We start from the raw sequence: 112279 nt of genomic DNA on the forward strand, positions 1-112279 counted from the left end.
GACACAGGGACAATATATAATTCAAACTCTCCTCACCTATCTTATTTATTGATCATTTTCATATACAGGGAGTGGTTTTGATACAATACAAGAGAAGACCACCAAATTAAACAAGCAAACTCTTGACCCCTCACTCCTGACACAGGTTCTAATTAAATAGTCATATTAAGACAAAAAAATATATAAAACTTTATATTCATTTTCTTTATTTAAATCAGTATCTAACACAAAAAAAGGTAAATCCATATATTCATTATGTCCAATCCACAAAATTGGAACAAATGTTCTTCTTGTTGCTTTCATGCATGCTACAGGTAAATAAAGATGCTTTTTTTTAAATGTACTGTCTGTATGTGTAAGGCTATCTGTAAAATCTGAACATTGAGGGTTGAAGTGAGTAAAGACAAACTGGGGATGAGATGTTACAAGGCTGGGAAAGCCTGTGTTTTTGATGACGACTCTCCTATAATAAAAAGGTTTGTGCTCAATATAAAAACAACACTTCAATGCAGAGACCACTTTCAATCATCTAAACAGCTACCTGTTATAAACAGGATATAGTCATATGAAAATGTGAAAAAGAAAGTTTTCATAGGTCCTGTGAAAAACTAAGTACGCCTTTAGTCTTTCAGTAGGAGTTAAGAGGGTAAGTAGAAGACAAATGCAGTTGGTTCAGTCATCATGAGCAAGTGTGAAAACAAGCACTTAGGCGGTTTGCTGGTCTGGAGCATTCAAACATCTTTGAACACAATGCTGCAATCCTCCCAGGAGTGGGATAATCTCATCCCGAGTCAAACTGTGCAATACACAAGGAAATGGAAAGAAAACTGTGTTAAAGTTAAGTACAATTAGAAAAGAACTGACCACATGTCTCTTATTTGGAAGGGTTGCCAGGAAAAGGCCTCGTCTACCTAAAAAGAAGCGCAGGTCAGCTTAGGTTAGGTTTGCAATGCTGCGTCTGAGCAAACTACAAGACTGCTGAATCAATGTATTTTGGACAGATAAGATGAAAATGGAGATTTCTGGACATCATGCATAACTCCATATTTGAAAAAAACCCAGAAACAAATGCAAAAACCAAACAAGCAAAGAAATGACTGTAGCATACGTACCAGCACAAACAAGTCATAACAACAGTCTTGCATGGTGGTGGAGGGGGAATGATTTGGGCTTGTTTTGGAGTATTTCTGTATACCAAAATATTCTAGACTCAAAATTGAGACCATCAGTCTGACAGCTAAAGCTTGGCTGAAATGATCCTAAGCACAGCAGCACATGTAGAACACAATGGCCCAGTCAAAGTGCTGACCTCAACCTGATTGAAATACTGTTTGAGAACCTTAAGAGGAATATGCATAAAGCAAACCTCAGAGAACTGAAGGAGTGTTTTAAAGGAGAGTGGGACAAAGATCCTCCAAAATGATGTGAGAGACTGATAAAGTCATACAGAAACAGTTGATTCAGGTTTGTGTGCCAAAGGTTGTTCTGCAAGCTACTGAATCATGTGGCGTTTACTTACTGTAGTTTTCACAGGACTGTATGCTATATTTAATATACTACGAGAAAACAAAAATCATCAACAAGAAACAATTTTTTTTTTAAAAGCCTAATCAATTTTTGCTACAAATCAGAACTGAGGATGGTTGTGCGTTGCTTGTGGAAGATTTAAAATGACTTTTTACTATCCAATCTTGATAAAAGAGGTCATTTTCAAGAGTTAGATTTGCCTTTCCTTGCTGGGAGCATGCCAGGCCTGCAAGAGCCATGAATCTACTCCTGAGATGTGAGGAGCCAGACCTCCAGGTGTGTTAGATTGGACTCGGGTAGACATAACAAAAGCCTCTTGCCACAAAGATTTGCAGTTTAATGTTGCTGTTTTTAACATTTTTAACATTTTTTTTTTAAAAAACATTTTGGTGTTAATGCCAAAATGAGTTGTATTTCAGTTTATACTGCTGGATTGTTCCTCCCACACTTCTTCTCTGGTTTTAATTTGTAGCCCCACTTTGCTGAAGCTATCAGCAGATTTGGCATGGTACAGGAGCCTGAACTATAAAAGGCTTATTAGGCTTATTAGCAGAAAGTTCTTCAAGTACTTCACATAAAAGACGACACCTGAAGGACTTCCAGCCTGCTTCTTGTCCTCAAATATGTCTCTAGTACTGTACATTGCATTAAAAAGAACTAAATTGCATTTTTCATTAAAACGTGAATTATTTGTTCTTACTAATCTTTACATAGCTGTTTCAATGACCTTTTCTTTTTTTAACCTTCTCTAAGTTTATTGGTGCCCGAGAGGTGGAGGGCAGGTCAGGATGAGATACTTCCAGTTCTTTACAGGAACTCTGAACTTGAAAACTGCACACGTCTCTGTGCTGAATGCTCTATAATTTGTGCTCTCCTTTCCCCCTTCTTTTTGTCCGATGTCAGACTCGCAGTCTTTGTTACTGTTAAAACCTGTCAGTGAATCCTTAAAAACTGCTAATTTACATCCTTGCTTTCATCAGTTATGCTACAGTTACTTCCATTTTTACAGCCCGCTGTCCTGATGCAGTGCTTCATTTCATTATCTATGCTGGAAAGAAGAAAAAATCCTTTGCAGCCACTGCTTCTAGCTGAGAGAATTAAACTGTGCTCCAAGAATCCCTACATTGTTTTCTCACTAATTATCCTGGACCAAATCAAGAGTGAAAGCATCAATCACTGGGAAAGACACAGTTGCTTTTGAGGTGAAATGCTATTAAACTTTGCACAAAAAAACAACTTCATCTCGGGGGGCTTATTGCTGTAATGATGCATAATCTTCATTTACAAACACCAAAGCAATTCTAGTGTTTTATGACAGCAATAACGACTCCTCGTCTGTGACGGTGACCACAACTGTGAAAAGCGCTTTATTTATTTCAATTTCTTTTTATCCCAGAGTAAGTTTTCACGTTTCCATTAATGCCGACGGTCACACAAGTCCCTTTTTAAAGCTTTAACACAAAACCTCATGCAAAATTTAAGATGGATCTCCAGTTTCATGAGTCTCTGTCAGCGTGACTGATGGTTTCTTTCCCCCACTGGGGCTTCAGAGTGAAGTATCACAATAGGTGACAGTGATCTGAGACTTTGTTGTTTACACACAGGTGGGGAGGAAAAAAGCAGAGGGACCATTGCCTGTTGCTAAATATTTTATGGAGCTGTCCTCTGTCATCTAAAAATTCCCTCAGCTTCTCCATACTTTGAATATGTTGAAAAAGAAAAGGGATTTTTAAGGACACTAAAAATAATTGATGCCTTATTATTTGCCCTCATAGCAAAATTTCAGGATAATCGCTACAGTTCTGGTACATCACAGACCTTTCAGATGCATGCCCTTATCAATTGAAGTATGTAAAGTAATTACTGGAGAGCTCAAATCCTTCAAAAGTAATTTTTACATCCATAATAATGTCCAAAGTGTAAGCATTGAACAACAATCTCAGTAGTTTGATGATCTTGTTTGTTTTAGGGGGTAATAGCATCTTGACAATCTCTTTCAGTTTAATTAAAAAATATATTTTCATTCTTCCCTTGTGTCTGCTTTTTATCTGTACTCTTTTCCTGTTACTTCCTCTCATTTTCTGGACTCCCTGGGGGTAAAACAGCTGCTTTTATGGTTAAATATTCAATAATTTCACTTACAAAACTATTACAGAAAAAAATGACTGAAATGATTTGTTGATTACACAAATCTTTGTTTTTCTCTCTCGATTAACAGGTATATGATAGAATATTTTCCTCCTAGTGAATGTTATATAATTTCTGACATTCAATTTTGGATACTTACCAACAGCGCTGTGAGATTTAACACAAATATGAATCATTAGGGGATGATGGTGAAGTAATGGTAGAGCTGAAAGAAAAAGCACCACAGCTTAAGTGAAGCTTGGAAGCGTGACGACAGTTGCAAGAGTTCAAAGTTTGCACAGAAGGATTCAGAGAGAGCAAAACTCTTTCAGTGCCATGACTGAAATACCAGGACTGATTTGTCACTTGTGCTGTTGGACATGACATTGATTGAACATATGAGTGATTTACAGAAAAAACAAGACTCTTTGGAGGAGTGATTTAAAACCTGTCAGAGAGCCTTTCTGCTCCGTCAGTACGGCTAAAAGGATCAAGGTTGAAAATGCTTATTTTGAGGTTTTACTTCATCACGATCCCATAAAATATATCCACGAAATTATGGTCTTGCCCAAAGTTACATGATGCACAGTGAAAGTTAATTTCTCTGCATGTAAATACGCATCTAACCTCCTTCCCCAACTCTGCAGATGTTAAATGTGCTGAGAGATACAGCCCAGGATAATAAGTATTCACCTTTTCAGTAGCATATTATTGTGTTCATAAGGTTTGTTGTTTCTGGAGGAGGAAAAGGTAATTATCTTAATACCTTTCAGATGGCTGAGCAGTTTATGATTGAATCTTGTAATTTCTGATGTTAAGTGACACCCCATTGCTTTCAAGATGGGGTTTACAGCTTTGCAACAGGCAATGCTGCCTTCAAGGCAATTAAGAGAACACACTTTACTAACTGAGGGAAATCACACGGACAGCTACCCATTATGGGTTTGGCTAACAGAGAGCTGGGTTCTTTCTGTGTTTTTTGGCATTTTTTCCCTGCAGATTCTAATATGGCTTGGCAATCCTCTCAGATGGCAGCGCGGTCCCCGAACAGCAGCACCACTGCTAATGTGATGCTGACACTTGGACCCATCTCTTGCACTTAAACTGCTTCTGAGAACTCAGCCTTCGGGAATTACTGGACCTGGAGCCAACAGCTTGAATGGGTACAGCAGAGGCCCAACATGGCCCTTCACCATACTAATGACCCCTTGAGGGGATTTGGGGAGGAAAGAGGCGTCTGCGGCATCGAGATCCCATTTTCCTCTGGTCTGGGGATCATTGTGTCACTGCTGACTTCCAGAGTCACGCCTCTTCCTCCCCAGCCAATTCCAGCTGAACAGCCTACCTTAAAAGTTACCCTTTAAATGGCCACGTTTTCATTTTTCTTCATTAACCTTTTGAGTTAAAACAAAAAAGAACTGCACCCCAATTTCATTTGAAGATTGACTGAGTCATCAGATGTTTTCTATTATAGCATCTATATAAATACCAGAGGACATGTAATGACTTGTAAAGATTTAAACAATTCCCTGTTTGTTGTCTGACCTTTATGTGGTGTGCTTAAGCAGTGCCCCTGCGAAGTGCTTGACAACAGCATTCACTCACTTTATAGCCAGGAGACAATGTAGCATCAGCTGCAGGAATCAGGTTTAGTGCCAGGCTGCATTTTGCATAAGAACCTGAACTCTGTTTTTCCAAAGAGAGAAAACTCTGCTCTTGAGGATGGCATTTCAAAGGGTGAAATAAGAAGAATCATGGAAAAGCATTTTTAAATAGTCATTTTCTTGCTCTCAGTCCTTATAATACAAAGCTAAGTTGAAATAACACTCCTCCACCCCCCACCCCACCCTTTTTTTTTTGAAGATTGGAAATCACTGTATCAGTATCAAATAGCCTCTAGGTTTAATGGTGGACCGTGTAAGCTGATCCTCTACATTTACAGAGCCTCCTAAAAAGATTCAAAGAAATCTCCTGGAGCTTGGCTGAAAGGAAGGAAACCGAAGCTAGACAGAATAACTCGTATCATTTGATTCTTGCAGTTGAAGCGAGAGGGACACTGAACAGAAAAGGAAACTGCACCAGATAAATTAAATTCCACATGTAAGAGGGTACAGGTATGATGGGGGTGATGAACGCCTCCATGCTGATTATTATTGAGCCCAGTTGCATGGAAGGCAATTAAGGCCAGGAGCTTGTCGTGAATACAACCTGACACCTCGCTACGGTCACTGACGCTCTCTGAGTACCGTCCAGTGGATAGAGACCTGGAAGTGAAAGCACCTTTGTCAAACCGCTGCAAGAAAAAAATGATTGATCTATTTACAGAATAAAAGACTGCAGTGCATTGGCTGGTTGACTGACATTGCAGGCATTATTTTGTAACCAAGTGCCACCGGCAAACTATCCAAAGAGCTTCCTTGCTTTGCATTTATTTATCCAGCAATTGTTATGCTTTTTTATTTTACTTTTTTTTTTTTGTTGTGATGGCATATTACTAGTTAACATCAGTTGCAACAAATGGCACATAAGATGGCATGCAGATGAATGCGGTGAAATAACCAGCGACACTTGCAAAGTCTATATCTCTCCCGTGCATACCACCTCCTCCTGGCTGAACATCATGCAGCCCAATCACCACACATCCTGCTTCAGGCGTCCACATAGGCTCATCCTCCCTTTCATAAGAGCTGGCAGTTATCACAGCTGCCTCCTCCGGCTGCATGTGGCCACGTGTCTGGGAGCAACACCCACCAGTCTCAACAGCACAATACCCAAAGTGCTCAATGGGAGCACTTCTTGTTTGCCCGGTCAACAGGCCAACGTGCAGCATCCACACGACGCGGCCATATGTTCATATCGTTCGACTCCCCGCTTTTGAGAAATCCTCCATCACTTCATCAGTGGTGTAACTGAGCGTTTCTGTCACTTTGCCTGTGGCGTGTTTGCCAGTATGACATTTTGACACTTTATCAACATAACTCAGAAAGCTGTCACGCTGTCCCCTGAATCACCTTTCACCGATGTCTGTGACCTGATTGATCCAACACTTCATGGGGGTATTTACCCAGTATGCACTGTACTCTGGGGACACACTTAAGCGCTGTGGCTGCCTTCGCACAACAGGGACCAGCAAAGCTTAAAAGACAAGCAGAGTATCACAGAAATGGCACATTTTGCGACCGAGTTTTCAGTAACAAAATAATTTTGCCTTTACATATGACAATATATGCACACAACAAAACAAACACCTGTTACTTGTTTATTGTTTAGTGGCATAAAGCTGGGCTTACCAAAATGTCCCTTGAACTGTAGTTTTGGTTGTCTGCTACTATCAAATATGAACGTGCCAAGAAATAGTTCAAAAATGATTCATATCCTCCTGAGGTCCGGAAAAATTGTTTTGATAATTGAAGTATTGTGCTTAAAAGAAAAACGTTACAGCATGTGGATTTCTCGTCAAATATATTTTTATTGCATGAACAATAAAACGAGGAACTGATGGAAACACATCTGATCACTGTTTGGAAGGCATTATTCTTTTCCCCCTATGTCATAGACATCAAGATCATTTATTACTTTGATGGGCCGCCTCATCTTGAAGAATCTGTCTCAGCTTAGTGAACTGGCTATAACTAGGACCCAGTGTATCTGGATCCTAGGACTATCTGAGTCTTGCAATAAGCAGATATGTTCTGAACAGTGTTTCCACCCTTAAAACAACAAATGTTCTGGAGATGAGCACCTTCCTGTGGTTTGACATGTTTTTTCAGAAACCTGGTTGCCCGTGTAATATTTTATGTAAGCAGAGAGCCTCTAGGCTTGATGACTGTGGTTTGTCCTGTTTTCACATTTCAACCCATTTTCAACAGGGTTGAAAGTAAAGAGTGTAAAGAGTGGAGAGGTACAGTTTAATGCACTTTTATTAAATATATCATCAAGGATACAAATCAACAAATGAAATCATTTAATACACCAAACCTTTTGCTGATTATGCACTCGATGTTTAGCCTCCTGACACCCTTATTATGTTCTGATATTTAGATTTTCTTATACATAATTGAACTGTTGTTTTCTAAAGAAACATGCATCAAATAATATGTCAAAACTGGAATTTATTTAAATTTCATCTTCTGTCCCTTGAAGTGGACATCAGATCTCGCTTGATCACAGAATGATATGATGGCTGAGTGAGGCACACAGGATTTCATTCAGAACTGTGGAAATTGAGTCAAGTTTTCGGGAGATGAGGTGGAGGAGGAGTGGGCATTAGAACAAGAAGGTGAAGGTTCAGACGGAGGGCATACCAGGTTTTGAGGAGCCTCACCAGGACCAAAGTGACGACACCTAAAGTCCAGTATGGATAAGAAGTATTGTGTAAGCTAGAGCTCTGAAGATGTTTCTTGACCAATCCCACATGGAATCATATTTTTCACAGCAGCCTCTTTAACAGAGTTTCCACTTTCCAGTGGTCTTCCTTCTTTTCCTGCATATCAGTGACATGAAGATTATTTGAATCTGCCTCAACTTATTAAATAGGCTATAACTAGTACCCTATTTTCTGTCTGATGTAATCAGACCACCACATTTGGTGGTTATCCTGCTTTCATATTTCATGCTAAAAAAACAATTTCAACCCAGTTTCAGTATGATATTAATGCTACTTTCCTTTCAGAGATGAGCAACACCATCTGGTTTGTGAGCTCTAGCATGGTTTTGTAAAACCTGGTTGCCTAATTTTTGTTTGGTGGTTGTGGGCAGCGTTGTTCTGTTTCATCCTATGTGTGTGTTTGACTGTGTGTATGTGTGTGAATTCAGCTGAAGAGGTTTTCGTTTCTCCTTCTAGATATCATAATGCCTGAAAACTTCAGAGCTCTGCATCAAACAGTTCTTTTTATTATAGATGGTAGGTGCCTTCACACAGTCCTGCTCGGGCTCCTCGAAAGCTCGTATCTCATCCTTTGAGTTTTCACCTTCCTGCCGGTGGTTGTGGGCAACGTCGTCCTGTTTTCATGAGTCATGTTCAAAAAAATTTTCAACCCAATTTCATCAATCTCATTAATTTCATAAAACCCAATTATCTGCAAATTTTTCATCGCAAGCTCCCTTGTTGCAATAAAATGTGGAAGCTGCTCCTTGAAAAGAAAGTCCATGGAGTGTGTTAGTCAAACCCCCTCAGATGTGGCATCACTAGAAAGCCCAGGATGTCCTCTTGTCAGTACAGTAAGGCTCAAATACATCGCATAAATTGTGCTTGAGGCAGAGCTCTCAAAGCACGTCCTCCCACAGAGGACAAGAATGAATGGCTGGGTCTTAGGAAGATATTGTGCCCATTATCAAGATGGCAAATTGCAATTGTAATTTGATGCATACTGAACCACCTTATTAACATTTTAATGCTAATGATGAGAATGTTGATGAATTAATTATCTTTAATGAATCTGTTAATATTTTAAAAAATATTTTAAAAGATGGAAACAGGAAGTGCATGGTCTTTTGCTAACTGGTGAGTTAAATAAATGTTTTGGTCTTTGTCGTCTTTCTTTTGCAGATGACTGATTATTTGTTTAAACATTAAGACTACAATGAAAAAGACAAACAAAAAACCCCAACGAAGCCCCACATTATCAATTTACTGCGTGATTCTGTGATTAATTGGATCTGTGATGACCGAGTTGAAAAAAGTAAAGTATTTTATTTATTCATCGGTTTATCTGTTCAAACCCAGAGATTTCAGTTATCATGTTGACTAATGACAATATTTGCATTATTACAAATGAGCTCTTTTCTTTTTTTTAGCATTGTCAGTACAACTGACTGAATGCAGAGCAGTATCAGATGATGGAATCATATATTAATCATGCAATTCTGTCTTTACGCAGTATATCAGTTAATTGCACATTTTCATTCTTTATACAGCCAAATTGGAGCGCTGTCTACCAAACATGCAGTTAGTTTGTGTATTGGTACTGTGTGTGTCCAAAATTAAACTGCAGAGCATTCTTTGTCAACAGAGTAACCTCTGGACAAGCGATGTTTAGAGAGAGGAGATTAGATTAACGCTTGCTCGGGCGCTAATAAATCTGGAGTCATGAATAGAGAGGGAGATTATGCACGAAGGAGAGAGGAAGTAGAAGAGAGGGGATTTTCTAAAAAAAAAAGCACAAAACTGCTAGTAATTTCACCCATGAGAGAAGTTGAGCAGAGAACTAACAGGAAGTCTTCTCCCTCAAGAGGAAACCAAGTGTTGTTACTGTAAAAACAGCTGACCTCGTGCCTTTCTGTCGGGAAGGAATGCACGCAGAGGAGACAGACAGAGAGATAAACAGGAATCATACAGTACAGAGGATCACCCTCCAGTGCAGACGCATGGGCTCTCTCTCTCGCTCCCTCCCTCTCTCACTTTTTCTCTCACTCGCCCACTTAGTATCATTTCATCTCTCTCTCCCTCTCCCTCTCTCTCTCTCTCACCACACTCTCAGTCGCTGAGCTCTAACGGATGGGGATACACCGCCAAGGAGGACTTAGGGGCGAGAAGTGTGTGTTTCTTCTCTTCTCTGGTGTGTTTTCGTTCTCTTCCGCCTGGCTTCCCTCATGAGCTGTTAATTCCAGCCCTGGTCCTGAGGATGAGGAGGATCTGTTTGTGAGGAAGACGCAACAAAGGAAGAGAGAACAAGGAGCAACAGGGTGGCAAATTCTGCAAGCGGGAGTGAGCAAAAAGATCTTTTCTTTTTCTCCAGGCTCAAGCAAGGTTGGTAAGGGAAGCTTCTTGTTATTGAAATAAACAGTGCCTGCTATTATTGTTCTATGTCTATTACTTAGTTTCATTTCTAACAAGACATATTCACAATATTTCCCTCCCTCCCTTAGAGCTTCAGTTAACTGTCCCTGCAGAGCATTTTTCTAAATTGAGAACATTTTATTTTTTTTAAAAGTGCCTAGAAACATTTGAGTCATATTTCTTTCTAATAAAGCAAGTCCCCAGGTTGGATACTCAAGTGTCACTACAGGTCAAAACTACTGTGTAATTTCCCCAAGGCATACAGTACAATTCTCAGGTGGAGTCTCTCGTTAGCAAGGTGGCGGAGACTGAGCTTCAGGAAAAGGCGAGGACAGCTCGCTCTCATCGCCACTCCTCAGCTGTCACTTTACACAGGAGGCAATTAAGCGGGATTGGCAGCTGACGCTGCCGGTAACTTAGAAACAGGCGTGTGGGAGACACATGGTGGCACACGATAGGATTTAGAGGAGGAAGGAGCAGCGGAGGAAGGAGATTCCTTTTGTTCGTTCACACAAAATCCTGCTCCTCTGTGAAAAATCCTGCTCTCGCCTGGGTGTCTGAAACCTGGCCCACAGGCAGCAGTTGCGAGCTTTTATGATTTTGCTCAACAGTGAACATTGTTCAAGTGTGTTTACTCTTAAGAGTATGTGCGTAGACAGAGTGCGCGTGCTATGTGTGTGGCTGCGTGTTTGTTCTAGTGTGGACTGGATGTATTGAGTCTCTCAAGTGAGCCCTCACCTTTCATTTCCATGAGTGGAAGAAATTATTCAGTCAAACAAAAGAAGCAGAAAAATTATTTTCATAAACACAACACCTCCCTTCCAAATATTGTGTTTACTCTGTGAATCATTGGGTACCTTTGGGTAATTTCTGTACCCTATGAATGAGCAGTTTCATAATTTGCATAAATAAATAGGCTCCCCAAGGACTCTGGCTTTGTTTAGCTTTTGCTTACTTACAATATATGACTGAAAAGTATATGACTGCTCTCTATTTGTCACAAAACCTTCTTGCTGCTGTTTTCCGGCACTTATAGAAGAAGTGTGCCTTCAGATGCAAAGGTTGGTCTCTGTCTGGTGGCAACAAAGGGGCTCTGATGGAGGCTTAAGGGAGCCGATGAGCCATGAAGTTTGTTAAATATTCGCCATTGGGTTTGATGGGCAGTTTGATTAAAAATGTATTCTGGGAAGACGCCAGGGAACAAAGTATTGTGTTCACAGTGTAAACACAGGTGGAGGCATGAAAGTGCAGTTGGTCTGGACTGTGCGTGTATGTGCTTTGACACAAAAGGAGGGCTGTTGCATCAGCCAAAGTCTACCTTATATTCATTTCAGTGACAGGAAAGTGGTGTGTTTATATAGAAACCCCTAAAGTGAAACATTTTGCTCTTAAAAAGGATTGCCCAGCAGCACACTAGAGCTTTGTGTTTAGTCCTGGACTTCACATGTTTGCGTCACTCACACACAGTCTCCTCCACAGGCAGGACAGGACATAACCATGACCGTCAGTCATTACTTGAGCACAATTTCCTCTGTCACCTTGTCTCAAGCGCACCCCGCCACTCCACTGCGCCTCACAGGGACAGCCATGCTGAGTCCATCGGTGACCAGCTGACTGTCCCAACTCAGAAAAGTCATTGACATTGAACGGGTACTGATGCGTGCATGCTGCGTACAGTATACACACTCTTATCTCACCAAGGCATATACTTGAATACACACATCCGTGCACAAACGTAGACACACACATACACGCGCTCACATCAGCAGAGGTGGAGCCAGCAGAGGCGTCGTGACCACTGGCTTGGCAGGAGCCCTCAAGGTGAAAATTTTTAGTGAGGAGCATTTCAAATTCAGAACAGATGATCAGACCGGTGTTGAAACTGCAGAGTAGCTGGCGGCACCAGATGCAGACAATCTTTTGGCAGAGGAAGAGTTTTTGGTGCCTGAGTCTCAGACATAAAAAGTCAGAGGCGCTGAGCTGAAATTAATACAACTGTGGTTATCACCGTGTTACGGACGCTGGTTCTTATCGCGGTCCAGATGAGGCACAAAGCCTCAGCTATACGACCGTCCTCACAGCACACGTAATCCAGCCATGTATCTAGACATAACAGAGTGCAGACAGAGAAGGTTATTTAGAAGTAAACACAAAGTCAAACGCCGTTTCAGAGTCTCTCTCTGGTCATTGCGAAATTGATGTTTATTTCCCACTAAACGGAAGACAGCTTTGAACATTGAGCACTGAGCATAAAATACTGGGTAATATTTACTTAATATAAGCCAAGAAGCTACTTACCAGTTCTTTGCCATTAATTCAGTTCAATTCAGTTTTATTTCTGTAGCGCCAAATCACAACAAGAGACGCTTCACGGAGCTTTATATTGTAAAGTAATGACCCTAAAATAATTGAGAAAAGTATACAGAATGTCACAATTTAAACTCAATAATAAATCTTATTTGAATATCTTCTAATTGCTTCCCACATCCTGAATTCCAAAATAGACATATTCTGAATGTGCAAAGACAAAAAAACAGCAAAAAAACTCTGAAGTGAACAACACAGACGCACAAAGAGGCAGAAAAGCTCCAGTGAAGTCAGCACCACTTTAGGTTTACAGGCGACTGTAACAGCTTGTCATGAACTACGGGTCAAAAAAACAGAAGCTGTCCTGCACAGTTAGGACAATGTTCATTATTTTGTACTTGCTATGTTTGATAAAACAACAGCAAAATTAAAAAAGAGTAAATGGGACTGATTGAAACTTACCTTAGTTAAGCTGTGGTCACAAAAGAAAAAAAATGAAAGGAAAAACTTTCACAGGTAGTTTCAGCTGTGAGTTAGATCGACATCATCCCTCTTACTCTTTGAAGTAACCTCAATGTTTGCGTTAACATTGAGGTGAATTTCCGTTATACTTTTCTTGCTAAAGGGCAGCTACAAACCACATCACTGCCAATTTACAAACCACATTGTTGCCTGTTTGACATTTGTGGGCAGAACACTCTACAGGTGGAAGTGGCCACATGAAGCGCACACACAGGCCACAAAAAATAAAATAAAATAAGAATGGGGGAAAAAAAGGTTTATTTTCACACTGTATGTTTATGTAAAAAGTTACAGTTTTACCGTTAAGCAATGATGATTATAATCCCTGATTTAACTTGTTGAATACTTTGTCCAAACGCACCCAAGCATCACATTTTTATATTTTAGAAGCTGTCTTGATATTTTTGCCTCGACGGTTAAACGATTACCAAATTGTTAGTAGTAAATGTGAATACTGCTTGCAAGACGGTCTGTCTTTATTTCACTGAGAATTTAGTAGAGCCAATTTTAATGTTAGAGTGATGTGCACACAATCCTTTCATTAGAAGTCAAATTACATTCTGACTGTAGGCCAATCTTACCGCACTTTCAACCCAAAGGAACTTCTGACCACATCATTCAGGTACGCTCGAGCATGAAAATCCCTTTGGACATTTTCTTCTAGTTTTGATTGGCTGCTATTTGAATCATTTCACTTCAGTGGTATTTAAAATTAAATACGGCTTTTAAAAAAGCACCTAACCCAAAACACTGATCTACTTTTTACTTGCACGCTGAAAACAACAAAGGCTTCGATCTGATGTTCCAAGTGGACTCGATGCCCTTATCCACTACACACCCTGCAAAAAAGAAAAAAAAAAATCATGAACATTTTCCAGCTGTGAGTATAACTGATTAATATTGCAAACAGCATGCAGCAGTAGCAGCCAAATAATTACACTGTCCAACCCAAAATAAACAGCAACACGTAGTCACTCTGTGAGCTCAGAAATGTCTTGTTTTCCAAACTGTGGTGCAGAAAACTGCATTTATTTGGTTAATCTGGTCTGTCATCGATAAATCTCTCTGCATGGTTTACGCAGAGTTCCCCTGCCCCGTTTTGCCTCTGTGTATGTGTGCACAGTGTTTTTATGTATGTTTTATCTCCACATTCATCTGTTTTAGTGCGCTTGTTAGTAAGACAGTGTGTACCGTATGCATGTATACGTTTCTACAGCTGAGTGAGTAACAACATAACTGAGTCCTTGCATGTTCGACTTCCCCTCCATATCAGAATCGACTGATATGCAGGGGAGATAATAATCACCACTGAGATAATAAGCAGAGGCCTTTAGGGCAAAACATGGCCTGTGCTCATCAACTGTATGCATTCACTTTCCCTCTGTGTGGCCCCTGTTGTACTTCACTTCTGTAACAATGCCAAGGGCGGAAAGCCAGAAGTCTTATTATATTACTGCTAATATTAGTAGCTTGCTTGTAACTATCTGCATCCTGATCCCTTTATGTGGACATAAACATGCACTTTTTTACTCGTATGCATAGGTGCAACTGGCAAAATGGCCCATTAAACATTTATCATTATCTATAAGCACTAATATGAAGGGGTGAGTTTAGTTTTTTTCCTTCACATTTGTGCTTTGCTTTGAGGTCTGTGGCTCTGTATTGTTTTTTGTCTTTTCCTCCCTCAAGGGGGGTGGGGGCGTTTGGCATCAGGAAGGCATTTCCTCTTTTTTTTCAGCAGCTTCTGAAATTAGAGGCTGAAAGAATAATCGAATAAGAGACAAGCTGTTGAAATTCAGAAGCAGGTTCACCCAGTGGCTGTTTTGAATATTAATGCAGTGTTTGCTCTGTGTATGTGAGTGTATCTCCGGTCAACACAAAAGGGAAGAAAGAAATCACATTAATGCAGACTCCTTTGAGCATTAATCCAGCTGAAACAGTTAAATCATAGATGAGTGATACTTCACAGGAGAATAAAGGAATACTTGGGGAAATCAGAGGTTGGGAAAATATTAACTTCAGCAGAGTCATTATTCAAATTAGTATCCGTGCATGTTTATTGCTGTACATAAAGAATAGCCAGAATTTTTATATTGTAATATTGTCAGTCTGTGACACCTTAGTTGAGGGTTTGCAGTATAGATATTTATATATCCTTTGGCTTTTAAAATCATCATATAATATGATAACTAAAAAAAAAAAATGGTGTCACCAGTCTGATGTCTGATCATCGATTAAACAATGGACATCACACCACCGAGTAAACATCTGTGTATTTTTTTAATTAGCGCTTGCAAAGCTCTCAAAGGTCACCTGTGGCCACAGTGACCTTTGAGCACATTCCCATGCGTTCATCTTTTAACATTTGCTCCAATTTTAAAGAAATTCCCTCAAAATTTTTAAGAGATATTAAATTTACAATAATGGGAAGATCTTTGGTATGAGTGGACAAAAGAAAAACAACCTCGGACCACAGCTCTCATTCTCAGAGGTAATCTTAATATTGACTTATTGACATTTATGCATGACCTCATACTTCTCAGTAATTGGTGCAGCAGCATCTGACCTCTGACCTTGCTCTTGTGCTTTAACTAAAGCACATGGATGCTTCATCGACTTGAGTTTAACCTCCAGTTCAGCCTCTCCACCGCATCAACCGTGGATCAGTGTTATTACGTGACTAATAACAAGTGGAAACCTGTGGTGATCAACATCTTTCCACGTAAATCTGTGTTGTTATTTAATTACAATGTGTGATCCAGTGTATCATAAACCTGAGGGGAAGCTTAGTCAGTGAAATCAAACGTAATCTACTCAAAACCTAATCACCAGCAGATCATTTAGAGATTTTGCGAACAAAACCATGTGTATTTACTTCCACTTGAGGTGCGATGATTTTAAATTACTGCACTCCAGCAACTTTCAGCGAGCACAGTAAATATAAGATAAGAGAGGCGCTGTGTCTTTACGCACTGTGCCTATGCTGTCATATAAAAGCACATGTTATTTCACAGTGTTGTAAATAAGCAGCAGAGAGAGGAAACTCTTAGAGAGTTCAGACAGAAAGAAAACAAAACGGAGCTGCATGGGAAAAAAAATCTTAGTAAATGTGTGACACGGGGAACCAAAACCCCGTTTGAGAGCAGCGAAGAAATTTGGTTTAGGAGCACATTAAAATAACTTGCAAGTGCAAGTTGTTGTTGTCATGCACTCAGTTGTTTTTCCTTTGCAGACACACAGCTTTTTATTTCTACTGTGGTAGGAATCCTGCAGTTTTAATGACGGCACCAGGTTTGAGTCCTGGTACAAATCTACATTTTCCTCACCTCATAATAGGAATCACCCCAAATAATTGGGGAAATGGAGAGCAGTGAAGTCTCCTGCTCTTAACAGCCTCCATATGTAATCGTATGCCTGCCTGACCTCCCTTCCTCAGAGGTGTTACAGGAAGAGGGAGCAGCTGTGACAGACAGCTGCGATGCGATTGGAGTGAACAAAGGGTTAAACGCTCAATTCAGATGCTTACAGATGATAACAGAGCCAGAGGTGCAGAAGAGCCTCTGTCACTTTGGCTCAACCATGCAGGAAAGAGAAAAAGCTTTTATCACCAGATAAAATGAGCGTGTTGAAGTAACGGTATATAAATTCATCAGTGTCAACGAGAAGTGGCAGATAAGGAGAATGACAACAGCTGAGCACACAACTTCTGGATTATGCGCACTTTGATCTCACAAAACAGTAACCTTTCTCATTGACATTAGTTGAAGGATGAAATAATGTCAAAGTGCACATATATAAAGAGCTAAATTTAACCTCCAAGTTTAGATGTAATTTTTTTTTATGTGTTTGTGTGTGTGGGGAGGATTGGTAAAGCATTACTTAAAGTAAATGTGTTTTTTTGCAGGATTTCCTGTAACACGTGGACTTCTAAAGGTCTTTTCTACTCCAACTGAGCACTCAAAGTGTTTTTTAAAAAATATACAACATGTCTCATTCACCAAGTCACACAGACATTCATACTAACAGTTTATCTATACCTAAGCACTTTGTTTAACATTCATGTACATACTCACAGTCACTTGCATGCAATGGGGGCAACTCAGGGTTCACTGTCTTGCTAAAGAATGCTTTGACATGCAGACTTGAGTAGCCTGGGAAATCCTATCCTGACTGGTAGACCACAGCTGCACACACCTTTTAATTTTTAAAAGGTACATGCAACAAAATCCTCAAACAATACCCCCATTATAAAAATGCCATTCCGTCAAATAGATCATCATTTTTATAAAGGCACTGGGACGGCCACACTAAAAAATGACAGACTGGGTCCTCGGCGAGAGTATTCATGTGCAAATCTTTACTGTAGGTCATCCTTACTCAATGCCTTCCTTTTGGTTTGCCTTTTAACTTGTGGCGGTCCATATTGTTAAAAAAGAGAATATAAGCGATGCCGCCTTTTGTTACTAAGCAGAAAATGCATGAATATATGGATTAAGAGGTGTGTGTCTGTGGGAGATTGGGCTTTGTTTCTAAAGTCAGCTACCACTGAGCCAGGGGCTTTTAAGAAAATGTCACGCAACCAATGCGTGTGTAAACATTTGTCTGTGTTGTAGCATCAAACATGGTGCATATGTGCTCACCGTGCTGGCAGACATTACACGCTATATAAAGCCTAAGTATAATCCATGAGTCATTATGGCTCAAATGACTGTAATTTTTAATTCACCACGATATATAATGCTTCACTATAATCCTTCTCGCCAATAATGACGAATATATTTTAAATAAGCTTGATCGCACCCGCCATATTATCAGTGAACAGCAGCAGGTAACTCTTCATTCTGATAATAAATCCATTCACAGTCTCAGGAAATCAGTTCAACAGAAGCGTTTTGCAGACGTGTCGGGGCTTTTAGCACAACCTTATAATATTAGAGCTTTGAGTTGAACTCAAATGGCATTTAGGGAGCACTTCAGGACATAGTAGGAAGTTATTATTCACAAAAATCTGCCAAACGTATGCAACCTGAGGTGAGTTCATTCTATGTGGGTCAAAAGCAGGACAGCCTCATTAATGAGGTGTAATATCACTACGATGGCCAGTCAACCAACACTTCCAATAACGATCGCTGGAACGGTTCACAAACCGTTTCTTGCGGTTTAAGATTTTTCTAACAGGCTATATAAACTGGCTGCCAAAACACCATTAGCATTTGGAAGGGAAGCAGTGGGGAGTATTATCCGTTCTCATCTGAGGTATTCTTGGCCACACTATGTGAAGGTGTGCATGACCACTGCCCTCTGCGACCTCCAGGTGATTTACAGTGTATCTGTAATGGCTATTTTGGGGTGAAGTCGCATGGGGTTTGACCTCTTAAGACTTTTGCTTGTGGGGGTTATCTGAGGGTAAAACTACCCACTCCGTTAAGTTCAGTGTGCTACTTTTGGATCTGACGCGACTGTAAAAGTCACTGAGGATTAGTGATATTTTCAGGCAGTGTAGGTTTACACCGGCAACCAAAACTTGTAAAGTAGCTGGGTTTATTGAATGGCGTTGAGTCACTGAGTCCGTAATCTTCTGTTTAAAAATCACATGGACTACGAATGGTTCCAACAAAGTGCACGGAAATATGTTAGTAAACATTAGCTTGAGTTTGTGTCTTTACCATTTATCACCATCACATGTGGAACAAAAGTGCCAGCTTTAGGGCCAGTGTTGCCTCTTTGTCATTTTGGTCTGTGTAATTAATGCAGGCCAAAGGGACACAGCAAAGTGATATTTTTATATTTGTCATAACTTACTGCTTCATTTTTTGAAATTCCCACTGGGATATTTGTCTGCAAGTAGGAGCTATTTTAAATCCAGGGTCAGGCGGATGATGATGGTGGGGAGCACTTCCAACGAAAAAAAAAAAGGGAAAGAGCCCAGAGTGGGGTGTTTAAAACAAATCCAAACAAACAATGCTGGCTATTGTCTGGGAGATACTGCCGTGTCAGTCTGCATCAGAGACACCGAAAAATTCCCCAGGATATGTCTCCCAAATCCCAGAGCCAAACAAGTCCAGTTATTCTGCATGAGTCACAGTCTCGCTACCAAAGAAAACTGAATGCGAGTGCCAAAGCGCGGATGCGTTGACAGATGAGGACTTTGCTGCCTGCTGGCGGCTCTGAACTTTGATGGAACGGCAAGTGTTGGGAGCTGCTGCAGAACAATTCCTGGAAGGCGTTCTGTGGCCTTGAAAGTGATTTAAGGGTGACAGCTACTGTATCTCTGTGACATTTAGCAGTCAAACTCAAGAACACCCAGTCCTCTGAGTCGCTTGATGAAACCCAAATTCTCAAAGCTATAGCGGCAGCAAACTCAAATCAAAAAGAAAGTCTGAAACTGATCCCTGCTGTAGTTATTATTATTATTTATTGTTGAAAAAAAAAAGATGAAATATGTCAAACGTTAGAGGAGATATTAAACAAACAAAAGCGGCACATCAAAAGCATGATAACTGATTGAAAAACTTTGTGAAAGACACCAAGCACTGCAGCTGCTTTTCTTATTATGCAATAAAGGTTTTATGAGTCGATGCTTAACCTTAAGCGTTCAGTCCCTTCCAAATGCAGCATCAAGTGAGCTGGATTCATTCATACTGCATCACATAGAAACAAGGTCTTTGTTGTGATCTGCGTTATGTTAGATGAGGTTCCAAGAATTCTCATCCCCCCCTGCTGACTTCGAGACCTTGATTGTATAATGAATTCAACTTATTAAACTCCAGTAGCTGTCTCATTAGTTCCCTCTCTCCATGCATATATTTATTGTCCCGCCAAAATTATTTGTGAGAGAATCGCCCTGTTAAATTCCCATTTGGTGCAGAGGGGACCTTTTTTCCTGTGAGTTAGGGTTTCCCAGATTTCCCAAGTGCTTAAATGTACACTAATTAGCCTTTTCTGTGTTGTTTTTCTATTTTGTGTGACTAAAGCTTAAGAAAAAGTATCACATTCCTTTTCTCCAACCTCCAAAGTTGTGATATTAGTTGTTTATTCAACTTGAGATGTGGCTGGAGCAGTGTCGCGAGAAGCACTGAGCAGTGATCAGATGTGTTTGGAGCCACTGCTGGGGGAGGTTAATTTCCAGATGGATGCTGATATTGCCTTCCTCAGAAATACCAGCCAGAAGTCTTTCTATCTACAATAGATTAGCTCAACAATATAATGCGGTGCTGCCGTTTCTGCCAGGCGCTATGAAACTTTAAAAGCAAGTTGAGTTATAATTCTAGTTATACTGATGGGGGAGGGGGTGTTCAGACAAATACCTTTATTATTTTCCAATCTTGCTTTGTAATTCAAATTGATGATAAATTAAGGGTGTGAGATAAAGTGAACGTAGAAGGCAGAATGGTTTCCATCAACATGACAGCTCTCAGCAGGTAGATGCACTGTGTGCCTCCACAGACACTAGTTTGATTACAGTTGTTCTCTCATCTTCTGCTTGTGTTATGCTAACAAACCATTACCAAGTCAGAAACAGAAACAGACCACCCATGCAGCAAGCTAGGTGCACTTCACAATAGCCGAGGTTATTATGCTGCCATATCGACCAAACTCTCCACAACAAGCCCTATGGCAACACTGCTGTTTTTCCTCCCTTAGCATATTTAAGGATTTTAAGTATTCATTTCCTGTCCACCACATTGTGGGTGGTAATTACTACAGGCTACACTCTTCCTTATGTCCTCTGTGACGTTAAGGTCTCCCAGGCAACATCCAGGCTTTAGACGAAAACATGTTGCTGCCGCCTTTGGGCTTTATTTAGAATATTTGACGTGGAAAATTTATTCAGGTGACGGCTCATGTAAACCGAAGAAGAAACTCTGTTCATCAGTCAAATTCATATCTGCAGACCCGGAGCTCAAAATGACACAGCACAAATAAGCTCTTATTGCTCCGATCACTTTGTAATAAAAAGGCGTCAGATCAAAAAAAAGAAAAAGGCTCCTGAGAGAGGATTATGGGTAGTTGTGTGAAACGCACTTGAATGATGAATCAAAAACAACCTTGTTGCTAATGTGACGCTTGCTGTGTAACTGTAATTTTTTTTTTTTATGTTTATTTCAACCTCTTGTGATTTATTGAAAGATATATTTAGGATCACTGAAACAGAAGATGATGGAGAAACTTGTCCTTTTATCTTGGTCGACTGGTTTACGTTACAAAGTCAGAGCCACTGGGAGAAGCTGCTTTCATAACTGCTTTCAAGACCATAAAACTAAATGTCATGCTTCACTTTAGGTATTTAGATCCATCGTTCAGTACTGTTAAAGATGCGAGCAGCAATCTGAAATGCTGTCTGCAGCATCTCCCCAAACATACACTAAAAACCTCTCTTTTCATTCCTGAGGTCTGTCCTGGGTAGATAACTCTATGCTGAAGCAGGAAAAGTTATGTTTTATAATAGGAGATTTATCAATATATACATTTTGATGGACGACTGGGCTTTTTAGCTGCAAGCTTTAACATATCAGGACATAATCCAAAAAATGACAACATCAGATGTTGTAAAAAACAGAAAAAGCACCTTTAGCAGCATTAACTCGAGTTAATCATTTTGTGTATGACTTCGATAGTCTCTTTGTTTGGTTCCACTCTTCTTTACAATGTAGAGACAGGCCATTGAAAAATATCGGTGTAGTACTTTGACTCTTCTTTTTTTTTAGCCATTTTGTTTTACATTTTTTGCTGTTCTTAGTGTCATCATCCTGTTGCATGACCCACTTTTTCCCAAGCTTTAACTATTAGACAGATGGTCTGCTATTTGACTCTAAAGCATCGTGCTTGATAGTTGGTATGAAGTGTTGTTGTGGATATGCTGTGTTATGCTTTCAGTAAACATGGTAAACATCAGTAAACATGAATTAAGGCCAGACTTCTCCACTTTGGTCTTGTTCCAGAAGTCTAGAGATTTGTTTAGATGCAACTATTTGCTCTATTCCACTAGTACCTACTCAACTCGGCTTAACTTTACTCAGTTTTTAGGGTTTTCTATTAGGTGGCAGTACCTTATATCAGGTACTTCATTAGTGTCTGCATGGCCGGGGTTCCAAGTGAGCTGACCCAATCCAAAATTGTGACGTCAGCAGACTGCAAACCACCGATTGGACAGTCAATGGTGTCACTCGATGAGTTGTGAGAGCGTCTTCTTCACAAAAATCAAAACTGCTATTTTTGAAACTGGCTGCGCAAAGATCAGCACCATGGTTCCCGAGCGTGACAAAAAGCAACGCCTCGACGTCCTCCATTGTTGTGTCGCATGCAAATGACATCACACGATTGACGTTTACGTTTCATGACATGTCCTGTACTTCATCTGAGGTTATATTTATCTAATCTTATGTCCTTATACATAAAACCTTAAAACTGAAAGAGGATGAAATTTCTTTCCTGCGGACTGATTTTACGAGCAAAGGCGGTTGATGTTTATCTTTTTTATGCATTGTGAATTAAAAGTACTTTATACTTCTTTTTTTTTTTTTTTAAAAAACTTTAACACTGCCCTTAAGTAAATAAATAAATATCCCAGACTACTGTTATCCTCTAAGGACAGTTTTTCTTTTATCATCAGCTGCGTCACATCTTGTACATGTTCACCAGTCATTGCTTTTAGTGACTTAGACTGCCACTCCTTACTCACTGATGCTACACACAGTTCAGTCCTCTGTGCCAATGACAATCATTAGATCACAGCTCTAAATCTCCTGACATGGGCTCATGTCCTGATGGAGCACTGTCGGGCTTCTGAGTGAAGCTCTAATGCCATCAAACGTGAACGAAATCCAATTTATTATGATGATAGTCAAAGGGCGCATCAATTAGGTAGAGGGCTGCAACAGAATGTATTTGGACGCAAGCCCATCTGCAGACCCACAGTCACTTAGCTATTGCTCACTCTTCCCCTTGTGTGAAGTGGGAGTCTCATCTCTAAACTGTACTTCACTGCGGATGCTCATGTGTTTTAGGGTGATTGATAACGCACATTAACATGGATTAAGGGCAAGCAAAGTAAGAGAGAGTGCATTTACTCTTATAATGAGACACAGAGGGCGAATAAATATCCAACTACTATCACCCATGGAAGAAAAAGGTTATGTGAATACTCAGAAAGACAGGCCTAAATGTTTAGTCTAAAAATAAAGTTAAGCTGTAGAGAGGAAGACAGCGAGAGAGAGAGAGAATTGTAATGTCGAGATTTTGCCTTTACAAACTCGAAAGCTTCTCAGATAAGGGACACTGCAGGCCAAAATAAATAAATAATGACTTTTAGAAAGCATAATAACATGTCGCATACTTTAAAGTTAATGTTTGAACAAAAATAAGACCCGGACAAGGATGTTCATGAGACAGGCCCCGCTTATCGCTGTGTGTAATCTTCAAATAGCCCAAAAATCTTCCACTGCGCTTTTCCTCATCAAACTTCTGACAGATTTGGGTCTCCTGCTGTGTTGTGATGAAAAGTGTGCTGCTAGCTTCGCAGTGGTTACTGCAGCAATTGGTCACTTAATATTTGCTTCTGTTCTCAGCAAGTAATGAGGAACATGCAGGTAGATAAATGAAATCTACATGCTTTTTCGTAGAAATACAGTGTTTCCCCTCAGAGCAGCTTTCACATTTACTCAGAGAGTGGGTGTTTCCATGGCCTTTATGTATATTTTAGTTTGATTTGAGACACAGCAAGTATCTAGACCCTCCATCTGTGTCGTGTGTCTGTTCGGCTGAACAGTATGTTCTATTTTAAGTCCCAGGGAGCTATGCACTGTGTGCTGTGCTGTGTGTGCCTGTATACATGCACTCCTGTGTATTTACAGTACATACTCTGCTTCACTACCATCAGACTCATTACACAAACCCTTGAACATTTACGTCTTCGCAAACAAGCCGTGCGCCCTGATGCTGTGAACCTTGCCCTTTTATAGCCTGCGTAGGGAGCAGGGTGACTCCATGTGACAATACAGGAAAACAAGTAATGTATATAAAAGACCACAGCAGTGAGTTGGTTGTGGGGAGTGGGTTTAGAAAGGATGGGAATCCCTCGTTATACTTTACACGCTGTCATCTGACAGTACACTAAAGCTTTCACCAGAAATAAAAAGACTGGAAAAAATATATGAAATGCCACTCTAACAAGTCTCCCGGGACCTCCGTTGCCTGGCTTTCTGAAGAAGGAACAGCTTTTCAGATCAAAAAATGCTTTAAAAGACTTTGACAGAAAAAGCTTGCTGTGCTTCACTTGCAGCTCACAGTCTGTCCATGTGGTCCACAGTAACTTCATTGTATATTGGAAGGGTTATGCACAGCATTTATTCCTTGATCTGGGATTGAAACCATTTAACACATAGGAAACGGGGCGGTACCTGTGACAGAGAGTGGGATTCTCCACAGTGTTTGCACAGCTTTAATTTCTTCTAAAATATTTGTTTAGCCTCAGTTTGGGAGCCTGATATGTTTCTCAATAGTGCATGACCTCACACTCACATGCTTACATGCCATATTTATAGAAAGCAATAGGTTGTGTCTCAGCGAGATAAAGATAATTGTATGTCTTATTAAGGTTATGGTTTATCCAGCCTGGAATAGGAGCGTATGTCTTCTTAAGGATAGAGTCTACATTTGAGTCTAATCGTATTGCTGCTCCTCTTGAGTGTGTGTCCATGTATGCAATTCAAGACAGCAGGCATTTTCTCACCTCTAATCACGTGAGATTTTTATCACTTGAGGAAAAAAATTCTCTTTTTGTGCCATTAGCAGAACTCATGTGACCTGCTGGGGAAAAACATCTTTTCCTCTCATATTAACGTTGGATGCTTGTTAACTGGTGTAGGCTATCATCCTGCTGCCAGTACTGGCGTTGCCTCCCCTTTTTAAGTCTGTTAAGGTCAACAGCAATTTGGATAAAGGCTAGGTATTTTAATCTGATGAATCTCTCTGCCCTCAGGTTACTTTGAGGTTTCGGTTTTTCATGAATGGCTTTGGATAAAATCTTAAGCTCTGGACCTGTGAAAGGCCTCTAATATCTGAGGCCTGCATTTTCCGCTTTTACAGCTCCGTAAAACTGACAAACTGACCTGACAGCTTTGCTGCTTTCTGCATCAATTGCCCGAGTGTGCAAAAAGGTGTTAAAGGTGTAAAAATTGCCAAATGCTATTTACTCCACAGCCAGCCCGTTTCATCCTCACTCTGTGATCCATTGTGTACCAGCTGCAAAACAGGCCGCGCCATTGTAAGCAATCAACTTACAGCACATTTTCAAAAATCTCTACATAATTTTCTCAGTGAGTTTTTGGTTTAAAAATAAGGGAGCTGAAAGATTTGTGCAAAATATTCCACAGCACATGTTGATGTCTTTATTTGACTACCAAAGCTGAAAAATATTCTGTTTAATTGAAAAATTACAACATAATAACATAATAACATTTAATTAATTGATGCTATTCAATTTTCAAAGACCAGAATGGAAATCTGGAACGAATGTTGAGCATTAGTCTGCACAAACATTACCTCACTGTGAACCCACTCATCGGCAGATGTGGCTACTCGTGTAAACTCTTGACCAAAAACCAGAAACATAGCTTGTTTCTGACCTCTAGCACTTTTTAAATCTGACCTGGTGAACGTTGTCTGCATATTTCTGATAAATAATTTTTGGCTCGTAGGCAGTGCCCCACCACTAGCACCATTTCTCTTCTGACTGTGTGCTCATGTGAAAGAAACTAAACTTTCCAGTCGCCCTCCAAATGGAGCTGTATCTGCGCCATACTTCGGAGTGTTACCAAAAGAGCTCGAGAAAAAAGTCGGAGGTTGATGATGCAACATTAGACTTGCTTTGATCCACCAATAAACTGAATTATTTTTATGACAGGAACACTGATGGGCCTTCTACACCCTTGTTGTTGCTCTCTTTCCTTAGTTTCTCCTTCTCTGTCAGCCTCTGTCAGGTCCTCAATAATTTAGGAGCCGAGCTTGTAATATTTTCCAACTAGCTTGTGCAGAAGAAGACTCTTAAGTTTCTCGGCACATACACGCAGCTAAAGCAATCTATGATCCTGGTAAATGTTTGAATGAAGTTTACATTCAGAAAAATGGGATCTTATGGGTTCGGGGAGCAAATAATGGGTGTTTTTATGCGAAATTTGCAAATGGCTCCTATATAAATGATCAGAAACATCAACTTAAACGAATGCACAGAGAGATACTATTTCTGTGCACATAATGAGGCTATTAAAGCAATAAATTAAAAAAATTAAAAAAAACAGAAACAAGTGTGCCTAAGCGAAATGTACTGCCGCCCCATTAATCTTACTTATCATCAGTAGAGGGATGACTACAGCGAAGCTTCGAATGGTGATAATGTGCAAGAGGAATTCATGAACCCCCACAATGCATCACTTACAAGCAAAGTGCTCCACAGCAGCTCTGCAATCACAAAACTTTACACTGTGCTGAAAGAGCAGATTCTGTGCAATTCATTAAATATTTGCTCTTCTTAGAGCACCGTACTTTTAATGCATGATATGTGCAGTTTTTCCTTACTGCAACGCATAGTTTATAGAGTTGCATAACTAAGACATCTAGTTTAAGATGTTCTTTTAATCTCTCAAAAAAAGTCAGTTTTATTAGAATCAACTAAAAAAATGACAACAATTTCAGCTCAGGGAAGTATACATATTCATGATTATCGCTATAATTTACCATGACTTATAGACAAGAAAAAGCAAGCATGGAACAACTTTTGGCCCCAGTGTTGTCAGAGTGCCAGTTTCAATTAAACCGAATGCCCAAGCGGTCCTGTTATGTAAGCCTTAGGACAGATTTCGGGAAAGGCATCATGGACGCTCACTGCCAGACAAGCTGTCCACACAGTTGGATGGAACTTCCAGAAATCCAAATCAAATATCTTAATCTTTTCTCTCTTCCCCCCTGCTTGTCTTGTTCCCATTAGGAGCCCTGACTCTAAGAAGCAGCCATGTGAGAGAAGCTGTCAGCGAGCAGAGGATGCCCACGTCCAGCTAAAGCAGCCCTCCCCCCCCCTCTCTCCCCACCCTCCTGCTCCCTCCCTTCTTCCCACATGAGGACAAGAAGATGACTATCTCCAGCCGGCAGTCCTTCAATGTCCTGACGGTCATCTTCCTCCTACTGTCCACTGCAGGTCTGTGAATTTTAGTCCTAGCCTGTTTTTGAGTCTTTTTAACTGTTCCTCTGCAGACACTCAAATCAGAGTTTCAGGTAGTGCTGCTGACATTACACATGCCCTCAGTTTCTACAAACTTTGGATTTCCCCCAAAATATAGGTGTCAGTCCTTTGCATGAGAAGCCACTGCAGTGTTATAAACTGAATTCAGGGAACAGAAAGACTGATGTTGCCATGTGATGGCCAGAAGTCGAGTCAGACACATTTAACATTTGGGTGCTTTCAAACATTTACTGCCAAGAACTTACTTTTATTTGGCAGGAAACGCACTGAACCTTAGGGTGCTCTCTAAATGAGGCCATGCAGCGTAAACTGTAAAAGAGAGCATATTATAACCCCAGAAGCTACAAAGCAAAGAACCCAGCCAACACATATCTCTTAGATATGAAACACACATTATGCAGAAGAAAAAAAAATATGCCGACTCAAGTTTGAAAATGACAAAACAGGGAGGAGGAGGAGGATGAATAGCGAGAGCGAGAAATCAGCGCTATGGCTGGCAGGGCCAAGCAGCAGGTTGAAAACCCATAACAACCAAAAGAGTCAACAGTGAGTTATTTATGTTATTGCCCTCCTCACTCAACATCCGTCTTTAGTTTGAAAATGGCCATCCTCGTGTTCCCAGAAAAATGCATCAAACCCAAGGACCGATGATTACAACTACAAAGCAAATTGTGTACAGCACAGCTTTGAATGCTGAATGAGTGCCAGAAATGACAAATAAAACCCAAATTTTACTGACTTAGGTAGTAATGTACAAGGAAATACAACACTAAACAATCTCTGCAATGATTTATGATTTGTTTTGCGTTACACAAGGTTATGCAATTATGCTACATATCTATGTAAGTGATCACTGTAAGTGAATAGAATAGAATAGAATAGAATAGAACAGAATAGAATTCAGCTTTATTGTCATTGCACATGTCACAGGTACAAGGCAACGAAAGGCAGAGCAGTTCCCGTACCAGACTGTTATACAGTTGGTCAGGATGCTCTCGATGGTGCAGTGATGTTGGAGTTAACACTAAAGACTAGACAACAGAATAACTTTAAATTGTAAACTGAAAATGTAATTGTGTCTCAGTATATTTACCATCATGAAAATATTGATAATAACTCATCATCATCAAATTATCCTGATAATCAAAGTGCAACTATTTTATTTAAAAAAAAAAGGCAGATTGATATTAAGCTTAAAATTATTATTAATTTTTTTAATTTTTCATCAAAGCTGTTTTTCATGCTTGACTAAGAAGAGGTAGAAAAGCCTATCGTGGATTTGGTTTAACACTGCTGACACAGAGACGGACAGACTGTGAGTGAATAGCAGACAAACTAACCAAAGGCAAAGATAATAGCACCAAGAAGGCGCACACAGTGTATTGTACTTAGCTAAAGAAAAAGGATGCGCACATTACATTTACAGCTTACCAAAGATCTGAGTGAATGGGTTACTCGTGAGAAAAAATCATTTTGTCTTCTTTGTCGAGGATCACCGAATGAAACCTTTATGTTTCAGAACAAAGACAAACTGCAGATGCGAGCGCAGTTATGGATAAAAAAAAGTGATGGGTGAGCACTGACTGATGTTTTGATGTTGTGTGTTTGCACCGCTGAGAGAGAGAGAGAGCCACAGCCGTTTTCAGACCACAGGCAGTAAACAAACTGTAGTTCAGGAGCCAAGCTGTTAACTGTATCCTAAACTTCAAGAGGTGTTAATGAAATTAAGCAGGTGGGTGTGTTTACAACGCTATCGCTTCCAGAAGCAGCTGTTGTTCATTTGAGAAGCCAGAGACTGCCGATGAACTTGTCTGTTTCCAGTTGTGCATCATTAGAGAATTTTATACTCCACTTACAGTGTGAAGGGCCTCTGTTTCTTTATTACCAGGTTACTAACCCTCAGCCGCTGACCCTCTTCTTTTAAAGGGCATAAAAACACGAGCGTACCGCAGAACTTTTTCATGGATTAACCGACTTGTATTGTCAACGCAAGGGTCAAATGAAGAGCTTCCTTTCACTGCTGAAGAAGCCATCCTTGACTTTTAATTCTACCGTGCCCTTCAGTAGTGTTTCATTTTACAGCCTCTCCTGCTGAAATTAGCATCGCTGAAGCGAAGATGGCCAGCGAGCTCATTATAACCTGAAAGAGGTCTCTTTCAAATGCTGATCTGTCTTGGCCTGAGATGAGTGAAAGACTTCTATCACACTGCCTGCACAAGTGGACCTTGAACTAAATCACAGCCGAAACACTTTAACTGACAACACAGTCATATTTTTTGGGCTCATAAAAGGAAGCACATATGAGAAGGATAAATAAGCTACAATAAAAACATCAAACTAAGCTCAGTGCACTTCACATGGAGTGACATCATTTCAATTTGTGATTCAGCTGAGAATTATCAATCAAAGCCAAACAAGAACACACGGTGCCAGAGTGATTCTGCAAGCAAGTACAGAAATGCTGATATGAATTAAATCACAGTAAAATGCAGTTTTACATCAATGAAGCCTAAAAATCTGACAGCACTGGCAGCTTACTGATGAAAAAGAAAACATAAGAGATGGATCAATCAGGTACACGTCCCACGGAGTGGCATCTTTCAAGAAGTGAAAACAGAATTACAGGACCTGCAAATGCCACATATAGAGCTATTAACAAGATTAAAATCTCATTGGTTCACCTGCAGATAAGTAACAAAAACACTGCTATGCTTACATGCAAGCTGTTGTACCTATTTTGTGGAGGATGCTCACATGAAACAAACACCAAAATCAAAAATAATAAAGTGAGTATATGTACAAGTAATCCTTTAAACATTTGGTTTCTTAGCAGTCAGAGGAAGCGTCTTACACTTTAGTGTGGCTGTAACTAATAATGGTTTTAGAATTGCTTGTTTCAGAGGATGAACTAAGGTGCTGCTGAGTCTCAGTAGATCCATAAGAATTATTTTAGACTTTGAATCATATGCAGTTACTTCAGCAGAGTCCCAGAATAAAATTGTGGAGCTGGAAATGAACAATAGATTTCCTGTTAGATACATAAAACATTGTCACATAATCCCTCTATTGGAGACTGCAAAGAAATATAAAAGTGAACTGCACGATGATGCATGCTTCAGTGCATTCTGTATATTTGTCACTATTCTGGCTTCCAGTGCTTATAGGCATTTTGAGAACTTTATGTATAGTTTTGGACAGGTCATAGGCTGTTTTAAATGGCTGTGAAACAATGAATATGTCAAACAGGCATGATTATCAGCTTTATAAATAGATAGGTTATTTATTATTATTAGAGTTTGGTTTGCAATTCTTGTGATTTTTTTCTTTTAGTTGATCCTTACTGGTTGCCAGAATCCATCTTGGAAACATTATTATTTCCCCCCACGAGACAGTAACACATTCACTTTCCCCTAAAGCTGCAGGGACTTGTAAGCGTAGTTCTGGCTGAATGCAAATAAGCCAGAGGACTGCATGAAGCTGCATAAAGAACTGACTGTTTCCACCCGTATGGCTTCATCTGCCCAAATGACTGGTTATACTTTTCAGGATGACTTTGGCTTTGATTAATTTCTGTTCAGATTTCTGAAATTTACCCCATTTTACTGAAATTCTTTTTTTAAGTCATGTATTGTGTATGTGCAGAACAAAAACTGCATTAAAAAACACAACCTATGATACTGTACTGTGAGTTAAATAAAAGTGAAACCGGTCCAAGATTAAATAACGGTGTTTAAAACCATATAGTTAGGTGGCACCAGGTTCACAGTGAAACTCTTTGTTCACCTATAAATAGAATGACAAAGTAGAAAAACACTCAGACACACAATCACAAAAAACAGAGGGGATCCTTCTTTTGGAGGGAGGATGAAGCGAGGCGGTCAGCCTAGGGGAAGCAGCGTGCTATATACTCATTTTGTCAAGTAATCTGAGAAGTATGTTTGTTGTTTCCATACAAACGCACAGAAGCCACCCTTATGTTTGTATCACGCTTGGGTGTTATCAAAGATGTCCAGTATACCGGAGCACACCTGGCACACTCAGATCTCTCTTATTAAACCGGTAGAGTAATGCTGTATTCAGGCTATATTGTAATAGCATGTGCCACCTGACATCAGCCTCTTCTGTGGAACAAGCAGAGAACTTGCTTGTTGGACTAGTAACAAGAAAAACGCCGCTATCCCTCTTGGGGAAAACTTTGGGTTTAGACGTGATGATAAAAGTAAGCGGGCCGTCAGAGACTAAACTCTGTGGCCTCAAGAAACTTGTAGGTAAAGACAAGAAATCAAGCTGTGAGTCTGCCACCACCACCTACACATTTTCTAGTTTACCCACTGATGTGTCAGAATCCACTACTGCAACAAGTGCCATTAGGTTCCATAACTTCCAGCTCATACTTCAGTAAGCTCCTATGAAATGTCTGGATGGTGTGACGACATGAAGAAAATAAGACTATGCCGTCTGGTTTGAATGATTAGCTAATCAGTTTGATAGTCTCTGTGTTCCTTCAAGAATAAAAATGACTGTTTTTGCCATCATGCGCCTGCATGCATAATTTAATATCTACTCTCTGATTATTTTTGCAAGTACACCGTGTTTTGTGTTGCTTGTCCTTCGCCAGAGGTATTAACCGAATTCAATCCACTCGTGTATCTTCAGAGGCCTCCAAAGAAAACAAGCATTCACGATTATGTTTTTGCAGTTTGGATGCTGTAGGTTGAAAGGTGCTTCCTGGAGAGTTGTTGTCATTTTCAGAACTGGGAGACAAACACAAATTCTGCCTCAAAGGTCATGAGTCCTTTGTTTAGCTCCTGAATATTACATCTACAGTTTCTTTTTTTTTTTCTCTCCCCCTGTTTCCCACCACTGCAGCCCTCTCTGCTCATTACCGAGTGTGTGAACCTTACTCTGACCACAAAGGGCGGTACCACTTTGGCTTTCACTGCCCACGCCTCTCAGACAACAAGACCTATATGTTCTGCTGCCACCACAACAACACCGCCTTCAAGTACTGCTGCAACGAGACTGAGTTCCAGTTGGTCATGCAGGTCAACCTCACCACCACCCCTGATGGTTATGCACACAAGTGAGTAATAATTTAAAATGCCATTTGAGTCAAATGGATTTTCACTGTGAATCTTCTGAGACAAAAATCTGCACTGTCATATTTTTCCTTTTTTTCTTGGTTTAGAAAAGAGATTAAATAAAACATCACAGTTAGCATCTTCAGGCTTAGATGCCCAGTGCTACTCAAGGGTTACCAGTTCAAACATTGCCCATCTTAACAAAGTCAAATATTGGGAATCATGGCATACTGATGAGAAATGGGCTGCACAAGACACATATGGACAAGGACTAAATACATGGAGTTTTATACATATTTCCATCAGAGTCTGTTTCTGACCTCTTGTTTTAGGTGTGCGTGTGTTTTTGTTATCATTATAAGTTTCGCTGTTCGCTATCAGGCATTATAATTGCCCAATAGGACCTGTGGTAGTAGTAAAGGTGAACTTCAGGCAAAAGTTGCATTTGCAAAGAAAAAAATTGCAAGAGTCTTAGCTAGCTTAATGTGCAGAATTTTAATTCAGGCTGTGAGGGTTTTAAAATATTTTAAACATGTCTCACATACCCTCGGCTGACTGTATTTAAAACATGGAACACACTTGTAGGGTTTTATGGGGAAAACAATCCTTTTTCAGGGCAGTAACTACATTGTTTGAAGTGTATGGAGATTATATCAAGTGCAAGAGCAGAGCTCTGACTGATTTTTTATCAAAAACTTTACAAACAGAGGCACATTATCAATAGAGAACCTAACAGTGACTCCAGTCCACAAAAATAAAATCCCCCAACAACCCCGAATAACCCTAACTTATACTTTCTTTCCGCTGTAATCATGGGGGTCAAACCTAGAGATATTTACAATTTATTCACAGAAAAAAACTCCTACAATAAATAACATGAGCATCCTAATACTATAACAGACATTTAAATAATAACAAAAGCATTTTAACAAAAGCCCAAGACAGAAATCATCCCATTCCCTCCTTCTATCCTCAGTGGTACAGCCCAATCACCTGACTGAAAAATGAAAGTCAGGTGGAGTATCCTCACGTGTGCTTCATGAAAACACCATCATCCACCAACCCGAAGCGAGAGAGTTAATAAAAACCAATACAAATCAAACTATTAAAAAAAAAAATACCCACACCATTAAGTAGTATCCTGCTAAAACGAAACAAACAATACCAAAAGATAACCTGCATGTCACAGTTAATTAGTGAAAACTGGCTTCGCTGAATCTTGGGAGAGCTTTATGTGAGTTGCTACAGCAACAGATAAATTTATCTCAGATCATATGAAACCAGCTTGTTTTGGTCTCCAGACCTTCTTGATGGTATCGTGCTCAGAGACCTCGTTGACACTGACCTACACCTGAAGAGGTATTCAATACCACCACAGAGGAGAGCAGATGCTAAAAGCAGCCTATGTGTTTTGAGTATGACGCCTCCACATGAAACCCTTTGCAAAGCCGGGGGTTAAGTGCTGGCTATTAAGTAGAGTCTATAAAGTCCTAGACTGTTTCAAAGTAAAAGTCTGTGTAAAATTGCAGTGTGGCATCAGTGTGGCATTATTAAAAAAAACTGCACACATGCCAAGATATGACAGATTTCTCACAGAGGACAACTAAACTGAAAGAAGTGCTTATGGCGTGGAGTATAAGCAGATTTAAACTGAGTGAAGGACACAGAAAAATGTCCCTCTACTTCTGTGGGAGCACCCAGTGGGAGGCTTGGGTGACAAAACCACAGCTCTTTGTACTAATGCCCTCCCAGCATGCCTCTGTCTCAAACGGTACACAGTGCCCTGCAGCAGGTCATGATATTTCATTTTTAGTGTCAGATGGCCTGTTGGGCCTCTCTTTTATCTTGGCTCAGTGGCCAATAAGACTGCAGGCTTGATATTTACTGCTGGCCAAGCGAGTTAAACTGGCCATAATTTTGCGCTCCCTTCTTACACTTCATGGTTAAAATGGGATTAGAGTTGAGTTTGAGGTAAAACTAAAGGCATTTTGACTCCAAGGGTTTTGTCACAATGTTGTGCGCCGTCTCCTATAAAGTAACAGAGCAGCTGAAATATCGTGGATCTGAAACATATGGAGAAGTCATCTTAGAGTAAATGTCCAAGAAATTCACAGGAAAACATCAAATATTGTTATATATTTGACAGATAATCCTTTCTATCTGCTGTCTCTGGGAAAGCTGTGATTAATATTGAATGGCGTTGGTGTTAGTGGTGCGGTTCTGATCAGTTTCGCTAAAAACAGTGCACAATCTGCGTTCTTTGCTCTGCGATCAGACTGACTCAAATATATCCCTGCATTGTTAGTCTGTTAGAACACATACAAACTAAATTATAGCAGGTAAATGCCTCTGATGCAGAGGTGAGGGAAGGTAAATGCAGTTAAGCATTTACTGACATAGTATTCATTCAAGCAGCTTCGGTGTTTGTTTTAAAGCAGTTTATTCAGATAAACACCCCTAAGGCTGCATCGTTTCCAGACAGAAGCGGATTCAGTTGATTTACTGAATTACAACCACTCGAAAATCACTTTTTCTAAGGGCTTTAATCAGTGGAGTCACACTAATTGCACATTAAGGCATAACTAAAAGAATGGTTTCACTCCAAATAAATCTCTATTTTGAAGTAACACCCTGTGTCATCTCTGCCTCTCAGAGTCAGAATATTTATTCAGTCCGTGAACATGTGTAATATTTCCACCCTACATGCCCTGAGCATTTAAGCAGCAATGTGACACCACAAGATTATTATTATTTTTTTTTGTGTATGTGTGTAAATTTTGCTTTCCCAACCTCTCAGGAAGCTATTTTCTGAAGCCCTTTCTGCTCATTCACCTTGTTATACTTTATGGATGTGGGTGGACTAAAACAAAAAGTTCAAATGCACCCCACATAAATCCAGCTGGATCATGTAATACATGAAGAAAATTTATGAGAGGTGGAAAAATAAGAGCGCTGATTTTTAGAGAAAACTATGTAAGAGCCAAAACGAGACGTATAAAACTCTCTTGTGCTAATGAAATTCTTTGTCCAATTTAGGAAGCAGTATTTAAGAAGCAGTAAATGGAACAGATGGTGTTTTTTTCCCCCCTATATTTATTTTTTTAAGTTTTTATCAAGGGAGGACTTGATAAATGTCTTGGTCTTGCCACATAAACAGCAAACATTCACACCTGGCAGGCGCTATCGTTGCTTTTGGGATTTAAGCCCAGTGTAAGGGTAACTAGATGATGGTTCTGAGGATATGAAAAGTGTTTATCATCATCTTTTTCAGATTATCCAGCATTAATTCTCCCAGTCTGCGTCTCTTGCAGTAATTATACAGCCCTGGTCGGTGTGTGGATCTACGGCTTCTTTGTGATGGTGCTGCTGGCTCTGGACTTTCTCTACTACTCAGCCATAAACTACGAGCTGTGCCGGATCTACCTGGAGAAATGGGGTCTTGGAGGACGCTGGCTGAAGAAGGCTCGGAGTCAGTGGCACAGGTCCATGCCGGAGGAGAGCGAAGCCCAGGCTCAAGTGCAGCCCATGGTCCCCACCCACTTCCAGCCCAGACACAGCCTCAGAGGGGAGAGCCACAGCCCTACGCTCCTGCCCTACAACACATCCACCGCATGGTGAGTCACTGCCCGTCACATGACAGCTGTCAACTTCGATGCCATGGACATAGACAGATGCATTTCTGCAACTACTAAAATTATCTGTCTCCGGTCAAAAGAGAAAAACAGAATTACAAGTAGTGAAAAATTCAATATTTATACCACAGAAGTTCAGAAACAGTGATACCCTCATTTGACGCCATAGAGTAGGAAGTGTTACGTAACCATTTGTTGCCTATTATACAAAATAACTTGTTCTGCTCTGATAAGCAAATATGCAGTAGAGACCCTCTTGCTTGTTTGACAAAATAAAGCATTAATAGCTACAGATGCTAAGAACCAAAGTCGGCCGACCCTTTAAAAAATCGTTCCTTTAATTCTGCCTCTCATTTTCTTGTCTGCGTGTTTTCTTTTGTGCTCATTGTTTTGTTTGCAGACAGCAACATGGCAAGGAAACTGTGTCTAGCAGGACAAATTAAAACATTTTTAGCATACTTTCCCGAAAGCCAGCAGCAAGGAAGCTCAAACATTCCGGATCCTAATTTCCTAGAGTCGCTCGTTAGGGGCGCACTGTAAACACAAAGATATAGATAGCACACTCGCGATTAGATCCGACCAGTGGTATTACCAACTGTCAATTCACTGGGTTACAGACTTCAACAGAACTTTTAGAGCTCCACTCCCTTCTGCCCAGCAGTGAATCATTTTCTGCAAAGCGTCTGATCTGTATGCATCGTTCATCTCAAAATAGCTGCACTCTGTGTCAACATAAACCTTTTTTTTCTTTTATTTTATAGGAGGAATTTGGGTGAGAGATATTTCTTGGTTTTAAGTCTGACCAACTCATTAGGGAGCTATCATTATTAATGAATAGAAAAGAACAGGATAATGTGAAAGCTGCAATGCCCGCCTGGGGCTCCTAGCTCATATTTAACTTGAATGAGTCGACTGTGAGTCGCATTAGAAATCATTTGTGGAGTTTCTGCGGCAAAACACCATCTGCTATGTGTTCAGCGTATCTTTTTTATTACCGCTGAGAGCAGTCACAGGCGTCTGAAGGTGTGTTAGGCTGCATGTGACTGCTGTTAGAACATACGCAATGATTTATGATGCCAGGAGTGACCTGTAACACGCCATAGCTGCGGGGAACCTTTCTTTCTCTGCCAGACATTGTTTAAACTTTCAGAATATAGCTGCACAATCGCAGAGCGCAGCCTGAACAACCGTACATTTTTGTGCAGTCGATTTTTCATCCGGTTGCGCGTCTCCAGACACCGTGCACCCTATCTGTCTCTGATTGTGGCTCAGTCTCCTCCTAGAGGTAGACATCTCTCTCGGGTCATGATAATTTAATGTGGGTAGAGTTTTGACAAATGGCTTTAAGAAGCACTGTGGACTGTAGAAGCCATAGATAGAAGAGCTGAGATGCTGCAGAGGGATCCTGGGGCTGCTCTGCTGGTATAAACGTGGTTAACTAAGACTGAACATATCCGCGGAGCCTCCTCATTAGACGTGAAGTCAGTTCAGTATGATAGGACTCATCAATCCTTGACTAGTGAGGTTGACCTGCACTGGCGAGAAGCCAGCATTAAGGCAGAGGAAGTCGATTAAAAAAAAAAAAAAAGGTGTTTGAAATAGCAGCAAACTGCTCATTAACTAAGTGGGCTCGGAAAATGAGAGCAAGATAAGTTCATAGTAATTCATTGTGATGAGTAATGGGAACTGCTTTAGGACTGATAGTGTTTTGGTATCATCTTTTGTAAGATCTCTATCTAAAAATACCAAGAAAAAAATGTAACCGCATTTTTTACAAACAGGACAAAATTTACCATGAGCTAAATATGTTCTTGCATAATCATTGACATCAATAATAAAGTGACAGATGCTGCGAGATAAATTCAGTCACGAGCAGTTTCTGGGGCAAGATCAGAATAGTTTTTTTGGGGGGAGGGGGAAAGTTTCACACAATGAAACACTTCTGAGAATCCAGATAACGCTTACACTTTTTCCTAAATGTGTTAAGTAACCGTTATGGGCGATTCTCTCTGTGTGTATACCGCAGTTGACGTTGCCCACACGGTGCGTCATTAGATGGGTTTTATTTGCGGGGGTACAGATCTTTATCCCCAGAGAGGATTCAGAGTAATGGCTCAGAAAACTGGGTCCACTTAGTTGGACATCTGTTGGCCAAATGTAAACAACCAGAGATCGGGTCAAGTCCCATTACAGGCCCAGCAGCATCTAAAAACAACCCAGTCGCGCAGCAACTTTGGAATCCAGCACAAATGGTAACCCATGCAGCAAAGCAGGTCCTGATGGCAAGTCAGGTCTTAAAGAGAGAGAGCGAGAGGGGGAGAGAGCGCAGCTTTGCACTCAGCGTGTGGGAATCCTGCTTACCACGTTGCACGTAAGCAGGCTGGTATGTGCTGCTGCAGATCTGCTCAGGGTTCAGCGTGGGCGGCCTGAGAAACTGTTATTACTTTTCCTCGGTGGATGCCCTTTATTAAAATCTCATATTCACGTATTCACTTCGGTTTGAATAAAGTACAAAAACATAACTGTCTCTTTCTTCACCTAACGATGTATGATCCAGATGAGAGACGAATGATCAGCCTGCCACACCAGGAGTCATGGATTATCATTACAGGGAGGGCACACTGTTTGTTTCCAAGCAGAGTTTACTCACAGGGTAATGTCACTCAGTGGAAACAACGGATTTGTGAAAAACACTATTGCAAACTCTTTGTTTTTCTACACGCTATTTGTTCAAGTGCTTATCCTAGTGTTGAATAGGATGGGCAGTTATAGTTTGTCCATTAGCTTGATAAAAAACACATTTATGTAGGAGCTGTTTGGCTTGGACCTTTATGTGTCTTATATCTACTGGCCTGGGGACGCCTTATCCCTGCAAATGAACTAAACTAATGATTATTAAGAGGAGTTCAAGGAAGTCTTTCTGCACTTAAAAGATTGTGGACTCGCTCAGCTAATGAGAAAAAAATAGAAAAAAACTAGAACATCACTGATGCAGCTCATCTGGCACACGATCCATTGTAATTTACAGGTTAGTATAATGTGTGAAATACAGAAAGCAGTGATAAGCTTTCCTATCATTGGCTGGCTGTATTGCACAAACTAATGAGAATTCAAATCCACTGAGAACGACAAATATGACCCTGACCTCGAGGGTGATCATTGTGCATAAGTTTGATTAAATCCTCACTCATAATGTCAGCAATTCTTGTAGATTATTGACAGATGGATGGATGACGGACGTCTTCCCAGCTCATTAGTCCTTCGGGTGGATGAGCTGAAAATTAAATCATGATTTCACAAAAATCATTCAAAAATTTGTGTTTAGGTCAAAGAGGAACATATAAATAAGATTCCTAAATGGTCAAGTGATTAATCTTTATACACAATGATTAGACCTAATTAAAATAAAATAATAAAAATACTATAAAAGTAAAATGTATATGTATATACATATAAATGTAATAAAATAATAATAATAATAACAACCTAATAAATATATAACTGACCTATTAAACTATGGTGGCTGTCTTGATGCACGTTGCAACAGTAGCTTTAGTAGTAGCAGTCATCCTTAACTCTGCTGCTCTCACACTGAGAGGAGGGGTCATCCTGCGAGGACGCGAACCTGGAGAAGGTGGTGGTGTTGGAGGCCTCAGAGTGGTCGTGGAATGAGTTAAAACCATCAGGCGATAGGGGTTAAATTATCATAGCTGGTTTAGCAGATGATCACATGGAGCTGTTTAAAACTGAAGGAAGCATTGACAACTCATGGAGCACAAAAATCATCTCATCTCATCTACTTATAATCTGGGCAGGGAAACATTTTTTCCCCATTTCCTTTCTTTATGCTTGGTTAAACTATAAAGGTGCAGTCTTATGTTTACCATACAGATGTGCTACCAGATAGCGGTAATGATTTTCCCATTTAGCACTCAGTATCCAGTTTAAAATCCATTCACATTAACCCTCTCAAGGCAGGCGTTGCAGATTTGCAACAGTTAAAAACTAACAACCTGATTACCCCACATGCATATTTTAATTTTTTTTACTCAGTAGTACCACTGCAGGACTTGGTTGTGCATTAGCAACAAAAAGTTTAATTTGAGCCTGAGACGGTTAATGTGTCCTGGATAACATAGATCAAGTAGCTCTTGAGCTCATATGACCAGGATGTGGCAGCACAAAAACTACTGGGAACCCATTAAGATATCACATTGCCACAGAAAAACATTTTGGCGTCACTCATCTTAGCAGGGCTCTCATGTAGCCCTTTAAAAGCACTAAAACCTTCCAGGAAGTTCAGCAGCATTAGAGCCCTGCTTGGTTGTCCACCCGCAGCTATTAGGACATTAAAGCTTTGGCTGGCTTCCCAGTATCTGCACATCCCCCTTTTGCCTGCTTGTCCACCTCCTTGCAATTAGTGGTACTGAGCAGCATCATGACACTAGAAGGCAGATTTAAAAGAAGTGGCAGTGAGAATTTTCTATATCATCACTTATTTTACATTCCTTGTGTAGTGTACTCACTTTGACGCTCCCCACTTCATAATTGGAACAAATGTGATCTGCTCCTGTCATTCAGTCTGGCATTTTTTACTGCATATGTTAGATAGATTTAGTTTGCCTTCAGTCAGTGCTGATTAAGACTTACCCAGCAAAAATAAGTGTGCAATCTGGGGAAGGCAAAGAAAGCAGATTTTTTATTACTTTTTTTTTTTGCTCGTGTTTGGTGGTAAAATTAAAAATACATAACTCAACTCTGGTTAATATATGCTGAGCATCAGCGAGAAGTCATAGATTAAAGCGGGAGAAATGAGGTGTTGAGCAACATCAAATGACACCACTTCACTTGAGCAGAACACGTCACACAGATTCCCCTGGTGGCCGATGAATCACTTGGCACCGACTTAGAGCAGCACCTCATGCCAGCAACCTCCCACTCACTCAAGGCTGGTAGCTTACTGGGCCAGCTGAGCTTAGCCATGGGTAGAGTGGTCTAGGTGAGGTGGCATCTGTCAGCCTATTCAACATATACTTGACTCACCAGCCTTTGTAACACTGCTTCTTACAGTCAGTCACCAGTGACTCAGCGTTATAGCCCAGTCTAGTAAACGCCACCTCCGCCACTCGAGCAGTCTGTCTGTTACATCAGATCGGTCACAGGTAGGCATGCCCGACACCTGCACTTAAACGCTTGCTGTGCTGCCTGCACAGGACACTCAGATAGACCCAGAAGGCTAAAACAGAATTTCACATTTTTTCACTTTTTTTTTTCTGGCAGTGTGATCAAAGCCTACCTCTGTCTCCTGAATATTCACATCCATCTTTGAACTCACTGGTTCCCTTTTTCTGAGGTAATAATGTAATTGTACATTATGAAATTATTCCTGGCCTGTCTGTCCACAGAGCAGCATGCCAAGACCTTGTCCAATTAAAGCAACACACTCCATGTGGTGTGAGTTAATTAACATCATAGATGCTACAAAGACAGCCAGACGCACAGACAGTTCTGCTAAAAGAGAAGAAGAGCAGGTTTAGCTCTTTGAAAGTCGTGCAGTGACGTCTGGCACTGCCAAAAGCAAGATGGGGTTGGTGCAACTTTCTGTGTTTATTTTTATGCTTGTGTTTGTGATCTTTTATTAGACGTGTTTTCACACATTTACTTTGCATTTTCTCTAAAGTGCAGTCAAGTATCCTTCAAGAACCAAAAGCACTCTGTGTCACACTGTTGATAAAAGAATATTTCTGTGTCCCTACAAGGATGGAGGGTAAATCACTGCTAAGGTGTGGAAAGTGGAAATTTTTCTTTTCCCATTAAAGTGCAGTCGTATTGTTTGGGCAGCAGAAATTATTTTCAGTTGGTGGATGTGATTCATAGAGCTGTGGTGGGAGTCTTAACAAGAATTACAGACTTGTAAAATATTCCTGTGAAGCTGGCTGCTTTTTGAAAAGCAGAGCTGGCCCATTTTATTAGTTTTTGTGTTTTCTGGCCTTGAGCTCATTTTCAAGCCAATATGTTGTTATATAAAGATCAGTGTGGACCATGAAACACAGAGCACACACTGAGGCAATTTTATCCATGAAGCTAAAAGTATTAAGTTTTGAGTCTCTGTTGTCCGGGATCCTGCCAGTTTTTCCCAAACAACTTTTGTGGCTACTCTGGAATTTGATGATACAGACATGTGCACTCTGGGCTATAAATTGGCTTTTTGGAGAGGATAAAGCAACAATATATCCACAAAGTATCAACCATTTTTTTATTCTGTGGGCTCCAGTTCTATGAGATCTTTAAAATATGTAAGCATGTTTGCTATCCTAAATACCATCTTCTTCACTCGCTAGTTTTTCCATTGTTTTAAATCATCTCTTGGCCTTCATCAGTGGTTGTCATGTGAGAGTTACCAAGGATAAAGTCTGGTTGTTACCACGTGACCTGAGTATGTAAATTTAGTCATGTGATAACAGGTGGATAATAGCTGATATTTAAAATCAGTGCTTTTCTCTGTTTTCTCCTAAAGCCAGGTTTTAGTCCTGAGATGACCTCTGTTTCCCAGACAGCTAGAGTTATGTTCCTCTGGCATTCAGTCAGTGTCTAGCCACTTAACCAGTACAATTAAAACTGGAAACCACAGCCAAAGGAAAGCTAGATGTGGTTACATCATCCAGCACCAACAGCCATTCTGTATGAAACTGCCTTAGATTGTGTTTGGTGGTGTTGTGACTGGCACTGCTCTTTCAGGTCTGAAAACTGAAGCCAGCACGGGAGTGTACTGAATCCTTTCTAATGGCCAGCAGGGTGCTGGGAAGAAAAAAGGCTGAGAAAATGATCCTACCGCTCTTTTGATTTCATAGACAGTGTATAAAAGATGGGCACAGCTGTCTAGTGTGAAATGCAAAGCCAGTGTGGAAGCGCCTTTAACCTGCATTTTATTGTAAAGGCCAGCAGAGGGCTGGTTTCAAAAATTTGCCCGGTTATGGAGAACTCTATGGGAAAATGCTAACTGAACTCAGTTTACGGCATTGACCAGAAGTTTTAAGTGACTAAAAATACTGTAAATACTGCGATTTAGAATAAAAAGGAGGCTAATGCGACATAATCTTTTTGCAGGTATCTCTCGTGTCAGACAAGTCGCTATCTGAAACTGCTAGTATGCAGTTTCCTTCGGTTTCAGATCTCCTTATCACATCCTGTTTGAAAACACCATGTTGATGATGGCCAAAGGACTTAGCTTGAGGCTTACCACACAAAAGTTAATATACGGTTGAAAGCTTCAGAAAATTCAGAAAACATATTACAAGCTTAAGAATGAACCCTGATGCTTTGTCTTTTTTTCCCTTCTGGCAGAATGATGCTGTGAGTGGATAAACAGAAGAGTAGCAACACCTGGTTTCCTTACATGGTACAGAGGAGATGTTCCCCAGTCACCCCTCTCTGGACCACAAACACAGCATCACTGGTGGGCTAGCCATACTGTAGTAGCTAGAAGTGACTACTGCCCCCTTTCTAATGAGCACAAAATGCCCACAGACTAACAGAATCAGGCGAAACAGCTGAAGAAAGCCTGGAAAGCCACACAGACGAATGTATCGCTGCTTCTACAGAAGGGAGAGATGGATGCATTTATCTGCTTATAGAGTTTAACTGATTCCCTAAAGTATCTGCCAAGGCCTGGAGTACCCCAAACAAATCCAAGATGAACTGGATAAACTGTACTCGCAAGTGAGAAAGCTTGCCTATTTAAAGAAAAAAAAGAAGAAAAAAAAGCTTATTTCTAGATATAACATGTTTATTAAACTGCTGTGTCACTTTGTGTTCAGTAGCAGTTAGACACAGTTGTGGGTTATCTATTTGGTGATTTATTTATGTGAACTAGTCAGAGAAAATATATGAGTGGCTAACAATCTGATTATGTAATGGCTTAGGTTGATGCTGAGCATCTCACTTAGAGTAGAATGTTTTTGTTACCTACTGAAACCAGAAAAAATGCCTCTGCAGCCACGATGAAAAACAAACATCTTATACAAAATGTTTTTGGTCTCCTTTCTGCAAAACAAGCGATTTCTTGAAACAGTGTCGGAAAAGGACGTAAGGCCATAAAAATAAACTGCTGAAACTTCAAAACATGAGGGTTTTCCATCTTCACACAAGCATTAATGAGGATCAGGGATGCCTTCATAACAGCCACAGTCTTTATGCTAATTTACACATATCCGTATCCCTTGGCAAAGAGCCTAAAGACCTGAGTGAAACCCTTACTTATCAAATTACGAGTTTGTGACAGTTTTCTATAACATCACCCACTGACCTATTTGACCTTCCTCGTTATTAGGGCTGCCTGAGATCAGCTTCATTAGCAATATGACGCAAAATAATATCCATTAGTCTCTTTATACGAAGTGCTCCAAATTCCACATGGGTAACAGGCAACTGTAAGTAACTAGCCATAACAGAAAATGTTTCCAAAAGAAATATCAGTAAACCCCTTTCACTGTCAGCAATAATGTACAGAAGCTTAACCAGAGGATCACATGGTATGTAAAAATCAGAGTCAGCTAAATGAGCAATGGGTAATCACTGAGGTGTATCACAGAATTTTTGGCTCAGTTTGCATTCAATAAGACGGTGATGTCAGTTAAATGGAGATATACTCTTTCTGGATAATGAACTCTTTTTTTTTGTCAGCTCTTTAAGAAAAAAGACATGATTATCTCTTACTAAAAGAAACTCTTGCACACTTTTTACGTTAACGCTCAGTGTATTTCATAGCAAAAACTGTCAATTATTATTTCAAACCGCCACCAGTATGGTATTTATTTATTTAAATCTTTGTTTTATTTATCCCTCAGATCTAAAACCAGTGATTTGGCGAATGTTATGGGGGAAATAATTATTTGATCCCCTGCTGAAATGAACAGTTTCTAATTTTTATAGTAGTTTCATTTTAACAGAATCTCAACCAAAAATCCATAAAACAAAGACACATTAAATAAAAGTTATAAATTGATTTGCACCTCATTGAGTGAAATAAGTATTTCATTTGTGCGAAACATGACTTAGTGCTTGCTTTTGCACACATCTCAGGAGGGATTCTGGCCCACTCTTCTTTACAGAAACTATAAATCCTTTAAGGTTTCTTGGCTGCCAGTTTACAACTCTAAGTTCGTCTCCCTCCACAGATTTTCTAGGATTGAGATCGGGAGATTAGCTAGGCCGCGACCTTAAGGGGCTTCTTCTTGTTGCCTTGGCAGTACAGTATGTTTTGGGTTACTGGAAGACCCATCCACAGCCTATCTTCTGGCTCTTAAGTGGCCAGTGGACTGTTGTTGTTGCATCCATTGACCTCAGTGTGGTGAAGTCATCCCACACCCTTAGTGGAAAGATGGCTCCAAAGCACAATGTTTCCACCTTTGTGCTTGACTGTGGGGATGGTAATGTTTGGGTCATACTCAGCTTACATACACAGGGGGTCAAGTTGATGCCAAAGAGCTTGATTTTGGTTTCATCTGACCACAGCACTTTCTCCCAAGCCTTCTCTGAATCATTTAGATGTTCACTGGCAAAGACGGACCTGTACATGTGCCTTCTTGAGCAGGGAGACTTTGCGGGCACTGCGCGCTACCAATGGTGTTTTTGGCGATTGTGGTCCCAACTGCCTTCAGATGAATAACAAGCTCCTCCCAGGAAGTTTTGGGCTGATTCACCACCTTTGACATGATTATCCTCACTTCATGAGACAAGATCTTGCATTGAGCTCGAGATGGAGGGACATGTTGTTCCATGCACATCTACAGTTGCGTCCTTGACATTCTTGGACATCTCTTTGGTCTTACCTATGGTCACGGTGAGGTTGAAATGGAAGAAACTGATTGTGTGGACTCGTGTGCTGGGCACACAGCCAATTTGTGGGATCAAACATTTATTTCACTCAAAGGCATGCAAATATATTTATAACTTTTATGTGATTTGGGGTTTTTTTCTGGGTTTTAAATTCAGAAAAAAAATTAATTCAGGAAAGGAGAAAATAATTATTTCCCCTATTTGTGGGATTTTGGATTGACAAAAAAGTGAAACAATTATTACACTGCTTTAGAGATGGTTGCAACTAAAGATTTGATTTAATTATTGATGAATCTGCCTGTTGCTTTATCAACAGATGAATGAATCGCTTGGTTTGTGTTTCAGAGAAAAAAGTGGAAAAAAATAAGTAAATTTAGCAATCAGTATTTAAGTATCACAGGAAGATGGAAACTGAAGGAAGGAAGATGAAAACTGGGGAATTTTGGTCATTTTTACAAAATTTATGGTAAATCAACTGGCTATTAGACTAGGAAAAAGTTGACTGTTTTACCTCTTATAGTCTAGGTAAAGTTGTTACCCAAAGCTGCTGAGATCGACTTTCTTGGCTATCCATAAATGCTGTCCTTTGTGTTTGGAGAAAAGCATGCAAAGCAGCTGCAGCGGTGCCAGTTTTTATATGAGTGACAGTGTGTGACGACCAGGTGGACAGAAGGTAGGTACAGTGGGGGGGGTTGGTGGGTGTAGGGGGGTGTGTGGGTAGGGGGTTGTCTGTTCCAGTCTTGCATCTGGTAGTCTGGCAGCTGCTGAGCTTATACATGGAGCACTTTGCATGTGCGCTGAAAGCTAACAACACATACTGTTAATCATTAAGAGTTGGCTGACTCAACACAAACACACCAACAGAAACACAAAAAAGCCAGCTATTAGACTTGTCTGTTGCCTTCGTTTTTCCATCTCTCTGTTTCATGAAGTTTAAGTGGAACCTAACAGAACTGTGGTCAAGTGCTGTAAGTGGGGCCTGCTAGCATCATCCTCAGTTATCAGCAATAATATTCAAATTTGTAGAGTTGTTAGAGCAAGTTAATCCCCATTTCAATAGCTAAAGTTTAAATGTGTGTGTGCGTGCGTGCGTGCGTGCGTGCGTGCGTGTGTGTGTGTGCGTGTGCGTGCGTCCCAGCAAGCTTGTGCCATCGCTTTTAGGAGCAGAGAAGCAGGATGAGTCCAAGTAAAATAATTGGCCTGGAGATCAGCAGTGGTTCAAAATTACACTCTCTTGCTGTCTCCCTCGAGCTGCCTTCCTATTCCCAGAGTGTGAACAGCAGTAGCAAACAGGGCAGGAGAGATTTTTAATTAGTCCCCAACGCTGGATAAGTGGGGAAAAAAATCAGATACGTTCGAGAACATGTCGCTTTCAGGGCTCTGTGCTGTGTTTTGACCTGTAATAAGGAACAGGACATTTGTTCTTATCACCAATAATGTAATACAGTAGTCGTACCCAGGGAATTTTAAAAAGCTTCATTTTGCCTCTGACAAGCAGTAGCAGGGTCACAAATGGATTCCCTCAAGAGACATATACGAGGAATCTCTCCTCTCTTTTCTTTTCATTTTTAATGTTTTGTGATGTTTTCTGTTTTGTTGAAAACAGTCTTGACTCTGGCCTGATGTGATGTGGTACTGTAAATCGTATCAGCTCAACCCTCTTCCCATGTCAAAAAAAATTATATATATATTATATATATTATAATTATATATATATATATATATATATATATATATATATATGAAGTAATATTTACAGTAAAAAAAAGGATGGGAAGAAGGAAGCACATAGCTGTTTCACTCTGTCCAGGTTGTCATGGTAACAGTTGCCTTACAGTTGAATACCCACCTGTACAAAGAAGCTTTGTAGTGGCTGATACCTCACTTTTTGGGTGTGGTGGTGGTGGTGATGATGACGATAATGTGCGCCACGTTCTGTCTATGTATTTCCTACTAGATAGAACGAGCAGTACCGTTTTTAGTTCGATTGTTATTGCACTTGTTGACTTTGTATTGTCACGACAGGGAGAAATAAAGTTTTATCTTTTCCAGTGTGTTTAAATGCCTTTGTGTCAAGTGCTCTTTTGGGGGGGGGGGGAGCTGGTTTATTTTAATAACCTTGGAAGCAGTGGTTCTCAAACTGTGGGTGTGCACCAGCTGTGGAAGAGAGAGCCACTGATGGTGGGGCTCAGAGAACCAGGAGAAAAATGTGAAGTGAAATTAAGCTGAATGAATATGTTTAATGAATGAAGATATGGGAAACACACACACTTGTTTTCATATCTTATTGAGGACATCTGATTGACATAATGCTTGCTCTAGCCTACCATCAAAAATGAATGCGTAATCCTAACCCTTAGGCTAAAGCTAACCATAACCTAATTGTAACCCTGAGAGGAAAAACAACACTTTGAGTCTCAAAACTGCCTTCAAACACATGGGGACAGGCATTTTGTCCCCATAAGTATAGTAGCATTCCAGTTTTTGGTCCTCACAAAGATGTATAAACATGAACACACACACACACACACCAACAGAGGCCATTTCATTAGGTACACCTCGCTAAAAAAAAGGCCTACCTTTTGTCTTTTGATCTACCTGGAAAATAATCCTCATATTGGATACTGGTCCATGTTGACATAGTTTGTCATGATGTGAGATCCATGATGTGAATCTCCTTCTGTTAGCCTGAGAGCTCATGACTGTGGAGGATGATTGAACTCATTGTCATGTTCAAGAAGAGTGAGATGACTAGAACTTTGGGACATGGTGCATTATCCTTTCCATAAAAAGACGGGTGCACTTAGTTCATAAAGCGATGGACATGATCAGCAGCAATAATCAGGTAGGTTGTGGTGTCTAAATGATGCTCAGTTGACACTAAGCTGTCCCCTACACCATACAACCACCACCAGTCTGAAGCATTGACACAAGGTATGATTGATCCATGTTTTCATGTTCCTCACACCAAATTCTGACGATACCATTTGGAAGTCTTTGTCTTTTGGGGTTTTTTGTTGTTCTTTTGGGGTTTTTGGCTCAGTGGGTTAATCCATACAAAGTTTTGACAAGCACTGCGGGAACGGGAGCTCCTATGTAAGCCTGAAGAAAAGGCTATCAGAAATTTTGTCTGAATATGTCAATAGAAATGCTGTGGAGTTTGTGTTTCTTTTTAAATTCATTTAACCTTCTCTTAGTCACTAGATAATTTGTTTTAATTTCCCCATCTTCTGGACTCACATTTAATAATTTATCCATTTTCTATTTTTCCTCACCACATTTCAATTTTCTGGCAACCCTGCCTTCTGCCAGCTGCACTGACAACTGTTGTTAGCATACTTTATTCAAGTTGGCTAGATAGTTAGTTATGATTAGCTCCATCATCCACACACTGAAATGAAAATGAAAGAATAGAAAAAAAGAGGAGAGGTTTTATATATGCATTAGCTAATAATTTAGACTTACATAAGCTAATGGATTGGAAAATGTTGTGACTAGACAAAGTCTGGGGAACAAACAAAAAAACTTCTGTCTCTTAAAAAAGGTGATTGGAGGTTTTTTTGTTTTTTTTTCACTGATAACCTTTTACCACCTTTTTCAACTTTTGGGTTTCATAATCTTAGGATGAACTTTTTTTTAACAGCCAGTCAATAAACTATGACATGATGCATTCAGCCTTAAGGCAGTGACCTTTTCAAGCTGCTTGAGTCAAACCCACACCTGGTCGACGGGGAAACATCATTAAAGGAATGAGCTGATGGTGAAAAACTAAGGCAAAGACAGGCAGAGACAGACAATGTCAGGGCTCAGCACCCCACTTCAAATCAGACACCTGCTGCTCCTTGCCTTTAACAAAGACCCCAGCAACCAGGAAGTTTGTTATCACATTGTCAAGGTCCCTTTGAGCTCTCCTAATAAGGTCTGACTTGTACTTCTGTACCAACTCTCATGCACCTCTGCCAGTCATCCTGCAACATTCAGCTCTTGAGACCATTTCATACTGTCACCTTTTCTTCACTCGATCCATCTATGTCCTCTGCCTTCCTGTATGCCAGTAACCAACAATCTTCCCATCTGCACATATTAAACCAATTGCTAGCATCCATCACCATTTAAAAGCCATTGTCTGGATTTCCACATCCTGCTGTTATTGAGGAGCCCGAGATACATCCTGCCAACATTTATCTATTAAAACTCCATTAGATCTGCACTCTCCAATGCCCTATCTGCTCACACCGGATCTTCTGTAATGCTGCCCCATATTAGGATCCATCTGTAGCAGATATTAATGTGACTATTAATGGTATCCTAGCTTTCATGAGCACTCATGTTATACTAGAAACGGCACCAAACTACTGTAACAGAGGACCTTACAGCAACAGAATGAAGTATGAGTTGGATTTATTTGTGTGTAGTACGATTCTGTAATTGTTTTAAATTAAAGCTATAAATGAAAACCAATTACATTTTCTCCCTTTATTGAATATCATTGTTTAGTCAAATAAGATACAAATAAAACGATTCATATTGTTATGAGGTGATATTAACTTCTTTTTTTCACAGAATGTGATGTTGAAATGATCGTGCTTTTTGTAGAAGTGATGCTTGGGAATGTTCACCTGGTTTACTGAGCAGAAAAACTATGTTATGTTTGGAAGTAAGGCAGCGCGCACAGGCATACAGAATCTGGTCACATTTCAAAATAAGAGACCCAGTGCAGGCTAAATGTTACATCTTTGAAATGCTACCGCTGTGATTTGAAGGTCTGCAAAGGACAAGCCAACCCCTAGCTGGAAAATGAAATGTCACAGACATGCACTGGTGTACATCCATCCATCTCTAAAAGCTCATTTTTTTCAGATTTTTGGTGAATCTAGTGTATAATGTTTCCTCAGAGATAGATGCTGACCGATAGCCATGACATATAGAGAGAGAGCCATTTAATCGAGATATCCTAGAAGAATTCATTAACCAAAACAATTTTGCTGGACTAACAGTCAAAAGTTTGATTGAGACTAAATTGTAACTATGGAGTAATGAGGCTAATCCCTTTTGACTAGCACGAACTCAGTCTTCTGCATTAGTAGCAGTCAAGTTCAGATTTTTATTTGCTTTTAAAGGGGTTTTTTTTATTATTATTTTGACAGCCGGTGGTTTTTTATGTTATTTTGCTATGTTTTAAATGATGTCACTAAATGAGATCTCACCCAGTGACCCTGCACAGAACATGTTCATTATGTTTACAAATACACGTCTATTTGGATCACCTCACCACTCTTGGAAGGCATACAGCAATGTTAACATAGCTATGAAATCAGAAGTGACAGTAATTAAGTGAATCCACCCAAAACTGACATGGCTAAACCTAAACACCAGTACCAACAAGATCTGCAGCAGCAATGTAAGACACTTGATGATGTCAATAGCAGTACACATTGATAGTAAGAGCGATGATACTGTGAAATTGATGCTCCGCTGTAAAGATGTACTGATATGTTGCTATAAAGGAAATATGAAATAAAAATGTGACAATCTGTGACAAAAACCTTACCCAGATCTCCGTGAATCCAATTTTACACTCATACAATTGTGCAAATAACCTGTATCCAGCCATTCATACATCACAAAAGCAACAACAAAACCTACTGCAATAATTCACTGCCAGTGAGCCCTGAAAACAAAAGCAAGTGTGCAGAGGATCCAATACTCAAATCCAAGCGCTGGAATTTGAGCACTATAAAAATGAACAGCATGAATTAAAGTGCAACAGCCAAACATCAACCATTAAAAAAACATACTGTCACAGTCAGCCTTCACTTCAAGAACTTGATTTACAATTAATATCATATGGTACCACAGATGGTGGAGCAGCAATAAAGAAAAAAAAAAAACACAAAAAAGAGAAAGTCACTAGGCACCAAAAATACATCAAATAGATCTGACAGAAAAATAAAAAAGGCTATCGGTCAGCATCTATCTCTGAGAAAACATTATACACTAGATTCACCAAAAATCGCACTAGTTTATTGATAATCCCAAGCACAGAAACTAAACAGTGCCAACACATAGTTTATCTACGCACACAAGTGACATCTTGCCTTTGTGAATAAAGCAACAACTTTTATCAAAAGAAATTGTAAGAAATAGCTATTTAAAAGAAATAACAAAATAAAAAAGGACAATGACATTCGAAGGAATAAGTATTGGCGAGCAGCTTTGAGCACCTTTGAGGTTATTAACATAAATGTGTAATCAGCCAACTGCAGCTTTGAAACTCAGTGTAGCCATGGTGAACAGAATTGGGCAGAGAGGGGATTTAATAGGTTATTGTTGTTGGTGATAAATGAGATGGTCTGGGCATTTAGAAAATGCTGATCTGCTGGGATTTTCCCACTGAGGAGAATGGTCAGGAAATGTAAATTATCTAATGAGGGGCAGTACCACGGACAAAAATACCTTGCTGATGCCGGAGTTCAGAGGAGAATGTCCAGACTGCTTTGAGATAACAGGGAAAAATCAGTACCACAGTAACAAAAATAACTACTCAAAACAATGCAAAGTATGCAGAAGTGCTCGGAAAACACAGCGTCTCAAACCTTGAAGCAGATGGGTTACAGCAGAAGAAGACCGTGCCGAGTCCACTCCCATCAGACAAGAACAGGAAACGGGTTGCAGTTTGCACGGGCTCACCAGAATTAGAAAAATGGTGCCTTGTCTGATGAGTCCCGATTTGTCCTGTAACATTTGAAGTCGGTATGGACAGCATAAAATTGTTTCTTTGTGTCAGGAGTTCAGGCTGGTGATGGTCTAATGGTGTGGGGATATTTTCTTGGCACACATTTTCTTCTTAATACCAACTGACCATCATTTAAACACCATAATGTACCCAGGTTTTGTTGCTGACTATGTCCATCCCTTTATGACCAGAGTGTACCCAGCTTTAAAAGTCACAAAGGTGATGATCTCAAACTGCTTTCTTGAGCATGACAGTGATTTCACTGTAAATGGCCTCCACAGTCACAATATCTCAATCTAGCAGAGGACACTTAACAGGAGTTTCATTTTAGTCAGTTGTGAAGTCAGATGGCAGCGGCCCAATCTGTTACCCACTAAGTGAATGGATTTGCAGGGAATTTTATTTTATTAACTCTAAGCTATATCATGAATACCTAAACATTAATTTCCAATGCATTTTGGATTTTCTAAAAATCTAGAAATCTTTCCACCTCACAATAGTCTGTTCTTTTTTGGTCGTCCTTTCTAGATGACACTAAAAGAGTTGTGAAAAAAACAAAACAGAACAGAACATGAAATAAATAACACTAAACGAAGGCTCTAAGAGGTAGTTTTGTATGGCTCTCTGCACCAAAACAGCCAATTATAACACAATAGAATGAAAACTGCAGGAAAGACATAATGTGACAGATACCTGGAGGAAAAGAAAAAATCCATAATAATGGATTTGAAATATAGTGGAGTGCCTCATTGTGTTGAGGTTATTTCACATATCTTTTTAAAATAATTAATTTGAATGTTTATTTGATAATAAATGCTGATTTTCATTATTAAGTGTCTGTAGGAAATAAAATTGTCTTCAGAAACAACTTAAACTGTGACTTATACTTCTAAAAAATATCACGGCAGATGATACTGCAGCAGCTTGCGTGTTGCATCAGTACATTGTGCGGATCGATGACTGTTTCCAGTACAGCTCTCCTACTATTGAGTTGCAACAGATGCTCGATATTCTTGCTTGAAGGTAGCTGAGTCTTAATCTCACCCAGACTTCTGCACTATAGCATACCGAGCCTGCTGACTAGCCGACTGATGGTTGAGATGAGGACAAACCTGTAAAGAAGTCACATTTTATCTTACAGGTTCAAAATAAGCATACTTGCTATATAGTCTAGAAATTCTGCATTACTCTTGGTAAAGTTTGCTTTAATTATGCAAATTATTTGATATGAAAAAAGAAGAAATGAAAAGTTGTAAGGATTTGATTTTCAGTACTAGTTCTTTTCCCTGTAGATTTTCTGTGATGTCTTGCGTGTCTCTCTGTCCCTCAGTGACCTCCCACTTGAAAAGATATCCGTGTTTGGTATTAGCTGCTAAAGCCCCGGCTCACTATAAATAATGAGGACAGGTCAGATTCAGAGGACAAGTTTACCCCAAGAGAATCAGTGGTTTTGGAGCATAAAAAATGAGGGTAAACAAAACTTTATTTAAATCAGTTTTCATTACACAGTCACAGGCACCAAATAGGAAGTGTAGATATTCAGTCCAATTTACTTTCAGCAAAACAAGAAGATCACTCTTGGGAGAAAATAATGTGATCTGCTTTTTTGGGGGGAAATTCAAGTTGCCACCGATTTTAATAGAGCAGCCCGCTGTGAGGATCGTGTATGAAATGACCTGAATTTTATGAAATATTTGAAGATGAGAAACAGGGACAACACTTTGCTTTTGCAATAACTTTTAAAAAACATGTTATAAAATGCATAAAACCTGATCATAAACTAACACCTTTTTTTTAGTAAGTGGATGATTGCATTACTCATTTTAAAAAGACATGCACTTAGAAAACCACAGGGGATCTTGTTTTTATTGAAACTACCGAACAGTAATTTCCTCCTGTAATTTTCACGAACACCTCTTCAGCTGCCTCCAGCTCTACAATGATTGTTTTTAAAATGTATTCCTCCTTAAAAGATTCTTGACTGTAGTGGCACACATGTAGTGCTTGTTATCTTATAACAGTGTTGAAGACTGTGTATGTGTGGAGAAACTGAAATCGCGGGACGTAGAAGACGTTTTAACTGGCACTCAGAAGAGTCCTGTGACTTAGTGTGAAGTTGGGCTCTCAGCAGTTCAACCAAAACAACATAAGAGCTGGCCTTAGACCTCTCTCCAATTTAAGCTGCTCCAGCTCTACATCACTTGAAATTACTCTGGAAACAAAGGCTGACAGCTAAAGGGTTCTTTTGTTCCTCTGCTCGCCTCTCGCTGACACTCAACCTTGATTCACGTCGGACAGTTTGGCTGCTTGAGTTCAGTTGTAAAGTAGATCTTTGATAACAGTCTTGCTATCATCTTTCAGTTTAACAAAACCTTTAAATGCAACCTGGCTTTTATTTCTGACAGTAGTCTGCCACAAATGAAAAGCCTGTTTTTGTCTAACCTGCTGCGAGAAATAGGACAACAGATTTTTTATTATAACTATTATCGCATTGACTACCCTGCCTGGGTAAAAGTTTGTTTGTACTGTAAAATATCAGTGCTAAATTAAATATTTTCAGCACGATAAAGAGGTTAAATTAACATAAAAAAGGTATCTTTCTCTCTTTGTTAAGATTGATGCTCTTAGCACACAGGTGTCAGTAGCCAACAATGCTATTTATGCCCTGGTGGGGACACATTTCTAAAAAGCCTTTTTGGCCAACATTATGAAAAGGTCTCTTTTAACCCATTGTCATAATATGAGGCCTAAAGGCATGCAGGGTAATCTGTGATTATAAATGGTCCATACGTGTGCATGTGAGTGTGTTTTTCTCTCTATGTGTGTTAGCGCTGTGGGACCTGTTCATGGTGTACAGGCCTCTAACCCATCAGCTGGGATGGGCTCCAGCCACTGAAATAGGAAAAGGATGGAGGGATGGATGGATGAGCAGAGGTTTATCTTGTACTTTTCCCTTTATTATTATATAATTGATATCACAGTGATGGCCTGCCCTAAAGTTTAGTTGTTCTTTATTATCACACGCCCCCTTGTGTATTCACTCTGTGTTTCTTTGCTTGTATATCTGCATTTTTTGGGGGTTTTTTGGTGTTCTGAGTTTGCTAGTTTATTTTTGTCACCTTTGTTGTACATTTGTATACATACACAAAGATATATAAATACTGTATATGCATACACACTCTACTCTAAACAGTATTAAAATATGCGATGCTGACATACCTTTTTTCTTATTGTCAGCTCTGACAAGTTGTCTCCATTCCTTTTATATAACATATGACACTGACTCTCAGAATATCAGAATATGTATTTTGAGTTCATAACAAACTCCTTGTTTTAAGAAGAAAATGCTCAGGCATTGTTTGACTGTTTATTTCTATCATCATGTGTTTTAGCCTATTAAAGAAATACCATATGGCCACATTAACAAGGTTGCAATCTTGGGAGTCTCAAATGTCTTTATTTTTGAGCCATACACACCTCTCCAGAAAGCTGTCGCCTCTTCCTTAGCCAACATAAACATACATAAATATATGTAACAACAGGACAATAACAACCGTCATATTTTTTTTCTGAAAAAACTGCTTTGTTGGCTCTGTTCCCCTATTCATGCAGGGAGAGATGCATCTGTTCAATGTGACAAGGGAGGCAGATATTACTCATGTTTCCTGTCAACATTTTGGATGGACCGCGACAACTATTCGTCTCCAGGGTTTCTAGGCATGGAGATGGCATTTGTTTTCTTCACGATCAGTTTATTAGAAATCTTCCGCTGTGGTGACTCCAGGCAGTAATATGTCTCAGCAGTTTAAAAAACAGCATTAAATGATTTCTACAATATTCTTACCCCTTACCTAACTCAGGGGGTATAAATTATGTATTTCTATTTCCCAGAACCTTTCTTTTTATGGAGGCAATGCCACTGATGCGCTGTCCTAATGGAAGAAAGAGGCCCTGTTGTTGGATCAGAACAGGTTTAATCCCCTTGACGTTTATCCTAGAATTTATCCTTGTTTGTTTGGATGGATTAGAAACTGGTGTCAGACTAAGCTGTGGCCTTTCGCCGATATGCATACAGTGGCTAAAACATATTAATCCTCTCTGACTTTCACTCAGGTTGTTTGTGTCACAACAATCATCACAATAGGCTGGTAAAGAAACCAAAAAGGGCAAACAAGCTCAAAAAGGGACTTTTTAAAACAGACCTAGTATTTCCAAATCCATACTTGTATTCTCGGACTCTACATGAGTATTTTTGCATGATTCAAAGTTTAAAATAATCTTGTACTTTTGTTCGGCTGTTCAGTTTAGCCTCTGTCTGAAGCAAGCCCTCTCTCTTCAAGCTGATTGGATGTTCTTTGTAAAAGAACTGCTGTATTAATTAGTTACTTACATGCATACAAATCTCATTAGATGGCAATGTTTCTTCTAAAAGCATCTGCCACTGTGGACTGAAAGGTAATGCAATGCACTGCAGACCTGTTTAATATGCAGCTGTTGTATGACTCATGTAAGAATTAAAGGCTCGCCAGTTCCTACGGGTAAAAAAAAGAATGGGGAACAAGAAAAGTTAGAACCGTTTAGAGTAAAAGAGAACTGAGTAGTTTTGTAATAACTACTCTACTTACTCTACTACTTACCGTGTCAGTACCAGCAAACAATACTATAGTTCAGACAAAACTTATTTTCACTATTTTCGTGTTCTGTTCACAACCAAGAAAAACAAAAGATCAACTTGAATCGGTGACCGCATCGCAGAAAGAGGACACAGCATCACAGTTTCAGTTTACCAGCAAGAGTTGTTTCATTGACACAGAAAATTAAATAAATATAAAAAGCTGGAAATCTGACAAAAAAGAAACAAAAAGAAAGAAAGAAAGAAAGTCTGGGCCAGTCAGGCAATATCCCGTAGGAATCAGAACTTCCCTGAACTAATGAGGCAAGAAAATTAAACCAACAAACAAAGCAGTGAAAAAAACAGACCAAAAAGGAAAATAAATAAATAAATCCTCACAAAGAAGCCGGGGACTGGAAAACTACTCAGTCCATGAGAAAGAGAGTGTCTCATAATATATGTTATAATATATATTATGTCACGCTGCTTATCTAAGAAAGAGAGAAGAAATGATTCAGGGAGGAGGAAAATGCTAAAGTAAATACTGTATGTAACACTATGATTCAAAGTTAGAAAATGCTAACTACTCTGAAGCAGTACATGAATGTAACAAACATTTTTGGGGGAGAGGGGTTACTGAAAACTAAAAATAAAATGATACTCATCAATACCAGGATGCATCTATTTAGTTTGTGCTACTCAGAATGGGTACGCACCTTCAAATAATGAGAAACTTGTCAATCATTTATGCAGTGCAGCAATGTACTGAAATAACAATGTTATGCCAGTGGGCGCTGTTCTTTATAGTGCAATACAATGAAATCAAATGATTAATCCCCCCCACCTCCACCCACCACCGCCACCCCATTTGCAGCTATGAGAGCTGTAAGGTTTTAAGCTTGACACAGTAGGAAACTGTCACAGTTTAGACAGCATCCTAATTGTGATGTTAATGTTCTTCCCCATATATCCAGGAGCTGATTCGTTATTTTGCTAACAGGGGAAGCCCACCAACCCCAATCCTATCAGCAAGCCAACATATGTGGATGGCAGGATGACAAGTTGGATGCATCCAACTAAAATTCCTACTGATAATAGTACAGTGCATGTAATATTCTAGGAACTGTAAGTACTTTATTGTTACCTTCTTACCTAATACTGTGTTGCATTCATGCAACTAAAACCTCATAACAAGACACTAAATGGAATACTTAAAAATAGTGTTTATAGTTCATATTATAGTATACTTATAATATCAGAATAAACCAGGGGGTCTATCTTCACATAAGGAGAGCATGCTGACAATGATATCTGAGCCATATCTGTTATATTGCTACTTAGGATACACTCTATACTTTATACTGATTAAATCATTAAGCAATAAGCTCTTAGTTTGTGTATATTTCCATGGTTCATTGTACATCATTTAAAGCCTCATATTGGGAACATTTACATAAGCAAAAACAGTCCATTCACCACCTTTCAGTCAGGAAATTCGACTCAAGGTTGGAGCCATTTATCAAAACAATAACAGATGTGTTGGTTTTGTAGTTTTTACTGATGCAATGCTCCAACTTACTATAACTACGCTTGATTAGAAAATCCCTGAGCTTCAGATTCCTCCGACTGACAACAACACAACATTTAGTGAACTTGAACATATATTTTAATAAACGTCCGGATACTAATTTGTTACAAATTACACCCAGAGGATGATGTGAAAGTGTTGCAGGTTAAAATTGCCAAGCAGACAGTAATGAAGCATCAAGGACGAAGAGTTTCTTTTATCTTTGCTGTAAGTCATATTGAATGCCACTTCACAGCAGGATGCAGATATCTACGATATGTAAGTCGACAATAGTGGACAAGGCATGACTTAGATATTTGCAAGGCTTTCCCAGTTTGTATAAATTTGCCTTGGGAATCATTAAAATGAACAAACTTAGAAAAAACAATACAAATTGAATGAACCCTAAGTTTATTCCTCTCATAAATGAATACGCAGTCTATTTTTTAACAAACAAATTCAATTTACAGTTACTCACAATTAGGAGGCTGTTTGTACTGATTTATAAAAGATAAGCAATTTGGATTTATAGATATACAATACATAAACTGTCCACTATAAATGGTGAACAGCACCGACTCACTCCTCAGTGTCTCTTTCTATCACTGCCTCCGGTGCCTGTAGCTATACAGCAGCTCGTATATTTGCGTGTGACTGCCAAGCAAATTTTATGCGAGCTTTTCAAAATGTCAGTGGAAATAAAATGTGAATTAGGAGTATTTTCCATCACTATGTTGAAAACAAACTGGCATCCCAAATGTCAACAACGAGATCTGCAAGTACATCAGAGAGAATGAGCTGTGTGAACGTGATTGTTGTTACTGCTCAGTGTCACAGCTATTTCATACTTTAACCTCAAAACACAAACAAAGACACGTATACTACTATGTATACTACAGACACGTTAGACAAACTAAAACCACAACTCCTAACGAAACAGCAGGTGTTATTTAAACATAGAACCAGTTAGATACAAACTTCTCTATGAGAAAAACACCAATGGTTTGAATATATTTGATTTAATTGAAATTAAAAATGATACTTCTTTGTAAATAGGAGATCATTGAGTGCATTTTCGCAGTTCCAGCTCGCTCTAATTCGACACATAATTTACAAAAATGCGTTTTTGTAATAACCACGTCTTTTATCTGTCACTGCATGCTGCACCCTCTCCACATTTGCACGACATTGAATTGTGAACAATTCAGTGGATAAAAGGATGGGGAAAAAAAGAGGTCACAGACTGTCAGGAGCAGCACATAAAGAAGCAGAGAGAAATCCACATTGTTTATTGAGAAATGACAGCCAAAGCCAGGGGTGTGGTGTACAAAGAATGAAAAGTCTCATTTTCCAACACTGTTAGTCTGAAGCGGAAATGTACTGAAAAAAGAAGAGAAGAGGTAAACAAGGGCTAGGCAAGAGTACACCAAATGTGACCAGTGAGCCAAAATAAAACTTCTATGCAGTAGATTTATGCTGTCAATGAATATTTATTGATCCTTGTACTGTCAGTATGATGTAAACAGGTGACAGATTTAACGGCGCTATATTTAAATGTGCTGTGCTCATACGCAAACACAGAAGTGTGAGGTTTAGCTTCCTTTGTTGAAATGGTAATTATTATACATTATCATAAACTGGGTCTTACAGCTTCAGCTACAGCACGCAATATATAACAGTGAAGGCTATAAGCTATAAATACATTGTAACCAACAATATGTTTATAGCTTATATTTTCTAAAATATGAGAGTTAAAAACAACCAAAAACACACACAGATGATGAAACAAGTTGTAAAGAAATCAATAGTGTAGTCAAGACATATTGAGTTGGCACACTTTTTTTACGTAGTTTTTACACGTTGGCACAGGAAAAGAGACCCTGAGGTTTATTAAAAGCCTGTTTGACTGTCGATGGCTTGTTCGACTTTTATTGGTACCGTTACAATTTTGGATCTTATTTTAAAAAGACAGTCACTGACATTTTGTTTGCATCAAATGACTTGCATCAGCTTAGGCATAAACATCAACATCGTAATATTTCTCATTTTCATTTGCTTAAGCAATTTGCTGTATTAGTACTCGCATCTGAAGCTCTAATCCTCCAGTTTTTGGTAGCGCTCTTTAAGCTTTATGGAGATAAAAATGTTCACATACAGGATATTTTTCTTAAAGACACAGTGACATTAAAAATACATTTGTAAGGCTGTAATCCTGCTTCAACAAGTTATTTAACTTGCAACAAGTAAAATTATAATGATTGTGGAGCTTTCGACTTTGAGTCATTCAAGCGTAATTCTGAATGATTTTTATTCAAACCCTCTTTCGGCTGTCGCGATCCACATATTTTAAGCCACATACATCATAATACACAAACTAAAGATCCTCCAACCATCATTTCACTTCACTTTACAGAACATAACTTTAATCCTTTAATTCAGCCTGGAAACAGCGTTGGCTTCTCAAAACTGCAGAATCACCTTTTAGTAATTGGCTAAACGCACTACTTGGTCGTTTCTGTATTTCCCGCTGCGCCGCTCCTCTTCACACGATGTCCTCTCTCATTTCCCTTTGTGCTTGTTGAAAAGAGCGTAGAGGACTTTCAAGGTTGCAGTGGTGTCCAGAGAGACAATATCTGTCACAATATTCAGAGGAGACATAATCCACATGCAGCATCCTTAAGCCACTGAGGCGGCAAGAATATGCGAACGCTTTTTTACCAGCATTAGCTAATAGCTACTCTCACAATCCATCCTAAGAGGTCATAGATCAGGAGGACAAAAAAAACATTAGATGGAAACTTAATCAATATGTCCTTGGTGAGATAAGATCCCTACAAAATTGCTCTCTGTTGTGAGATGCTCTGACTGAATGAATGTGACAGAAAGATCGACTTCACCATTGGCTAACCTAATTAATTCACGCAGCATGCTCTCATTTTAGGCCCTGAGAGCTGGGATTCCTCATTCAGTGGCTGCAATTATGCCGTTAATTAAAAAGACACTAAAAATGAATTAAATTACCCACTCGCTCCTGGCACAGATTAATTGTGCTAGTCCTTACATTAACAGTTATCGTGTCGAGGATTTATTTTACAATTACTTGCTCTGTGGCTGGGAGGCAATATGGTGGGACAGCTTTAGCGATCTAAAGAGAGGAAGATTCAAGTTTAGAGGGAAGTTCCTCCTGTCAATAGCGCATCTGCAGGGAAGTGGAGTGAATCTGTTTGCCACTGATTGATTCCCACACTTAGAGGAGTCAGTAACTCACCCGGTCACCTGCTCGATTTCACTCTCCGCCTTATGGAATGATGTAGTCTATGTGACCGAAGGAAATTACCCAAACACACACATGAGCGTTGCTGGTGGCATACGATGTAGTCATACCGCATGAACCCACCACAGATGTATGCTTTAAACTTGAAAATAAACAAAAACGAATGCTGTAGCTTTATGACTTCCTAGAATTTGAACCTTTTCATGTGTACATGTGGCCATTAGAGATCATGAGTATATGTCAGAGAAAGTCGGCATCTTGCATGCTAAATAACATAACATCCATGAGGGCTACCTACAACAACGTCACAAGCAAACAGTGATTGGCTGTAAGTGCAATTGGCGTTTGGCAAATTCTTTTTATGTGGATGGGGCTTACAACAGCAAGCCTACACCATTAAAAACAGCCCCCAAACACACAAACATGATATTTTGTTATAATAAAAAAATTAACTTAAACATCTTGATCTAATATTGACAAAAATTATGTTTGTAAATATTGAATACAGTTGATTACACACTGTAAAATTCACTAAAGCTGCCATTAATCCATCCATTTTCTGCTGCTTATCTGGGTCTGGGTTGCAGTTTAAGCAGAGAAGCCCAGAGCTCCCGTCTCCCCCAACCTCCTCCAACTCATCCAGATGGGGGGACACCAAGGTGTTCCCATGCTACCTAAGAGATGTAATGTCTTCGGCTTGCCCTAGCTTCGCTCTGAGGCCTTCTCCTGATAGGATATGCCTGAACCACCTTGATTAGTTGGCCCTTCAGATACCCAAACCACTTCAACTGTCTCTTTTCCATGTGAAATATTAGCAGCAGTCTTCAGTAAGACAGATAACACAAATTCATTCAGATAAACACCCGCACATTGATATAGCCTAGTAACAGTAACAGTAAGGATCAATCTCTGTGTCTAATCATCTATAGTGATACTCATCATGGCACGAGCGGCGCTCATTCATATTCAGCACGCTATTCCATCTCCCTCTCCAAAACACTCTCAAACTCTCACTCCACGGTGTAGAGCACATTAATTCAGCAATCCCCTTCCTTGCATGACATACAAACACATTTTAGCATTTTTTCCCGTCATCCAGATAAATTCTCCTGATAAAGGGCATCATCACTGAATTAGTTTGACATTGGTGTCTTAGAGCGCTGTAGGATTTCATTTTTTTATGGTAACGATCATTTTATCTGCAGGCCTTTTTTCTTCTTCATCATCTGTGCCTGGCATTTCAATCTCAGTAAAACAGTCATTAACAAGTTCTGAGTGTGTTATGTGTGAACAAAGTGGATTTGTCTCACCTTGTGGGTCAACATTGGAGAGCTGAAAGCCTCTATCCTTCAAGAGGTCCAAGGCCAAGGTGACATTATGAAGCTAGAATTTTTTGAAAAAACAACAAAAAAAATTTAAATGAGATAAAATTCAGCAATGAACCACACTTATTGTAAGACTTACTGTAAAGCTAGATTCTACCCCACTTTTGGTAAAAAAGTTGACTCTGTAACAACAGTAGAGATATTTATTGAATAAACTGTACTTTAGTGCTGAACTTACAATTATGAAGTGCTTTAACTTTAAATTTGAAGATTTCCATTTTATAATACTTGTATATTTTATTCCACTATGATAATATACTACAAGCCTTTTGTACTCTGGTGCTTTTATCGCATAGTAATAGCTATAGCTACTAATTACTTTTAAAATCATACATCTATTTTCTTAAATGCTTTCCCAACTAGGGGCATGGGAGGGCTGGAGCCTGTCCCAGCTAACATCTGGCAAACACACAGTATGCCCTGGGGTATTATACAACCCTGGAAATGTTAGTGGTCCATCACAGGACCAGCACAGAGAAACAGACAATCATTCACACCAACTACAGCTAATTCAGAATCACCAAATAACCTGACATTTATGTTTTTAACAACAACAACAACAACTTTTATTATGGGGACCGTATAATATTCATTTGATAATATCATATCTTTTAATGGGCACTGTTCTGGGTCATGTTTTAGTACTGTATCCAAGTGATCGGCTGGGAATTAGATTGATAGATGATCAGATGAAAAAGTGTACTTCATTCCTAACACTTGTGAACTGAATAAAGGAATTTGTGTGAATGCGTACACTGCACCAAAAATAAAATACGTTTGAACAAAATTTTGAGTTATATTTTGAGAAAATAAAGCTTTGCATGTGGCATGAATCCATATATGTGAATCTATACTTTACCATCTCAGAGTCACTGACAGGGGTCAGGTTGAAGTCAAAGAGCGGGATGAAAAAACCCTCCAACTGTCCGATCAGCAGCAGCAGAATCACACCATCAGCAAACTGGACAGCAAACCCACAGAGCATTGGAACATTGAAAGTGATAAGGGAAGTAATCACTGAGTCTATTTTTATCAAAAGAAAGCCTGTAAGCAGTAGAAGGTTTCCAGCTGTTGGTGTATACCTGTTTGTCCATATCTATCACCTGCAGACCCAGAGATGATATATGCTGGTTGACAAAGTGTACCAGGGCCTACAACAGAGAAATTATAAAACTTTGCAGTTTGAAATGCAACTTGACAATTTAGGGTATCTTCATCAAAACCCAAAGCATTAGTTGGAATGGTTAATATATCAGACTCTTAAAGTAAGACATCTAAACTTGTTCATTCTGCACCTCGTGTAGCTCACTCGAAATCAAGGAAAGTATTAGTCAGCCAGCAAAAAACGACTGCACATTTAAAATATGAGATTTTTTTTGTCTCTTTCTCTCTTTGAGCTGCTTTGTGTCAGCCTATAGCTCATTTCAGACTTTGTTGTCCTGTATTTCAAGTGTTCTCACAACTCTTGAATTTAGTTTGTGTTCAGGCGTTTAGTTATCTATCTTAATCAAATATTGGAACTTCTGGCTCCAAAATCCTAAAATTGAGTCTTCAAAACAGGATTTCACTAACCCATGAGTGTTGTCATGGTGGCTACTTCCATTTTTTTTACATGCAGTCTGTGAAAATTATTTGATTTTTTTAAAAAAAAGAAAAGAAAAAAGATCATGCTCAACAGTATTTGAAAATCATCTTTTGCAAGAAGGCCAAAAAGCCTTACAAGCACATTGGATTAAGAGTCCCGTCCTTCACCAGCCAGCTCTGTTCATCTGCCATGTATTGAAGGTTCAGATCAGGCAACAAACACACAGCGTGACATTTATCATTTGTGTTAACACCACTGGAGTTCCTCTCTCTCTAGAGATGAGAAAGTCAACACCTTTAAAAAATCTCGGCACTTCTTTACTTTTTCTGGTGTCCTTGTCATACCTTTTTCACTGTGTTGACCTTGTGAGCCTCAAGCTTCAGCAGTTGCTCGATGGGATCTTCCCCTGGGTGACCAGACAGCCAAAAAAATGTGTTAGTAGGCTGTAATGCTTTTTGGATGACATTCAAGATGTCACATCAGCTCAACCTCTGACCACTCTCACTCACTTTCAGTATTGCTGAGGGAGTCTGTGTCGCTGCTGAAAAGGAAAAAAGGATTTATATATATATATATGAGGTGAGTTTTTCTTCACATTTACAGGATCACACGAGGCAGTAAGCACCTCACCTTCCCTCTGTTAAGATTTCCACTTGCACATCTGATTTGATTCCACTTTTGCTGACCTGGGTGTACAGCACACCACAATGAGCAACAATTACACAAAGTGTGTCTGAAACCATCCTGGAGCAAAAGAAAAAGTGCCAAAGTTTGACAAGAACAACTTACTTCTACGATTACAATTTCAATCTTCACATCAGAGGGCAAATCCAATTCAGGCTGGAAACATCTCACCATGGCAACAAGCAGATGAAGGGTGGCCAGAAGGTCCTTGTTGTGGATGACTGACAGGTAAACAGCAGAGGACCAGACACACACAAAAGAAAAATCGGCCGATGTGATCAAACTCTCTGCTACCAAGTATGCACACAAAGCAGGGCACGAGTGTCTTTGATAAATAAGAAACTGACACTTGGCCCCATAACCTACTTACCATTAGTACTCGCTAGCAGCTATTTTCAATATCAATCCAGTTTTCAGCAAAACTAAACAATAGCATTTATTTTTATCTATTTATTAGGGGTGCAACGATACTCGTATCGATATTGAACCGTTCGATACAGTGCTTTCGGTTCGGTACGCATATGTATCGAACAATACAAAATTTGTAATTTATTTTATCAACTTTCCTTCTGACGATGCTGTCTGTGTTGAGCGCTCAGTGAATCTGCGTTCGACTACTCCGCCTAGGCTGCACTGTCGAGCGCAGATCCACTGAGCGCTCAACACAGACAGCATGCTAGAAGGAAGAGCGCAGGGCAAGCTAGCGAGACAGAAGTTAAGCTCTCCTTGCAACATGGCAAATTGAACCTCCCCCACCCTCATTCAGATCTGGCGTTTGGAATTATTTTGGTTTTCATGTGACGTATGACCCTGAAGGTAAGCGCGTCATGGACTAAAGTAAAACAGTATGTTGGGTGTGCCACGCAATGCTCAATTACATGGGTGGGAACTAGTGTGTTAGCGCAGTTAGCTCGTTAACGTGTTGGCCGTCTAGCCCCACGCACGGGGCGATCAGGGGTAGCTCGTTAACGGAGATTTGCCGTGTTGTGGCGTTAACGTCATTTCAACGAGATTAACGCTGACAGCACTAGTGGGAACACAACGAATATGACTGCACATTTACGCCGACATCATCCTAGTGCAAAGACAAGTGGAAGCAGACAAAAACAACAAGCATGCTACAAACTTGACCCGAGTCATTTAGACAGCTGTTAGCACATGATTCTCCTTATGGGGACCTGATATGTTTAATATTGTGGCGAGCTCAGACAAGGTGGAGACGGAGGTGTCGTTTGGTCTTGCTTCCCGTGAGCTAGCCAGGGAGCACAGCCGTTTATTGACATCTGCAGAAGAACACTGCCGCTAGCTAACTATTCAGCGCGGCAACCGCACAGCAACAACAACAACACACAGGGCGCCCTCTGACCCCGGAAGGACACACCGTCGCAGCGAGAGGGCGTCACCCGTCACTATGGCAACATAAACAAAACATAACTGTACAAACAGAACCCCGAACAGCCCCGACCCGCTACATAGCCCCCACCTAAGGGGTCAGTCGTTCCCGACGACCCCATTACCTCACACAAAGTCCTGCAAATGTCCAGGTGCCTTCTTTTGGCGCACCGGCCGGTCACGACCGGCGGGGGAAAACTCACTCGGGTCAGAACATGGGGTGCCACCATCATCCCACTTCTGACACCAGTGTGGCGAGCTCAGACAAGAAGGAGACGGAGGTGTCGTTTGGTCTTGCTTCCCGTGAGCTAGCCAGGGAGCACAGCCGTTTATTGACATCTGCAGAAGAACACTGCCGCTAGCTAACTGCTCAGCGCGGCAACCGCACATATGACAACAACAACACAGGGCGCCCTCTGACCCCGGAAGGACACACCGTCGCAGCGAGAGGGCGTCACCCGTCACTATGGCAACATAAACAAAACATAACTGTACAAACAGAACCCCGAACAGCCCTGACCCGCTACAATATGCTGCTGAGAATATAGCCCAGAAGAAGCGTATAGTATAGCTTTTATTTTGGAAAGAGCCATTTCTCTGTAATAAACTCTCTTTTCCAAAGATGAGTGATTCCTCAATCAGATACAGGGCTCGCAACATCGCTAGCCCGACGTCCCGGGGCTAGCGATTTTTCCAGTCGGGCTACCAAAATCTATCTCTGCCCTGCCCGTCGGGCTATTGTAGGAAGGAAAAATATATGTCAATGCTTTTGCATTCTTTCGGAAATGTAGCTGGGTAATTATGTCATTGGCATCGATGAGCCACTGTCAATATGTGACATATTGAAATCACGTTTGAATTTGCGCTTGTTTTTTTGCTTTCACTTTGCAATCGCGCGAACTGTGTATAGAGAGCGACAGTACTGATTGGTGAGTGACGATAATTTGCGCACCAATTCCTCTGACATCGTCTTATCAATCGTTAGCTTACTATGCAAACATGACAAGTGAAATCTCCCGCAGCAAGCTTAAACATATGAGAGGTTGGTCGTGCAGAGAATCGCTGACCGTTATGTGGTTCCACTTGTCTCTTACCCGTGACTTCAGTGGAAATTTCAAATTCAGGATCTGAAACAGATGGATTCATGTCCTACACAGTTCTTACAAGTTCATAGAAATTTCTGTTCAATTAGAACCAAGTATTTGAGTTGATGATTGTAATTTTTATACAATGTTGTAATTTGTTTTTCAACAATTTTTTGATCAATGTTTTGTTTCCTTTACAATATTATACTTTAATGTATAATATTGTAAAGGAAACAAAACATCAATCAAAAAATTGCTCTCTTTTTTATTCGGGCTACTTAAATTTATTTTGGGCTACCAAAAACTGAAGAGTCCCTGCCCGAAGGGCTACCAGGGATTTTGAAATTTTGAGAGCCCTGAGATATATTTATTTTTTTAATTACTTTTGTTTCAGCAACATTAAATTTAAAAACTGTACTTTTGAGTTAAAATATATATTTATAATTTTAATAAATGACAAATTAAAAAGGCATGAACATTTTTTTTGTATCGAAAAAATATCGAACCGTGACACCAAAGTATCGAACCGAACCGAACCGTGAATTTTGTGTATCGTTGCACCCCTACTATTTATGTCTTCACTCTAAGTAAAACTTTCTCCACAGCTAATGATCGGAGCACTCCCATTAAGAACAACTCCATGATGACCCTGTTAGACAATATTACCATATTATATTGACCTTCTTGGTAATATATTATCCTTATTATTACTCCTGCTGCCTAACATTAAAAGAATTTAAATGGTGATGCATGTACAGCCCTATTTTTAGGTTTTTGTTTTTTTAATAAGAGCAACAAGCTGCAAATCCCATAAACTGAGATTTTATTCAGACTAAATCAATTCAATCAATCAAAATTCAGAATGTTTAACATGAGACAATTTACTCTTTTATGAAAACTGTTAGCTCAGCTGCTGCCATCAAATTCAAAATGACCTTATTTTTTCTTAACATTTTCTCAGTTCATCAAATCATTGGATTTGATTTTTATTTACATTTTACACTGTACACTAACTTTGTTTGAATTGGGGTTGTACTACAGAACAACACATGGTCATTTTAGGGACCTTTTTTGCCTGCAGATGAGAAATTAAAAAGGCAGGAAGGTGGTTCCACAACTCCAGATCGTAAGCAATGCCATTGTGCTTGCGACCATATTTTGATTCAGTATTGTTATCTCTAGAATAAAACTGCACACTGCTGACAGCAGTAAACATGATTATCACCAAATCATGTTTAACTTTTAATTAGCATTCGCACAGATTAGTCTTTTTTGATACGTTTCCCTGTCTTCTATTTGGATTCACCCTGAACAAAACACAAAGGAAGGCAATGAAAGAAAGTGAAATAATTGTAGTCAAGAATCTGACAGCTGCCCTGCCAGGTTATGTTGTGTCAGCCCAAGAAAGAACATTTTAGGTAAAGTGTTCAGCAGTCTACAAGTTATTTCTCTGCATAACCAAGCAACCAGCACTGACATGTGCTTAAAATGAAACCCTATAATGTCAGGAAATTTTATCTCCACCAAAATCCTGAGCAGTTGGTGTAAGCTTACATGGTACCCTTGTGATAGCACCAAATCCTGTTGAAATGAGAGGGTTGCCAGAAGAGAACATTTGTTGACTTGTTGCTTTGTTTGCGAAGCCCAGTCAGCAGCATGACTCACGTTTGACGTTCCATTTGATCTGACTGCTGTCCTGTGTGCCCAGTCTCTTGTCCAGCTCCTCCATGATTATTTCCAGCTTGCGGATCTGAGCTGTGCTGGTCAGCGCTATCTCTTCCACATTCAAATGCACGTCGGCCAACCTGGCTGAAGAAATCAAGAAACAACCGAGTATCATTATAGGGTCTGACTGACAACAACCTCCAGCTTTTTAACATAATATCTGTTTGTTTTTCATCCTCTCAGTCAAATCACTATCAAACGGAAGTAAGTATGATAAATGAAATATCAAATATTCATTATCTTACACAGCAGGTGATGAAGTACCAGTCCATCATACACATCCTCCTCCAGACTCTGAACAACGATGTGCTCGGGTTTCAAAGTCTTATTGATCCAATCAACCAGTGCCTACCGAGATATAATTCATCACACGGTCAGAGAAATTATCCGCTTTCATCTTCTTGCATACATTTTTCCTTTGCCAGTGTTGCAGATGAAGAAAAAAAAACAGCAAGAGACCCTGTTTTTAAAGATTGTGCTTTTGGATCCCGAAACAGATAATAATAATAATAATAATGCAAGATACAAGTACTCATCTAAAAGAAAGCTTATATTTCACTTGTTTTCCTTTCAAGTTTACATATAAGATGTCAGAATTATTTCAATTTTTCCATTTGTGTGAAACATTAGCGCTGCCCTCTTTACAACAATATGTTTAAAATTCTGATCCAGCAGAGTCTGCTGGCTCCTCGCCGTGACATCTGTCTCCCATCTTCTCTTATAATTATGCTCATTAAAATTTCACCCATCCTCACACCTTATTCCTGTATGCAGCCCACTAAAGACACAAAGGTAATCTCAGATCTGCGGCTGTCCAGGACGGGCGTTTGATGTTACAGTAAATGTGAAATAGAAGAAAGCGAATCCGACATGTGCAAGGCAGGGATTCATTTCTTACCTCCTTCAGCTTTTCAAGTTTGGGGTCTTTTAAAGATGTTGGTTGTATGAGTTTCCTCTTCTCCCCTGTAATGGACATGAAAACAAAACTGCGCTAGTCTCTTACGTCACCCAAAGTGCATCTGATAGCTCTCTTTAGAATTTCTGCTTTGAATATTTCAGTGATAGGTTTTACATGTTTTGGCAGTACCACTATGTTTGCTGCTTATTCACATATACTTTGAGGTTGGCCATTTTCAAATGCATTCCCTTCATACATCCAGCCCTCCCGAGCAACATAGAAATCAGCAGAGCCCGCAAAGCTGTTTCGGTTAGTCTAATCTATCTCGGCAGAACTTCTAACTTGGCAATATAATTAAGCTGCGAGAATCATAATTTTATGTGGAGTATGGATCAAAGAATTATTCGAAATCTATTGCTTTACTTAGAAAGACAAGCCCACTCCAACTCTGCTGTATGGAGCCTCTTGCATCTTTATGCAATGCTTTTGAATTGTGGCCAATTTCAGCTCCCAACAGAACTGCTTTCTCGATGAAGTCGGTGTTTTATAAACCCATCATTCGGTACACAAAAACTTTGATACTAGCCGGGGAACATAGTGGAGGATTCAGCAAATTAAAAACCAGATATTCACCCCAGGAGGTGGCAGAGACCAGAGCACACCAGATTTCACATGAAAGAGAATACTGGACCTAAACTCTTTTCCTTCATGTCTGCTAAATGTGTAAATGAGCAACTGTCACCTTTCAAGTTCACAACATCAGTGCCCCAAATGATCTTAAGGTCATGTCCTGCAGGTTTAAATGATTACAGATAGACACGTCTATATTCATTATCCTCATTATATAATATTGGCGAAAGTCTAATAGAAATGCACGAGGCAGACACGATTTTCAATATGAGGTCACTGGGATGATCTTTTACATGTGCCACATGAATCACTGATGACTAAGATTGACCTTTTGAGTAAATGCAAACATACCCTGAAAAGACTCAAGTTCCACAGGCTCTTCTTCTTTCTGATAATTAAAGATGTTCTCCTCCATCATTCCTCTGCAAAGTGATATCTTCACCTCTGCTGACCTGTCAACACATTTACATAAAATTACAACAAACTACAGGAATTTCTAATACACAGTGTATGATATCAATACACGATCAAGCAGGGTTCTCAAAGTTTTAAAGATCGAATAGCGGTGTACCCCTCTTCTCTTCTTCCAGCTCAGAGGATGATTTACATTAGAAACGATTGTTTTTATATATTTGTTAAGTATTGGTGAGGTAGAACTTCTTGACACCAGCTGATTTTGTTGGGGGTGGGGGTGGGGGTGGGTTAAATTGTTACCACAAGCTTCCATTGGATGTGGATCTAAAAAAAAATTTTTTAGACATGAATACAACATCTGGATTAAAGGGAACATGAACCGTTCCTGTAAACAGCAAACAGCAAACTTGCAAACTTTGAGAAGGGTTTATTAATGCTAAAAGGTACAGAGTTTCATTGTTGCAATCCAGATGTCCTTTTCAAGAAGACCCTGCTTATTTTGGCTAAACAAAGTCAAACCACACTCTGCACAACAGCATGACTCCTTATTAAAATAGTCCGTATGGTAAAATCACCTTCCTCTAGTCAGAATAGTCAACTATTGAAAATATTGGGACCGTTCAATTTCCTACTTTGATGTAAAATACAAAGAGGAAGATAATAATTCTATTTCAAGCAAGAACAGAAAAACATTTTACTTTCAATCAGTTGGTCTTAAGACTTACCACATGCTTGGACTGTTATTAAAAGACACCCAGCAGGAAACATAGCCCTAATATAACCTCTTCCAAAGCATGTTGCTGGCTTCAAATTCAAAATGTGCATCTCTTTTTTTAAACACTTCGCAGTTTTACTATTTGTCTTTGCACCCCAAAGGCAAGGTTTAAAGGATGTGCAAATCACTGAATTCTGCTTTCATCACAATACACAATTTGTACACAATTTGTTCCAACTTTCTCAGGGGGGAAAGTGGGTTGTAAAGCACAGAAGAATGAAGAAACACTTTCTCCATGAATATGTTTGGCAGAAAATACTCTCAGTGGTGCCTCAGTAAGTATCCGGAGCCATACTGCTCAGTTTTCAGCTGGTTTTGAGGACTGACCAGCAGTGAAAAATGCCGGCTGTGATGGCAGACAGCTTACCTTTGAGAGGAAATCTTGTATCTCAGAATTGTTGCTTTTAAAGTACAAAGAAAAAAACAGCCTTGTGCTCAGCTCAGCCACACAGAACTTCTAATGCAGGTATATTACTCTGACTGAAGGTGTTACACGTTTCTAAAAACACAGAGAAACGGAAACTGATTGGGTTTGGAATCGATCTGTTCCAAAAACACGTTATACCAAAACAGGAAGCCACTTAACTTCCTCACTTCTTTTTTTCCCTTTTCTGTTTTTTTCTCAACGGCAAACTCATTAGATCAAGAACTTCAGGTCCCTGCAGAGTTACAGGGGCTGGTCTTGTTTCTGTGAACATTTTGAATCATATGGCCTGAGACAAAGCACAGCAAACACATAAAGCAACACACTCTGACAAAACAGACGTGACCTGGAGCTTGTCAAACGGTTGTTTCCTGGATCTGTGGAACAGAAACGCCTCGGTGAGCAACTTCTCTTTCTCTGGGTGTTTAGATTGTGTGTGGCTTCCTTTTCCTGAGGTTGACAGTAACTTTCAAACAAGGTCATAAACAAAAAGTCTTTTTGGATAAGCTTACCTTCAGCACTCTGGGAGCAACTCGGCAGAATTGAGTTCCTTAGCTGATGTCAACTCCACAAAGTGTCAAAACAGCGATATATCAGAAGTGGAGGGCTGTACTCAATCTGAATAGACTCTTGTTATTTCTATCAATGCAAAGGTCTGGCTGTACTCAATTTCAAACTGTTGGCTTGAAAGAAAATAACATGTCACAGGGTTGAAAAGGAAGATAAGCGCATGAGAGGATGTGGCAGAGAAGAAGATAGCACTTCCTCTTTTTGATATTGGCTTCGACGCCGAGCGTTTTCTGATAGGAGCGTTTATGCTCTGTGACACGAACCCTGGATAAGACTTTAATAATAAGTAGTCATTGAGCGAACAAGAACAGGGAAGACTCTTGGGTATAAGTGTATTGTTTTGAAAACTACACTTCAGGAGGGCCGTGAGAAGCGTGACACTCAGAGGCCTGAACCACTCAGGCTCGACTCACACATCTCCATCTGTGACCACCCGGATCAATTTGCTGTCATCTGGTCTCCAGTCTTCTCGGTTACACAAACACATTAAAAGGAAAAGAAAAAGAAAAGCAAAGATAGACAACAAAACAACGACCTCTGTCTGTGCACTGGCCTTGTTGAAGAAAAGAAAAAGGACCACCCATCAGTCAGACGAGGGGCAATTTAGGGGATGTGGAAGGTTACCATAGCAACAAAGGAAAGAGACAAGAAAATAAAGGCCTAAAATAAACCTATAATTCCTTTAGCTAAACCCAAATTGAAGGAACTGTCTGTTCAAAAGCCAATCTCGCTCAGAAAGCCAAAGCAAATTTAACCTATCTCACAAGCAATAGATAAAATAAAATTCCCATTCTGCTTGATTCCACACATTTATTTTTCTGATAGCCTAGATTAAACAGAAAAAGAAAAAAGATTCAGACACACACTGGTGAACCAGCCAGTGTTAACTCGGTCTGAATTGACTCATCCATTCTCTCAATAATTCAGACCGGCTCGAAAATGCATGAGCAGTCGTGCACTGTACATCTTAGCAGGTCTTGAGGTGGCACCCCAGGGCCAGCTCTGCTTCAGGAGAGCAGTAATAGGTCCGGGTCTCCTTGGAGAGCTGTCTGAAAGGCTGGTCAATATAAAGATACTCTGACTCTGACTCCCCTGGGACGGCAAGAACACACTGCACTCAAGGCAGGAAGCAACAGTATGAACTTTTAAATATGATTTAAAATATGCGTACTATGCATAGTTCAGAGAAAACATGCTATTAAAGAGTATAGTATAGGAATAACATGGAACATATTAATAATGTGCAGTAAAAAGGGGTAAAAAAAGGAAGTAAACCATTCTTCAACTTTAAGATTTTATGTATCAGGACGTTTTGTTAATAAATTGTTCTAAATCAGGTCTTAAAATTGTTTAATTACAGCCTTGGATTAACAACAACATGACACACCTTACCTTATCATTATTTATGTAGCAAAAAAACAAAAGCAGTGTGTGAAAAAGTACACCCTTACTGTTTCAAAAGCAATTAAGAAGGTAGGTAGGCAGCCAGGTGCTGCCAATCAATGCACAAGAAAAACTGTGAGCACAAAAGAAGAGGTTTTGGCAGTTTGTAGATTATTCAGGTATGTGTTATTACAATGCCACAGGGGGAAAGACATCAGCAGTGATTGTAAAGAAGCAACTCTTGCCAATTTCCAAACAATTTGTAGTCAATCATTGTATACTAAAAAAATCTTCACAAGTAGAAAACATTCACAGCACTTACCAATCTACAGGGCTCGGGGAAATTGCAAAAGAAAAATAAAATGCGAGAGCTTTGCAAAGTTGCATTCAAACAAACCACAAGCCATCTGGTACAATGTCTTTTGGACAGATAAGACCAAAGTGGAGATGAAATAAAAGCATATCAGTATAAAGACTTCATACTAACTATTAAGCACAGTGGTAGAGGGTTGATGATTTGGGCCTGTTTTGCAGCCAGCCATGAACTCCTCTGTGTAGTATTCTAGAGTCAAATGGTAAGGCCATCTGTCTGATAGTCAAAGCTTGACCTAAAGTGGTTGATGCAACAGGACAATGATACCAAAAAGAGCAGCAAATCTACAACAGAATGGCTGAAAAAAGAAAAAAAATCAAACCTTAAAAGAACTGCAATGTCTGCAAACCTCAATGAACTGAAGCAGCATTTTAGAGTTTGCAGAAGTAGAAGAGTGGGATCAAATTCCTCCAAAATGACATAAGATTAGTTCTTACTTTTTCACACACTGTTTCTGGATTTAGGCCTAGCTTTGTTAAACAAATACTAGTAAATGGACTTATACTTATATGGTGCTTTTCTATTCTATTTGAGCACTCGAAGCAGTCTCTTACTAAGAGGCTCATTGACAGACACACACACACACACACAAACACACACACACATTAAGACAAGGTTTTTTTCTATGTGAAGCAAAGAACCTTTAACTTAACTCTCACACTCTCTCATTCCAGTGAATTGGTTGGGGGCAACTTGGGATTCAGCATCTTGCCTCAGGATATTCAACATGCTGCTCTCAACTGTTTCCTTGTTTCAGTCTGAGTGAAGCTAAGCTAATTGACTGCATGCATAAAGAAGAGTTGCAAAGATCTTCTTACTGAATTCTTAGAATTTTAATAGGCTTTAATATGTTTTCAAATTACTTAAACACTGGAAGCAGCATAACACAGTACACACATCATCCAAAAGCAAAGGCAAAATTATTCAGTACTTAGCTAAAACTCGGTGTGTCACTTACTTGTAACTGATAAGGTTTCAGTGTCTCCTGGCTCTCAGGCACATCCATGGCTCCCTCATGGCAACAGCTGGAACACCAAACTCAAGGCTTTAAAACGACAGGCCACAAACCAGCTGCTGACACCAAGATAGCTGCTTTCACCTCCTGCCATCCTCTTGTGGCTTTTAAATGTATTTATTCATTAATCCATTTTCTTAATTCTATATTCAGTTCAGAGTTGCAAGGGGCAGGAGCCTCTCCAACAATCCTGGATGGGTTACCAATCTGTTCCAGGGCTAACACATAAAGACAGACAACTGTTCACACTCACATTCACACCTATGCCCAATTTAGAATCACCAATTAAGATAACCCCATGCATGTCTTTGGAGTGTGGGAGGAAGCTGGAGTACCAGGCGGACACACAAAGAAAGGTCCAGTTGGATTCAAACAATTTGAGCTATTTAATTGTAAAGTTTTATCATCTACAGACTGCAAATATTCAAAACAAAATATAATTTATATATAATTACAGTATGCTGTATTGTTTAATGACTAATTTTTATTTGTACTTTACATAAGAACAGATAATGGATTATATAAAGGTTATTCAAAGGCACCATGGATGTATTTTCTTCATTTTTAGGTAATTTTCTCAGTTTCGGTGTATTTTATTATAAGGGTGTTCTATATTTAGCCTTAAATGACAATTTGTTGTCAACTTGAAACCTTTCTCCTAAACCTCACAGACCAAACTTTCCACATAAAACAGTTTTTTGTGAAGGTTAAACAGAAAATATGACACACAAACGTTTTCCAGTTTTAACATTTCCCCATCATTGCTACGTATTCAAATGCAGGGCTAAAGGTTGCAGAGTTTCCTGGGTTGCAGTTAACATTCGAGGAGGGAAAAATAAATACTGACATTTGGGGAAGATTAAATACTAGCATTCATAGCCTTTTTCTGGCTAGACCCCCTGGGGCTTTTTAAGTCCCACATAATGATGACTTTCAGTCCCAGTTGGTCTCCTACAGTGTCCAGACTGTAATGTATAATATCAGTGCAAGCACAGGGCAGTGTTCAGAGTAATGCCAGGCGTTAAAGATGGGAAAAGCTCATGCAGAGGTTTTGTAGTTGGTGAATAGATTGTAAAGGACTCTGAGGGTGGACTTCAGGTTCAGGTTGACGACATCTAGAAAAGAAAAAGCAAAGATTATTGAAGTCTGGTGTCCCCGAACTGGTTTGGGGAAGGAAACGATTGCCTTGTCTTGGCATGTTCGATAATTATCTTAATAAGAAAAATTGGATGGCTGGAATACTGAAGAACAAAATAAATAGCTATGCTACCATAAAATCATATTTAACATGAAAAGGAGCCAGTTCTATCATTGCTGTTAGACTGTTTCCCTCAAAAGGTTATTTGTAATTTTGGAAACTAAATGGTGCTTAAAGTATCTCCCAAAACTTTGCAAATTATCCTTAGATGATGTATTACTTCTTACAAAGAGATTCAAAGGCACAAAAGGACTTTCTGTTCTCTCTGCAAGCATCACGTGTTCTACATAACAGCTTATTTGATTATTAGAATTTACCAAACTAGCCTGCCTTAACAGAAACTGAACATTCAGCTTTCCCTGTTTGGGGCCTCCTCTCTTGTTTACAATGAACCCACAGATGTGGAAACGACAACCTTTACACTGATCAGAGCATTTATACTGCATGCTGTGCGCAGTGCAGTAAATGCTTGAATAAGGCATGTTATATGTATGCCTCTAAACACAGATATCAAGGTTTTTTTGCTCAACTGCGTCTTTCAATATCTACATTAACCTGTCACTTCATTAGGTACACCTTGCTAGCACTGTGTTGAACCCCCTTTTGCCTTTAGAACGGCCTTAATTATTAATGCCATAGATCCAACGCAGTGCCAGAACATTCATCAGAGATCAGAGATTGGTCCATATTGACATGATAGCATCACACAGCTGCTTCAGGTTTTGCCAGCTACACATCCATGATGTCAGTCACCTGTTCCACCACATTGCAAAGGTGCACAGATCGAGACTGTGGAGGTCATTTGAGTTCACTGAACTCATTGTCACTTTGAGATGATCTGAGCTTTGTGACATGGTGCATTATCCTGCTAGAGGCACTCGTGAGAAGAAGGGTAGACACTGGTCATAACGTGATAGACATGCTCAACAACAACACTCAGGGAAGCTGTGGTATTTATGCTTTAATGCTGTTTAGCCCAAATTTGTTGCCTTCCTATCACCTCGAGGCAGTCTGGAGATTTTCCTCTGACCTCTGGCATCAACAATGTACTTTCTTTTTTTTCAGACCATTCTGCATAAACCCTAGAGATGTTTGTGTGGGAAAATCACAGGGGATCAGGAGTTTCTGAAATACTCAGATGAGCCTGTCTGGCACCAACAACCATGCTACGTTCAAAGTCACTTAAATCACCCTTTCCCCCCACTGAACTTCAGCAGGTTGTCTTGGTTGTCTACATTTCTAAATGCACTCAGTTGTTGCCATGTCATTGGCAATTTGAGTTAACAAGCAGCAGAACAGGTGTATCTTATGAAGTGGAGTATGGTGTATATGCAGTATTTGTGAATTTGCAGTATCCGACAAGCCTATGCAGGCTTGCTATAGCTATTCATTCATTTCATTAATTCATGAATTTGTTCATTGATTTTTTTTCTTTACAACAGGAGTTAAAAAAAACCTTGACTAATGACTGAAGGGAAATTCTTCAGCTACAGCTGCAAGGACTGCAAAAGCTGTGCAACTAAATTAACAAGCAAAAAAAAAAAAATACTATTGGTCAAATTTAAATTCAACACGAAGAGGAATTCTGCATGGCAACACAATGGGAAGAAGGAACCGTTGCAATGCTCAGTGGAAGACGTCACCTTAAATTTTGTTCAAGTGATCAATCCGCTGTATCAGATAACATAATGAACATGTTTTTTAACCAAATTCAGACCTTAATGATTTCAAAAGACTAAAATATGACAAATTAAGGAAATCATTTGTCATATTTTGGTCATAAAGCAATAAAGTCTTATTCAATTCATTTTAATTTCCTTTAATCTCTAATAAAAGATATGAATATGACTACAAAATGCAACTTAGAGCTGAACTAACTCAGCAGCATCTATCCAGTTTTAGAGTGTAAGACAAGGTTTCCACCTACTGGACAACTTTTAAAATGACTGCTGCTGTAGCAGATCAACAATACTAACCCTGTAAATTATGCGATTATGTAATACAACAACAAATACCTTCTGGTCTGGCTTTGGGTTTCTTTAGGCCTCCTTCCTGCATCAGCTCAAAGGCAAAGGCCACATTGTGGACCTTAGAGGGGAAATAAAAATGGCAGTTAAAAGCGACTTTCATCACCTGCTAAAAATCCTATTTTGACTTTTTAATCTAAATTCACCTTCTGCTCAAAACTCTCAGGTGTGAGGAAGAAGTTATACAGTGGGACAAAATAGTCTTCCAGCAGCCCCATCAGTAAAATCAGGTAAACTCCATCAGCAAACTGGAAACACACACACACACACACACACGAATATTGCACATTCTTTAAAATAAAAAAGAAGCACATTCTGCTCAAAGAAATATTTGATTATATGAAAATCACAATCTGAACCAAGGATAAAACATGCATGAAAAATTCATAGATTGTCCTTTGACTTTGATAATAAGGGCCAAAGGTTCTACAGAAATCTTTTACCTGAGATTCCAGCTCAGTAACTTCCAGATTCAGCTTGTTTAGGTGTTTGTTCACAAAGGTGATGAGTGACTGGAAGCAGATTCAGATCATTATTAAGTATTACAACATGACTGCCAACACATGCAAGTCCTAGACATTATTATTGTAGGAAGGAAAGGTATCCTTTTTTACCGTTTTTACCACGTTAAGCTTGTCAGGCGCATGATCCAACAAAGTGTCAAATGCATCTCTCTCTGTGGCGAAGAGAAAAAAAACATTAAAAGTGTTTAAACAGTTTGACATTTTAGGAATTGTCAACCATGTCAAAAAGAAGACAGATACCGCTATAATCTCCCACCTCTATGTATAGACCTTAGCTGATTGGTTTAGATCAGGAGATCTGATTGGAATATGGTGTCAAAAGGTCTGTTGCCTGTCTGTCTTTTGCTATTAAGAGTCTTCTTTGTTTAATTTTTACTTAAAACTTATTACTGTCATGTTTTGACCTATTCAACTGTGATTAACATAAGGCTGAACTCATCATCAATGATAATCTAAACTCTAAGCCCAGATCTATAATCCCAAGCCTATGGACAAGCTTCATCGCTGCCTGAACTCTCTTATGCAGCTTTCTTGTCATTTCTTTAACTATTCTTCAGCAATAGTTCTGCAGGTTCTAGAAAGACGTTCAAAGCTCTTCTTTGGATGTTGACTCGCTGCCTTTTGTTCTGTTCTTGTGTTGAGTGTTGCAGCCCAAGCTCTGAGGAGGACAATCCATGAGTAATAGCGATCTATTATTTTATTTTTTATGCTTTTACTGCACTGGTAGTGTGTTTGAGATCACTGTCATGCTGGAAAATGAAGCTGTTGCCAATCAGAAACTTTATAAAAAGGTACCAGATTGTGAATCAAAATCTGATGTTCCACCATCACGTCTGTAGACACTCACTGTTTTACCTCGCTCCTTACTTCCTCCGCATATAGTGATGATAATCTGAACCAAAAATTTGATATTTGAAATGATCACTCCATAAGACCCATATCCTCTGATTTTCAGTCCAGTAGTTGTGTCATCTGGCATACCTCAGCCTTTTATCTCTGTTTCGCTTCTTGAAGAATGGCTTCTTGACAGCCACCCCTCAGTTTCAGACCATTTTAGGAGGCTTCAGTGAACAGCAGATGGATCAACTGAAAGTCCAGATGCATCGCTAAGGTCTTTGCTGGATTTTTGCCATTTCTAAAGGAAATGACTTTCAGTCATGTTTATCTCCTGTAGATCATTTGTAGGCCTGTCATTTCTCCTCTTGTCCTCCTCATTTCCAGTTTCTGAACAATTTTTTTTTTTAACTTCAGATATGTCATGTTTTCAATTAATGGTTCTTTTGGAAACACATTGTTGGTCCAAGAATATTATTTTGTATTATGTGTTTATGTAACAGGCTGCTAGCAAAAATTTGCCTAAAGATCAAATTTAAAATAGTTTCTTTGCTGAGTTGTCTGATATGTGTAGACACACCACTAGCTCATCCCTTAGTTAGGTGCCTTTTAAAAAAAAAAAAAAAAACTTGAATGATTCATCTGTTTGTCTTAAATAACTAATATTAACTAATGTACTTGTTTTTTATTCACTACAAAGAACAAATACATTCCTCTGAAATTGGTAAAAGGACTGGTTCCTATATAGCGTTTGTTACTATATCTGAACTCTATACAACCTGCCTCATTCACTGAAGACCTTTTTTTCTATGTCTAGGTGCTTTTCATCTAACACACTGATGGATGCATCAGAGAGCAACTTGGGGTTAGTATTTTGCCCAAGGATATTTGGCATGCAGACTCGAACCACTAACCTTCTAATTAGTAGAGGACCTGCTCTACCTGCTGATCTACAGCGACCTCAAACTGGTTACGTCTGGACTACAAATGAGTGAAACAGCAGCCAGTGTCCAAAGAAAAACCTTGAAAGACATCCAGAAAGCCTGGAGAACTATTACTCAAGACCACTTTCAAAAAAATATAAGCCGTGAAAGCAAACTAAAACGTGCTTGTTTATGACTCTCATATAGTATGATTTCCATTAGGTAAAGCAGGGGTGGGAGAACTCCAGGCCTAAAGGGACGGTTTCCTGCAGGTTTTAGACGTGTCCTTGATCCAACACAGCTGATTTAAATGGCTAAATTACCTCATCGGCATGTCTTGAAGTTCTCCAGAGGCCTGGTAATGAACTAGTCATTTGATTCAGGTGTGTTGACCCAGGGTGATATCTAAAACCTGCAGGACACCAGCCCTTGAGGCCTGGAGTTTCCCACCCCTGAGGTAAAGGCTGGAGCCAGGCTAAGTCTTTACTGAGCTATTAATATTTCATTTATAAAAATAATTGAACATTTTCCCAAGATAATGATTGTTTTAACAAAAATAATAAATGCTAAATAAATGAAGTTCAGTATTTCCACAGTGTTAAAGAGATGTGTTCAGAAGCTCACCAAATCTTCCCATCATCATTCTGAAAAACAAAAAATGAGAAGAAAATATTAACAACAATTCTTTTTCTCTGTGCACCACGTTTTCTAGCCTCCAGTTATGATGCAATGCATCAGATGCTAGTAATACTTAAAAGCATAACTACTAAGAATCAGCTCTTACTCTGTGGTGCTCGTCAGCTCCTTGGTCATTAGAGCTGTCTGTAGGATGCCTTCTCGTTTCTGCACAGACATGCGATAAATTCTACTGATTACATTATTACATGAGAGAATAAATACATTTGATGATACACCATTATGATAATCACATGGGCAGTAAAAAAAAAAGACAGAAAGATGAAGAGAGATAGAAGCAGCTGTCACATGCCTCATTGTATCATATTTTGGATTGGTCTTGGCTATTTGTGTTTTTACACAGCTCTTTAGTTGATGTAAGATACCATCAAAACAATTTCTAATGATGTATTTGTGATTTTACAAACAAATCTCTACTTGTTTCCATTTTCTCTTATTTTGGTTGTAACTCAATTTAGTGTAATTCAATTTTATTTATATAGCACCAAATCACAATGGCCACCTCCAGATGCTTTATAATGTAACATAAAGACCCTACAATAATACAAAGAGAAAGTTAACCCCATTAGCAAGCACTTGGCAACAGAGGGAAGGAAAAACTCCCTTTTAACAAGAAGAAACCAGGCTCAGGGAGGGACACAGATGTAGGGAAACTGATGGGAGACTTTACCTTGACCACCACCACCTGTACGGAGACGTGCTCGGGCAGCCTGATTGGGGCCTGGAAGTGCATAGCGAGAGCCACCAAAAGATAGATGATAGCCACCAGGTTCTTTGAGTGAATAGCTGTAAAAATAAATAAAGTGAAGATTAAACCCTCTTTCAAAGAGCGAGTTCACATAAAAATGTAAACAATTTTCGAAACTTTTGAAAAAACACCACTTTTCAAAAAGAAACACCAAAAACCTGCAGCTGACAAAGGATAAAGCACGACTTGTGTAGTAAAGTCATCGTTAACAACACAAACTAAAAGTGCTGATGGACTCACATATTGTCTCTTGTGAGGGGGAGTATTATTCAGATTTTTACAATCTCTTCTGTGGCTCTGACAGAAGCCTTTCAAAGTCTGAGAATAAAATCCTAATGATGATGATGACTCATGGTGATTATCGTATCTTAGGATGGATGCAGTTGAAAGATTTTTGTTAGGAAGTGAGAATCTGATGAAAGATGATGAAAATTCCAAATATATCAACCTCTAATGCTTCAGATGTTTTCTATGTTCCTTAAGAGTTCTGTAATTTATGCAATACATAACTGAGGAAGCAGCATATCACTGAAGTCAGCACAAAAACTCACAGTCTACACTCCACTCAACGGTCCAGCCATGAGGCCTCAGCACATCGTTGACAGCTTCTAACACCGTCTGAAGCTTCTGTTTCTGGCCAATTTCTGACTGCGTCACCTCCGCCACGTTCAGCTTTCTGCCTGACAACTTTTCTGTCGCAAAAACAGGAAAAAGTTGTGTTTTACCACATAGAGAAAAGTAAGAAAGCATCGAAAAATTAGACGCTAACAGATTAGGTCTAGTAAAAAAAAAAATGAAATGAATAGACAGAAATATCCTTTGCAGACAACAATGTGGATCTATAAATGCAGACTAACTCTGTGAGGCTAAATTTTCACAAAGAAACAAAGTGACAAAGGAGCGTGAAAACTAAATGCAAGAAATCACACATCGAAATTCACAGAAAATATTTTCTTGCTGTGCATTTTAACTGTTGTTCTTAACACTTCAGGAACATATGCAATTATGTATGCATTTTGTATGAACTGCTTCCATCTAGATAGATAGATAGATAGATAGTAGGTAGTAGGGGTGCAACAATACTCGTATCGATATTGAACCATTCCATACAGTGCTTTCGGTTCGGTACGCATATGTATCGAACAATACAACATTTTTAATTTATTTTATCATCAACTTTTCTTCTGACAATGCTGTGTGTGTTGAGCGCTCAGTGGATCTGCGTTCGACTACTCCGCCTAGGCTGCACTGTCGAGCACAGATCCACTGAGCGCAGCGCAAGCTAGCAAGACAGAAGTTAAGCTCCTTGCAACATGGCAAATTGAACCTCCCCCACCCTCATTCAGATCTGGCGTTTGGAACTATTTTGGTTTTCATGTGACGTATGACCCTGAAGGTAGCGTGTCATGGACAAAAGTAATAGCTCGTTAACCGAGATTTTCCATGTTGTGCCGTTAACGTCATTTCAGATAAACGCTGACAGCACTAGTGGGAACACAACGAATATGACTGCACATTTACACCTACATCATCCTAGTGCAAAGACAAGTGGAAGCAGAAAAAAACAACAAGCACGCATGCTACAAACTTTACCCGAGTCATTTAGACAGCCATTAGCACATGATTCTCCTTATGGGGACCTGATATGTTTAATATGCTGCTGAGAATATAGCCCAGAAGAAGCATATAGTATAGCTTTTATTTTGGAAAGAGCCATTTCTCTGTAATAAACTCTCTTTTCCAAATATGAGTGATTCCTCGATCAGATAGATTTTTTTTATTACTTTGTTGTTTCAGCAACATTAAATTTAAAAACTGTACTTTTGAGTTAAAATATATATTTATAATTTTAATAAATGACAAATTAAAAAGGCATGAACATTTTTTGTATCGAAAAAAATATCGAACTGTGACACCAAAGTATCAAACCGAACCGTGAATTTTGTGTATCATTGCACCCCTAATATATAGATAGATAGATAGATAGATAGATAGATAGATATTGTAACTGTTATACAATTAGTTGAAATGCTGATTTGTTAGTGTTTAACAGTTTTATACTGTAATGACAGAATCCAGTCACAAGGGGGGATCCAAATACCTTACTAAACACTGCAGCACAATGAAGAAGACACATTTCAGGCAACAAAGGAATGTTAATGTTGTTAACACAGTATATTAAACATGTATTTTACTATAGTGTAAATCTAGAGATGTTAATGTTTATAAAGTGTTCACAAAAATGTTTTCACAAGCAGAATCCTGAATTGAATTTATAATACTTCTCATCACATAATAACAACATAAAAATAATCAGACCCCATCTTATCTTAAAGACCACAGGGTATCATTTCACCCCAATAGAAGACTTTGTTTATAGCCTGCAGGCGTACTTGTAGTTCCTAGAGTATTTAAGTGTAGAATAGGAGGCAGAGCCTTCAGCCGGCAGGCCCCTCTTTTGTGGAACCAGCTCCTAGTTTGGATACAGGAGACAGACACCCTTTCTACTTTTAAGATTTGGCTTTAAAACGTTCCTTTTTGATAAAGCTTATAGTTAGGTCTGAATCAGGTGACGATGAATGCTCCCTTAGTTACATTGAATTAGGCCACGGTTGCTGGGGACTTCCCATAATGCACTGAATGTTTCTTCTTCACTCATCTTTTTTCCCCTCTCTCACCCACTATATCTTTACACACTAGTTACTACACTTTAATCATCAGTTGTTAGTAATCTGTCTTCCACAGTGTGTCTTTGTCCTGTCTTCCTCCCCTCACCTCCAACCAGTGGCAGGAGATGGCTGCCCCTCCTCAGCCTGTTTCTGGCAGAGCTGTCTTTCTCTTAAAAGGGAGTTTTTCTTTGCCATTGTCGCCAAAATGCTTGCTCATAGCGGGCTATTGGGGTTTCCTTTGTTTTTCCTCTGTATTATTGTAGAGTCTTTACATTGCAATAAAAAGCACCTTAAGGCAACTGTTGTTGTGAGTTGGCGCTGTATAAATTAAATTAAATTGAACTGAACTGAACAACATTCATGCTCAATGCTCAACCAGGATAATATAACTTTAGTGGGTATTAATTCAGCTGTTTGTTTTTTTTTATTCAATTCAATTTTATTTATATAGCGCTAAATCACATTAGCAGTTGCCCCAAATTTATACTGTCACCATTAGAAGATAACACTGCAGTACTACTTCAATAAGAAATCATCATGCAATAGGAAACTCTCGAATATAACCAATGTTTGGTTTATTGAAAATGCATAGTTTAACTAAAGCAACAGATTGCAACAACCAGCCAATTACACCATCCATAATTGTGATATATTTTGTTTGTGTTAGTGCAGCTTGTTCTAGCATTAATGTTGTGCTGTTGTAAGTTTCATGTTAGATGAAAGTTTATGATTAAACTTTGCATTTTCAATACACTCAGTGCTGACAGAGCGCATTTATTTGATATTTTCTAAGACTGCAAATATTGTAAATCATGATCAGTGATTTTGAGAGGAATCTCTCTCACCAAATAACTTCTGGAGTACTTGTCCATCATAACAGTCCTCCTCTAGGTCCTTGACTATGATCCTCTCTTCCTCCAACTCACTGTTGATCCAGTCGATCAGGACCTGGATGCACATCAGAATACAATCGAACTTTGAACAGTTTCTGTACTCTTGTTCTTCTCGCATGATTTTGTCATTGTTCTGATCGCACTGAATCAATGCAGAGATGCTTATGCACAGAAGGTTAAACCAAATCTACCTTTAAGAGATCTTTAAATTTAGGATTTTCCCTTGATGTTGGGTCCAACATGATCCTCTCAGCATTTTCCTCTGTGGAAAACAAAATAATTGTTTATACTAGCATATATAATTTTTCTTCTTTCCAACTTTAAATGTTTTTACAGCTTTTCAATTGTAGGCATAATAATGTCTCACACAAGTACAAACTTCAAGCCACAAAAATTGAATATACAGTGTTCACCCTCACACTCCTGTCAACAGTGATTCACAGTGAAGACAAAGGCGTTTCCACTCCACCCACTTTCATTTCCTGCTGCTTCACTGTCAAACTCCCCATTAGTCAACATGTGTCAACATATTCATATTATGGTTTGTAACCCCAGTAACCTCTGACACCCAGCAGCAAAAACAGCATTTTGTTTTTGCACTGAAGTAAGATTAAGTCAGAAATGAACACAAATAAAGGTTACGTCATATATTATATTATTAGCGGTGATTGCATGTGGTTATTATGTACATACCCAGCAGTGTATCTTCTGGGTGGATGTCTGTGCCTGAGGGAAGCAAGGGGGCATTGATGGCAGTCTTTCCCTCCTCATGGAGATCACTCACTTATTGAAAAAGAACAACACACAAAAAACTGTAAAACCTGTAAAACGTTCTGGCAAACAGACAGTACAGAAGGTAGACCGACAGACAATGAGACGTGCAAAGACTGGGAGAGAAAGAAAAGGAGGAGCGAATGAGAGAGCAGAAAGCAAAGACTTGTCAGGGTTACTGGTAAGTAGTAACCCAGTAATCCTGGATCACCACAAAAATTCATGGGGAAAGCGTGGTGCCAGTTTGGTCTCTATTTGCTGGGTGTGCTCCGCCCCTCTAATGATCTGTTCAGTCGTCTAGGCAATAGTTTCACTTCCACACAGTTTTGACTTACCACTTTTAAACATTAGATTTTTTTTGACAGTTTGAGATTTGATGAAAGAACAATATATGAATTTACAGACAGACTATTCCTTCAATCTTATCCTCGCCGTTTCGTAAGAAGCTTTGAAAGAATTGCACGCACAGGACGTTTTCTTGGTTTCAAATATTGAAATTGATTTGACTTGGAGCTGGTGGCACAGGTGTCACACATCTGTAACTTTCTCATTTTTACTCTTTGTACTTTTATTCATTAGGAAAAAGCTAGAACCCCTACTTTACATCTTAATTTTAGAGTAAGCTATTGCGTTTTTTTTGTTGTTTTTTTTAAATTGGGTTGGGGAAAATTGATCACTCCAGCTAATTAAAACAAGCAGGGACTCCAACATTTATAAATAACACACACTTTGAGTCTAGCTTTTAATAAAATCAATTTTTTCTAAGATGCTTTCACTCCCGGCTACTGTGATTCTCCAGGGATTTAAAGGCTTTTTAGCCCTAATGGCCACATTGCTTTTTATCTTTCTGCAATTTCACTTTCTAAACCCCGCAAAAGGCAGAACCACAATCAGTGGTCTCAAATCTGTCACCTCACCGACTCACTGTTTATAAAGCAGCTCAGGATGGCTGAGGAAAACATGAGAACAAAAAAAAACTGTCTGCCCTTTAAGGTTTTCATATTAGAAGCATTGGACAAATTTCTCAAATTGAGAATAAAATTAAACAAAATGTGCAGCAGCGTGCTACAATCTGAACAAAATGATAACTTCAAAGCATGAGTGAAGGGAGGATAAACACAATTAGCCCAGGAGGAAGGGTCCTTGCAGCTTTATTATCTGATTCAGCCTTCTCACAAGAGCCGATAACTGGATAAAAGGCTGAATCTCTCTGCAGATCAGCAGTTTGCTTTGTAATTACAGAACTGCTTTGCTGCATTTTATCATAATTGTGCTACTTCCTCCTTTCGTGTCCCTCTGGCTCCATTGCTGCTGCTTTTGGGTACAGCTTTGGTGCTTTACAGTCACACCAAAAAAAGAAAATCTCTGTTTAAAATGGTCAGATTATTAAAGATAACTCAATTACTGCAGCAGATCTATACAGAAAAGTAAAAATACTTGTAACAACCGAAACAGCACGCTGCTGCATTTAAACCAACACTGCACTAAGGTAACAGGTTCTGGTTCCCCTTTTCCAGATCCAACTTCCCTAAACTCCAGCATGAAATTCACATTACCTTGTTGCTTCCTCTTGGTCCCACACAGCAGGCCCGCCATGTCCTCACAACAAATCAAGAAATCAACAGATTTGGTCCGAATGGCAGTGAGGGAAGGTAGAAAAATCAGGAGTGTATGTGTGCGCAGCAATTGTGTATATAAGTGTGTGTTTGTGTGTGAGAGTGTGTGTGTGTGTGTGTGAATTGCAGTCGGTGCAGCTGAGCGTCAGGGGCGTCATCACGTGTATTTCTGTCACAACCCTCCACCCCACCTATGCGGTCCAGTTACAGGAGAGGCTGAACGTAATGTCCGTGTGTGTGTGTGTGTGTGTGTGTGTGTGTGTGTGTGTGTGTGTGTGTGTGTGTGTGTGTGTGTGTGTGTAACAGAAAAAAAGACACCACAGTGGACCTAAACCCACCACATCATCCCGACACACTGGCTGCCACTGGGATATTAAACCGTGGACAAAGACAAAGGATGACCGATGAGGTATTACAATCACTAATTTACTGTAATGTGCAACCTGTATTATAACTGCAGCATAGTGTTTAAACGCTTAAAAGAGCATTTTCTAAAATGTTTTGTCTACTGGTCAGTAACTAAAGGTTACTAGTTACAGTCTAATCTTTTCACAAAAACATAAGAACTAGTACACTGGTTTCAGGGCTCGATTCTCAGGCTCATTCGGAGCCTGTTGTAATGTAGGAGATTATCAATCAGGCAGTGACTGTCTGTTAACAGTACACTAATTCAATACAAACAAAGCCTGCAGTCAAGAACATTTATCTTACGCCAGCTTCACTGGACGTATTCGAGAAAAAAATCTGCTATACTGCAAAGCGCCATGCAAACAGGGAACAGTGATCACTCAAATCAGCAGAAGCACATGGTGAAATTTCTTTTGCTTTAAATGAAAAGAAAACAAAAAGCTGTTATATGGATAACCAGCCTGCTTCAAAAATAACAGCGTAAAGCAGACTGAAATCGACTTGTGTGGCTCCACAACTCCCTGAGGGGGGGTGGAGTTCTACTGACTCACAGGGGAAAGATATAAATAATGCGGCAGTATGGAGAGGACAGACTGGGCCTTAAATATAGCTCTGGTTATTTACAACAGCACAGGCACCAGTGAGTAACAGCAGCAAGGAGATCACACTGAGCTCGCTTCAGTGGCTTCTTTCTATGGATATTAAGGATGACAATTTCAACTATTTAGCTCAATAAACTACACGTTTTATTTACTTGTATTTACTCTGTCTACACTTGCATATACCTCTTCTTGCTCCTCCTGAGCTGTTCTGTTAATTTTCTCTCCTGCTACAAGGATGTTAGCGTGTTCTTTTTCTAATTAAAGAAAAGGTCAAAAGGTAAAAGGAAGTCCAAAGCTATTTAATCCAGGATAATTTTTTCAGGAACAACATATTAGCAGAAGCATACATCTGCCAACTCTTAGTGAATGTAGCATATGAGACAATATTAACGAGCCACTTTTATAGAAGAAAATGACATTTTCAGCACTCTCCAATGAGTACTGTAGTGCTTGAATTACTTTAACAATCCCCATGTTGGTACTAACTGTGCACTGTTGAACGACATTTTGCAAAAGCTCCTATTAAGAAACTTATAAATACACTTTTTTTTTTTTTTTTTTTTTTGCTGTATCTTTCAAGTCTTTATGCAACAGGATCTACAGGAACGAGCCACCCTGATCAAGTACTTGCACAACTGCTTGAAACATAAAATACATTTTGTGGAAGCTAAACTTTTAAATAGCAAATATAATGATATTTCTAAAAGCAAATCAACATTATGCTAAATATATTCTGTGTTTAGCAGTTTTGTATAAGCTGCACTTTAAAAAAAAATATATATATATATATATATATATATATATATATATAAAATGTGCTTTTTAAAAATTAAAAAAAGAGGAAATAAAGAAAATTGAAACACATTGGTAAGAAACACTGATCACTTACTGCTGTCAGCATCCATCCTACAACAACAAGGATGTGACACAGTCTTCTCATACCCTATTCACTTAACTATCATTATTACAACATGCCAAAAGGAAGTAGCCTTGTCAGTGAAAAACAGACTTCCTGTCAGCTTATCAAGGAAAAAAGACACACTTGTTCTGTGTGAGACCAGCTCCAGAAATGCAGGACTATGAGCCAATATTAACTATCCACATACAACACCCTGGGATTGATTCTTCAAGTCTCTAAACTCTTTTTAAGGGAAGGACTTCCATTATTCGAAAATAACATTCCCTAAATTGGTGCTTTGGTGATGGTGGTGCAAAGCATAGTATTTAGCTCTTAAATACATCCACAGTGACCTGTTTGAGGTTAAGGATAGGTTGAGGCTTACAATGCAATTTTTACCTGATTGGGATAACTCAAATGGAAATCTTTAAAACCATGAACTGTAAAACTAAAACGCATGGAGCTTACTGCAAATAAAATGTAGTGCACTTCCCTAAAAACACAGTCATTTAGAATGTTGCTACAAATATAAATGTATTTATATGTGCGCCAATGAGTTCAATGGTACACATATAAATACACATTTTCATGCAGCTAAATCTGATCCTGGAACAGACCACTCCCATCAAAATTTAAAAAACAACAACAACAACAACAACTTTATATTGTGTTATAGAAGCACCATCTCTCTCTCTCTGTTTTCCCCCCCAATTTTTTTTATTTACAGTACACGTTGCATTACATCGCCTTAAGCAACATCTTTTAATTGAGTAAGAGGAAGCGGTGCTGAGGAGTGCAAACTCCCATCGCTAATTATTCATCAGAAGTGAAGCATTTTTCCAGCAACAACTAGTCTGCTGGGCGTTTTCTTTAAGGGAGATAAAGCATCACACCCGCAAGTAACAGAAGCCCCAGTTACACACTGCGCTCCATTAGCAACACAAACTTCACATGCCTTTCTTTTGTTATACTGATATTCCCTTCAAACGTCACTATGACTGCCTCCCTTGCACAACTGCGTTTTATGTGAGCTTTAATACCCACTGACCACACAGGGGCACTGCGCTCTCACAAGCTGCAAGAACTGCAGGCACTGGTTCTGTGGCTTTATTGGATTGGCTGTCCACATCTGAAATAGTCATCACATGTAGCAATGAGAGCTGCGTGTTGGTGAAATTAATGTGAGGTTCTGGAGCTTTTATAAGTTAACTGTCACATTGCTTTGCAGCTTTCTCTTTACTCTTTACCAATCTCCTATGGATGCTAAAAATCAGGAATGGCACAGCAACCATGAAATCTGAGCAGTATGACTCTGAAAACCAAAAACAAAGTAATATATAAATTACTTGTGAGAAATGCTTGCTTGGTTGTGCAAGTTATACTGATGGACAGCAAATCTAGCTCACTGAAGCAGAATATGCTGAAGCTTTAACCTCAAGTTCAAACAGCAGGACTATAATTCACAGGACTCCACCTCTCAGTTATCATCTAATTAACTCCCTCAGTAGTCATCAGCACATTTCTTTTTTCTTTTTTAACCTCCTTAAAACTTACCGTTTTATCTGTTGTGAAAAGTAAGCAATGAAATACAGTACATTGAGACTGTAACTAATAGTTACTCCACTATTAGGACGGGAGTTATAAAGAAAGATGCAGAAAGTGTCTAACCAGACATAAAAATGCAAACGCGTTCCATCTAAAATCGCATGAATCTGATTGAAGACAACAGATCTACATAGGTTTTGGACATTTTTGCTTAATCAAATGTCTTGACAAGTAATAAATAAGACAATTTACTGAGGATCTAACGCGTAATCTATTTTCTGTGAATTATTTTGTGAACTATTTTCTGTGTATTTACAGTGACACCATGTGCTTCATTTTATGCATATTTAAGCAAATTAAAGTGGTTTGAGGGTCTTAAATACCCTTTAAAATGGGACTCCTAACCCATTAAAATGCCTCCGTGTGCCTTCTGGCGACCGCCCTTGAGTGGAGATTACAAACACATGGCTGGAGAGCACACATAGAAAGCACAAACACTGTAATGCACACACAGGCGTTAAATTTCACAGCTGCCTCAGGGACTGTTGTGGGAGATCACAAAACAGTTGATAATTGTGACTAATCCTGCTAGAATAGCAATGATACTCATGTTTATTTTCATAAACCTGGATTCCGGTCTAGTGTGCGATCTATTTATATGTACTTGCCTCATGTGCCAAGCCCGTGGACTTGCTGCGAAGCTTTGTGTCACTCTTCATCACAAATAAATTGGGTTTCCTTGACTCGTGTATACGTCTTTAACTGTATCTGAACTACAATAACACAGTTTAAACTTAAAATCAGTGAATTTATCAACTGGCTACAATAAACAAGGGGAACAAGAAGCACGAGTCGGGTTAAAGCAACACTGAACACCTCTTGTTAGAAGTCATGCGAACAGTCAGTGAATCAGCTGCGAGTGATGCCCACGGGAGAATATTTCCATAGCGCAGACTGCAGCACCATGGACAGAAACACGAGCAGGAAAAAGAAAAATGGGGATCTTCCATCATGTAAAACAAAAATAAGAAAAACAAAACTTCGAATGGCCCACCTTCTTTGGACTTTTTCTTCCGGACCAGGGTTCCTCCTAATTTCCCGAGAAAGGACTCGTCCTTTTTCATTTTTGCGGTCTGAGGGTTCGTAGACACGGTCGGAGCCCCGGACATGTTTGTGTGTCTCTGTGTACCTAAGCTCCCTCTCTCTCCCTCTCACAGTGCTCCGTTAATAAGGCTCACTCCTCCCTGTGCTGCGTTCAGGCACAGGAAAACGGTCCAATCACAGTGACAATAGACAGGCCAACAACAGCAGGAGCGGCGGTTGGTGGGCATCTACACAAACCACTGATTCACGTGTGAGTAAAACCTTCATTGCTTCGCCGGCTCTCCAACAGCGCCACCCGCAGGTCGGATTGGGAAGCAACGTGTGCGTTATCCCATGGGTTTGAGGGGGGCACAACAGATAGCCTCCCCCCAAAAAACGTCCGTAACAAGCCGTTGAAGTTAACCAATAAATTACTCTTTTTACCTATCTCAATATAACGAATTATTCATTTTGTGGTGATCGTATCATTGCACAGGAGTGAAAATTGGAAACCTAAAACTGTTTCCAGATTTACACATCACTGTTCATGAAAATAATAAGTACCACTGTTTAGTTGCAGCTAAACTGTGAGACACAATGTAATGACAGCAGAGCCAGTGGAAGCTGGAAATGGATCACCTGTGGTTTCAGTTTTAAAATCTTGGCTACGGCTCAAATTGGAATAAAGGAAACAAGAAATTAAACGAGGCTTTTGTTTGTTTTTTATACATGGTATTACTGGTCTGGAACACTTGAGATCAAACTGGGATGCATGTGACCCATTAATTAAACTGTACTGAATTAACTTCCAGTTTAGGTGATCAGATGACTCACCCATTTCTATCTCACATGATGAGAGGCTCAAAAGTCTTCTGGTGTGAGTCTCACAAGAAACATGGCTTACAAAGAATTGTGGTGATCTCTGAATTCAAAGATATGCAGAGATCATTTCAGAACATCACCTAAAACATCACCTTTCACAGCTGTTACAACAGGAAAAAAGGAACGGGGAGACACATAACCTTAAAGTAAATATAAAAAGTTAGATTCTAGATTTATGCTTGTAAAATGTGGTGAAAAATTACATTAAAATACAATATATAAGATCTGCCTTTCTATGATCAATGCCAAAACTTTGAACTGTATAGTTAGTGTGATTTATCTATCAGCTTACCCATCTGTTTGTATTCTTATCTAACTCAGGATCATGAGGAGGCTGACGTCTTTCCCAGCTATAACCCAGCAATAGAGGGCTACACCCTGGACCTGTCACCAGTGGACTGCAGGGCCAACACATATAGACCAGCAGAAAAGAGGTCTCCTTACTTGAATGAATGAAGACTGAAAAGCTCTAAAAACTGTTAAATGTGCCCTCAAAGGTTGAGAGTGAACATGCAAGCCTACTCAAACAGCTGAGGAAAGATAGCAATACAATGCCGATGTTCAAACCACAATACTGATACCTTGGGGCGAAAAAGTACAAAAACAAAAAAACAAAACAACTATTTGGCAGCCATTTTTTTTTCTTTTACAAATGTAACATTTATTACAGAGAATATCAAAGTTGCTTATGAAAACTTCATGTTAAATTACATGACGTGTGCTATACAAGACACAAGATTTCAATTTACAGCAGAAATCAGTCAACTATTCAATCATGTGAATGGCACACAAAAAAAGAAAGTATAACTATTTTGATCAGTGATTGCTTAAATAATTTTTATATTGCTGTAAAATTCATTAGCTCTTCGCACTTGGCTAGGTCTCCTGTGAAACTGATTTTGATCCAAGTGGAACTTCCTGTTAAAAGAAATGAAAATTCAAAAAATTCAAATGTAACCAGCAGAAAACTGTTGTGACAAAAGAGATAAATGTCAGCTGGAGATCTGTAAACGTCATCATCTTTGTTTAGTCAACAAGGCTGATAACGCTCATACGCTGATACAACAGTACAGGTTAATCCAGCTTACCAAATAACTTAAACACTGTTTAAGTCATTGAATAGATTTTTTTTATGAGATGGCAAAAGCTTGCGTTGATTGTGATATTGCTTGAATGAATATTATAACACATGCATAATTTCTAAGCAGCAGGACAACTGCTGTCATAATTTACCAAAAATAAAGTATCAAAAAGTCCATGACACCCTCCATCCTCAGTGTTCATCACTTCTTTGAGTTTGTGGTGCTGTTTTTAGAAGACAGAAAGTCCCGTTAATACAGTAGCAGTTATTCTAAGATCTGTGGATATTTATGTTGATTTCAAATGTGATGCTGCTGCACTCACCTGTGGTCTGAAGGAATTTCCAGTCTGCCTGCAGCCTGTGTCTCAGCTTCTCTATGGCCTCCGTGTCTTCTGTTAGCGGGGCTTGAAGTTGCTTCAGAGAGGCGGCTGGGTTACCGAGGAGGGAGGATGCTGTGAGTCCGATAAGCGCCTTCTCCTCCTCCTGAAATTAAGAAGTAAATGAATTAATACTGAACACTAAGTATGCAAACATGCTGCCAACTCCTCTTAAAATGCTTCTTAAGGTTTCACAATATAGCAAAATTAGAGGACATCTACTGTCTTCTTCTTTCAGCTGCTCCCTTTAGGGGTTGTCAGAGTAGATCGTCTGCCTCCATATCACCCTATCCCTAGCATCCTCTTTTGTCACACCAACACTTTGTATATCCTCCACTACCTTCATCAAAGACTCCTTCACTACATCCATCCAACCATATATCTCCAGAGCTCCTGCCTGGCAGCTCTACATTGTTGAAGACATCTAGTGTGCCTTTATGAAATCTTCCCCAGCACTCTTACCTGGAGTACCACCAGTGTATGTCCAAGTGCAAAGCTCTGCAGTAGGCCAATTAGTTGTTGCCACAAACTGTCACTGACTCCACTATCTGGCATTCGAACCAACACAACAAGACCGGGGTCATATTCATACCCAAGGGGCAGGAGGAGGCCAAACACAGCCTGTGTGAACCCTGACGTGTCACTGCAGCCCTGTGGGTGAACAAACAAATGCATTTAAACACATTTAAAAAACAAAAGCAAAAAAAAAAAAAAACTACTCAAATTGTCTATGCAGAAAAATACATCTCAGTCGCCTTTAAGAGCTGTATCATAAAGGTTTCTGTCCAGAAATCCTTAGCAACTGTGTAATAATTCAGAAACTCTGAATATTTAATGATGCAGTTTTAAAGGAAAGGGAGCTAATGCTGACTAGCGAGATGTGTGAGTGTATATTTCTGGCAAATATTAAATGTGATTACAAAGCAAGCAGCAGTACCTTCTTCAGACACACACGAATGTAATATTTGCAGCTCTGTTCCTCAGTCTGTGCACTGCCCATCTGCACCACAAGTGTCTCCCTGAAAACAGAAAGATTTTTTTCAGCATGCTGTCCTCGCCGTTATGGACAAATAGTGTGTTTTATTGTATCAATTGTGCCTTATAGTTTGGTTTTACTAAGACTAAAACAGAGAGCATAAATGATACTCGCCTGTCTTCTGTAATGTGGCTTGGGACATTCCCGTCACCCACACAGACGACCAAAATGCTGCATATATAAAGACAAGTTTTAACAAAGCAGATTGCAATCTTGCTAATAAAACTTCAATATACAAGCGCACTCCAGCGGTATATTTAGTAGGCTATATTTATCATGTTAACTTGCACCTCTTTAGTTGTGCCATAGTTGTGCTTTGCAAGTATCTTCACTTCCAAGTGATATTTTTTACTAATTTTGCAGTTGCGTCCTAAAATCTGTCTGTATAAATAAAATGACTTCACTTGTTCACAACACGAGAAAGATAATGATATTTTATTTAGATTATTTCACCAAAAAGTACATAAAAATATTAGTTCCAAATAACTCCCAGATATGCATGGATTTAGGTTAAGTGGTGATTCTAAATTTGCTGTAGGTGCAAATCTGAGCTACAATAGTTTAGACTGCATTTCCTTTGCAAAGTGACCAAGCATATTCTGTGTATGTGTGTGTGTGTGTGTTTCCTGTAAGAATATTTCTAATCATTTTTAATCTCTAGCTGATATTTAAAAAGAGCAGAAGGTGTAAGATTTGATTAAGTCGAGGTTGTTATACCGGTTGCTGAGAACAGTTGTAACGTGCTGGACAATGCTTGTCATCGCCTTGGTGACGTCAGGGACCAGTGCAAGGCCACTGCAGATCTGAGAGCCGGGAATTAAAATTATATCATGTAGGCAGCTCAGCAAAGCACAAACTGTATTTACAAGACATGATATCATAATAGCACTCACATAAAAGAAACAAACAACATTATGGCTTTACCTCATTCTTCTCCATTTTCTCTGTCAGGGCTATAAGACTGGAGAGGGTTATAAAAGCAGTACTGTCATCTGCGTCTCTGAGGAAACTCTCCCTTGTTTTAGAGAAAGAAAAAAAAAAAAGATTTCAAACCCAGTTACGGTGAAAACCATGAACTGAAATGAGCCACAACAACCCACTTATCCATACCTTAACTTGCTGGCTAAGAGTGGGTCAAGATCCTCTGAGAAGCTGAAGCGTTCGCATCCCTCCGGGCAAGCCACGTCATCAGGGAGCACTAAAGCAGCACATACTGGAGGAGTGACGCGTTTTGGAGGTTCAGGCCACACCTTTTCCTCCGCGTCCTTTTCTTCTTCTCCTCCCTTCTCTGTCGTTTCTTCTCCTTCTCCTAATTTAATCCGTTTGGTGCTGATGGTGGAGGCGGGCAGATCAGCTGAAGAAGGGAGTAACTGTTTTGAGACCATGTCTTTTATAGTGATGAGAAGTTCAAACGGACGTAAACGTGAAATACAGCTAGCAAACCCTCAGCTAAGTGATGCTACATCACTCAGTTTGACTGAGGATGGAAACAAGTTAGAAAGAAATGAGGTTATCAGACTCCTGCAGCCTCATGTCCCCTAAAGGCTCTGCTAAAGGCTCTGTTATGGTTACCTGCGTGTTTGAGGCACGACCAGTAGGCCTTATGAGCTGATCGGACACACTGAAGAGATTCAAGTGCACTGAAAAAGAAGAATTAAATTGCTGCAGTTATAAAACACACAAACTTGGAGACACAAATTTGACTGATTGTGATGCACACCTTATACAGGGACTTTTGAGGCTTGCAGGTCTCGGCACAGGATCTCCAAGCAATGTCTGGACTGTCTGACACACAGATTGGACGAGGGAAGTCAAGTTGTATCCCCCCTGGAAAACACAAAAACACAAGTTCCCAGACAACAGAACATTAACAGGCTGTTTTCTTGTTTCCATGTTTTAGCTGTATAGGCTGGGCGGCCTGACCTCCAGCACAGCACACAGTTTTCCTCCTGCTAGGTTCATCAGCAGGTGAGTCAGATGGGCAAAGACATCTGGAGTGGCACACATCTCACCCTAAATGTAAGTATAACAGTAAGCGAGTGGATGCAGAGGTTTATAGTGCATGCATGTAATTAGATAATGACATTAATAAATATGTCATACCTCTGGGTCACCGATGGCTGAGTCAAATCCCGCACACACCAAGACTAAGTCTGGGCAAAACTATCAAAAACAGTTGTATGCTTAAAGCAAACATTTTATAGATCACCTGCCTTTAGGTAGGAAAAAGGTAATTTTTGGAATGGCTCACCTCATATGCAACTGGCAGAAGAACGTGACAGAAGACTGACAGATAGTCACCATTTTCCATGCCCACCTGAAATATCATGATGAGGTCTTTTCAGTAAAAGAATAAAACACACATACAGCTTGTACACACACAATCAGGAAAGCAAATAGCATGCATGTACACACTACCACAAACATAACCTCACTGGTGGAGGTAAAAACTGTGGCATTATGTGACACTGTAGACAAATTTGAACTAGGCTTAAGATAAAGCAAGAAGCAAATAGAAAAAAACCCCATAATGAAACCACAAGTGTGCAGTATTTCTGACCTTGTTCCATGGTACATTTATATTGAATCCTGCCCCTTTCTCTTTGCCAACAATGTCGTAGTCAGAATCTCTCAGATGAGGCCAGAATTTCTGATGCTCATAGCGGTGCCAAGAGAAGTAGAGCACGCTGTGAAAAGGAAAACAACAAACACAGTGAGCAGAATTTGAAACGCAAGCAGACAACATCTGCTTCTCCTTTATCAAAGACTCACCTGGGATCATCCTCAAAGCAATACTGCACCCCCTGACCGTGATGTATATCCCAGTCAACTATCAACACCCTGAAGACAAAATCTGAGGTGAATACATACAGCTGTGGATTTGTGGATCGTTAAAATCTTTAATGGGTGCCAGAATAAGCATAAAGACTAAAAGTCACATTACCTTTGGACTCCATATTTCTGCTTAGCATATCGAGCCGCTATAGCCACATTGTTGAACACACAGAAACCATTAGCAGCACTGCGCATACTGTGGTGTCCTGGTGGCCTATTAATAATAAAAAAGAAGCAGTTATGTAAAAAAGAAGGTTTTACACTTGTTGTTGCCCACTTTGCCCATTAACTACTAAAAAGTTAGTCACTAACAAACTAGTAAAAATATGAATTTAAATGTAAAGACTTTTAACCTGATATTTACATTCCTATTAACTCATCAATAATGGACAAAACAAAGGCACTAAAACTAAAACAAGTCATGAGTGCATATCAGAACTGCTGTATCTCAGCCTCACCTGACTAAAGCCATGCCATTCCTCACCTTCCCTGTCATAACACTGTCTACCAGCTGCAGCGCAGCACCAGCAGCAAGCTTGGCACAGTGGTAGATGTTCTAGGACGGTAAATGACATACAGAAGAGGATGTCAGATACAGATTTTCTGTTCCTTTGCTCAGCTGTTAAGCGGGAGACTCACTGGGTGGAAGTAGACATCACCGTACTGACGAGTGAACTCCATAAGGTCCTCCAGACTCATGTAAGGAGTCTTCTTCACCGCCTCCAGGTATTCCTCACTGTTGAGAGGAGCAAAGTAAACACAGCTCAGTGAACTGAAACAAATATCTAAACTATATCATACCTTCATGACAAGAGTTAGATAAGATGACCTGTGAGCCAGAAGAATTTCTGCTTCCGTGGCCTCACGGACAGGTACGGAGACGCAGCGATCAGCCAGGCCAGTCCTGACCAAAGTCTCATGACTCACAGTCAGACGCTCAGGCACCTCAATCTTACAAGTTGGACTGCAGGAAAACATTACACACTTAATGAATATTTGTTAATTAGAAAATAAACATGACACTGATTCATTTTACTATTCTATTTCTTTCAGCTCTTATATATAAACAAGAAATATATAAAAGACACAGTGAGACATGCCAAATGACCTCTGTAGAAGTTAGATATGGAAAACAGCAATTTGCTAAATATGACTTTGTAAAGGAGATAACCAAAGCAACAGACTGTGCAGGAGAGAGGTGAAGAAGAGAGTGCACACAGGTGGAGAGGGTGCAGATGAATGTCAGGGGTGATTTGTGGCAAAAGAGTTGCAGCAAGAGTGAAAGGGAAGGTTGACAAGATGGTAGTGAGACCTGCCTTTGATGATGACAGAGCTGAAGATGTTAAGATTCAGATGTTCATAGATGTAGTGGAGGACATGTAAAGGGTTGGTATATCAGAGGAGGATGCTAGGATAGGGTGAAATTGAGGGAGATGTGGCGACCCCTAAAGAGAGCAGCCAAAAACAAAGAGAATAAACCCAGCAACACGGCACGGTTCAGACAAAGACATTTATTTCAGCAGTAGAACTGCAAATAGACAAAAGCTGGCGGTCAAAGCTCGTTGTCTTTCCAAAATAAAAGCATGAGTCTTAAACTTTAGAGTATTTTCGGCACATTTTGGCATCTAAGAGTCACAAACATAATAAATATCACAATTGCATTTACTCATTTTTTTTAACTGCGAAAGTTAAACCATATGTAGACCTCAATCAGTCCAAAAGAAAACAAAAACTATTTCGCAACCTTTTTAAACAGGTGGTGTAGCAGCTATAGCGGGCCGGGTGGGTGTACACTGAAATCCCCGACCTGACTAAACGTGACCGAACAAAGTGCAACCGTAATAACCAAAACGGGTGTCTTCTCTAACTAACCGTGCCAGCAACAAGGAACAACTTAGGTTCCCATGACTTCTGACAGATCACACATTTTAGCCAGTGTTTAGTAATGGGAGAAAACTAATAACTTATTTGATGAAGTTACCCGTTCAGTGAAATTACAGTATGAAATATTTACTCCTTGATATACTTTAGGCATGTTAAGCTACAGACATTTGCAGAAAATACATTTGAAGATTTTTCTTTTTAGCCACGTAAGCTTTATAAACGTAAACATGGATTTACTACTCACTCAACCCAGAGCAGTTTGTACTTGGTCATCTCGTCATCATAAATCAGCGCTGTTCCCATCTTCGTTATTCCTCGGGTAAGAATAGGTAAGTAACTGCGACCCTCACTATGAGAGTAGCGACGTTTCTGCAGACAGTTTCCAAAAGGACACGAAGTAAGTTTAAAATGAACCGCCGACTAATTAATTTTGATCCAGCATTGGCAGATTTTTATCGAAATGTGCAACATATAAACGAATACCAAAATTCAGTGACTGTACAAAACTGTTTACAGTTATTCATCGACGCATATGATCTTCTATGAGTTTTATGTTGGTTTTCACACAGTTCACTAGCGCAGCAGCGCCACCTGCTGGACGGGGTTCGATACTCGTCGTTCATTATCTGTCCCACTGATACCCAAAGTGACAGAATCACCGGATAGTACCAGTGCTGGGGTATCTTGGGTCATTTACAAGAAATTCATTAAATTTGAACTAAAGTCAGATTCTTAATTTCTTAGTTTGGGCATGGTTGATTAGTCTTATTTGGATACAAACCACAAAGGCAGAACTTTATCCTTAACTTTAACTCATTGTTAAACATACAATATATGAAAAAATAAATACAAATTAACAATATTATTAGTACTGTATCCTGTATATCCTTTGACCTATATTATCTTTTTACTATTGAAGATCTACCTCACTGCACTTACACTTTATATTTTTGTGTTGATTTTTTTAAGGTACATGGAGGTTCAAACTTCCTGTGGCTTCCTTAGTATTTAAATCAGTTATTCATGACATGTCTTGTTTGAGCTGTATGACTGTTTTGGAGACTGCTGTTTGAGGTGTTAAATGATGTCACATTGTACTGCTACTGATACAAATGGAGGGGCCAGAGTATTCGAAACACTTTAGAGAAGCGAATGTAACAACAGCACTGAAGAGGTAAGCTCTAAAATTTGAAGTAGCTTCATAAAAAAGTGAACATTATACCTGTGTGAAAAGTGTGCCTCCTGGTAGGACGCTGTACTTGCCCATTTAAAGTCAGTGTTCTTCATAAAGGGATTATAAACCTTTTATTTTTTTCAAAGGAAAATTTGCAACAAATGAAAAAAAGAATTCTTTACATCACTTCCTGACATCATTTTAATAATGAATAATAAAAACAGTTTAACAAAAATCAACAAATAATTCAAGATATACAGGAGTGCAAAATATGGAAACAGTTCATGTTACATGAGAAGATTTGATTTGACCGGAGAGGATGTTTTGCATGGAGTCTTAATGGAATGGGTGGAATTTTTCCTGTGGGAAACAAAGCATCAGAAACCAGAATATATATTGCATGCCTTCTTCTGATGATAATATTTATTTTGAAAATACTGACATACGTACACAATGTCATGCATTCCATTTTATTTTCACTGTTCATTACATAGGGTTAGCGTTACTTAATTGTCAGAAAACATTGCATCCTGATATCTTGACTTCTTGAGTTCTTCAGGTGTGGCAACGCCCATCTCCCTAACTCCCCCCTCCTGTTCCTCCTCTGTCCTGTCTGCTGTTTCTTCCTGTGTCCTCATGGGAAAAGCTGAGCTTTGCTCCCCTTTCTCTTCAACTCCTTCAGCTTCGTGCCCTTCCTTTCCCTTTGCTCCTTTTCTTTTCATCCTGCACAACATGAGGAAAGCTCCTTTGCATCTCTTCCTAAATGATGGGTCACAGGCAGCGTAGAGGAGAGGGTTCAGGCAGGAGTTGAGGTAGGCTAAACAGGTGACATATGGATGAGCAGCCAATAATATCTGATCTAAAGAGCAGGAGTATGGGACAAATCCAAACTCAAGCAGCAGGGACACAGTTTTATTGACATGGAGAGGCAGCCAGCACAGGAAGAATGCCATCACTAACGTGACAATGACCCTGAGGAGTCTGCGCTGCCGTCTACGGTCAGGACGAGGGCCCCGTCCGAAATGTCTGCTGAGTAGTTGGACCAGTGAGCAGTAGCAGACCAATAAGATGACAAAAGGAAGCAGGAAGCCAATAAGAGTTGATTTAATACTTAATGCAGCAGCCCACCACATCTCTGTCCTGTTTTTTTCTTCCTCCTCCAGCTCTGCTCCAGTCAGCATGGAGTAATCCATCTGGCAAGAAAGGAAGACAGACCTGGAATCAGCGGGTTCCAGCTGCCAGTCGTCCTCATATTCAGGGTCAAGCTCCACCTCCCGGACAGAGCGCAGCAGCAAACCGGGAAGTGCCAGTATTCCCGCCAGCACCCACATCCCTCCAAGTATCCACAAAGCCTTGCTGGGGCAGCTCCTTGGTGCATGGTGGCTGGAGTGCCGGTGCCTAGTCAGAACCCAGTAGCGCTCCACACTTAGCATGCTCAGGCTGAACACGCTGGCATACATGTTCAGAGCTGTGAGGAAGCTGCTAATCTGGCAGAGAGGTTGCCCAAAAGGCCAGTGGTAGCCCATCGCTGTGTAGACGGCCCAAAGGGGAAGAGTCACAAGGAAACAAAGGTCAGCTAAAGCTAAACTGGCAATCAGAGAGTCAGTCAGCGAGCAAGAGGGACGGGAGATGGAGGGAGAGCAAGAGGATGAGGTGGAGGAATGGGAGGATGTTCTGTAGCTTTGCCTGGAGGAAAATCCACAGTTTGAACTTTGAACTTTGCCAGTGTTGTTAATGTGCTGCTGACTGCTTCTAAAAATGTTGCTGCAGCAGAACTGGCCATCTTCTGCTGGCTTTCGGTCCCTTCTCCTCCTCCCCTTCACTCGGTCCAGGTAGGCCCAAAGCACCAGGCTGTTGCCAGGACAACCAACCAGAAATGCTAGCAGGTAGACAGATGGGATGATGAAAAACGAGGGAGACCAGTCACTGTAGTCACAGAGAGGGGGGTTGGTAGGAGCAGGGGAGGCGAGGTAAGCTGGTTCTGACATCACTCTGTATATACTTGGTTTTTTATCGAAAAGGTTTTGGCATTAAAATCCACTGGAGTTTTTAAATACTGTAGCCAAAACAGCATAATATCTAGATGTGAAGAGACAAGATTCCTGCACTGGAGGAATGGTTTTAGGTGAAGAGGTCCAAATTCCAGGAGTGGATAAGCCTCCAGTTCACATCTGTTGATTTTGATGGTCTGGAAATTCAGTGAAAGATACAAATAGATTTTAAAAACTTTAGCTGCACTCATTTTTGGGATTATGTAAATTTATGTTTTTTCCATGCTCATGCTTCTCCCGAAAATATATTAAGGATCATGAGGACCTCACTTTTTTCTATACAGCAATTTGAACACTTAGACAAACAATTTTAGGCAATTTTAACATAATTTAAAACTCATACAAGACAACAAACAGAATCAAGACTGCAACAGTGCACACTAAAACCTTAAGTAAGGAATTTCTAGGACCATGAGCACTTTCACTGTGATGACAAAACATGATTTAACTGAATAAACATTTATAGCTTTCTGCTTTCACGTTCAATTCTGAAAGTGAATTCTGAAAATCTGCATAAAGCTCTCTCCAACTGGCGTGTTTTATAAATACATTTTTTATCTTGACTATGTGAAATAAGAGAGGATTTTGATGAAGGCGCTTACCTTATACTTGCTTTATTACCTTGGATAAAACCAATTCACAGGTGCTTACAACCATGTAGTTGTTATACAGAAATCAGCATCATCCCATCTTCTCCTGCTGAACTTCCAGTCTGGGTTTTCTTCTGTCTCTCTCTCTATCTCAGCTTCTGTAACAACTGAAGAAGGTGAGTGTTTCTCTTAAGTCTAAATATACACCAGTGTCGCCTAAACACACACACAAGTAAACTAAAACCCAGAACCCTCCTTTCTCCCATTCTCCAAACTAGACCACCCCAGCAGAAAGTAACAAGACCTGCAAGCATCAATCCCCCCAACACAAACATACTCACCTCCCAAGAGACACAATAACTCCACTCATCCTTCCCCCCACAAACTCGAGATACACAAACAGAGTCCTCCGTCTCCTATACTGCTCGTATTCTCCATGAAAAGACACAAACAGAGCCAAATGCACCTATAGTACACAAATACGTGCAAACACAAGCACCCTCTTTGTTGTCGGGGGTCTCACACTTGCTCTCAGTGGTCAAATGCGGCTACCCACACTGAGAGCAAATAACAGCCCTCACATTCATAGTCAGACTACAATATCAGAATAGAGGCAGCCTTCATGAATACAATGAAAAGGCCTTCAAGCCATTGATCCCTACCCAGTGTAAACTGGGACAGAAATAAGAATTTCCATGTGAAAGTACATCCAAACCCACAGCTGTGTTGTCTCATGTCTTATGGAAGCTGCTAAAAAGTCCATTAAAATCATGCTCAGCATGGATTCTGAGATCCTTTCTCAATTTCAGCTGTACAAACAGCATTATCATTTATATTCAAAGGAGTAAGACACTTTGATCGAAGTAACAAAGTCAGTTTAGTCCAAGAAATGTATTCGTTTTATGGACTTATTTATCTTCATTCTGCTCATCCTTAAAATCCTTTTGGACTTTCTTCCTAATAATGAATATGGTAAACAATGACTCACACTGTTAGTTGTTATGCTTACGAAATGCAATAATAAATGATTAGGACTTAATAATAAAATCATTCCAATTTATAAGATGATAAAAGACTATCTTTAAGAGGTAGTTGGAAATGTCCTGTCTAAACCTACATATTGTAAGGAGGGAGGGATAATGACGAATGGGGTCAGCGTGGAATTACAGTGTAAATAGTGAAGATGTTCGGATAATAAACAGGAAGTGCGTGTTTCCACAGAGGTCATTCTGCCACTAACCTGTAGTTATGGGAACAGATGTTTCTAAAAAACAAAAAAAAACATTCCAGTCAGTCTTTTCTCTTACAACACACACACACCCACACCCACACACACATGCACACAGACACAAGCAAACACACACACATGCACACAAAACTTTACTGCTGAGAAGAAAGGAAAGGCAGAGTAAATACAAGTAAAAAGAAAAGAAAACTGTAGGCTGTTGTGTGCTGATCTCAGAGGTCAGTTTGCATCTGTTTTCAGATTTTATTCAGTCTACCTACTTGTATTTTTGCTAAAATGTCAGTATAACTCTTGTATTTTATCATGCCCCTCAATGCAATACAGCATAAAAAATAAAACTAATAACTGAAATATGTTGTATTGTCATAAAGCTGTCCAGCAGTATATAAACACAATCATCTTCAGCTGCAAAATTAAAGCAATAAAGACTCTAATTAATCAATAATATAACAATTATGACCCCACATAAAGAGTATTATTAGATATTGATGATAAAAATGTTTTTTTTTTACTTTAGTAGGATTAAGTAGAATTTTACCCAGATACAGAGTGTAAATACTTGTTTTTCCATTTTTTCACTGTTTTTTTTTTTTTTTTACAACAGTTACTCATTAGTCTACAAAAGGTGTGTAAGTGTGCAATAAAGTGCAACGCCACTTTTCACATTTCACCTAAATTCATGCATAGAGCTGCATATGAGCCTGAATTTCAGACCACTGTCATCAATTTCTTAAAACTATATTTCTCCCTTTATTTCATAGAGAATCCTTGTAAATCTAACCACATGTTTAGGATGCCTACAAGTCTTCCACTTGAAAAATGTTCTTTCGGCTTTGCTGTGCCTGTTAATTGGTACCTTTTTAAACATGGTAGTGGATCGTTTGCCTGCTGAAAGGAGAACAAGATAAGGATTTGCATAATATGCCTGATATGGAAAGAGCCACAAGACAGGCAAAAAGCACACAGCGGTAGAGTCTTTCATGGGGATTAAATGCACTGTGGAGAAATAGATGTTTCATCATGTCTGTCTACAGAACAGATCAAGCTTTCATCTGTCTTCTGATTGTCGTGATGGTAGGAGGCGAGGTGCAGGAAAGCCTTTCATCCGAGTGTAAGCAATTTTTGTATATGGGGACGCTGCTTCGAGGGCTTCAAGAGCAGTCGTTTAAAAAGATTTGCCAGTTCTATGGGGGTAAGCCACGATTTGTAACCCTCTACGACACCTTCAACCACATCCCTATTTATTCTGCCTACACCTTCAAGCGCTCAGACGGCTCCAAGAAAGTGGACGTGCCTTGGATGTATGAGCCGCAGGTAGGCAGGGTTGCTAGCTTTGCTGTCTGAGCCTTCAAATGTGTTCTGACCATCTGCCAAAAAGTGGTGGTGTTTCTGTATTTTGTTTCTGTGTGTGTCTGTGTGTGTGTGTCTAATATCTGCTGATATTCTCATGCACTGGTAAATAGGCTGTAGTCAACAGAACAGGGTTATATATAAAATAATGACCTGTATTGCAAGTCTCTTTATGCCCGTTGTACAATATAATCAATCCAATGCCATTTTTTTTCTCTCAATATGACTTGGTATCATTCATGACAAATATGTTGAGATACAGATATGTATGAGAGCTTATGGACGAATAGTAATTCACCACAGTTTAAATACAACTTATCATTTCACTTTTTGCCACTAGGTGCTTGTCACAAAGTTTGAAAATTGAAACTCCAGTTTTATCAATAAATGCACTACTACCACTGCTGTGGGGTTACCAGAAAGTCAAAAGTTCTTTTTTATCAAGTAAAATGCTGTTGCTGCAAAAAATTACAACCTGAATGTTCTGTTTTTGCTAATTCACTGTGATCAGTGCAAATGTATAGGTTATGTATGTTAAAATATATTAAAATAAACATAGTTGAACTAACACTTTTTACTAGCAGCATCTCAGCCTTTTAATAATCTTTTTGTAAATGATCAGTGAAGCCCATTTTCAGAATGCACACCCTTTAAATAAAATGAAGATGATACATTTAGTGTTGTTGCTGGTAATAAATAATATAAATATATAATAAATCTAAATATCCTGTTTATTTTACAATTTTAACATGACCATGTTAATAGCTCTCCTCAGTGTCCGGCCCCAGAGACATGCAGCAGCTGCCTTCAGAAAATGTGCACGGGAGTTTTGAGGATGCTCAGGCTGTGCTTGAGGACTACTCCGACACTGTGATCTACGAACGCGGTCAGCTCAATCCAGACGAGCACCAGGCCGACCCTGACGACAAAGCAGCCACCTACACGTTGACAAATGTGGTTCCTCAGGCTCGTGAGTTCAACATTGGTCCATGGAAACAACACGAGAACACTATCCGCAGGAGGCTCAACAACTACTGCAGGGGCACCGCCTACGTGGTCACCGGGGTCACCACGTCGGGCCACACAATCCGCCGTCACAACATCAACCGTGTGGGCATCCCTACCTACCTGTGGTCAGCCTACTGTTGCCCTGATTATGACCACAATGCTCCGTACTCCGAGCGCTCCAAGTTCCCTGCGTTTGCATCTCGTGGGCTCAACGACAGAGAAAATAATAAAGTTATAGAGATGACGGTGCAGCAGCTGGAGGATTTCCTGAAGAGAGTAACTTATGTTGACAGCTCTTTCCAGATCTTCTATGACAACTGCCTGCCTCCTAATGGTGCACCACATTTGTCTTAAAAAATTAATTACATTTCCATTAGTGTGTAAAACAATCAAAATGTTTGTTCATCTTCACATTATCTCTGGCAAACCCATGCTCCTTATAAATTAAAACTACACCTGCCTCTGTAGGCCTTTTGTTCAGGACAGAGATTAGACCAGCTGTTTTACATTTTCTCGTACACCTTAACTACAGCAGTTCTCTGCACCTCAGTTTGCACTAGTTCTACAGCCTTAGAAGAGCATTTCTAGATTTTGGGAAAAGTACTCGCTGCTAATTGCTCTGACATTTGGATTTCAAACTGTACCATCAAATGTGAACTACACACAAAAGAAACAACATTATGGCCATTTAATTTGAATATAAAAATAAAATCCTCTTTCTGTCTGCTACTCTATTTGTTTGTGACTGTCTATTCATTTTATTCAGCGTCTGGTCTCTTTACTCATTTTTTCACACAGGAGGTCACACATGACACAGTATTATAACATAAAACAGACAAGCCGATATTAACTCCATGAATTATATCAGTGAATGAGACTGAATGAATGATATTTCGGGCAGATCCTGGCAGTTGGCATATGACAGCAGGTGGTCAACTCAACTGTGGATGCTTTGACCAGCAGCAGATTGATAAAGAGCCCAAAGTATATGAGTCAAACAATAACTTGCTGATGTGACCAGAAGAGGGAGACCCTATCAGTGTAATCTCAAGCTTCACTATTTTCACTTTTGGGGGAGTGAAAAGAGAGAAACAAGGTCATGTTCAGCTGTGTCTGTTACTTTACAGTAATGTCCACGTTTGTCCAATCCATTCTGAACCCTGAAAATTTATGAAACTATATACATAAAAATGACTGTAATCCATAATTAATTAATTAAACAGACACGTTTTATTCCAAAATCCCTTGGATTGAAGTTGAAAGTCTGACTTTCAATCACATATTGATTGATTTAAAATAGACTGTGATGGAGCATAGAGGCAATATGATCAAAAATCATGGCATTGTCTAAAAACGTATGGACCCAATATTATGCTGCAAATTGAATCACTTTTGCTATTCCCAAAAGGAGAATGAAACTAAGAAGAAGTAGTGTAGATAGTCTAACTAAATACAGTTGTAATGATTGTGTATTCAATTCAATTTTAGTTTATTTATATAGCACCAAATCACAACAAGAGTCACTTCAAGGTGCTTTATATTGTAAGGTAAACCCTACAATAACACATACAGAGAAGAACCCAACAATCATATGACCCCCTATGAGCAAACACTTTGGTGACAGTAAGAAGGAAAACATCCCTTTTAACAGGAAGAAACCTCCCACAGAACCAGGCTCAGGGAGGGGCAGCCATATGACACCACCAGTTGGGGTGAAGGGAAGAAGACAGGAAAAAGACATGCTGTGGAAGTGAGCCAGAGATTAATAACAAGTAATTATTCAATGCAGAGAGGTCTATTAACACATAGTGAGTGAGAAAGGTGACTGAAGAAATACTCATGGGTATCCCCTAGCAGCCTACACATATTGTAGCATAACTAAGGGAGGGTCAGGGTCACCTGATCCAGCTCTATATATACTTTATATACTTAAGCAAAAAGAAAAGTTTTGAGGCTAATTTTAAAAGTAGAGATAGTGTCTGTCTCTCAAATCCAAACTGGAAGCTGGTTTTACAGAAGAGGGGCCTGAAAACGGAAGGCTCTGCCTCCCATTCTACTTTTAAATACTCTAGGAACAACAAGTAGGCCTGCAGTGCGAGAGTGAAGTGCTCTAATGGAATTATATGGTACTACAAGGTCATTAAGAAAAGATGGGGCCTGATTATTCATGACCTTGTATGTGAGGAGCAGGATTTTGAATTAAATTCATTAACAAGAAGCCAGTGAAGGGAAGCTAATAAAGGACAAATATCCTCTCACTTTCTAGTCCTTGAAATTCCTGAAAGAAATTCCTGCAGTGTAACTAATTGGTGTGTGTTATCTGGCGTCATAGAAAGATAGGTTTCATCTGCATAGCACTGAAAATGTATGCTATGCCTTCTGATGGAGGGAAGCATGTATAATGTAAACAGAATTGGTCCTAGCACTGAACCCTGTGGAACTCTTTTACATGAACAAAGTGGAGTCTGTTAGATACATATGATTCAAACCACTGCAGTGCAGTACCTGTAATACCTACAGCATGTTCTAATCGCTCTAATAGGATATTATGGTCGACAGTATCGAACGCTGCACTGAGGTCTAGCAGGACAAGCACAGAGACGAGTCCACTGTCAGAGGCCATAAGAAGATCATTTGTGACCTTCACTAAAGCTGTTTCTGTGCTGTGATGAGCTCTGAAACCTGACTGAAACTCTTCAAATAAACCATTCCTCTGCAGATGATCTGTTAGCTGTCTGACAACTACTCTTTCAAGG

General features: G+C 39.6%; 6 protein-coding genes and 3 long non-coding RNA genes across 18 annotated transcripts; 4 read left to right on the forward strand and 5 right to left on the reverse strand.

Moving 5' to 3' along the window:
- Positions 1-9200: 9200 nt before the first annotated feature.
- On the forward strand, positions 9201-48109 carry shisal1b (shisa like 1b). Of its 3 annotated transcripts, XM_040026171.1 has the most exons (5): positions 9212-10402; positions 27246-27452; positions 32367-32580; positions 35890-36192; positions 43555-48109. In XM_040026171.1, coding segments are annotated over exons 2-5 (585 nt in total). In that variant the 5' UTR covers positions 9212-10402; positions 27246-27385; the 3' UTR covers positions 43556-48109. The 3 variants fall into 3 exon arrangements, with proteins under 3 accessions (XP_039882104.1, XP_039882103.1, XP_039882105.1); XM_040026170.1 differs by lacking the exon at positions 43555-48109 and having other exon boundaries at positions 9201-10406; positions 35890-36196; XM_040026169.1 differs by lacking the exon at positions 43555-48109 and having other exon boundaries at positions 9201-10402; positions 35890-36196.
- A 12126-nt stretch (positions 48110-60235) lies between these two features.
- Positions 60236-77338, reverse strand: parvg (parvin, gamma). 5 transcript variants are annotated; one of them, XM_040026180.1, is made up of 13 exons: positions 73746-75023; positions 73580-73610; positions 71972-72072; positions 70991-71055; positions 70338-70440; positions 70033-70176; positions 65996-66111; positions 65837-65892; positions 65716-65747; positions 65551-65612; positions 64704-64772; positions 64481-64582; positions 60236-63619 (listed from the first exon to the last, which is right to left on the reverse strand). In XM_040026180.1, the coding sequence occupies exons 3-13, from the start codon at positions 72036-72038 to the stop codon at positions 63407-63409; spliced, it is 1029 nt and encodes a 342-aa protein (XP_039882114.1). In that variant the 5' UTR covers positions 72039-72072; positions 73580-73610; positions 73746-75023; the 3' UTR covers positions 60236-63406. The 5 variants fall into 5 exon arrangements, with proteins under 5 accessions (XP_039882114.1, XP_039882113.1, XP_039882112.1 ...); XM_040026179.1 differs by lacking the exons at positions 73580-73610; positions 73746-75023 and adding an exon at positions 76518-77338; XM_040026178.1 differs by lacking the exon at positions 73580-73610.
- Positions 68934-70026, reverse strand: LOC120730076. Its single transcript, XR_005695049.1, has 2 exons — positions 69565-70026; positions 68934-69369 (listed from the first exon to the last, which is right to left on the reverse strand). It is a non-coding gene; the product is annotated as an uncharacterized LOC120730076 (long non-coding RNA).
- Positions 73522-84217, forward strand: LOC120730075. The gene is made up of 2 exons (XR_005695047.1): positions 73522-73631; positions 81975-84217. It is a non-coding gene; the product is annotated as an uncharacterized LOC120730075 (long non-coding RNA).
- On the reverse strand, positions 77466-94147 carry parvb (parvin, beta). Of its 2 annotated transcripts, none has more exons than XM_040026181.1 (13): positions 93981-94147; positions 87780-87869; positions 87278-87348; positions 87039-87141; positions 84076-84216; positions 83447-83562; positions 82865-82923; positions 82705-82724; positions 80414-80475; positions 80243-80311; positions 79946-80047; positions 79788-79860; positions 77466-77689 (listed from the first exon to the last, which is right to left on the reverse strand). In XM_040026181.1, exons 1-13 carry the CDS (start codon positions 94093-94095, stop codon positions 77613-77615), a joined length of 1098 nt encoding a protein of 365 aa, XP_039882115.1. In that variant the 5' UTR covers positions 94096-94147; the 3' UTR covers positions 77466-77612. The 2 variants fall into 2 exon arrangements, with proteins under 2 accessions (XP_039882115.1, XP_039882116.1); XM_040026182.1 differs by lacking the exon at positions 93981-94147 and adding an exon at positions 89414-89638.
- LOC120730074 lies at positions 89765-96159 on the forward strand. The gene is made up of 3 exons (XR_005695046.1): positions 89765-89882; positions 94144-94280; positions 95213-96159. It is a non-coding gene; the product is annotated as an uncharacterized LOC120730074 (long non-coding RNA).
- On the reverse strand, positions 95701-102677 carry hdac10 (histone deacetylase 10). Of its 3 annotated transcripts, none has more exons than XM_040026174.1 (21): positions 102349-102612; positions 101050-101184; positions 100860-100956; positions 100679-100776; positions 100330-100434; positions 100158-100226; positions 99946-100072; positions 99637-99702; positions 99489-99548; positions 99309-99398; positions 99106-99212; positions 98958-99025; positions 98496-98739; positions 98310-98400; positions 98103-98188; positions 97500-97556; positions 97287-97368; positions 96812-97000; positions 96296-96455; positions 96125-96196; positions 95701-95809 (listed from the first exon to the last, which is right to left on the reverse strand). In XM_040026174.1, the coding sequence occupies exons 1-20, from the start codon at positions 102405-102407 to the stop codon at positions 96165-96167; spliced, it is 2022 nt and encodes a 673-aa protein (XP_039882108.1). In that variant the 5' UTR covers positions 102408-102612; the 3' UTR covers positions 95701-95809; positions 96125-96164. The 3 variants fall into 3 exon arrangements, with proteins under 3 accessions (XP_039882108.1, XP_039882106.1, XP_039882107.1); XM_040026172.1 differs by lacking the exon at positions 95701-95809 and having other exon boundaries at positions 96081-96196; positions 102349-102473; positions 102588-102677; XM_040026173.1 differs by lacking the exon at positions 95701-95809 and adding an exon at positions 102619-102667 and having other exon boundaries at positions 96081-96196; positions 102349-102473.
- An 830-nt stretch (positions 102678-103507) lies between these two features.
- aplnr2 (apelin receptor 2) lies at positions 103508-106174 on the reverse strand. Its single transcript, XM_040026175.1, has 2 exons — positions 105932-106174; positions 103508-105466 (listed from the first exon to the last, which is right to left on the reverse strand). Exon 2 carries the CDS (start codon positions 105264-105266, stop codon positions 103785-103787), a length of 1482 nt encoding a protein of 493 aa, XP_039882109.1. The 5' UTR covers positions 105267-105466; positions 105932-106174; the 3' UTR covers positions 103508-103784.
- A 1605-nt stretch (positions 106175-107779) lies between these two features.
- Positions 107780-110257, forward strand: LOC120730077 (endonuclease domain-containing 1 protein-like). The gene is made up of 2 exons (XM_040026183.1): positions 107780-108479; positions 109281-110257. The coding sequence occupies exons 1-2, from the start codon at positions 108186-108188 to the stop codon at positions 109875-109877; spliced, it is 891 nt and encodes a 296-aa protein (XP_039882117.1). The 5' UTR covers positions 107780-108185; the 3' UTR covers positions 109878-110257.
- The last annotated feature ends 2022 nt before the right edge of the window (positions 110258-112279 follow it).

The sequence above is a fragment of the Simochromis diagramma genome, unplaced genomic scaffold (genome assembly GCF_900408965.1).
Source record: "Simochromis diagramma unplaced genomic scaffold, fSimDia1.1 OVJJ01000293.1, whole genome shotgun sequence".
NCBI lineage: Eukaryota > Metazoa > Chordata > Actinopteri > Cichliformes > Cichlidae > Simochromis > Simochromis diagramma.

Bases quoted from the DNA above. Each gene is read 5' to 3' on its own strand.
- parvg (XM_040026179.1), bottom strand. From the start codon at position 72,038: ATGATGGAGGAGAACATCTTTAATTATCAGAAAGAAGAAGAGCCTGTG. The intron at 66,112-70,032 runs GTGAGTCATGCT...TTTACCTGTCAG, and splicing joins GATCAAATGGAACGTCAAAC to TCATCCACAACAAGGACCTT. The intron at 65,748-65,836 runs GTGAGGTGCTTA...TTTCCTTTTCAG, and splicing joins GAAATCTTAACAGAGGGAAG to CAGCGACACAGACTCCCTCA.
- hdac10 (XM_040026174.1), bottom strand. From the start codon at position 102,407: ATGGGAACAGCGCTGATTTATGATGACGAGATGACCAAGTACAAACTG. The intron at 98,189-98,309 runs GTAAAGCCATAA...CCCGGCTCTCAG, and splicing joins AGAAAATGGAGAAGAATGAG to ATCTGCAGTGGCCTTGCACT. The intron at 97,369-97,499 runs GCGAGTATCATT...TTCTGTTTTCAG, and splicing joins AGCCACATTACAGAAGACAG to GGAGACACTTGTGGTGCAGA.
- shisal1b (XM_040026170.1), top strand. From the start codon at position 27,386: ATGACTATCTCCAGCCGGCAGTCCTTCAATGTCCTGACGGTCATCTTC. The intron at 27,453-32,366 runs GTCTGTGAATTT...CCACCACTGCAG, and splicing joins CCTCCTACTGTCCACTGCAG to CCCTCTCTGCTCATTACCGA. The intron at 32,581-35,889 runs GTGAGTAATAAT...CGTCTCTTGCAG, and splicing joins CCTGATGGTTATGCACACAA to TAATTATACAGCCCTGGTCG.
- aplnr2 (XM_040026175.1), bottom strand. From the start codon at position 105,266: ATGTCAGAACCAGCTTACCTCGCCTCCCCTGCTCCTACCAACCCCCCT.
- parvb (XM_040026181.1), bottom strand. From the start codon at position 94,095: ATGTCCGGGGCTCCGACCGTGTCTACGAACCCTCAGACCGCAAAAATG. The intron at 82,725-82,864 runs GTAAGAGCTGAT...TTTGTTTTTCAG, and splicing joins GAGCTGACGAGCACCACAGA to AATGATGATGGGAAGATTTG. The intron at 80,476-82,704 runs GTGAGCTTCTGA...TCTTCGCCACAG, and splicing joins AATGATGATGGGAAGATTTG to AGAGAGATGCATTTGACACT.
- LOC120730077 (XM_040026183.1), top strand. From the start codon at position 108,186: ATGTCTGTCTACAGAACAGATCAAGCTTTCATCTGTCTTCTGATTGTC. The intron at 108,480-109,280 runs GTAGGCAGGGTT...CCATGTTAATAG, and splicing joins CTTGGATGTATGAGCCGCAG to CTCTCCTCAGTGTCCGGCCC.